The 128,648-nt window shown below is 38.7% G+C and overlaps 5 protein-coding genes across 7 annotated transcripts; 3 read left to right on the top strand and 2 right to left on the bottom strand.

The window, feature by feature from the left end:
* The first annotated feature begins 7,908 nt into the window (after positions 1 to 7,908).
* Positions 7,909 to 23,210, top strand: arg2.L (arginase 2 L homeolog). The gene is given in 8 exon segments (NM_001087881.1): positions 7,909 to 8,091; positions 10,078 to 10,150; positions 13,480 to 13,657; positions 14,923 to 15,082; positions 17,852 to 17,946; positions 18,851 to 18,955; positions 20,171 to 20,307; positions 22,538 to 23,210. Coding segments are annotated over 8 exon segments (1,083 nt in total). The 5' UTR covers positions 7,909 to 7,974; the 3' UTR covers positions 22,756 to 23,210.
* Positions 23,211 to 27,160: 3,950 nt separating this feature from the next.
* ddx52.L (DEAD-box helicase 52 L homeolog) lies at positions 27,161 to 51,448 on the top strand (the record flags this gene model as incomplete). Its single annotated transcript, NM_001086061.1, is given in 16 exon segments — positions 27,161 to 27,255; positions 29,013 to 29,220; positions 30,982 to 31,121; positions 31,544 to 31,729; positions 32,376 to 32,519; positions 40,305 to 40,416; positions 41,300 to 41,372; positions 41,873 to 42,082; positions 42,085 to 42,091; positions 43,423 to 43,515; positions 43,625 to 43,747; positions 45,385 to 45,535; positions 45,631 to 45,706; positions 49,417 to 49,488; positions 50,378 to 50,470; positions 50,830 to 51,448. Coding segments are annotated over 16 exon segments (1,863 nt in total), but the record flags the coding sequence as incomplete, so codon positions are not given.
* A 2,981-nt stretch (positions 51,449 to 54,429) lies between these two features.
* c3orf52.L (chromosome 3 open reading frame 52 L homeolog) lies at positions 54,430 to 90,767 on the bottom strand. Of its 2 annotated transcripts, none has more exons than XM_041581960.1 (6): positions 90,555 to 90,767; positions 63,011 to 63,131; positions 60,487 to 60,629; positions 56,882 to 56,955; positions 56,565 to 56,752; positions 54,430 to 55,050 (listed from the first exon to the last, which is right to left on the bottom strand). In XM_041581960.1, exons 1-6 carry the CDS (start codon positions 90,765 to 90,767, stop codon positions 55,046 to 55,048), a joined length of 744 nt encoding a protein of 247 aa, XP_041437894.1. In that variant the 3' UTR covers positions 54,430 to 55,045. The 2 variants fall into 2 exon arrangements, with proteins under 2 accessions (XP_041437894.1, XP_018101957.1); XM_018246468.2 differs by lacking the exon at positions 90,555 to 90,767 and adding an exon at positions 77,401 to 77,670.
* Positions 90,738 to 102,178, top strand: sft2d2.L (SFT2 domain containing 2 L homeolog). Its single transcript, NM_001096580.1, is given in 8 exon segments — positions 90,738 to 90,916; positions 96,252 to 96,338; positions 97,951 to 98,036; positions 99,140 to 99,221; positions 99,700 to 99,735; positions 100,653 to 100,711; positions 100,871 to 100,900; positions 101,874 to 102,178. Coding segments are annotated over 8 exon segments (483 nt in total). The 5' UTR covers positions 90,738 to 90,853; the 3' UTR covers positions 101,914 to 102,178.
* A 6,138-nt stretch (positions 102,179 to 108,316) lies between these two features.
* Positions 108,317 to 116,409, bottom strand: timm17a.L (translocase of inner mitochondrial membrane 17A L homeolog). Of its 2 annotated transcripts, none has more exons than XM_041580753.1 (6): positions 116,252 to 116,409; positions 115,489 to 115,588; positions 112,577 to 112,640; positions 111,911 to 112,039; positions 110,783 to 110,893; positions 108,317 to 108,867 (listed from the first exon to the last, which is right to left on the bottom strand). In XM_041580753.1, the coding sequence occupies exons 1-6, from the start codon at positions 116,392 to 116,394 to the stop codon at positions 108,794 to 108,796; spliced, it is 621 nt and encodes a 206-aa protein (XP_041436687.1). In that variant the 5' UTR covers positions 116,395 to 116,409; the 3' UTR covers positions 108,317 to 108,793.
* Positions 116,410 to 128,648: the final 12,239 nt, after the last annotated feature.

The raw sequence follows: 128,648 nt of genomic DNA, 5'->3' as shown, positions 1-128,648 counted from the left end.
ATCTAACTCCTATTTTGGGGTTTCATCCTGGCTCGCACCCTGCCTTATACAGATGGGCTGTTCGTTTATTCGTACAATCCATAGTTTTCTTCTATAACGGAATGATGATTTAACCCTATATTGGAGGTCGCTCGCTGAGAAGTGATTTTTGCACTTAAGAGGATCTACACAAACACCACAAGAGACTACAGGATTTGTGAAAAGAACCATCCACTGTACCCATCGCACAGATTAATTCATGTCAATGGCTGAGAATCCTTCACAACTACCATTGGACATAGACACTACTTTGGACTTTTCTTTCAATATACATGATGTGGACAGGATTCTCTTCACAGAGACTCCATTGGATATAGCGGTGGACAAACCCAGTAATGACATATACCATGAACTTTTGAACCTAAAGAAAAAAGCAACAGATTTACAACTACACGGCATCTACCTTTCCAACTACCACCGACAGCGACTAATCCCTAGAGGCTTCAGAATCACCAACATCCCCACTTTGGGACGTAGCAATCCTGACTTCTGTGCTAAATGGTGTGGGATTCTAAATAGATGCTCTTTTGATCTGATCCTGTTGGTGGTTGAACAAGTGGGCAAAGAACTTATTACAGTCAAAGAAGAGATCAAACGACTGGAGGATCAACATCTGGAAACACTAAAAACAGACACCTCATCTGATTGGATCGATAAACTTCAAAAACTAACTGATAAGTATAAACAGGATTTGACACTATTTAAGCAGAACAAATTGACAAAAGTAACAGAGGATTATAAAGCAAAAGAGTGTATGGATGGCTGATGGGTTTGAGAACGGATAATTATAGAGCACCTCCCCGTAGGAGACGACACATACCAAGAATATTCCAAACTGTAGACAGTTCAGATCAGTCAACAGACTCGGACGCTGCATCAGAGAACATAAACACCAATTCTTTTTTAGGGGTGGCTACAAGGTCTCAGAGAACAAAAGAAAAAACAGGAGGAGAAAGCACACGAGACGAGGTGGGAGGCATAATAAGAGGAAAACCACCAAGGGGCAGGAAAATATAATCTTTAACTTAAGTCGACACACATTGTCTGCAGGAGAAACATCACTTTTATCCAAAGGTCTCTCATTCGTCCCGAGTGTGGTCCCAGATACCTTTGACCTATTGGTCGATATTCATAAATTTCAGAGGAAACTAAAACTGAAAGAATTCTTCAAAGACTCAACAATAAGTAAGACACCGCTGTTAAGAACAAGAGTACCTTTGAGCCCCCCAACACCCCGCCCCGATCAAAACCTTTGGCAACATCTTAAGTAGAGACATTATGAATATGAAAAAGGAATCCAACCCTAAATGTAATCTGACTCCCCTAGAGAGACAAGCAATCAAATCCCTCAAAGCAGATCGGGATTTGGTAATACGGGCAGCTGACAAAGGGGGCGCCATTGTCCTATTGGACTATACGTACTACAGAAATGAAATCTTGGAACAATTATCAGACACGACAACATACAAGTCCCTTCCTGGGGACCCAACCATCAAATTCAAACGGGAACTAGATGAGTTTCTACTACTGGCTAAGAATGCTGGATGGATAGACCAGGACACGCATAGATACCTAGTGACAGACCACCCGAGAACTCCCATAATTTACACACTACCTAAAATTCACAAATCTTTGTCGGCTCCCCCAGGAAGACCAATCATTTCCGCCATTGGTTCCCTCTACCAATCTATTTCTACATTTGTGGATTACTTCTTACAACCAATTGTACAGACCATGGCATCCTATACACAGGATTCTAGTCATGTGATCAGACGACTGAACGAGCTACACTGCATCCCTTCTAACAGCATACTAGTAACAATGGACGTAAAGAGTCTTTATACTGTCATCCCGCATGACCAGGGGATCCAAGCCTGCAGAGAAGCTCTTATAGCCGCACCACCAAACGCTGTACCCACAGAATTCCTCATACAACTTCTAGAAATGACTTTGTCCAGGAACTTCTTCAGATTTGAAAAGTCTTTCTATCTACAGGTGTCTGGGACGGCCATGGGAAGTGCATTAGCTCCTTCATATGCAAACATATACATGTTAAATTTTGAATGTTCCCAGATCCTTCCACTAATCGGTGTGTCTATACTGACTTACTTTCGCTATATCGATGATTTGTTCATGATCTGGGTGGACACACAAGAGGCCCTTCAGCGATTTCATCAACATCTAAACGACTTAAATAGCCCTATTAAATTTACTATCAACCATCACGCGGACAACATTGACTTTCTGGACCTAAACATTTACATCAAAGACTCTAAATTGGGCACTAGGCTATACAGGAAGCCTACGGACCGCAATTCTTTATTGCACGCCTCCAGTAACCACCCGCCGGCCACAATCCGTGGAATTCCGTATTCCCAGTTCCTAAGAGTAATACGCAACAATAACATAAGAGAAACAGCTGAAGCACAACTTCGTGACATGTTTGGTCGGTTTCTTGAAAGAGGCTATTCTGAGGAGTTATTATGCACACAGTTGGATAAAGCTCTGCAAACACACGCAAAGTGATCTATTGTCTAGAAAACAACAGAAGACTGAGACAAATACTCCTATGATTTTCACCACTACCTTTTCAGCCGCATCAAAACATCTTACCACCAGCATCAACAAACATTGGCCCATGCTTAACATGGACGAATCTCTTTCACTGCATGCAACCAAAAAACCCATGATGGGATTTCGAAGAGGCAAATCCCTCAAAGATTTGTTAGTGCGCACCGATTTCAAAGGCACTATAAGTACAGACCCCACCTGGTTGGCGCAGAAGAAGAAATTGGGGTGCTACAAATGTCCAAATTGTGTAACATGCAGAAGCTTATTGACAGGCCCTGATTTCCCACATCCACACACTGGCAAAAGAATCAAGATTCGAGAGAGACTAAGTTGCACTTCCACATTACATTGTCTACATTATTTCCTGTCCATGTGGCAAATACTATGTTGGCAAAACATGTACTACTCTCCGAGAGAGAATCAGCAATCACCGCTCTGCCATTAGCAAAGCATGGAAGGAAGGAAAAGCAATGCAACCTGTGGCTAAACATTTTTTAGCGGAAGGACATACTCTCCCAACGTTTAGGTGTATGGCCATAGACCATCAACCTCCATTGGAAAGAGGTGGCGACCGTGAACAAGCCCTACTAAGAAGGGAGTCCAGGTGGGTACACACGCTGGATACTGTATCCCCCCGAGGTCTGAACGAAATACTTCCACTGGGGTGCTTCATATGAACATACCTATGATTACCCACTTTTGGACTGTTTGCCTTGATTGTGGACTGTTATAACCTATTTTGTTCTGCCACTTGATATTCATTGTCTCTTGCTATTGTGTTATTTCCCCCTTATGTCTTAAATCTTTCTTTGTTCACAGTCTATGCCGTTAGGTCCATGTTTCCTTGTCACCCCTACCCATGATTTAGCCTGGCAGTAGGAACCCACGGCAGTACCCCCGATACACTGTGCCCCTTCTTTGGTCGACCTATGGCTGACACTGACCCAGTATCCCTTAATGTTGTGAGAGAGGCGCAAATGTGGGCAAGCATTGGCCAAACAAAACCCAACAAGGCTAATTACAGCAGGGTGTATTGGTCAGCGTTAACTCGCAGACCATACATTCATAACGCTGCAGGGCCTGGGCTTTGGGAGATACAGCAGGGGAGCGCCACCGTTGCTATCTTTAGCAGCGTTGGTTACAGCTCCTGGCTGTCAGTCCGAGCGGAATGGCCTCCAATCGCAGGAATGCGGGAAAATATCCGCACTACGTAAAAGCCCGCCCCTTCTGCGCCTGCAAGCCGCGATCCACACAGCGCACAGGACCCTGGACGGGGACTGTGTCGGCCCCTTGGTACACGATCATGCGGGGTTAAGGGGCCCAGGCCAGGGGGTAATGAGGTAAGAACCCTAATATGTGACGGGGGCTTTGTTTTTATTTTTTTTCACTTCCAGGTGGCACGATCACTGGGTTTTTTACACTAACAAGGGGGTTTCTCAGCCCATTTTTGGCCCCCATATTAAAATTTTAAGCGTCTCACTGGCACAAAGCTTTTCACTCCCTGATGAAAATTCCTGTGAGGAAATAAACGTTGGTTCAGTCCAATAAACCTCCTATTTTTTTAAAAATTTTTTTTGGTTTTTTTGGTGTGGTATGAAAAAAGGGTTTTTTTTGATACCCAATTTTTTAACTTTGGGGATGGTTTGGTAAAATTTTATTTTTAAAAATTTTAAAAATATTTTAAATTTAAAATATAAATAATTATATATTATGTTAAAATTTTTAAAATTTATTTTAATTTTGGGGTATTTAGGGGTTTATGTTTTAAAAATATAATTTATAAAATTTTAAAATTTGGGGATATATAGGGGGTAATTTATATTTTAAAATTTTATTTAAAATTTTTTTAAAAATATGTTGGGATATAATAATTTTTAAAATAAAAATTTTGTTTATAAAATTAAAGTTAAATATATATTTGTTGGGATTAAATTTTGTGTAAAATTAGGTTTTTATATGTGTTTATATATGGGGTATATAATTATATTATATATATTTTTGTGGTGTATTTTTATATTTTAAAATATTATATAGGAAATTTTAAAAATAAATATATTAATTTTTGTGTTTTATATATATTGGGTTTTTATTAAATTGTTTTATTTTATATATATTTTGGGGGTTGTGTTATTATAATAATTTTTATTTTAAAAATTGGGTTTTTTATATTTTTAATATTTTTTTTATATATAATTTATTTTTTATATTTTTTTAAATATTTTATTGGGAAAATAATTATATATATTGTTTATTTTAGTAAAATTTATATAAATGTTTTTTTTTAATATTTATATAAAATTTTTATATTTTTTTTTTTAAAATTTTTTAAAAATTTTAATTTTTAAATTTTATTTTATATTTTTAAATTTTATATATATATATGTATATATATTATATATATGATATATATATATGTAATATATATGTATATATATATGTATATATATATATTATATGTATATATGTATATATATATATTATAATATATATATGTATATATATGTATATATAATTATGATATATATATGTATTTATTTATATATATGTATTATATATTTATGTATTATATAATATATATATGTATATATATGTATATATATATATTATATAATATTATTATGTATGTATATATATGTATGTAATATATATATTATGTTAATATTATGTATTATATTATGTATATATATATTTGTATGTATATATGTATGTATATATATATATGTATTATTATATGTATGTTATATATAGTATATATATATATTATGTATTATATATGTATGTATATATATATATAGTTATATTATATGTATGTATGTATATATTATTATAGTTATGTATGATATATTATGTATATGTATATATATATATATGTATATATGTATAATAGTATGTATATATGTATATGTATATATATATGTATTTTATATATGTATTATTATTATATATATGTATTATGTATATATGTATATATTATATATGTATATATATATATATATATATTATATATTATTATTAGTGTATATATGTATATATTATTATATGTATATATATGTATAGTTATATGTTATATATGTATATATGTATATATGTATTAATATATATTATATATGATGTATGTATATATATATGTTATATATATTATGTATGTATATATATATATGTATTATTAGTATTATTATGTTTTATATATATGTATATATATATGTAGTATAGTATTATATATGTATTATGTATGATATTATGTATATGTATTATATATGTATGTATAGTATAGTATATATATAATATGTATATTATAATTAGTGATAATGTATTATATATATAATGTATATGTATATATAATGTATTATATATATATGTATATTAATATGTAATGTATATATGTATTATGTATGATGTATATATAGTATATATGTATTAATGTAGTATTATATGTATTATATATATATGTAGTATGTATGTATTATATATATTATGTATATATATTATGTATGTATATGTATATATTATTATATATATATATATATATGTATTATATATGTATGTATATATGTATTATATATGTTATGTATATATATTGATATATTGTTATATATGTATATATTATATATTATATTATGTATATATATATATATTTTATTATATGTATTTTATATATATTATATATGTATATATATGTATATTATATATATATGATGTATATATTATATGTATATATATTATATATATATTATGTGTTTTTTGTATTATATTTTATATATATATTATTTATATATATTTATTATTGTTTGATATTAATTATATATATATAATATTAATATATTATATGTATATATATATGTATATTTTATATTGTATTATATGTTTATATTATTATTATTATATATTATTAATTATATATTGTATATATGTTATTGTAGTTTTATATATATTATTTATATTTATATATTTATATATATGTATTTATATTTATGTATTTATATTATATATGTTAAATATATATATATTATATTTAATTATATTGTTATTTTATATATTATATATATGTTTTAATTATGTATATATTATATAGTAATAATATAGTATATATATATAAGATTAATTATTTGATATAGTGTAAGTATATGTGATATATTATATGTATGTATATATATGTATATATATGTATATTATATATATATATGTATTATGTATATATGTATTATATTATATGTATTATATATGTATATATTATGTAATATATATGTAGTATATATTATATATTATGTATATATTATTGTATTATATATGTTATATAATATATTATATATGTATATTATATGTATATTGTATATATATATATTGTATGTATATATATTATGTATATGTATATATATGTATTATTATATGTATATATATATTATATATTATATATAGTTATGTATATATATATTATGTAATATATTTATATATATATATATGTGTTATATTATATATATATTAGTATATATATATATTGTATATATATGTATATGTATATATAGTATATATAGTATATTATATATGTATGTATTATATGATATTATGTATATATTATATTATGTATATATATGATATTATATGTATTATGTATATATGTATGTATGTATATATATATATATATGTATGATATTATATTGATAATTGATATTTATGTATGTATTATATATGTGTATGTATGTATATATATTATGTATATATATGTAATATATATGTATATATGTATATATGTGTATATTTATGTATGATATATGTATATGTGTATATATGTATGTATATATGTATATATATGTATGTATATATATGTATGTATGTATATATGTATTATGTATATATATGTATGTATATATATATGTATATATAGTATATATTATATATGTAGTAATATATGTATTATATATATATGTATATATGTTATATATATAGTGTATATAGTATTTATATATATATATGTATATATATTATGTAATATATGTATATATATATATGACTTTGCGCGCTCATCTAACACCTTTATTCCTAGCTGGAAAGCTCACAGGTACCAGAAATAGTAAACGTCGCTAATAAACAGCCCTAACAGCCGTCGCTCCCGCAGTCGATCCCTAAATAACTCAGCCGTAAGAGCGGGGGGCGTGAGATGGGCTGTGCCGGCACACCTCTGACGAACAGCTTCCTGATTGGTCCGAGTTGGACAGCCCTGTGACGCAAAAGTAGGGGAGCGCCCGCGCTGGAAGCAGACAAAAGCATGATGCTGCTGCGAGTAGCGCTCAGACTGGTACTTGCTGGTAATACATGCCGCAAGCTTCCCGCATTGTCATCCCAGCATCACTTCTATAGCTCGCTGCCATGTCAATAAGAAGTAATTTCGTTAGGCTGCTGAAGAAGCAAGTCAATATCATAAAGCTTCAGAAGAAATGTTCCCACTCTGTGGCTGTGATCGGGGCACCCTTCTCCAAGGGACAGGTAACCATCCATTTTCTAAATTAAATTAATCTAAAATAGATTGATGCTAGAAATATATATATTGAATGTACTGTTAATGTGAATTAAATCATTATGTAAAGCTGCCATTCAAACAGACAGGGGATTAGTATCTGACACTGAGGAGAACTGGCTGCTCGGCTGATACTGGCTCAGTCGGAAAAATCTAGTTTGACTTCATTGTCATCTGCATGTGGCCATGCACAGTCTTTCTGCCTCTCAATCACCCAATCATATGCCCAGTTGTTCTCAGGCTTCTTTATGGGGCACTCACACATCTTAGAAACACAGTTAAAGCTGGCCATAGACGCAAAGATCCGATCGTACGAATCAACGTACGATCGGACTTTCCCATCTCCCGACCCTCCACTAACCATTCAGATCAAAGTCTTTACCATTCCGATCAAATAAGAACAGATCACCCAATGTTCTGCCCCTGACAGCAATCGTACGATACTTAGGTCTGACAACACTAGTGACAGTCTCCCAGGCAGGCGACAGAAATTTTCTAACCTGTCCGATCGACCAAACGACCGATCTCCGACGGACGAAAAATGTCGGGACTCTCCACACATGGTCCGAAAATCGTACGAATCCACGATTCGTACGATCGGATCTTTGCGTCTATGGCCAGCTTTACCTGTCCGATCGACCAAACGACCGATCTCCGACGGACGAAAAATGTCGGGACTCTCCACACATGGTCCGAAAATCGTACGAATCCACGATTCGTACGATCGGATCTTTGCGTCTATGGCCAGCTTTACCTGTCCGATCGACCAAACGACCGATCTCAGACGGACGAAAAATGACGGGACTCTCCGCACATGGTCCGAAAATCGTACAAATCCACGATTCGTACGATCGGATCTTTGCGTCTATGGCCAGCTTTATACTCCAGGATAAAGCTATTAACTTTAGTCATATTATTTACACTTATTTATGTACTGTCTCCTTGGTGAAAAAGACATAATCTATGGAAACCATAGTAGGACATTTCTAGAAAAAAACCATCACTCATGATTAAAATGAAAATCTCACATCAGTTTTAACTTGTTTAACCTTTGTTCTTATAAGATGTAAAATTTGATTGTCTGCCACACCAAGCCAACACAGAAATGCCTATGTACGTAATTAAAATGCAACAGCATAAACTAAAAAAGTGGAGATTGCTGTAATAATTATGAATATATAGTTTAAAGGAGTAGTTCACGTTCCATCACCATTTTCAGTTGGTTTCGGATAGTTCATCAGAAATACAGAAGACTTTTTCCAAATACTTTATATTTTCTATTTGTGACCGTTTCTGTAATATTTAAATGTTAAGTTTCATTTTTTTACCTTGTAAAGCTGCTCTGGGAGGGAGGAGTCATCGACTGTGTAAACTGTTCTAAATTGATACATTTTAGTTGATACATTTCTTATCTTTGCCACTGCTGAGAAGAATCCCTGGTTTTCAGTTATAATTGATATAATAGTTAATAATCAACTAAATGTTGCAAAATTGTAACAGTTTAGAATCTGCACCTGAATTACTGAGTTGCCAGATTGAACACCAGAGACAGGGACCTAAGTTACTTAAAATTATATAGTATTATAATGTGATGGTATTCGGTGTATAAGTCAACATTTATTTAATGAATTTAATAAATGTTTTGTATTTAATGTTTATTCTGTTCATTACAGAACGGGGCAATTAGGTATAGGCTACAGCCTGATGTAAATAATACTCATTTTAGCCTTCTGCAATGGTTTTATTTGACTTGTAAAGATATTCATGACCATCAAAGCTCTAATTGCTATTTGGATGTGTAATTCTTTCCAAGTACAAGTAGTCAAACTTCTGTCTATTGCTGAACTCCAGATGCAACATTACATGATTGACATGAGTCACATCCTGCACCACTGAAAACGTGTGTATGTGAATTAGATTTTCCTGTATTTTTAACAAAACATTTTTGATTACAGAAAAGAAGAGGAGTGGAGCATGGACCCGCAGCCATAAGAAGTGCCGGTTTAATTGACAGACTATCGAATTTAGGTAAAATGCCTAAACTCTGACATTGTGATTGATCTAACAAGAAAGAGTGGACAATGACATACATATGTATTCATTTCTAAAATATCAAATTATTTCTATAATATAAGGGTTATGTAGCTCCTAGCTGAGACAGAATTGGGTGGAGGGGGTAATAGTATGACAATACATGGCAAAAAAATAAATAAAACTATAGCGAAAAGCACGTACAGAGGGGGAGATAAGTGGGTGGGAGCATATTTTATTCATGAATTTAGATTTATGATGTAGCATGTCCTTTAAAAAACAGTGAAATCTACTTAGGTCTTTATTTAAAAGCTATAATTATTTGTATAGTTTAGCCCTAAAATTATTTGCGTTTCTGAAATTTTCATGTTAGGAAAACAGTTAACTGTGGTGTACCTCGGTTTTACAAGTTACTGTATTGAACTGTCTGACCTGTCACTTAACCCACCCCTGCTGAAACTATAAATCCATTTGTCTGGAATTCTGAGCAGACTACAACCTTTAAAATCATTTATTGAGATGGGGTCACAAGCATTAATATAGGTCATGCTGAAAATAGGCTTTGTTATAGTACAAGAATATGATAATAATCAACTCAGCATTGGATGCTTGGCACCACAGAACATGTTTTTGTGATATATAAATTATAATTAGAGGGCTGTGCAATAAGTGATTTGAACCTAGTAGTTTTCCATTTTAATGGGGGGATGAGTTAACATGTTGTCCCAGAACACTATCTCCTGGGTAGACGAAACACATCCTCCTGTTTGCAGAGTGATCTTATTTCAGATTCCAAAGATGCCAAATCAATATGTCAATCTGAAATCTGCAAGTCATCCAAGTAACTTCAGAAGTGTCCCGTGTAGTGGAGGAACGTCTGAGATAAACAGACCCTAAGATTGGACCTAAAATAATCCTCTTTTTGATATTTATGAGAAAAACACCACCAAATTACGTGTTATATAAGGCTTATAATAACGTGGAATAAATTACATTTTGTTATTTTTACCTGGTCTTAAATGATTCCCTCTCGCTGTTGAGATGGGAAAGAAACATGATACCAAGGTCATTACTCTGCACTTTTCTTCTCTGGCTGTGCAACTCACTGAAGGGGACATGGAAATACTACATTCACCACAGGGTATCTGTGACAGTGGGAACTTTGTTTTAAGACTTTCTTTTATCTGAGTCCCCATTTGAAGTCTGACCTTTGGGACCGCCTTAGCTCATAATAATTACAGATAAAGAAAAACATTGCTATATGATCAGCCAATACGTTAAAGCCCCTAAAATCTCTAGCACAATAAAGGCATGTTCACCCCAAGTTTCATACTACTTGACCTTCAAGTAGGGCAGCCATTTAAAGGAGAAAATGTTCAAGTTACACAGCAGATAAGCTCTGTAGAACATAATGGTGTTATCTGTTATCCACTTTTTAACCTGTGCCATATAGCCTTTTTTCCAATTTCCCCATTGCTTCCACAGCAGCTTGTTTATATGAACTATAGTAGTGTTTCTGAAGCAAACAGATCAGTTTTACCAGTACATCATACAACTTGCAGCTCTGCTGCAGAAGAATATTGCCTTATTAAGAAAAAAACATAAGCACTTTGACTTCAGTAAAAGTAGGCTTCTAATGTAAAGCATTATCTTTATTGGGGTTGCCATGTAGAAACATACTGTCATACTACTCGAAATACTGTTTTCTTTATTGTATAGTATACTGACTGGAAGAAATATGGTGCTGTTTCTGTGCTGGAGATATGTAAAATATTGTCTCCAATTCTGTTTGGTGGGTAGAGCACCCTTTTCTGTTCAATATGCTGTTTGATATATACAGTTCACTCAGTACTATTTACTGTATGCTTATTATCAGTGAACGTCATGATATTACAGCAAGTTTAATAAAGAAAAAATGGAAATTACCCTGAGGCTTTACATGTGCAGGAATGTTTTACTGAAGAAACCCCTCTACTTTGCTGGAATAGTTTCTGACTAGATGCTGGCACACGGCAGTTCAGATTTGCTTTATTTCAGGCCCAAGATCATTATTCAGTTTGGCTACTTATGTTGAGTTAATCAGGCCTTGCTTACACTTGGCTTATCAATTCATCCCATAAGTATTCAGTTGACCGCTTTGTGCAGTTCATTCAAGCTCTTCCCCAGACTTTTGACAGAAGCCTTGGAATTCTCAAGAATGTGTAAGAAACTTGTCCCATTTCTGTGTAGGTTTTTATACTCCTACTGATTTTAGTGGATTTCCCAGTGGCAAATAATTGCATGAAGTCTGTTATAATTGGTACAAAATGTATATGCAAAGCAGTCTTTTAACTAGGGAAGCACTGACGCTCTCTTGTGGGATTCCGCTAAATCCAAAATTTATTATCACAAGACCAATGCATCTCTTGAATCCAAACCCTTATTTGCATATGCATATATTGGTTATTATTGATTTTAAAGATCAGATTTGGCTGAATTCTGAACCAAATCCTTGATTCGGTGCATTCCAATTGTTAACTGGCTTTTCATAAATATTTGATTAATCTCATGCCATTTTGCCCCCTTTTTTACTGTAAGATTAGATGTACATTTTTATAAAGATGCCACAAGGACTCGGGTAGCTAGGTTACATAAGCAGTTCACACTGTTAAGTTTCTGACCATAAATCTGCTATTAATTCTATGTAGGTCTATATGCGAGTTTAATAAAAAGTCAATGGAGGGGTTAACGTTCATCTGTTACCTGTAGGTAACCTAATCATGTTTTCAATCAAGCAGGGAAAAATTGTGCAACACTGGCTCTTGAAATGCGACACTTGTTGACTGCTTGCAGAAATGTTTTCCACTTAAGTTTCTGTTTGCTCTTATTTAGCCAGACCCTTACACTGAATTTTCCTATACATATGTTATGCTCCTAATATAGATAACTGGCTAAAACCTGTTCCTGGTTCACCATACTGTCTTGTGAATGTGGTAATGTGACCTGCCAAATCCCTGTGATTTATAGCACTAACGCTTACAACATACACAATTTGTTACAAAACTGTTTATGATTGTTGCATAAAGTAGCACATAAGTAATTTTCTGAGAATAGTAAGATCTCGTTTAACAAATGTCCAGTTATTGAAGCTTTTAGCCATTGGTAACTCCACCCTCTGGACTCACATTGGATTAAAGTGAACTCATTGCATGTTATTTTGTGGACTAATGTCCTGAATAGATTCTGCACAGCCTTGCATGATTTCTGCTGACAGGAAAAAAATTGAAAAATGAGATGAAATTAAAAAAAAAAAAGAAAAACACAGCCTAGCTTCATTTGTTTTGTAGGATGCAATGTATGTGACTTTGGAGACTTACACTTTTCCCAAGTTCCTAATGATGAACAGTACAACAGCATTGTTAAACATCCTCGTACTGTAGGACTTGCCTGCAAGGTGCTGGCCAAAGAAGTGGGCAAAGCAGTGGGAGCCGGGCATACCTGCGTAACCTTGGGTGGAGATCACAGGTGAGCCTTTTCTTTAGTAAAAAGCAATCAAATATATTGTTTTTATATTATGTAGCTTGGTATAAAAAAATTTTTTATTTTAAATAATTAAACTGTATTTCATTGAGCTCTAACAAGGGCAGGTTCTTTTTTCAGTCTTAGTAGGAGATGATCCTTTAACCAGTAGCTCTTAACTTAATCCTCTCTCTCACACACGCACACACACTAATGCCAAACAGTGCATGCATTCAGGATTCATGTATTACTGGACTAAAGATATGTGACAGATCAATTGCTATATCTTGAAATTGACACTGCTGGGGCATTATAGGTATGAGGTCTTAGCTTTAAACTAACATAATAATATTTTATTATGAATTTTATTTTTATTATCAAGACTTTTCTTGCTGTGTACCACCACAATCACAAAGTGATGCATTCTCCCGCACCCATTTTGTCAATGTGTTTGTGAGAAAAAAAACACACTCCACACCGCATTTTTAAAAACTCATCTTGCCAATTTAAAGGGTCATCATGAGTCAAATGAATAGGGCTTGTGCATGAACATACTTTTTTCCTGTTGTTTTAATCATGAAACCTAAGATTTTGGTTATTTCTTGAGCTAAACAGGGCAATTGGGGAAACTCCAAGTTACTCCATGTTTGGGGCTTGCAAAATAGATTATTGAATTGCAAAAAATCAGATAATCCCACATCATACTAGATTTCTGTTCTAATTCTGTGCACTGGTAATCTAATTATCCATCTCAGAATACCTATTCACTGATCTTATGAGTAACCTTTTAATCATTTTTTTATATTTAAATAGGTTTGGAACAGAAAATCTATTTCAGTTTGAATAAACCTAAGCCCCCAGTATATGCACTGCAAGCAGTTTCCATCGACATGTATTTTTACACCTGCTAAATGAAAAAGGAGGAACCATTTAAGTGCTGAGTGACTGATGAAATTCTGTGTGAGTGTTGCACACTCCACTTACTATATATGGTGCATCGGATCTCTCTGCTTTGACATCATGGGACAAAATGTGACACATTAAGGTGTATGGATATTGTCTGGGGTGATTTAGCAGAGACCATCTAGTAATAGTGAATTCATTTCTGTCCCCTCAAATGTTATAGCAGAAGCAGCCTAAAACCGCTGATGCCCACAGTTAGTCATTTTATTACAATTGGACATCCATTAACAGAAAATCATTAGCAGGCTTCAGCAGGTGAGTTATTTTTCCTTTATTTGTATGTAATGGACTTGCTTTTTGCCCTACAGTTTGGCTTTTGGATCTATCACTGGCCATGCCCAGCAGTGCCCAGACCTCTGTGTAATTTGGGTGGATGCCCATGCAGATATTAACACGCCTTTGACAACTCCATCAGGAAACCTGCATGGCCAGCCAGTGTCGTTCCTACTGAGGGAGCTTCAGGATAAGGTACAGCTGTTCTGCTGTGAAATTCCTTGTGCATGATTTGTTGGACAGCTTCCAGACGGCAGGGAGGCTTGGCAGGGGCAGGTAGTGCATAGTCAGCTCTGATTGGATTATTTTCACTCTTGCTTTTGCAACGCAACCCCTCAAGCCTTAAGCATTTGGCACACTGCCCAGGCATTCCTAATCTACATTTAAGGGATAGCTCTTCTGGAAAACACCTTTAAACCACCTGTTCATTTTGAAATTGGTGCGCAGTGTGCACAGTTCAACAAAACAGTTGCATCTTATTTCAGTATCGGGTTTTACTGTGAAAAACATCAGGTCAACAAGGATCTCCTGATTTACTCAGGCATGCTGTATGCCCCAACGGATAGGCTGTAGTCAGAGAGAAGCAACTGCAATCATTTCATACAGCTTTAGTTAAAGACAAAATTGAAATGTAGCAATGTTATAGGCTATATTATCCAAGATGCATTGAACCTGTTGGTTTCTGTATAAGGGATCTTTCTATAATTTGGATCTCCATACCTCATGTCTGCTAAAAATCATGTAAACAATAAATAAACCCAGTAGGATTTTTACCTCCAATAGCGATTTACACAGCTTAGTTATGATCAAGTAACAAAGTACTGTTATATTTTTATGGAGAAAAAGATATATAATAATGTTTATAGATCAGAATTATTTGCTTAAAATTGAATTGAGAGATGGCCACTCTCTAATTTGGAGCTGTTTTCCTAACCTAGTGCAGTAGATAGCATTTAATGGTGACTTTCAAATGAAACATCTTAATTGGGTTACTGCAGTAAAGAGGGGAATTCCATGGATTTTTTTTATTCACATATTACTTTCGAGAAAGGTTTGTTTTCTTTTAAAAACAAAAATGATGCAGCATGCAAACGGCTCTTCATATTTCTTCTACTATAATTACTAGATACATACAGGTTCTGGGTTTTGTTGGCCCACAGGTTTAACCTAGCTTTATGGAGAATACAATGATACAGGGTGAAGGATTGTACTAGACAATTAAAGGAGAAGGAAAGCTAGGAAGGCATTTTATTGCCAATAGATTAGCTGCAATAGTGCAAGCTAGAATGCTATATTTATTCTGTAGAATGTTTTACTATACCTGAGTAAAAAGCTCTAGAAACTCTCTGTTTGTTTAGGCTAGGAGCTGCAGTATTAATGTGGTGTGACATCACTTCCTGCCTGAGTCTTTCCCTGCTCTGGGCTCAGATTACAGTAGAGAAGGGAGGGGGGCGGGGAAAAGGAGCAAACTGAGCATGCTCTTGCCCAGGGCAATGAGGTTTAAGCTGAAGGCAGGAAGTCTGATACAGAAGCCCATGTGTACACAATAGAAGGAAAGAAATGCAGTGTTTCTTTTGACAGGGGACTCAGAGCAACATTACTTTGGGGGGTTACTGGTATATTTAGATGGACCTTTCTGATAAGGCTTACTTAGTTTTAACCTTTCCTTCTCCTTTAAAAGCAAACTACACTTACTCTTCAGATCACTTTTGTATTTTGGGTGCATGTCTTCAAGCCTGTTCACAAAGACTCTTCATCTTCATACAGGTGTACTCCCAACGACAGCACTCCAAGTGGCTTCTTTAAAAACTTTTCTGGGCAGCAAAAGTATGCAACATTTTGAATTGCACTCCACTCTTTATCCAGAACGATTGTACAGTATTTAAATTAAGAATATTGTCACAGGCACAAATGGGCACCATTTGAGTTGCTCCCTATATACTAGAGTTATAATTTGATATGTCTGCATAAGAATAAGCCTAAGGGGAATATTTATCAAAAAGGCTAACCGAAATTAAGGCAAAGGTTTTTTTGGGTCGAATAGTTTTCGGTCAAATGAGTCCATATTCAGCCGAATTCGAATCGAAGTTTTCCCAAAAAAAAAAAAAAGATTCTTCAAAATCCACTAATTTACTCCAAATAGGTTCTAGGAGGTCCCTTTTAAGCTAAAACAGCAATTCGGCAGGTTTTAGATGGTGAATGGTCGAAGTTGAAATTTTCAAAGAGATAGTACATGATAAATTTTGATACTTGAATTTTGTGCAAATTCAAATCGAATTTGGTCTATTCCCTAGTTGAAGTACACAAAAATAGCTCAAAATTTGAATTTTTTCAATTGGAAAACTCACCTCGACCTTTGATAAATCTGCCCCTAAGAGTATGAGGACATTTTACAGCGTTGAAAAATTGGCAACATACATGTAGTTGTTACAAATGTGTGGAAAATCTATACCAAATATTTGTACACATCTGCAGCCATAAATGTAGTCAAAGTAGTATAGAATGGTCACAGTTGGTGGTGTGAAAAATAATGATACATTTGTCCTAGTTGTAAGAAATATTTCATATTTATGAAGTATTTCTTGTTCATGGGTGAGCACTTCTATGGGTGCCACACCAGTTCTAGCATTTTCACTTTCATTTAAATATCTGATGCTGGAACACATTGTTGTATGGTGACCACATTGTCAAAACTGGGAATATGATAGAGTGGTATATCACTGTTAGCATATTTACGTGCATGAGCCCTGTCCCTAAAATGTACCGTCTTAACCTTTAAAAATGCAGTTTTACATTTCCACCAAGAGCTATAGCTGTCCTTTTTTTAACTAACTAACTATGATTATCATTATTTATATTGATGTTTTATTTTGATCACTCAAAGTGAATAACCTTTATCACTGTAACATGTACAACTCTTGTAACATTCGCAACTGCTTATAATAAATCTGTCTTTTGAACCAGATACCACCAATTCCTGGTTTTTCTTGGGCAAAGCCGTGCCTATCAAAATCTGATATTGTATACATTGGCTTGAGAGACCTGGATCCAGCTGAACAGTAAGTATCAGCTTATTTTATTGCCAACTTTAGAACAATGTAACTGGAAAACATATGTAACTAAATGTGCTTACAGGAACAGTAACATCAAAAAGTGTTTTTTAAAGTAATAAAAATATCATGCAATCTTGGCCTGCACTGGTTAAACTGATCTGTTTGCTTTAGAAACACTACTATTGTTTATATGAATAAGATGCTGTGTAGCAATGGGGAAAGCCATTTAAATGAAAAAAGGCTCCGGTTACACAGCCGATAACAGATAAGCTCTGTAGAACATAATGGTGTTATCTATTAACCACTATTTAACCTGTGCTATATAGCCTTTTTTCAATTTCCACATTTTGGTGTTACTCTTCCTTTAAAGGATGTTACAAACCTTGTTGTAGAAGTGTCCCCTCCGTATCACCCTAAACACCCATGTCCTGAGTGATACATCTGTTGATGTATCTTTACTTCTGCACACAGGGTTTCCACCTATTCTGGAAAAAAATACTGGCCTATATATTTATCTTTCTTCCTTATTAATAACATTGGGTTCAAGCATCATTTTTACCAGCTAGGCTGGTAAAATACCAGCCTAGTGGCAACCCTATCTGCATGTGGGGTTATGTATTGGCTCCATTGCATTTATCCATCTTTTGCGGTTAAATATCGAATACCCTAGGCCCATTTGACACACATATCAGCCCTGTAATTACTCTGCTGAGAGAACCCTGTACCTCACATTATGAATATGAATTCTACTTAAAATATTTATTGGTGTCCATACTTGTGGGACAACATTTTCTTATTAAATATTTTGAATTGCTGAAAGCATTGCTTGTGTAAGTCTTTTATGTTTATGTTGTAAATAACATATGCACATTTGAACAGCAAATGACACAATTCATATGTATTGTTGCAGATTTATTCTAAAGAATTATAATATCTCATATTACTCAATGAGACACATTGATTGCATGGGCATAAGGAAAGTCATGGAGAAAACTTTCGATCAGCTTCTGGGCAGGTACGTTGGATGGGGTGGGTGGTCTTGGCTTGTTTTCAAGAAAGATCATGTTCTCGGTACAAGAGACTGTCACAGAAACTCAGACTGGCTGCCCTACTTCAGATACCGTGTCAGAGTGCTGTCTTACTGACTGCTATTTACAGTACACCCTATCATACTCAAACTTGATGACTCCTCCTAACCTTGGCCATTTGTCATACAAAGGCATCACTGAGCCTCTGAAAACAGTGAATGGAGACACCTGAAGTTCTTGCAGCATGATATTGGGTGTGTGTGCTTATATACTGTCTTGGATACCCCCTGAATTGTAGCAACTGCTAACAACTGCATTTGTATATATCTGTTACTTTATGGACTAATGAGATCTGGCCAAAAGTTGCACTGCAAGGGGGAAGGAGTGAACCAAATAAGGTATCTGTTTACTAAAGAACAATACAACGCAATAATAATAATTCTCTGACTGTGGATTTTGTGTTGCACAAATATGTTACACCTATTAATTCATACATGCTATGTATGCTGATTTGAAAACTGTATAAAAATCTAGCCCCAAAATTAGCGCCTTGCCATGTCCAAAATTGCTACCAATTTCACTACACAGAGAGAAAGACATTACAAAAAACAAAGCCACATAACTGCCTGTTAAGTGGGTCCACTAATCTGGGTAGATTAGAAATTTTATGCATATAAATGTAAATGAACTAATAATTAATATAAAATTAAAGTAATTGAGAACTGATTTCATTGGTAATAAGTCATTTGAGTATATAACTAAAATGGGTAATTATTACTTTATGGATAGAAGTTATTCATGATTCATATAAAGCTAGTCAATGGTTATATTTTGGCACTAAAATATATAGCAGATATATAGCAGAAAATGGACCTAAATTGGCACCATAAAACTTTCAATTTACTAAAAGAAATATTTACTATGTATTGCCAGCTATTGCAGGACAAATTAGGTGCATCACAACATGGGCACATTGTTGAGTTTGTTCCGTGCAGTGGCATAACTAGATGTCACTGGGCCCCACAGCAAATAAATTTTAGGGCCCCAAACATATGCAGAGGTTGTCCTGTTTTACCAATAGATATTGAAATTGCTCATTATTTGGGCCTCATGGGGCCCCCTATACCTCCTGGTAGTTACACACCTGGTTCCGTGGTGTAATTTCATCTTGTCTTATGTATTTCTTTATTTGCATTTTATAGGAGAGATCGGCCAATTCATTTAAGTTTTGACATTGACGCTTTTGACCCAGCCTTGGCGCCAGCTACAGGAACTCCTGTCATTGGAGGACTGACTTACAGGGAAGGTGTCTATATCACAGAGGAAATTCACAACACAGGTAACTCCTTATTTTATATGTATAAAAAGTGTATCTATTAAGAAATAATATTTGTACTGAATTGATTGATTCTCTCAGGTCTGAAAACAGTAAATTAAGCAGAAGTGAAAGCAGGAATTCACTTTAAAGGGATACTGTCATGGAAAAACATGTTTTTTCCAAAACACATCAGTTAATAGTGCTGCTCCAGCAGAATTCTGCGCTGAAATCCATTTCTCAAAAGCGCAACAGATTTTTTTATATTCAATTTTGAAATCTGACATGGGGCTAGACATTTTGTCAGTTTCCCGGCTGCCCCAGTCATTTGACTTGTGCCTGCACTTTAGGATGGAACTACTTTCTGGCAGGCTGTTATTTCTCCTACTTAATGTAACTGAATCAGTCTCAGTGGGACTTGGCTTTTACTATTAAGTGTTGTTCTTAGATCTTCCAGGGAGCTGTTATCTTGTGTTAGGGAGCTGCTATCTCATTATATTCCCATTGTTCTTTGGTTAGGCTGCTGGGGTGGGGAGGGGTGATATCACTCCAACTTGCAGTAAAGAGTGACTGAAGTTTATCAGAGCACAAGTCACATGACTGGGGGCAGCTGGAAAATTGACAATATGTCTAGCCCCATGTCAGATTTCAAAATTGAATATAACAAAATCTGTTTGCTCTTTTGAAAAATGGATTTCAGTGCAGAATTCTGCTGGAGCATTTTGGAGAAAAAAAACATGTTTTCTCATGACAGTATCCCTTTAAGGGATCCATGGGAAAAGCGAGTGGGATAAGATGCAAAGTGCGAAATTCACAGTGCTTTGTTTCCATTGTCTACACTTTTCATACCAAAACACCTATATGATACAATTGTGTACATAAGGGATATGGTGGTTACAATTAAAAAGTATTGATATTTTCCTGAAAGCAGTGTGCTTTTGTATTTAAAGAAATGTTTTGAAAAGTTATTGCCACTTCCTTGTACTTGTGGGGCTATTTCTATATCCTTAATGCCAGCATTTTCTTGCTGAAGGCCGGGATTCTAAAAATATGGTTTGTACCCAAAATCACTGCCCAACAAGAAAAAGCAGTATTTACACTTTATATGAATGGATGAACTCCCATTTTTTTCGCCCTGATTACAATTTTGTGGCACTGCGTCTCACCAGTGCAGCAGTTACATCTTCACATCTTCAGGAACAATTGGTCCTAATTATGTGATGAGAAAATATCTTTAGAGGACATGTAAAGCCTACATTTTCCTACCATGTATATAGGTTGGGCAACTCTTCCCCACCCACGCCACATCATTTGTACTGCATATACCCCCTCCATTTGCTAGTGCCATCACATTATCCTAAAACAAATAGCAGCTTTCACCCGGCAGCCATTTTCCCTCTAACACATCATCAGAAACAATGACATCTGCAAACAGGACATGTATGCTGTAAAGTTCACGCAATGCAGAATGCAGGGTTACACAGGCACGACATATGTTGATAAAAAGTTCTGCAGGGGTTGAGCACTGTAATGGTTAAGCTGAGCTCAGGAGAGGTGGTTAGGAAAAAAAAAATAGGATCAGACAGCTAGAGCAGAGTTTCTATGGGAACCAGCATTGCTAACTCTTCACTGGCTGTTAGACTGGAGGGTGTGTTTAGTAATCTGAGCTGAGAAGAACTGAGCATGCTCATAAATCAACTGCTAAAGTAAATTTCTGAGGGGGTTAGAGGAGGAGAAGGAGAAGGATTTCTAAGTGATTAAGGGGACGCTGCAGCCTTACGGTTAACCTTTTAACAACCAGAGTAGCAGTTATCTAAAGATTTCAAAGAGGCTGTTCATTGATCCAATTTTTGTGGGAGAGGTTTGCATGTCCTTTAAAGAGGTTTTTAATCTATCACACTAGAAATAACAGCTTTGATTGCAGCTCAGTAGCTCAGTAATCCTGGCTCAGCCTCTGAACTGTTACAATTTGCTAGATTAGTTGATTTGTTTCTGGAGTGTTAGCAACAACTGTAGCAATTATTTCCGCTACCATAAATGAAATTTAAGGATAAGTCTCAGCACGGCTTACAATAGGAAATGCATCAACTAATGTAGCAAATTAGAAAATTTTACAGAGCTACTTTAGGGACAGAGCTCTTTCCCAGAGCTATTTTAGGGACACATGAGAAGGTGAAAATTTAAATGTCAAACTTCAATAATTGTAGTTTGGTTTTTGAGTCATAATGTTGATAATATAATTTCTCTTTGTCAGGAATGTTGTCTGCCTTGGATCTTGTAGAAGTAAATCCAGTTCTTGCAACCACATCAGAAGAAGTCAAAGCCACTGCAAACCTTGCAGTGGATGTCATTGCTTCTTGTTTTGGCCAGACGAGAGAGGGAGCTCACACTAGAGCTGACACTATTATAGATGTCCTACCTACACCCAGCACATCATATGAATCAGACAATGAAGAGCAAGTGAGGATTTAGAAATGATCAGCATTCCTCCTATTGTGCATTCCAGAACTGCAATACAACTCTTGAGGATGGACACAATTTGACTGTTGCACTCCATGGAGATAACTGTTATTTTTGTACGTTATTCCTTTTTAAATTTAATGATCTTAATGATCAAATTAAAGTTGAGGGTTAGACAAACAGGTCTAGGCACTTATATATTATTTGGTTTAATGGTAAGGTATATTTAAGCTTGACCAATATGCACATCTAAATCTAGATTTACTGAACATGTTTTGTATTTTTTGTGTTTTTTTGCAAGAAATATTAAGGGGGTTGTTGCCCTAATTGTATTGTTGGTCCCTAATTGATTAATCTTAAAGCAAGCATGAAATATTAAATATTCATTAAAAAAATGAAAAAAAGACATATAAACTTTTGAATTTCCGCTATTGATTTAAACATGACTAATAAAAACATTTTATTAATTCGCTTCATTGTTGTTTTCTCATAAGGTATTGTATGCAGGTTTTATGACTGAAGTTGGGGTTGTCATGAGGTGGGCACAGGGGTAACTGCAGTTAGGGCCTAAGACTGAATGGGCCTCAAGAAAGATGAAAGTGCAGTTTGTTGGCTGTGACAACGGTGTGGCTTGTGGGGAAGTGAGTGAGGTTTCATCATAATGGGGCATGGTTGTGCATGGTTTGGCTGTTCTTACCCATTCAATTTTTTGGTAGGGCCCTATATTCCCAAAGGCCAAGGTGACCAATGGGCTGATACCTGTTGGCCCCTGGGAGAGTGGGCCCAACTAACATAGTACTAGTATGGGACACCATGATTCCCGATGACAGCTCTTACTGAAGTACAGTATCGGTATTATACACAACATTCGGGACTAGGGATGCTTAGGCAAGGCTTCTGCCTTGGGTGCTGCACCAGTGGGATGCAGTTTTGTAGTTCAACATAAGACAGCTTTATATCTTAACAAGATTAAAGCACATGGATAGGTAGAAAAAAATAAAATGTAGTGGGCAGGAGGAGAGGGATATTCTCAATGATATCTGATGTGAACGTCATTAGTATGGAAGGCCGGTCATTTTTTCCAGAGAAGGTGAAAGCCCTACTTGTCAGGAGAAGAGAAATTATAAAAGTATTTTAAAAAAGGAAAACATGCTACATTTACACATTTTTAAAGTAGCAGGCAAAAACATAGAAGTCATCAATTATCTGTTTTGCCTTGAGCACTATAACTAGTTCCAGCACTGATACACAGTCTTGTATCATATATTTTTATTTCCTGGTCCTTATGCATGGTAGTGGGCAACCATAGGGTTAACTACCTTGCTGTGACAAAAAGATAGGATATGACATTATAAAACACAGCTAAAAAAAGGCAAAGTTGTGCTCACCAGTAAATTTTAAACCATTAGTCAGGGTGGTCACAGCCCCATTGCACCCCTACCTAATGGATTAAAATTTAGTGGTGAGAGCAATTTCCTTTTTTTGCTGCATTTTAACATAAGCAGTGGCCAGCTCCATGTTATAGCTCTCACCCTTCCCACAAATAGTGAGCTAATTCCAGTGGTACCCAATAAAAGGGCAACCATTTTGGGGAGTTTTACATGGAAAACCAGCAAGCAGGTAAAACTTATATAATATATGGACAAACAATCCCTGTTTTGTTTAAAGGGTAGTGAATTTTTTTAGCTTTTAGCTTAAGGCACAAAATGTCTCAATGTCCTTAATATATTGATAATGGGTTGAGTGCAGAGGACTTTTTGTATTTGTCTATATGAATTTTGTAATCACAGCCTCGTTGTACTCCAGCTTAATGGTTTCAAAATTAGTGGTGTGCACAACTTTCCCTTGTTTGCAAGTTCAGAAAGCATATCAATAACAGCTATTCAATAATTTCGTAGCTAAGGTTAAAGCAGCAAAGGTTTGTAGTGTGGAAGCTTCATTAGACTCTGTCAGTGGCTAAAATAATGGGATTTTCAGTGGCAGCTCATAAAACATTGTGGTTGAGACACAAATGTGGATTCACAAGTTTGTTCCTTGCCGTTTAAAGGGAATCTGTTTGGAGAACAACTGGACAAAATTATTTCCAAAGTATCAGTAAAAAAAATCTGCCTTCCTACCCCCGAATAGAAAAGAAAGAAGAGCACACAAATGTTCAGATAATACAGTTGCTGAGCTACTGATATAATAAAAGCACTCAACCAACTCTAAATATGCCAAGATATGGGACATATTTTGTAAATTGTGAAAGAAGTCAGTATTAAACTGACAGGATTTTCAGCTAAACTCTTCTACTTTAAAAAGGCAGATTTAATCTTTATATGCTATTACAGGAACACAGTACAAAAGATTCTTCCAGGTTCTTAGAAGATTTAAACCTTCTCCATATCACTCTGGAAGAAGTTACTATGACATTTGTGCTGCTCAAAATTACTTTTTTGCTGGTCATTACTTTGGCCAGAGAAGTAGGAAAGCTCAATGCATTGTCTGTTAAAGAGCTATTCCCCATTTTTCACCAGGATAAAGTAAATCTCAAGACTGAAAAAATGTTGTTCCCATGGTAGTTACAAGCTTTCACAAGAAGTAGTGCTTCCTACTTTCTATGAAGACCCACAGGCAGAGGAACAGAAGCAAAAGCACCCTCTAGATGTGAGATATATTAAATGTTATCTGGAAAGAAAATGACTCACTGCTAGTCTTGTATGCGGGTTCAAAAATAAAAAGGAGTGGCCCTTCTAAAAGCTCCATAGCCAGGTGGATCAAAGGAGATATCACCATAGCTTACAATAGGTTAAAAGCATCTAAGTGGAATAAAAGTGAAATGCATTCTACTATGGCTATGGCAATTTCCTGGGCCTTCCACACCTATCTCCTGGTGACATTTGTTGAGCAGCTGTGTAATGGTCTATAAATACATTGCATTTAGGGTTGCCACCTTTTCTGGATAAAAATACCGGCCTTCCTATATATTTATGTTTTTTCCCTATTAATAACATTGGGATCAACTGGCATTTTTACCGACCAGGCCGGTAAAATACCGGCCAGTTGGCAACCCTAATTGCACTATGAATTTGATCTGTTAATTATAATGATTTCTGTAATACTGTTCTTCACGGCCGGAACTAGGGGTAGGCAGAGTAGGCACGTGCCTAGGGAGCAAAGCTGAGGGGGCGCCAGGCACGTACCTGCTCTTTCGCCTACCCCATGTCCGGTCCTGTGTCTCCCTGGCTGTCCCTGGTAATTTACGTTTAAATGCGATTGTGCGCATGCGCGTACATTCGCGCATGCACGCTGGCGCGTACATTTGCGCTGGCGCGTACATTTACGCATGCGCGCTGGCACGTAGGTTCGCGCATGCGCAATTGAGCAAACACTAAGCCGGCCAGCCAGGTTGCCTAGGGCGCCTGGCTGGGTTGGCCCGGCTCTGGTTCTTCATGCTACCTTATCTGATCAGTACATTTTTTCATTCCACCCACAGAGTCTGGCTTTTGCATGTCCTTACAGGCCCGAATTTGTGGAAAAGCCGCCTGGGCCTAGGGCAGCAGGATCTAAGGGTCGTGGCATACTGCCCAACCACACCCACATCAGTTCAATGCGCTGGAGATGCAATCATTTTTTAAATTTCCTGTGCGCCAATCCTTATTGCTCCTGTCCCACTTAGGGTTGCCACCTGGCCGGTATTTTACCGTCCTGGCAGGTAAAAATGATGGTTGATCCTAATGTTATTAATAGGGAAAAAAGATAAATATATAGGAAGGCAGGTATTTTTTTCCAGAAAAGGTGGCAACCCTAGTCCCCTGGAGGGGACAGGGGTGACGAACGGCAGTAGACCTAGGGGCACCAACTATGTAAATCCGTCCGTGTCCTTATATTTGCCCACTGCCATACAGAAGGACTAGGAAAGCAGAAATGACTGGATCATGGCACTGAGCAAGACTTCCCACCCTTTTGGGGGGGGGTTGAACAATCAGAAAATTAGTAAGAAGGGGAGACTTTCATAATGTCATATCTTTGGCAGGGGAGATTGACCACTGCCATAGTTTCATGCATTTTTTACTGATCTTTCTTCTCACAAAATTATAGACCCACTTAAATCAAATAATTACTAAGGCAGATAATGAAGATGCAAACATTTGCACTGTGCTAGTATACTGCATGCGAATTGCGAAATGATAGGCTACTGAGCAGCCTGAGCCTCGTCTGTGTTCAGTGGTGGGAAAGGATAATGTACTTGCGTTCTACTGCATAACACAGGTGGGGCTTTAAACCCACTAGGAACTAAACACAACCAGTAGCTAGTAACTAGCCAATAATAAATATGGCGGCACAATGGGATACCGTCGCGAATCTATGATGACAAATGCGCAGGATTTCCGGGAAGTGCACGTGTGGGATTTTGCGTTCCTTTGGTTGTGCCAGTTCTAAAACATGGACGCGTTCGATCTGTTTCGGAAACTGGGATCCGGGGCCAGATTTGATTTGAAGCGATTTAGTGGGGATGCTGAGAAGTTCAAGGTGGGTAAGAATAAGACAGTGGATCTGCCTTTATTGGCGTCAATATTAAAGCGCATTGACAGCGAGCTGTAGCTGTATACTCATACAAGTGCCGGCACAAGCAGGTGTGCACACTAAGGTAAATGCCAGTCAGTGTTGCACAGTACTCCCTCCAATACACCACGGGCACGAACTATTGTAGTAAAGGGGAGGGCGTAACCTTTGTACTACTAGTTTACAGAATGTGTACAAAACATTTACAGGTACAGTAATTACATATGCATAGATTTTACAATATAGTTGTACCCTTTGGGTTGTAGCCAGAGTTAGAACACACCAGAATTTAACTTGGACATTTCTGTGTCAGAGTCCAGTTACTGTAAATGGCTTGTTACACCGAAAATAAGCATGTTTTGAAGGTTTCGGGAATTAAAATGTGTTTTCTGTTGGTGTTGTAGGCCATAGCAACCAGTCAGTAGGTAACCTGGTCACTGTCAGAAAACAGGTGATTGGATGATGAAGGTTACTAGACCCTCTCAAACTTTGCACCTTTTACTACATTAACCTGATATACACATTGTCAGCCCTTACAAATATTTAGGCTCATATTGTAAAATAATAAAAGATATTATAAATATTTAATATAAAAATATAAAATGTAATGTATAGTGAATAAAGTACCCCATCCTGTAAATTACAAGGATATTATAAGTTACCGAGGAGTTTCATGACCATTTAAAAACACGAGGCAGACTATCCTCATATTTTGCAACAGGGGGTAGTTTATTTATTATAATACACAAGTTTCAGTGAGTCATGTGACAGAAATGACACCAGTACTCACCGTTTATATAGTGAATAAAGTACCCCCTATTGTAAAATATAAGGATATTATTAAGTCATGAGGAGTTCCATGACATATAAAAGTACGAGACCGAAGGCTGAGTCCTTTTATATAGGTCATGGAACTCTGAGGTAACTTCTAATATCCTCATATTTTTCAACTGGGGGTACTTTATTTGTTATAATACACAAATTTCAGTGAGTCATGTGACAGAAATGACATCAGAACTCACTGTTTATAACTGATGACATCAGAACTCACCGTTTATATGGATATAATTTACATGATATTCATATCTTTTGTGTATTAAATAAGGATATAATCTACAAGATATTCATCGCTTTTGTGTATTATAAGTCACAGACAAGTTCCATGACTATATAATGGACAAGGCTGAAGACCAAGGGCTTTTATACAGGTCATGGAACTCTGAGGTTCCATATTTTACATTATGGGGGTACATAATTTATGATAATGCACAAGTTATAGTCTTGTGACAAATTCTATCACTAAGTAACAATATAAGCTGATGATTGAGATATAGATAGATTTATCTATCTTTAATTTCTGGCCATCTCCAGTGATCTTCAATTCTCACTGCCAGACCACTACATGGTTGCTAGGGTAATTATCAACCAAATAGCAGTTGAAATGCCAAGTCTTTTTTACCCCAGCCCCTATTCTAATCCCACATTTTATAAACAACAGATCTGGTAGTATTGTTTTCCCCTTCTACTTGACACAATTTTGTTTTTTCAGTTTCTTGTTATCTCCTTGGAAGTTGCACAAAGTCATTTATACTTTTAATATGTGATATAAATAATTTCAAACTTTTGTTTTCGTTTTGTAAATTTCCTTCAAGATGTTATTTGCTTTTTATCTTGAAATAATGTTTGTAAGTTTACTCCTTGTAATTTATCGTTTTCTTTTTTAGTTAAAAAAAGGCAATGAGAGTAGTTTAAATTCATCTGCTCCCTTGAAAAGTCTTGATTTTTTTGGTGCTGAAGAGAAAACGCTTTCAAGAACAAATTATATGAACAAAGACTTAGATCAGAGGCAAAATGGAGATTCTGACCTTACAAATAAATCAAGCAAAAGAAAGAAAGATGTGGGGAAAGGTGGAAAGAAACTTAAAATACAAGGTACGAAAGGACACAGTGGACCCTGATCTTTGCTTGCATACACAGCCTGAAAAATGTCATGAAGTGGAATGTCTGCGCACACTTGCACACATATTAAAGGGGATATACAAAAATCAGAGTAGTTCTCTGAGCACCTTTGCAGTTTACATCAATAATCTGTTTGTAGTGGTGTCTGAGATATTCACAGTTTTTGGCTGCTAATATCAGGCTACTGACTCAGCAGCTCTCTTTCAGACAGTTTCAGTGACACTGACTGTGCTTCTTACATGGTTATTTAACATTAGCATCGGTGACACTGACTGAAAGTGAGGCGCTGAGCCTAAAGCCTGGTATTCTCATTCAAACTGGGTAATGTAGTAAGTCACAAAGTTTTGTACTGGTCCCTATAGCACTAGGTACCTATAGCAGCCATCAACTGCCTGTGTTTACACATAACCTGTTTGTAGTAGGTGCCTATATCATCCACTCTATGGGTTGTGTTTATGCATAACCTGTTTTAAATTGCACATCATCTCTGTGGTTTGGTGCATGTGCTCACTAAAGCAGCTTCCTAGGATTGGAGGAGGTTTGTCTATATGTTTTCAGGTACATTATTTTCCCCTGCTAAAAGTAAAAAGTGTTTGCAGATTGGCAGCCTTATAATGTAAAGATTTCTCTATAGAGCTTTAGAGTTGGCAGGGGTCTTTTTTGAAATTGTTGTTTGTCACAGCTGTTGCTCCCAAGGTTTATACCATTACTACTGGAATTCCATTTGGTTTGGGATTTTTTTTTAAACTTACTGTTTATTCGAGTTTAGTATTTTGCACAAGATGAAAAAAAAAATAGAATTAAAATGAAATAATATGTCATAACATACAATAAAATAATATGAAATAAAATATTAACATTTTTGGTTTGGGATTTTGACCATCTTTCTGTTGGATTATTTTTCACCTCAGTTCACTGTAATCACATAAACAGGTTGCAAATCCATTAAAAAAAATGGGAAAAGCTATTTAACCCTCAATTTTTATTTTATTATGGGTTTATCTCGCAGAAGTAATATAAACACATTCAAATCATAATATTTCACGTTTGTTATTCCCCAAACATCTTTGATCATATTACTTTACCATCTTTTAGACTTAGCCTTGCATAAACAGCAGTGTTTTCACTTCATTGTGATGTTATCCCATATACACAAAGCTTGAAAAGTGGTGTGGCCGTAAGTGTTGTGCATAGTATATTGTGCCAAAATCGAATGCTTAAAGGGATACTGTCATGGGAAAACAAAATTTTTCAAAATGAATCTGTTAATAGTGCTCCTCAAGCAAAATTCTGCACTGAAAGAGCAAACAAATTTTTTTATATTCAATTTTGAAATCTGACACGGGGCTAGACATATTGTCAATTTCCCTTTGTAACGAAGTTTGGAAACACTCACAAACGCAGATTAACTGCAAATAGGCTTTTATTCCATTGCCACACAACATGTTTCGGGCACCTGGCCCTTTCTCACTTGCCAGAAAGCATTTCTCTCCTAAAGTGCAGGCACAAGTCACATGACCAGGGGCAGCTGGGAAATTGACAAAATGTCTAGCCCCATGTCAGATTTCAAAATTGAATATAAAAAAATCTTTTTGCTCTTTTGAGAAATGGATTTCAGTGCAGAAGTCTGCTGGAGTAGCACTATGTTTTCTGATGACAGGATCCCTTTAAGGCAGGATTTGGTACAGTACTTGGCTCTTTTAACCGTAATTTCAACATGTTTCCTCTTTTCAGAGCCGGATACAGGAGGCTCTTCTACTGGAGATGATTCCATCCTCTGGATGTCCTCTCTTGAGGCAAAACTGAAAGATAGTAAAGGAAAAAGCAAAAAAAAAATTTCAATGGAAAAAATGGAGCAGCAAAGACTGGAAAAGGTACCAAAAAGACAATTTTTATTCTAATCTCTTAAAAGAAGACCGTCCAGCTGGAGATGCTGGGGCTGCAAACGGTCCTCCAAGGCATTTGTATGGCCCCCAACCTAACCACTGACTCCACAGACTTCATTATATAACATAATTATGTTTCTAAAATAGTCTATATTAAATTGGCTAGTAAATTAGGGCTTTCAGACAGATTTTCATAGAGGTCAATGGAAGGAGATATCAGGACGCTTGTTTGCATTACCAGAAATAGCAGGGGGCAGAATGCCAGCTATTGCCCCATGTACCACTGACAATTAGGTATTAGTGACGAGTTGTAATTATGCTTCTATATAAAAGTAAAAACCAAATGGGAGGAAAGCTGCTAATTATGTGTTTGTAAAGCATTTACCTTTGTTTTATTTTCCACCTTGCAGATAAACCACTTCCGAAATGAGCAAAAAATTTATATCCAAGGTACAGATATTCCAGAACCGGCTGCCACATTCCAACAACTTGAGCAAGAGTATAAGATCCACTCCAAAATAATGCAGAATGTGAAAGATGCTGGCTTCCATACACCCACGCCTATCCAGATGCAAGCGATACCCATCATGCTACATGTAATTTTTTTAAAAAAAAATTATGATTAGCACCAAACATGCCTTATGAAACATGCCATACAATGATGAACAGTGTTACATATATTAAACTGGAGTAGGTCTACACCCATTCATCAACCTACCCCAAAGATCGAAATCAGAACTCCCTAAACATTACAAAGGTTACACTATTCTCTCCCGGAGCCCCTTCCATTGCCACCCAGGATTGTATGAACATAGAAAAAACTATTAGGGCCTTTTGCAAATATTCTCATATATTAAAGTTCCTATTATTAAAGGTTTTCTCCCTGCCAACTCTTCCGACATATACAAATTGGTGAACCGAAATCCATATGAAATTTCTTGTTGCATATAAGGATCATTTTAGCACTTCAAGCAGTATTATTGGAGGGGGACGAATGGATTTTTTTACTTATACATTTTTAGTGCTAGCAAAGACATTTGCTAAATTACGTAGCGGTAAGTCTCCTCTGCTTTGTAGAGATTTAAAAACAAGGCCTTTTTATCCCATCTTTTGATAAATGTACTCTCTTTTATTCTTAAACGTGTGTGATGATTTCTACAGTTGTATCCTTGTCATAAGGACTGGGATGTTCACTATAGCCCTTGCAATAAATAATATTTGTAATGTTTCTTCCTTCTTGAGGGCCGTGAAATTTTGGCATCTGCTCCTACAGGTTCTGGGAAGACAATGGCGTTCTCTATTCCGATTTTAGCACACCTTCAGTGTCCAAAGAATAAAGGCTGTAGAGCATTGGTCATATCACCCACAAGAGAACTGGCAAGCCAGGTATGTGCTTTTGCAATATAAAATTTTTTTAAATTAGATTGTTTGCTTCATACTGTATTTGGTTGTCTGTTTGCAAGTTACATTCCCTTATTAGAGTAATTTCCATAACCTTGATTTTGGTCCAGTCCTGTGCTTTTTGTTTTTTGAGATCCTTAGGCTTCTATCTATAGGGCCTATTTTTTACTGACTGAAGGGACTGAAGTTGCACCCCTATCAATACAGTCAATTGTGGTCATAAAATGAATCGTACATATTTTCAACACATATATATGTTGGTGGAGTCTTTTAAAATTCCTAACCAGAAAACTAGTTATAACATTATTTTACTTATGTCATATTATTTTATAATATTGCTTATTTTTTAGGTTCAGTCACTATTTACATAATTTCATACAGGGCCATATTTTCTATACAGAAGAATTTTTTTTGATGATGAGACGCATAAATGGAGTCTTAGGGTACCACTTACATATTTAGGGCCTTATTTATCGGACTATTTTAATGAAAAAAGTGTAACCAAAGTAGAATCCATCCATTGGACCTTATTTATTACTAAAAAAAAATTTAAAATTTTATCGGATCGGGGACAAACACAGAAAAAAAATTTCCCCGATTTTTCGCTTGTTTTTTTTTTTTGGACGTTTTCCTGAAAAATACGTATTTTCAGATTTTTGTTAGAAAAGCCTGAAATAGTTTGATTTTCGGGCTAATTCCAGTGCAGACCACAGCAACTTCCAAATAGAATAGGGACCGCTCTCATTGATTTATATACAACCTCAGCAGGTCTGAGGTGCAGGATTTTCCATCCTCTGAGTTTAATCAATCTCGAAAAAAAAAAAATTCTCTGCAGTCTCTGGTGGACACAGGAACCAGTGGGAATCTCGAATAGAAGCAGGCACTCAAGGGCAAAAACTTCCACCAGGCAGATGTTCCAAAAGTGAAAAAGTTTATTGTGTCAAAACAGCCTGACGCGTTTCGTGTTCCAAACACTTAATCATAGGCACCAGTGGGGTAAAGCTCCAACCTTCAAGTAGGCAGGACACTTGATTGACATATGCAGAAGGGGCGTGCCAGTATTACCTCGGCTTTACACCTAGTACTTCCTCTATGTACTTTAGTTTTTCAAGTGTCCTGCCTCAGGAGCTTGGAACAATATGGTCTCCAGAGAGACCCTACGAAAGGAAAAACACTGGCACTCGGGGCAAGACTTGGGACAGGACTTCTGTACACTAAGAGTTAACCCCCAACGCGGGAGAGAGGAGTACTGGGGCAATTAACACTCTTGTAAGGGGAGACAGCCACCCAGATCTGATCCTGTCTCAGCCTGGAGACAAGGGATTCTGGCCGGGAAATCTGCAGAGCAGGTAAGGGATGGTGTGAGCAGACCTCATAGCACCCAGCTAGAAGCACCCCCCCCCCCCCGTTCCCCTGCCAGCCCGCACACCCACACGTTTCTAGGGGGTTACAGTGGCTTGGGGGCCCAGACGCTTTGCTCACTAAGGCTGACCTGGAGAGAGGCAGTTCCCCGCAACCTCTTCCATTACAAGACATGTCAGGTGCCTATCGAGTGGCACAGCAGTCTACGCGAGTGAGGGAATGGTGCCAGCTCCCATTTTCTTTCTCTATACAGCACGGGAAGTGCCGGAGTACCGTCACTAGCGGGAAGAGAATTGGCACCGGCGCCCATTTTCTTTCTTCACTGCGCACCTCAGGCGACGAACAGGTGCTGACAGCAAAGGGGGCAGTAAAGGCAGGCAAACTGCGCTTCACCCCTAGTTCTTCCCTGTGACCATGGCGGAAGGTAGGACAGGGGCATTATTCCCTCGGGGAGGGGGGCGAGACGAGCCTCAAAGACAAAGGGGCAAATTACTTATTTGGCTTGTACAAAATGCAGTGAAAAATGTATTTGTGGCCAGACTGACCCTCTCTGTCAGGCATGCTCTCCTGGGCAGACTATGCCAGTAGTGGACAAGGACATCCAGGATTCACAAAGTAGTCAGCCAGCAGCTTTGGCTCAGGAAGAGGCTTCCCACAGTTCAGCATCCATAGCCCAAAGAGAAACCCCTGCACCACTGTGGGCCATTCAGTTATCCCAGTCACTGGCATCTCTTCAGCAAATACCATCAATAGCTGATACCATCATAGGTATTGCAGAATAGATCGGGAAGGCTATGTCCAAGATGGGTGAAGCACCAACAGAGAAGCGTAGACGCACAGCTACAAAAAGGGCAGTGTCACCAACTGTGACACCGTTACCTTCCGATGTGTCAGAAGGTTCAGAATCCGAAGGAGAAGTTATTTCCTCCCCTCCGAATTCAGGGGAGGAAGAGGAGGAGGACGAGAGAGACAAAGACACTCACCACTATGTGGAGGGTATCATTAGAGCTATTACAGAAGTCCTAAAGTTAGATTCAGCTAGTGAGCAACCCAAAGCTAAAGGGCTCTTTAAGCGGCAATGTAAGTCAAGAACATGTTTCCCAACCCATGATCAGTTACTGGCAGTGGTTCAGGATGAGTGGAATACACCTGAAAGGAAATTCCAGTCGTACCCATTCCCGAAAGAATTATTTGACAAATGGAGTGTTCCTCCAATCGTGGATGCTCCGGTTTCGAGGCTGTCCAAATATATAACGCTACCTGCATTCAAAGACCCGACAGACAAACGTCTAGAAACTCTTTTTTAAAGTCCATATTTGCAGGTGCGGCGCTACGCCCATCCCTAGCATCGGAATCCAAGACGGGACTCCTCGAACGGATCTGATTCAGACAGCACAATACATTGCAGAAGCAAATTCCTATCTATGTGAGGCAGTTCTAGATACAGCACAGCTGGCAGCTCGCACATCAGCACTAGCGGTGGTCGCACACTCTGGCTTAAGAATTGGTCTGTCGACCTCAGTTCAAAGAAATCTTTGACGGCACTGCCATTCAAGGGGTCACGCCTCTTCGGTGAAGAATTAGAAAAAATCATATCTCGGGCAACAGGGGGTAAGAGTACTTTCCTCCCCCAGTCCAAGTCCCGCTCAGCAAATACATTTCGGCGCGGAAGATTTTTTCGTGACCAAGGCAACAGATCCACGAGATGCTCAAATTCACCTCGGAGATCATTCTTTCAGAATAGGCTCAATGACAACCTAGGGCAAACTGGAGACCAAATAAGTCCCAAGGCAAGCCGGGTCAGGAGAAGCCCATCTCGACATGACGGGGCACCCCTTCCGGGATCGCAATTAGCAATTGGGGGCAGACTGCTACGGTTCTGGGAGGTATGGCTCCAGCACTCTTCCGACGTTTGGGTAAAAGAAATTGTTACAGAAGGTTATCACATAATTTTTAACTCAAATCCTCTTCAGCGGTTCTTCATGTCGTCAGTTCCCAAAGATACGATAAAGGCTTGGGCATTCCTAAATTGCATTTCAATGTTATAACAGACAGGAGTAATTGTCCCAGTACCACAGCAACAAAGATTTTATCGTTATTACTCCAATCTCTTCATTGTTCCAAAGCAAGAGTGAACATTCCATCCAGTACTGGGTTGTACAGCGTTGAACAAGTTCATCAAGGCAGTGAAATTCAAAATGGAGACTCAAAGATGCATACCCGCACGTGCCAATATGCAAGTACCATCACCAATACCTGAAGTTTGCCTTTGCCAACCAACACTTCCAGTTTGTAGCACTCCCATTCGTACTGTCATCCGCCCCCAGAGTGTTCACAAATCTGATGGCGGTCACAGCAGCAACACTAAGACTCTAAAGAATTTCAGCGACACCCTATTAGACGACCTGCTAAGCAAGGCAAGATCAGACCAACCAGCTCTAACCAGTATGAAAAGGGCAGTGACTCTAATTCAACAATTTGGATGGAAGATCAATTGGGCCAAATCTTGGCCAACCAAAAGAATATTCTTGGGACTGGAGTTCGACACACAAGAACAGAAAGTTTTTCTTCCATCAGAGAAACAAATCAAACTGAGGAAGCAGATATGGAACCTCAGTTTATCTCGCAGACCAACGGTTCACCAAGCAATGATCTTGGGATCCATGGTTTCGACTATGGAGGCGGTACCCTTCTCTCAAATACATCTTCGTCCTCTGCAATTCGACATTCTCAGATGGTGAAAGAGGGGTTCCCTTCAACAAACCTTCCCACTGTCGCGGGAGACCAAACTCTCCCTCCAGTGGTGGCTCTCCCCAAGAACACTGTCCAAGGGAAAATCATGGGCCACACCAGAGTGGCAACAGACGCCAGCCTCACCGGATGGGGAGCAACGTGGCAACGCAGAACGGCACAAGGGACCTGCCACCAGCAGGAGACACAATCTGCCAATAAATGTACTAGAATTGAGAGCCATATGACAAGCTCTCCTCCACTGGTCAGCACTACTCAAGTCAAGAGCAGTTCGAGTCCAATGCGACAACACGACAGCTGTGGCATACATAAATCGCCCAGGGGGCACTCGGAGCAGAGGCGCATTAACAGAAGCAGAAAGAATTGTAGAATGGGCGGAGAAGAACGAAGTTCTGCTGTCAGCGATTCACATCCCAGGAATTTCCAACATACAAGCAGACTTTCTAAGCAGGCGCGAAATAGATCCAGGAGAATGAGGTATTCCAGGATCTAGTTCACCATTGGGGTCTCCCACAGATCGACCTCATGGCATCCAGGAGCAATCGAAAAGTTTCCCGATTCTGTGCCCGATGCCGGGACCCTCTAGCAGAGGGAATAGATGCAATGACACAGGAGTGGACATTCAGACTGGCATATGTCTTCCCACCACTACCCATGCTACCCAGGGTTCTGGCCAAGAAGAACATGGTATCACGATCTACAAGAGTTGTCAACAGCAGCCTTACCGCTACCGCGCAGACCAGATCTGCTTTGTCAGGGACCCATACACCACACCAACCCAGGACTGTTCAATTTAATGGCGTGGAGGTTGAGAAGTCCTTCTGGACTCTTTCTATACCAGCGATTCTATCCTTTCTACAGAGGGGGTCTAGACCTGGGACTTCAGCTCAGTTCCCTTAAAGTCCAAGTTTCGGCTCTCTCAATACTTTTTCAGCATAGACTAGCACTAGAGGAGACAGTGAAATCCTACTTACAAGGAGTTGCTGCACCTAGGCGTCCCTCTACACCTAACTGGGACCTAAATGTAGTTCTATACGCGCTTCTGGACCCCCCCATTTGAACCGCTAGCAAGGTGACTTTTCTCATGGCTATTTCTTCAGCAAGAAGAGTATCCAAACTAGGAGCACTGTCCTGTGATGCCACACTACTAGTATTTCACAAGGACAAGGCAGTACTGCGGACTGATCCATAATTTCTCGGTAAAACGATGACATCTTTTCATCTCAACCAAGAAATTATAGTAGCGTCTCTGTGTCCAAATCCAAAGAATATGAAAAAGAAATGACTACATGGGCTTGACGTAGTCAGAGCTTTAAAGATTTACATTAAGCGTACGAGAACAATTCGGCAGTCAAACACATTGCTGATCATACCATCGGGATCCCGAGTAGGGTTACCAGCATCCAAGGCCACCATATCAAGATGGATTCAAGAGGCGATTCGAAAGAGCCTACATGGCTAAAGGCAGATTGCCACCATTCTGAATTAAGGCACACTCCACAAGAGCGATGGGAGCCTCGTGGGCACGGCGCAACTCTGCCTCAGCAGAGCGGCGACCTGGTCCACAGTACACACATTCACAAAATTTTATTGCCTCAACACCTTCGCGTCAGCAGAGGCAGCTTTTGGCCGCAAGGTCTTGCACGCAGCAGTGCAGGCCTAATGAGGGAATTTTCATAATTTTCAGTTTACCCTCCCGATTGGGGCTGCTTTGTTAAGTCCCCACTGGTTTCTGTGTCCCCCACTGGTTCCTGTGTCTCTGTAGTCGACAGGGGGACACAGGACTTCCCACCGAATGCTTGTTGAGAGCTAGAATAGTGTTCCTGTTTTGCTTTCATCATGGTGTTTTAGACTCTTGGTATCAACTGAAGTACATAGAGGAAGTATTAGGGGTAAAGCCGAGGTAATACTGGCACGCCGCTTTTGCATATGTCAATCAAGTGTCCTGCCTCCTGGAGGTATGGAGCTTTACCCCACTGGTTCCTGTGTCCCCCTGTCGACTACAAAGAAACTGATTTAACGGTGAGTACATAAATCCAATTTTTCTCCACTTTTTCCCCCCCAAATTCAGCTTTTACAGTAAAAAAAACCTCGTATTTTTCAAGTTTTTGGACTTTAATAAATAAACCCCTTAATGTATAATATATATTACTTGTGCATAATGTACAACTCTTTCATTTCTGCAGTTGAACAATATCAATATCATTTAGGTTTCTCTAAGTGAAAGCCCCAAAGCTATATAAGTAATGTCAAGAAGCAATGATACTATCATTGTAAAGAACTTCAAGAAATACTTAAATACTTTAAAGTTTACATTTATATTTAGTATGGCATAAACCTACATCAACACTCCATAAAATTTTACAACAGACACCCCCACCTTTTCAAACAGCCTATCGTAAATTGTTAAGCAGCATCCCTGACCTCTCTGGGGTGAGGCATCAGATGGAAGCTATCTATGCTCTATAAGGGGCAAACTAATTCAGTTTAGGTGTTTATATTACACCTATACAGCTGAGAGCAATGGGGAGCAACCCTGAAGCAAAATGTCATCTGTGTGCTATGGAAGGGGCAATCTTCATGTATATGGCCTGGTCCTGCCCACAGGTTGCCAGGTTCTGGACTGAGGTTATGAACCTCTTAGCAGAGAAACTGCATTTTTCCAAGCTCTTAACTCCCCATGTGTGAATATTGGGAGTCATAGATGAAAATGCCAACCATGCTAGAACCAGATATAGAACACTTTTTTTCCATCATTATGCAATGAAACTAATTACAATGACATGGATGGGGACCAAATCCCCGACGGTACAAAGTTGGATTACTCTGATGAACCAGACACTACCTCTTATCAAGCTCATCCTATTAACCAGAAGCTCTCAAAAGAGATTTGATAAAATCTGGAGTCCATGGTCGGAGGCAGGACTAGGTGTAAATGGTTCACTCACATGAATTGAGGAATTTAATCATACATTCTTTAAGAAATCTGTTTATTTACTGTATACAAACCCTATGCAGTGGACAACCAGAAGCTAAGATCCTGAGACAAGTGTAATGTTTACTGCAGATGAGCTGATATACCAACTGCAGCACTGCACTGAATGGATTATTATGTTTCATTAATTTTATTCTGTGGGTTGAAATATTGGGGCTCAGTCACCCCATTTGAAAGCTGAAAGAGGAAGGCAGATAATACAAAAACTATAAAAATTAAGACCAATTGGAAAGCGGATAAAACAAGGCCATTCTATAACATACTAATAAATGATCAGCTGTGTTTTGATATATATTCAGCCATTGATCATACCATGAACAAAAAAGACACATGTTCAACTTATTTAATGTTCAGTATGTAATTTTACATACAATATGTCAAAAGTATTTTTGTTGTATGTATGCAAGCACATGCCCACCTCTTTATATACACGATTGAAAGTATTGAAAACATTAGCAAACATACGCTTGTGAGGATAAATCTTATCTCAGTTTAAAGGGAAATGCAATCAATAGTCATATAGATCTGGTATTTTGTAAATAAATATATTGTGTATATTTTTTCACTGGTGCAAACAAAAATCTAAAAACAATTGTGACATAAAGCTGGGAATTGGGCTAATAGACTAAACACTTAATTTGTGCACTAAACATTCTCTTTAGACTCAACGAGAACTGGTCAAGCTTTCAGATGGAATTGGATTTCGAATACACGTAATTGACAAAGCAGCTGTGGCTGCAAAAAAGTTTGGGCCAAAATCTTCAAAGAAAATTGGTAATTTTTCCTTCATTTTGCATTCTAGCATGATTTACATATTGTTAATGGAAAATTAATTAATAGATAACTGAGATTACAGTATTTTCCTATAGTTAATATACTGTATTTATTGTAATGTGATGTAATATACCCACAAAATATTACTTTCTTGAGATTTCTTGCTCCTGAAAACTTTTGATTTTATTTATGACTTTGCTGTCTGATTACATCCAGATATATATTTGTAGCTCATACTGCTATATGTGATAAAGGATTTATTAGGGAGCATCTGAAGCTATAAGTCGGCAGCACAGTATTGTGATTTTGTTCAATTGATGATGACCCCTACACATGCTACATTAGGATCACTGGTTAGACTGATTTTCCTTTTAATGCAATTACTTTGGTTTACAAGCAGAAAGTATTCACACTGGCTATATTGACGCAACATTTGCAGCCAGCCTATGACAAATGCTTGACATGCATTTCCACACATGAACAATAACAGTTTATTTACAATGTTTACATCCTGCTCTGAACTTTGCATCACAGACACTGGTCTTTGTTCTCCAGAATTGAGTATTTCCAGAGCCCCCTGTATTTGTATGTGCACTTGCACCTAATTCATCAGACTAGATGGGAACATTGGTGCTACGGCAAGTTGTTAGGAGCACTTGTGAGTTCAAGTTCCTTTGTGAATTGCATTAATGTTCCCTTGAAATCGTAAATGAGTCTGACTGTGTTTGAATGTATAGATAATTTGACATCACTTAACATAAATTGACAGTATTTATAAATCTGGGAATACATATAGAGATTTTTGGGCTAAATTGCTTTTAGTGTTACTTGTTCTAATATTTTTCATATTTACTTTTGTCTTTCTATTTTGTATTTCCTGCAGATATCCTGGTGACAACACCTAATAGGTTAATTTATTTGCTTAAACAGGATCCCCCTGGCATTGATCTCTCCAGGTACATGCACCAGAATAGGTTTTCACGTAAAAAAGGATTTAGGAACATGACTAATACTGGAATGACTCTCCCCAATGCAGTTGTAAATATACTGTGTCAGTCACACATGCATATCTAATGCAATGCTATCCAACTTTTTTCAAATGTTATCCAATATACCAAATGTTTGGAGGCCAAAATATGTTAAAATGTTGATGTCTTACAAAGAAGTCAGGGGAGCAGTTGGATAGTCCCAGGGGCCATAAAACACTAATGGAGGGCTCCACCAGGCCCTTGGACCAACAGCTGGATAGCCCTTCTAAATGTGCTGAAAAGACTGCCTTGGAGTTAGTTTTCTAGAACTACATGTATCTTTCAAGTGCCTGTGTGGGTAATACTGTATTACTTGATCCAATGCAGTGGGCAGTGCTAGTTTTTGTTCTTCATATGAAAAGGAAATGTATGATCTATTTTCTTACACCGTGTCATATGTAATAGAGTTTTCCATGTTCTGTTCATAGTGTTGAATGGTTGATTGTTGATGAATCAGACAAATTATTTGAAGACGGGAAGACAGGATTTCGAGATCAGCTGGCCTCTATATTTGTGGCATGCACATCACATCTCCTTAAAAGGGCCATGTTCAGTGCAACCTTTGCTTTTGATGTGGAACAGTGGTGCAAACTACACCTTGACAATGTGGTCTCAGTTTCTGTTGGTGCAAGGTAAGGTTCTCTTCTGGCATTTCTGCTTGGTCTGTACAAATAATTGTTCATGTTGCCACAGTTGTGTCGCTTGCCATACTACTGGTGTCCCAAATAGTCATAGTAATTGGCTGCTACACTGAAAACCACAGCCATCTCTCTTCTTTCATCCATCTTTTCAGTCCCTTGTTTAAAATACTGATGAAGGTCCATCAACCCAAGCTACGGGTACCAGACTGCACCAGTCTGCACTGATCGCAAACTTAGATGTGCCCCTGATTTTTTGTTTTTTTAACCATGATCTGATAACCATATCCCATTATGAAAATGTGGCAATCTGTTAAAGGTTCTTAAGCAAGCATTTCAATTGACACTTGAGCTTTGCTTACCAATCAGAAGATATGTTACTTTGGTATGACCTTCTGCTGTTATTTAAAATCAATTTACATTGTTGTTGGCATTCGATTGCTGGCATAAAATGATCCGTGTGGAATTGTTAACATATTTAAGGTTCCACGGACCTCACCCTGTTAATATTGGATTCAGGATGCTTAGTTTTTACTGATAACCCATGGATATATGCCTTAAAGAAGATAATCTGCAATTTGATTTACGGAGTATTATCATATTATCATTTGTGACATTAATTCTGATTTATCCTATCCTACTACAAAACCACATAGCTCTTTAAAATAATAAAGTAAAATATATTTTGCTGTCAGCAAGGCCTTAATTATATAGGAAGGAGACCCTGCCACTACTGTAAGGCTAGGGGCACACGGCGCGATTTCGCCGCGATTCTGCGCTGGGCGAGTTGTCGCTGCGTTTTTTAAGCCGAAATAGCTTTGCTAACTTTGGCGCTGGCGTCAATGCAAATCGCGGCGAAATCGCTGCGCTAATTCACACGCGGCGATTCTTTTTCTACTGTCGCCCGGAAACGCCCAGCGAGGCAACTTCGGACGACAATAGAAAACGAATCGCCGCGTGTGAATTAGCGCAGCGATTTCGCCGCGATTTGCATTGACGCCAGCGCCAAAGTTAGCAAAGCTATTTCGGCTTAAAAAACGCAGCGACAACTCGCTTAGCGCAGAATCGCGGCGAAATCGCGCCGTGTGCCCCTACCCTTAGGCCCTGGACATACCGGGGGCTGAGCGAGACACTGAAAATAAGACCTTTTCATGAAACTTCTGCTCTAAGTTTATGGAGACCCATTAACTATTGTTACTCTTTTTCAGCTTACGCTCTGTATCAGCTTGTTAAAACTGCTTTTTTAGGTTATTCTATTATCATGTGTTAATGTAATGTGTAATTCTTGCCTGTCTTGTGTCCATACAATAACATTGCTGATAGGTTTTGTTTTTATCAATAGGAACTCTGCTGTAGAGACTGTAGAACAGTCACTGTTATTTGTCGGATCAGAAACCGGCAAGCTTTTGGCTATGAGAAACCTCATTAAAAAGGTATAGCAGTTCTTTAAACCTATACAAGCTGTTATCACTCAAGTGTATTATAAGAAAATGAAACTTAAAAACCTTTCACAACCTGACTTTAATTTAATTCTGCCAATAGGGTTTTACTCCGCCAGTGCTTGCGTTTGTACAGTCTGTTGAACGGGCAAAGGAGCTGTTTCATGAACTTATTTATGAAGGAATCAATGTGGATGTTATACATGCAGAAAGAACACAGCAGCAGGTATTCACAGCCAACTTTTTTTCATACAACTTTATTATAATATTACTAGAACAAACCAGAGCAACCAAATGTTCCTGGGGGTACCAAATAAGAGCTGTGATTGGATATTTGGCAGTCACTATGTGGACTGGCAGCCTACAGGAGGCTCTGTTTGTCAGTACACCTGGGTTTATGCAACCAAAACTTGTCTCCAAGCCTGGAATTCAAAACCTCCTTTGATATTATTGGGAGCAACATCCAAGGGTTTGGTGAGCAACATGTTGCTTGGGATCCACTGGTTGGGGATTAACGCATTAAAATATCAGCTTGTATGGTTACCCCTGTATGGGGCCAAACCAAGTTTATTATTAATATTTTGGCCCTATGCTAATGATTGTTTCACAGTGGGAGCCTATGCAGTTCCATTAATGGACTAATTCATATCTTATAAAGCAGGTTTAAAACTACAGTTGGATATCATTTGGTTGGGAAGGCCATCAGTTTTGCAGTGTAATAAGTTACGCACTGGGAAGGCAGGGGCTAAGTCAAAAACTATATTTGTCACCTTAATTTATTCAGCAAAGCATTACTGAGGATAGGTGCACTCATTGCTTTACTACAGCTGTATAGACTGGCAGAAACTTGCAACTTGTTTTACATTTAATGCCCAGTTTGATGTAGGAGGGTGATGTCACAGCATTGGCTAATGGATATGAGCATCCACTGTGCTTTAAATGAACAGTAACACCAAAAAATTTAAGCGTTTTAAAGTAATGAAAATATCATTTACAGTTGCCCTGCACTAGTAAAACTGATCTGTTTGCTTCAGAAACACTACTATAGTTCATATAAACAAGCTGCTGTGGAGCAATGACGGAAATTGAAAAACGGCTATATGGCACAGGTTAACTAATGGATAACAGATAGGGTTGCCACCTTTACTCAAAAAGATTACCGGCCAATGGGGGGCGGGCACAAAAAAGGGGCGGTCCCCTGATGTAAAAGGGGGGGCTACGTGACGTGCCACAAAAGGGGCGGAGCAACATCGCAGAGACGTCCACGGCGCTGGAAAAAGGTAAGTTCTTTGCGAATTGGGGGCAGGCCAGGGGCTTTTTTTAAAGGGTGTTACAAATTACCGGCAACTGCATTGCCCGTGAATTTGTAATACCGGCCCCGGCAGGTGTTTTACCGGCTAGGGTGGCAACTCTAATAACAGATAACACCATTAGACAGACAGAGCTTATCTGTTGTGTAACTTGAGTTTTTTCTCCTTTGAATGGCTGCCCCCATTGCTACACAGCAGCTTATTTATATAAACAATAGTAGTGTTTCAGAAGCAAACACACCAGTTTTACCAGTGCAGGGCAACACTGCATTATATTTTCATTACTTTAAAACACTTTTATTTTTTGATGTTACTGTTTCTTTAAGTCTTGCACCCCCCTCCCCCCCAAAGCTACAGAACAGTGATAAACAAATGACACCTGACACCGGTCAGAGCTAACAGCAGGTCACAGAGTAGCCCAGTAGTGGATATATAAGCCTTTATCAAATCTGAATGCTTTATCCCAGGATGCTTATTCAGAGGCAACATGAACATGACGGTTTTCTAAAAGTATCAGTATTACCTTAGTGTTTTATGATTCCTGTTTCACCAGAGAGACAACGTCATTCAGAGTTTCAGAGAAGGGAAAATCTGGGTTCTGATTTGCACAGCTCTGCTAGCAAGAGGAATTGATTTTAAAGGCGTTAATATGGTTATCAACTATGATTTCCCAACTAGTGCTGTGGAGTACATACATCGAATAGGTAAGGTAGGAACAAGGATTGTTCTGTTCATTTCTTGTCTGATGAAAAATATGAAAATGTAACACTTTTTTTTTTTTTTTTATTAAATTAAATAGGACGAACTGGTCGAGCTGGCCACAGGGGTAAAGCAGTCAGTTTCTTTACAGAGGATGATAAGCCAATGCTTCGCAGGTAAATGACACCACTCCTTAAAGGGTACCAGTCACCCAAAAAAAATATTCATAATCCTATTTTATCACATCAGTCAAGCAAAATGAACTTTAATTACACTATATAAATTATTTGAATCTTGTTTCCTTCAGTCTGGGAATTCATAATTATAGTAAGTAGGGAGGAGCCATTTTGTGGACACTGTTATTAAGACAAGCCTTGTATCATCTCAGAATCTTGTTTGTGCACCAGAATGGGGGACCGGATGTCCATCCCCATGCCCTGGTTACACAATTAAATGGTGAAGAGAACAGGGGAATGTGGGGAGAGCAGCGATTTCTAGGAGGTGCTGAATGGAAAGTGAAAGTAATTCACTGCCCTGTCTCTGTGCCCAGGGCATAGAGGAGGGGCAGACAATATTTGATTGACAGCTGAGATGGTTAAATGAGATTACAACAGCTATAAATGCTTTAATAAAAAAATTAAATTGGATTTCATGTTTAATTTGAAAAGGACTTTTTATTATACAGCTTTTTGTGTCTGGGTGACAGGTCCACTTTAATATGTCACAAAATGATCTGTTTTCACATGGAAAAGCTTTTTATTCATATCTTGCAATATGGTGTTTGTAAAAAACAAAAATTGCAGTAAATTGTTGCGCTGCACACACACAGATATAGGAGCAGATTTGAGTGGGCTGTTTCTGGGAGAGATAACACTATTGGAAAATCCATGCATTGATCAGTTCTTAAATGTGTTTTTCAAGTGGTTTTCTTGATCTTTGATGATGCCTCATTCTCCATATAACAATACTCTGATAAAGATAGCAGATTGTTTTAGTTACGTGTACACTGTATGTTAACAGCCACAGGAATGACAGTCACCCATTGTGACAGCTTGCTTTAGTAATATTGTTAGGATTGCAAGCGTTCTGGTAGCCAGATGGGCCACTATGCCAAATTAGATATCCGCTTATGTAAGAGATTTCTTCATTATGATAGTATCCAATCTAATATCGTGCAGCCTATTGTTCAGCCTGTCTCAAATGTTGCTGTGGGGAATACAGACACCTGTGTCTGAAAAAAACAGAACACAATATCAAAGGGGATCTATCGCAAAAATAAAAATTTAATAGAAGCTTCTAATTAAAATCAATACAAAATTCTGTATTGTTTCTAAAATAATCACGATCATCTCCCAGCAACTCTCATCATTCTCTCTTCATGCAGGAGGTGGTCAGATTGTCAGTTGGATCTAATACATCCTTTGGAGGTTTGCACTCTTTACCTAGAAGATGTATCAGATGTATCTTTCAAAATAATGGCTCTGATGGAAATTCTGTTGTACATCATGCAGGGTGTGTGTTGGAGTTAGTTTTTTTTAGCTTTTGTTTGTGCTGGAGATGGTTATTTCAGAGCATTAAAACATATTATAGGAAAGGGAGCCCCCCTGTAAAAGACGTATTAGACCTAAACAGTACAGAATTTTTATTGATTATGTTTAAGAAGTTGAAGTGAGATGAAGCTTATATCACATTCTAATTTTTGCGATAGATCCCATTTAAAGGTTTTCTGTAACTAGAAATTTTATCAGATCTTACACCTGTATAACTCTTTTATATGAATGACAGCATTTAACCAAAAAGTATACCCGTTTCAGTTTTATCTTCTACTAATCCTAGAGCATGTTTAAAAATTTCTCCCAAAATGTGTAGGCAGTATAGGCATTTTTTTCTGCAACAAAGACAAAACATCTGTGTTTATTATTCAAAAGGGGGGAATAGCTGCGCTAAAACGACAGTGTTCCAATCTCCAAACCTGAAAATAAAAAGAAATCCCTATAGTGCAGCGAGCCTGTAGAACAAACGCCGTATGTAAATATATGGAATTACTCACAAGCAAACTTGTGGTGATCGTGCCTATATTCAGGGCTTTTATCCAGACTTCTGTCTGCTTAGGACGTGCCTGAGGGGAGAAAGCTAGAATGGTGCAGTAGAGCAGGTAATGGGTTAAGACGGTGGAAAACCGTCTGCGCTTACCCCTTCGTGGTAGGTTGAATGCGCTTCTCTAAGTCGCCGGTCCGATCTCCCGAAGATATCCCTCTCCTCAGCGCCGTGTCTGTTCCCAGGTGCTGTGGAGAGGGATATCTTCGGGAGATCGGACCGGCAACTTAGAGAAGCGCATTCAACCTACCACGAAGGGGTAAGCGCAGACGGTTTTCCACCGTCTTAACCCATTACCTGCTCTACTGCACCATTCTAGCTTTCTCCCATCAGGCATGTCCTAAGCAGACAGAAGTCCGGATAAAAGCCCGGAATATAGGCATGATCACCACAAGTTTGCTTGTGAGTAATTCCATATATTTACATACGGTGTTTGTTCTAAAGGCTCGCTGCACTATAGGGATTTCTTTTTATTTTCAGGTTTGGAGATTGGAACACTGTCGTTTTAGCGCAGCTATTCCCCCCTTTTGAATAATTTTATTTTGACAAGTGGATCGGTGGACCCACAGTATATAGGTGCTGCTTAGATGGGGTATAAGTCGCTGTCTCTTCAACCTCTTTTTACATTGATCTGTGTTTATTAGTCTATACGTTACCTGAAAGATGGCCCTGTTCAGAACCATTTAGCACTCCATAGCAACCTCTGACTCTGGAGATGTTGTACAAATGCAATGTTTAGCAGCTCTAGCTGATACTTGCTGTTTTAGTTTTACAATATTTGGAGCACTGGTTGTTGCTTAACCCTCTCTGTCCCACTGCCTAACCTAACGAGCAATAAGATTCTAACAGTCACCTACTGTGTTAGAAAACAAAAGCAAAGATCTGATTGGTTGCTATTGGCTACATCACTGGTTATGTATGTCTCCAATGTCAATAAATATTTATTTTAGCAACCTACATCAAGGATCATTTCAGTTGAACTAACTAGTTTTAGGTTAGTACATTATTCCTCCTTTAGGTGTATAAGCACCATCAGATATAACCTATACTTTTTTCAAACTCCCTAAAATTCGAATATACTGGGGGGTTAATTAATTAAGAAAAATATTGAATATCTTAAACTCAGACAAATTTTACCGACTCAAACCGACTGACCAAACTCGAGTTCTCCCCAAAAAACTCGAATGTCAGGAAGGCTACAAACAACTCCAAATTGGTCACTGGACCTCTCCCATTGACTTATACAAGAATTCGGCAAGTTTTAGGCGGCGAATAGTCAAATTCGAATTCTTAAAGTGCCAGAGTATGATTAATCTTGAAAAATCTAATTCGATTTTTTTTTTTAAAAAAAAAAAACCTTGAGTTTGGATAATTCCATAGTTGAATTTGATGGTTTTGACCATAAAAAATTCAAATTTTCAATTCAACCCTTCATAAATCTGCCCCGTAATAAAACTATGCTCATTATTGTCCTTATTGGTCATGATGTTTTTTGCGCAGTTTCACAATATCTGTTCTATCAAGTCCCCTCAACAGACATCCGACTTATTGGTTTAAAGATTTATTGGTTTAAAATATGTTATTTCTCTCCCTCTCTTTTTTTTTTTTCCTCTGAAGTTCTCCCAGTGTCCCTATGTAGTCAGGGAATGGAAGCTTTGTGGCTTTAACCAAGTACATTAGATGGATTTTGCTGGTGTTTTTTTTAATCTGTGTGCCATGTATTATAAATGTCATAGTAATGCAGTATGGAATTAGTTGCGGTTTATTATAAAGAGCTTTTATTTTACAGTGTAGCCAGTGTAATTCAGAAAGCAGGATGCCCGATTCCTGACTATATTAAAAGTTTTCGCAAATTACAAAGGTGAGTATATGCAAAATTGAATATGAACTTCATCTGAGATAAGAAACTTTCTGAATATGATAAATTACAAATCCCATACTGTTTCTGAAATAATCACTTTATTCTTCAGTATCCCCCTCTTAGCAGTCTGTCTCTCTTCATGCAGGCATCAATGCAATTTTAACTGACAGGTCTAATACATTATTGGGAGGAGCTCCCTTTGATAAAAGAGTTAGCTGTAAAACATATTCTAGGCAGCCACTGACAGATTCTGTACCTGTGCATGCATGATTATACTGCAATCTCTTATTTTGGTCCAATGCGTTATTGGTCGGTCTTCATTTTTATCGCTCTATTCTGTCTCAGTCCAGCCTGGACATTCTAAGGGTAAGGGCACACCAAAGAAGGGCGACCAAACGCCTCTTCTTTGGTGCGACTAATCTCCCCGAACGGCTTCCCCCTGTCTTTGTATTCTGAAGTTGCCCAAAGTTTCCTCGTGAGGCAACTTTGGGCGACTTCGGAAAACGAAGTGCCACGTGTGCCATGCCGCAGACGATTTTTCATTATAGTCGGCGGACTACAGGGGAAGCCGTTCAGGGAGATTAGTCGCGCTAGGTGACTAAATCTCCCCGAATCGCCAGGTGTGCCCTTACCCTTATAGTCTGTGATTGCAAGGCTATTGGCAACCAGAAAGAAGATTGATATTTTGTTGGGCTAGTTACTATAATTATTTTTTTAACTTCCAACCTCCAATCTGTCCTACCTATTTACCCACTACTCAATTGTTGTACTGTTTCCTCAATCAATCAAAATACATACTGCAGACCAACGCGCATACTGCCACTTGTATGTTTAACCCACAATCACCTGCTCATCCCATTATTGCCTTAATGCTTTATAAATGTTTCAGCAAACAGAAGAAGCGGATGATAAAGCGCCCTCTAAAGAGAGCTCAGATCCGCACCACTCCAAAATACATTCTGGAAAAAGCAAAAAGAAAAAGGTCTGTACTACAATAACCTTTCATATCAGTTTTGCTGGTAACTGGTCTTGTCTGAAATCTGACAAGTTGCTGAAATCTGTGGCTTGTATTTTGGCTCTAGTGCAATTCATTTTTGGGGGTCTAGTCATCTAAACCAGCCAATCAGTAGGTAGCATTTACTTGACAACCTGTTAAAAGGCAACATTTTAGTGGCTGCTATGGGTGGGTTACTACAGCTGGGCAAACGTTGTGCCTTTTGTTACGGATGAAGGGAACTGTTTAAGTTGTTATTTTTATAATGTGCTCCAAGTTTTGTGATATAATCTAAGCTATGTATTTTGGTATGGCATGCTATTGAAATATGTGTTTTGTTCAAACAGGAACATCATTAAAAAAAATCTTAAAGAAAAGGAAAGTAAGGCTAGTTCTCAAGGAGACCACAAACAGCCAGAAGCACATGATACATGAATACATTACTGTTCATGAATGAAAATCCAGTCATCCACAACTGTAGAACAGATCTAGACCACTCCCATAATTTAAATCTGTCTGGGCAAATGACATATATAAACAGAATAATATTTTTGGGCAAAGAATTTTAATGGGAGATTACAAAAGGACTTCTGGACTATAGTACAATTTTGACCATGGCACAGCCACACCCACATTCAACCCTTGGAATTATGAGCCCTGAGACCGCTTTCAACATTTGCCACTGAAAGCCATGGAAATGAAATTTAAGTTATGTAAAGTCACTGTTATGAAAATGTCTGTTGTATAGATTTCAGCAGAGCTACATGCCCACCTTGCTAACAGCCAAGCCCTTCTAGTGCTGCAAGTAGCTACTGTCTCGACCATTACTTTTCCATGAATTTGTCACTGCTAATTGTTCTGCAAAATTGTGTGTGCCATTGGAAATGGAATAATATTTCATATTACTTGAAATGCACTATTTATATTTGTCTTTTTATGATTTCCTAAAAAAAAATGCATTTCTTACCATTTGTGTGACTCATTTAAATTCTTCTTTGGTTTTCTTTACCTAACAAATTGGTTAGACTGGGTTTGTTTACTGGTGTGTGGGTCTACTTTTACTTTCTTGTCATTCCATCAGCGTCTGCTACCTTGTGTGACAAATTGAATTATAGCAACTTTCCAAATTTTAGTTTTTATTGATTTAAAGGGTATTTAATGTAATTTCTGCTGAAAGTAGCATCTGGCTTTTTATTCATATTCCCTATGTCTGTTTACCTGACTGCATAAACAATACAGCAGAAAGTAGGCCTCCTCAATCCTAGAAGCCCAAAGGCTATGCATGCTTCTGTAACCACTGAATATGCATTATGGGAATTGGAGTTACGGATACCATGTTTCAGTGGTATAAATAGCGAGAGGAGGAAGACAGGTGCCATATGCTTGCTATAGCAATTACATTCACAAATAAAACTAACATGTTTAATATATATTGGAAATTTATTTGGAATAATGTTTTAACTGAGCAAAATATCTGTGCATTATAAACCGATGTTGAACCAGTTACTGAATGAATGACATGAACTTAAGCACAATTTAAAAACTAATATTTATACTTTAGAAGAATCTAAACTGAATATATTCCAGGTGGGACAAAGATGTTTAATTGTTAGTGACATTAGGTCAATAGTGGTGATTTGCTATACTATTAGGCTAAGGCCACACTAGGCGATAGCGCGGCGATTTGACTCGCCGCGACTTTTAAGCCGCAATCGCTGTGGAAACTTTTGCGCTGGCGTCTATGGGGAATCGCGAGCGTAAAAACACACGCGGCGATCTTTTTTCTATTGTCGCTCGAAATCGCCTAGCGAGGCAATTTCGAGCGACAGTAGAGAAAAGATCGCCGCGTGTGTTTTTACGCTGGCGATTTTTCGCGATTCCCCATAGACGCCAGCGCAAAAGTTTCCACAGCGATTGCGGATTAAAAGTCGCGGCGAAAAGTCGCCGCGAGTCAAATCGCGGCGCTATCGCCTAGTGTGCCCTTAGCCTTAAACTTGAATGAAAAGACAATCTTTATTGAATCCACAAATAAATTGGCAGTTTTGTAAAGGGAGCTTTTGACTTTGAACTGCTCACTCCTGGTAAAGCCTGCTATGTACAGTATAACGCCAACTCCATTGAAAAGATTCTGATGCAGAATGCAACCTCTACTCCCCAGTAACAACGTCTGTACCAGACAGCTGTGGGATGACAGAAAAGAGTAATTGATCTTGAACTCAACTGTAAGCTTTCTTTCTTCCTCCGGTTTATGAGAAATGCCAGTTGTGTAATCAAAATAAATAGTAGCATAAATATGAGGCCAAACCTGAGTGAATAATATCAACCCAGCCATGACTGTAGAGATTTGGTTTTGACAAGTCTGAGCAGGGATTTTCCAGGAAAGGAGATACTTTTGATCTCATACACAGGCAGCTATACCTCTAGTACCATTTTAGAATGATAGCCAAGAGTAAAAGGAACAGTAACATAAAACAATGTGTTAACAGTAATTAGAAAATAACATACTGTTGCCCTGTGCTGGTAAAATTGATTTGTTTGCTTTAGAAACCCTACTATAGTTTATATAAACAAGCTGCTGAGTAGCCATGGGGCAGCCATTCAAGTACAAACATAGTAGATAAGATAAGCTCTGCAGCATCCCATTGTATACTATAGAGCTTATCTGCTGTGTCACTTGTGCCTTTCCTTTTATCCAGCTTGAATGGCAGCCCCCATGGCTACACAGCAGCTTGTTTATGTAAACTATAGTAGAGTTTCCGAAGCAAACACGCCCATTGTACCAGTGCCTGCCCAACCATTATTTGTCCAAATATCTGCCAGATATTTATGGGGCATGCTGATGCTGTCAACTTCCAACTACACTACCATTATCTCTTCTGATTATTGGGCCAGGTGCCAATTATTGGGATCATCCTGAATTGGCGCACAGTCTGTTAGTGGCAAAATCTTGTAAAGATCCATCTGTTTAGTGCCTTGTGCAGTATAGTTAAAAGCCAAATGCACAAGGACACTCCTCTGCTATTGGCAATAAAAGTTTGACATAGTATTTGCACTCTGCACTTTTCTAGGGGCAAAATATCTACAGGCATTGCACGGTCCTTGGTGGCATTCCTTCTCAAGCAGGGCTTGTACCACTGTCTGTAGAATGCCCTCGAATATGCATGTGAAGTTTGTATAAAATGCTACCACCATAAAATAACTAATCTGAAGTTTATCTAAAAAACATTTACATCTTGATAACTTGCTTGGGAAAACGAAGTGTTAATGTTTCACGTGTCTTTACGTGTACATCATATTTTAACGCTCCACGCTTAGACACTGCTGTTGGGATGTCTAAAATTCCCACTGATGTTCTGCTGTTAGGCATTGCTGGACAGAGCAATTAAATGAATTGTTCAGTATAAAAATAAAAACTGGATAAATAGCCTGTGCAAAATATAAATATATTCTAATAGAGTTAGGCAAAAATATAATGCATAAAGGCTGGAGTGACTGGATGTCCAACATAACAAAACACTACTTCCTGCTTTTCAGCTCTCTTGGTTTCCACTGATTGGTTACCAGGCAGTCACCAATCAGTGCCTTGGAGGAGGGCCATATGGGTCATAACTGTTGCTTTTGAATCTCAACTGAATGCTGAGGATCAATTGCAAACTCACTGAACAGTTATGTCCCATGTGGGGACAAGTCACTGACTAACTCAGAGTTAGAGAGCTGAAAAGCAGGAAGTTGTGTTCTGTTCTTTTGGACATCCTGTCACTCCAGCCTTTATACACTACATTTTTGGATAACATTTTTGTACAGCCTATTTAACCAGTTTTTATTTTTACACTGAACAATTCCTTTAACCAAATACATACATCTTCATTAACCGTGTATAGCTGCTTATATTTTTGAGTAATATACAGTAACATGTCATGCACAAACTACTCTCCCCAACTACAGTATATATGAAAAAATACATTTAATTTACAACATGTCCATGTTCAATAAAACCAAGTGGTCACAAGTTGTAAGAAATTCCCAGAGTAAAAGTGATAATGCGTTTTTTGAACAATCAGTAATGCTTATAATTGATGGCAAGGGAGTCTGCTTTCCATTAGTTCCTGATGTGCATCAGCATATTGGAAGTATATTACTAAGCAAAATATACTGGGGAGCATATCCTTTCTTTGGTTTTCTTGGTTCCCCAGGTTGTCCTTAAGATGTGCCACTGCACCATGCAAATGTGTCCTATTCAGCACTGACTGATTTGATAAATAGAAAAGGTGAATATGTCTTTTTTAAATGTCACAGAAATAAAGAATAAAAGAGAAGGCCAAGAGATGAAATCGATCATTGCAAAGTCGAGGCAGGAGATTTTTAATAATCCACACTGTGCCAAGCAGACACGTTCAACCCGACAAATGAGAAAGTGTTGTGCTATAAATTTAATACAAATATACGAATTGTCCTCCTTGCGATTCTTCACCTTGTCGTCATCATCTTCTTTAGTGCCTCACTAGTAATTTAGTATGCAGTTATGTGAATGCATTCCAATAAATGGCACCCTCTATGTGAATGTTAATCTACCAAAGAAGAAGAAAAAATGTTATACACAAAACTAATTAGTTGAAAAACTTTTAAATAGCTGATGTTGCTGGATATATCTTGTGTTATTCCATTTGGTCCCTATAATATAAAACCATTTTGTTTTTTCTTTGGGAGCCCAAACAGCCCAGTAATATAGATGGGCTAACTGATGTAAAAAGGGTTTGCAGCTAGTCCAAACCTCTGCAAGTGAGGATATTTCTGTTCCTAGTGTTCTAAGCGTCTATTAAAGCAACAAAATTAGCGTGTGATATTTAGTTCATAAATGGGATACTAGGAGTCCTATGACACAAGCTCAGTGGAACTCCAAGGTACTTCTACTATTCTTGTATTCTGACATCACCAAGTACTGTTTATATAGTGAATAAAGTACCCCCTCTTGTAAAATATAAGGATATTATAAGTTACCGAGGAGCTTCATGACCATATAAAAACACGAGGCCGAAGGCCGAGTGTTTTTATACAGGTCATGGAACTCCGAGGTAACTTCTAATATCCTCATATTTTGCAACTGGGGGTACTTTATTTATTATAATACACAAGTTTCAGTGAGTCATGTGACTGAAATGACATCAGGACTCACCGTTTATAAGGATATAATTTACAAGATAATCATGGCTTTTGTGTATTATATAAGGAATAATGTACCCTAAAATGTCAAATATAAGTATGGGATCTCTTATTCAGAAATCTGTTATCCAGGAGGTTCCAAGTTACAATTAGGACTTCTCCCATAGAGTCCATTCTAAGTGAATAATTCTATTTTTTTTTAACTATTATTAACCTTTTTCTCTGTAATTATAAAGCTTGACTATGTACTTGATCATAACTGCATGAATTCATATTGGTGGCAATACCATCCTATTGGGTTTATTTAATGATTTTAAGCAGATATAAGGTATAGTGATGCAAATTGTGGAAAGAGCCCTTATCTAGAAAACCCCAAGCATTCTGGATAATAGATCCGATAACTATATAAGGATATGAGGAGTCAAAGTTCCCTGCCCACAAATATGACTTTATAAAGGTCATGAAATTCTGAAAGGAGAACATTATACTTTAATAATACATCAATAAGTTTCAATAAGTTATGGGATAGAGTTGACATCACTTAGTACGATTATAAGGATGTATTTTACCATTACTTACACCTCTTGTGTATTATATGCATGCAAAGCTGGTACACTAATAAGAAAAATATTCATTATAAGTATGGGCCAAACATAACAGTAGCCTGAATGGGTAGTTGTCAAATGAAGCCATTACTCCGAAACATATTTGAAGGCAAGTGTAACCAAATTGTATCAGTGTAACCAAATTGTATTGAAGGAAAAGATTGTGCAAAGTCATTAGAATTAATATAATGTACCCAGTGTTAAACAATATTTTATATGATCATGAAATTCCTAGTGACATATAATATCCTATTTTTATATTGTGTGTATATAGATATATAAATACACACACATCACACATGAGAAAGCAAGCTTACGTGCAAATGTTACTTGAAATGGATCCAGGAATACACTGGAGTTCTGACATTGTGAATTTTCTTCATCATAGATATCCTGTCGTAAAATACCTCCTACAAATTCTTTACTCATTTTATACTTTCTTTCATCCTGGTTTGCTGAAGGCATGGAAAAGTTGAGTCTTAAATTTGCTGAAGTGTTTTCACCACTAAAAAGAAAATATAAAAGTTGTTAAATCGGTTTGATAACCAGCCTTTCTACTGAGCTCCTATAAGTGTGTAAACTTTAAGCAGCTGTGTTCTGCTTCAGGCACAATAACACTTTATAATTTACTCACATAAGCAAGTCCTTGACTTCTGCAGAAACAAAATAGGGGTGCAAGGCAGGAGAAACTGAATACACTTTTTCAATCTGCAAATTGAAATTTAGAACAAATATAAACGGAATTGGAAAAAGTTATGTCCTCAATAAATGTATGTTCCCATTGTTCCGCCCAGTAAAATAATTTTCCCCTCTTTTTTGAGTGGAATTGTTTTTCACATTATTTGAACAGCGATCCTATCATGCTTTACAGCTGAATGTGAATCCTGACATGGCAGAGATCCATTTCCATTCAGTCCAGAATAAATAACAACCCAGATATGCACTAGGGCTACAAGTGACATCTCCAGGGTATAGATCCTCAACCCTGCTATATATATATATATATATATATATATATATATATATATATATATATACAGGGCCGCCATTAGAAATCACGGGGCCCCGTACAACAAAATTTTTGGGGCCCCCTGGGCCCCGCCCACACTGACGACCAAGCTCCGCCCCATATCCCGCCCACATCGCAGTTAAAAGACCACACAGACATCAGCGCTAAAAAAGTAACCCCCCCCCCACACAAGTTGTAAAAAGCTATTGATGGTCAGGGCCCCCTTATAAAAAAAATTGGGGCCCCAAAAAAAAAAAAATTAAAATTTTTTTTTTTTTTAAAAACATTGGTGGCAGGGGCCCCCTGTTAAAAAAAACTTGGGGCCCCAACAAAAAAAAATGTAAAAAAAACTAAAAAATAAACAAACATTGGTGGCAGGGGCCCCCTTCTAAGTTAAAAACAAATTGGGGCCCCAAAAAAAAATTTGAAAAAAAATAAAAAATTTTTTGAAAAAAAAAACAAAACATTGGCGGCAGGGGCCCCCTTATAAGTTAAAAACAAATTGGGGCCCCAAAAACCGCCCCATATCCCGCCCACATCGCAGTTAAAAGACCACACAGACATCAGCGCTAAAAAAGTAACCCCCCCCCCACACAAGTTGTAAAAAGCTATTGATGGTCAGGGCCCCCTTATAAAAAAAATTGGGGCCCCAAAAAAAAAAAAAATTAAAATTTTTTTTTTTTTTAAAAACATTGGTGGCAGGGGCCCCCTGTTAAAAAAAACTTGGGGCCCCAACAAAAAAAAATGTAAAAAAACTAAAAAATAAACAAACATTGGTGGCAGGGGCCCCCTTCTAAGTTAAAAACAAATTGGGGCCCCAAAAAAAAATTTGAAAAAAAATTAATTTTTTTTTGAAAAAAAAACAAAACATTGGCGGCAGGGGCCCCCTTATAAGTTAAAAACAAATTGGGGCCCCAAAAAAAAAATTGAGAAAAAAAAATTTTTTTGAAAAAAAAAAAAATGGTGGCAGGGGCCCCCTTACAAGTTAAAAACAAATTGGGGCCCCAAAAAAAATTTAAAAAAAAATTAATTTTTTTTTTAAATAAAAAAAAAACTGGTGGCAGGGGCCCCCTTACAAGTTAAAAAAATTTGGGGCCACTAAAAAGAAAATTTTTTTTTTTTTTTAAAAAAAAAACCCAAAAAAAACAATGGTGGCAAGGGGCCCCTTACGAGTTAAAAAAAAAATTGGGGCCCCAAAAACAAAAGTTTTAAAAAAAAGATTGGTGGCAGGGGCCTATAGAATATTAAAATAATACATTGGTGGCCAGGGGATTAAAAAAAAAAAAAAACACAAACTGGTGTTCAGTAGAATTGAACTCATGGCTTCAGTACTTCAACTTCGCCTCCTTTCGTGACTTCGGGTCTTTTCACCGCTTCAGGACTTCGGCTTCGGCTGTTTTCGTGACTTCGGGTCTTTGCGCTGCTTCAGGACTTCGGCTTCGGCTGTTTTCGTGACTTCGGGTCTTTTCGGCGCTTCGTGACTTCGGCTTTTTCCGTGACTTCGGGTCTTTTCGTCGCATCGGCTTCGGCTTTTCGGCACTTCCGCATTCGGCACTGAAGAGGCAAGACGTACGGCTCGGGCGCTCGTAAGGGGAGCCCGGATCTTCAAAAAAATGCAGCGCTGCCGGGCCCCCCTTCATGCCCGGGCCCGGTACGCTTGTCCCCCCTGTCCCCCCTGATGGCGGCCCTGTATATATATATATATATATATATATATATATATATATATATATATATATATATATCTCTATATATATATATATATATATATATATATATATATCTCTATCTATCTCTCTCTCAAGTCTGGCACTCTCAGGTCTTAATGAAAAATAAAAAAGGATTTAATGGTCAACATTTCAGCTCACATTAAAGCCTTCTTCAGGAGCACCCACACCATATAACAGTGAATATAAATAATATATTATTTACTTTGTTATATAATGTTGGTGTACCTGAAGAAAGCTCTAATTTGTGCCGAAACATTGAACAATAAATCGTTTTTTATTCTTCTGAGAGTGCTGTACTATTTTCTCTCTCTCTCTCTCTCTCTCTCTCTCTCTCTCAGCTTTAATTCAGTGGGTTGAACAAAAAGATTGCATAAAAATGTGGGGAGCTAAAGCCTTTTTTTAACACAATCACTTCATTTCAGGGGCTCAAAAGTAATTGGACAATTGACTCAAAGACTATTTCAATTCCTTCATTATGTCATTATCAATGATGCAGATAAAAGCCCTGGAGTTGATTTGAGGGGTGTCAGGGCCGCCATTAGAAATCACGGGGCCCCGTACAGCAAAATTTTCTGGGCCCCGTGGTCCCCGCCCATCCCAGATCCCGCCCACACCACAGTGAAAAGACCATACAGACATCAGCAATGGTCAGGGCCCCTCTATCAGTTAGAAAAATACACATTGGCATCAGGGCCCCCCATAAAAGTGTTTAAAAAAAACATTTGCGGCCAGGGTAACCCATAAAAGATTTTTTTTTAAAAAAATTAGTGGTCAAGGCCCCCTTACAAGTTAGAAAAAAACATTGGCGCCAGGGCCCCCCATAAAAGTGTTAAAAAAACATTGATTACTTTAGAGCCCCTGAAATTAAGTGATTGTGTTAAAAAAAAGGCTTTAGTTCCTCACATTTTTTTTTAAGGTAAGTTTTATTTCCTTTTTTAACACACATGAATCATACATACAGATAAGTAAATACGCAGACTAATCCAAACAAGGTAGAAAAAGTGGATATAAGGCACAAGCTGTCACCAAGCATAATACAATAAAGTTACTAAAAGGTTGAGATGGACACACAGTTGTACGTTACAGCTTAATGGTTAGGTTAGGACCCTCGAGATTATTAAGGCGAGCTAAACCTCCACGGACTAAGTGGGAAAGGATATATATATATATTTAAATTATATATTAAGGAGAGGTGCCCCTCTCCTTAAATGCCTGCTCTCCCAACCCCCGCTTAATGGTGTCTTTGGAAAAGATCATGCTAAATAAAGAGAAAAACAGGTATGGTCTTTCTGCCCCCAAAGATAATACTTTTTTCACTTAGATAGATAGGACTGACGCATGGACACTGCCTTGACGGGGCGCATCAGCTTATGCATACTTTGTACAAACTTTGTAACTAAAAGTGTAACAAACTAAAAATCTTATTAGAGTTGCAGTTCAGTTGTGCAAAAGATTGCTGACTAAAACGTCAGTTTTTCCTATAATGAATAAATATCTTACCCTTTGTTGGAGAGTTGTTTCATTTATTCTCAGTGGTTCCAGCACACAATTGTCTTTAATGGTGAGAGATCCTGTGAATGTGTACATGCTTTTTTCCATATTTAACGCTACATCTTGATATTCATCTTCATCTACATAGTTATCTAAATAAAATTCATGAGTTCATTTTTATTAGGCATCAAATATTTTAAGATACTCACTCCTTTGCATTAATATTCTGAGTTGCTAAATTGGGGTCTACAATTAGCTGACCTAGCTAGATAGAATGCCCAAAGTATTACTTGTGTAAATACTACTGCCTCCTAGAAACCTGCATATAGGTTTTGCAATATCAGATGTCCAGAAAAGAAGCAAGATGGCCAGCTTGTTCATCAATTAAACTGGGTGACCACCGCTCCTTTTGACGGATCTTTAGTGACGTATCTGATATAGCAAAATCTAATTTACTTGGGTCACAGTCATTCACTCTGGCCTGAAAATCATGACAATGAGGTCATCTGCTAAAAGGCAATGACATTTACTAATCCACCCATCCATTCCCTGTATGATCCATTTATGCTATGTGAGGAGAAAATTACTTTGTCTAAATGATCATGGAGTAAGAGACCTACAATCAGCCTCCACGTTAAGGTTAATGATTTATCCACTTGGGGCAGATTTATCAAGGGTCGAATTTCGAAGTAAAAAATATTTCGAAATTCGACCATCAAATTAAAATACTTTTTTTCAATCAATTTGGCCATCGAACGATTTTATCGTACTATTTTACTTTGACTACAAAAAACGTAGAAAAATGCTTTAGAAGGTCCCCATAGGCTTACATAGCACTTCAGTGGGTTTAATTTGGTGAATTATTGAAGTCAAAGTTTTTTTAAAGAGACAGTACTTCGATTATCTAATATTCTAACTATTTTACTTCGAATCGAATTCAAAGTAAATTCGAAGTCGTAGTATCCTATTTGATGGTCAAAGTATCCAAAAAATTACTTTGAATTTTGAATTTTTTTACTTTGAAAATTCCCACGAATTCACTTCGACCCTTGATAAATCTGCCCCTTAGTGTATATAATTAGGACAACTTCAGTGGCCAGTGTGGTTTTAGCAAGAATGGGCAAAACACCTCAAATTGCTCCATGTGCCTTTACTTGTGTTCTTGTGCTAAGTGGATGGCCATAGCTAGGCTGATTCCAGTGATTCGATCTCTTGCCCCAGATAGTAGTTGACACATGTCTGAAAATGATCTCCAAAGATAATTGTGTGAAAACACTAGGGATGCACCAAATCCACTATTTTGGATTCGGCCAACCCCCGAATCCTTCACAAAAGATTCGGCCGAATACTGAACTGAATCCTAATTTGCATATGCAAATTAGGGGTGGGAAGGGGAAACCAGTTTTTACTTCCTTGTTTTGTGACAAAGTCACATGATTTCCCTCCCCACCCCTAATTTGCATATGCAAATTAGGATTCGGATTTGGTTCCGGCCAGGAAGAAGGATTCGGCCGAATCCGGATCCTGCTGAAAAAGGCAGAATCCTGGCCAAATCTAACACTGCATCACAGAAGACGGCAGAGGTTACAATATAACCTTTGGATTCTTCAAAGGATTATTTTAATTCACACAAAGTTAATCTGATCACCAGTTTGGAAATTTGTTTTTGTGCACCTTGCACATCTGGTTTCATGCTAAAATGCAGGCGCACACCGCTGTTTCTAGTGGTTTTAATAGGGAAGCTTCGAATTCTAGAATTTGACTGTATTTTTAGGGAATTATTTACTAAAACTTGAATTTTCTCACAACTCCCATCCACGATTTTACCTTATTTATTAATAAAATAACTAAAAAGTTGGTTTGGGAAAAGTCTCGATAAAATCATAAAAAAACTTGAATCATACAAATTTTTCAGATTTGACTCCTGAATTGCTTGATTTTTTTTGCCCAAAAACCCCTAATTTTTTGGATTATTGTACGAAACCTAGCACAGACCACAATATCTTCAAATTGGAAAAGGGACATCTGCCATTGACTTCTACAGGACCTCGACAGGTTTGAGATGGAGTATTTTCGGATTCAGACTTTTAGCAACTTCGGGTTATAATAAATCTCAAATTTTTAGTTTTTTTTCCTCGATAAATCTGAGTTTTTTCCTTTAAAAGCCAGACCAGAAAAATTCAAGCTTTAATAAATAACCCCCTTAGTGTTCAACCAAATCCTTAAAATCATGTACCTTAAAAGATGTGGATAACTGAATGTAACAATTTTGTGTTAAAATCTCAAGCATTTTTTTCTCAGCAATTTGAATATGCAAATTAGTGTTCAGATTTCATTGCATTTGTCTAATTCAATTTTTACTTACATGAATGACGATCATAATAATATTAATAATAATATAGCCATTCTCTGAGATTAAATCAGCCATCACCTTTATAGTGTACCAAGTGAGGCCAGAAGTTTCTCTAACGTTTTTGTATAGAAATGGTACACGAGTCACAAAAAAATATGAAAGCCATACATTTTTACTTACTTGTGTAGACGACAAGACTAATTATTACTACTAGACAGAGCGAGAGAAAAATACCAATAAGTATAATGAGCGGTTTAAGTTTCCTCCATATTTCTCCAATACATTCTGTTTTCTTTTGCTCCTGTGAAAGAAAAAAATAAAAAAAATATTAACACTAAAGAAGCCACAGTGTGCATCATATTAGACTGAAATAGTGACATGTATGCTTCACTCTCCATAGAGGCATAAATAGGAAATGCAACACATAATATTAAAAAAACCCAAAGGAAAGCAAATCGTTACACCCAGAAATGTAGAACGAGAATACACAAAATATATATTGACTGATTTTTGGCATTGCTTAATAAAAGTGCTTCATTTTGGATAAAGATGCTGCAATATGCATTTTCTATAACCATATTTAACTCCATACAAGCATTATAAAGTAGGCATTTTGCAGACAGACAAATACTTGAGAAGCAATGTACAGTACCTTCTGCACACCTGATAATTGCTTTTGAACCTATCCTGTTATTTGGACATTCTGGAAAGAGGAGAATGGGCTTTCTTCAGTAAATTGACAGGATATATAAGATATATAAATCCAAGAGAGCATTTGCAGAGACTTACAGCAGCGGCATGGAAAGCCATTTTACAGCAATGGTTCTATGGTCTAATTCAGCTCCCTCTCATACATTAGTTAAAAGGAAACCTATTCAAACCCCCCCACCCAATGTACCGCTTGGTATGACACGGATATTCTTAAAGGTGAATGCTATGATCTTTGAGGGGAACCAATTAATCTCACATGGAATTCAGGTGCATTTTTCTTTTTTACTTATTTAATTAGTTGTTAATAGGTGCAGTTATTGTTCTATATTCTATACAGACAAATGCCACCATTTCTTTTTATTTTGCTATTTGTTTATTTACTGATAAAAAACGAATAAATATATGTATTAAAAAAACAGAAAAAAAAAAAAAAAACACAAAGGGGCCAGGCATAACATTCAACTCCCAGTGTCTGTGGTCTCTGCAACTACTCTGCCCATTGCTGTGAAAAGGTGGAACAGAGCCAAAGACAAGCCATCTGCGATCACCAATCCACCACATGTAAGCTAACAAGGGAAGAATGATAAAAACAGGGGGCGACTGACTGCAAGTGACGAGAACCATAGACCCCCACTCTTCAAATTTCAGCATTCAACAATCGCAAGGTCCCTGAACTAGGGGTTGGTAGACAGAAAAGTTATGTGCCTAGCACCCCCACAGTTGTGCCTTAGGCATGTTCTTCTTCTGCCTACCCCTAGTTCCAACCCTACTCTGCCCACCAAACTAAAATGAATAGTGCAGCTGTATGCGTGACCTACTTTTCCCCACATGTGCAGTGGTGGAGATTTAGATTGGGGGTTGGTGCTAGGCTCTAAGAATATCAGGGCACAGAAAGATTCAGATATGTAAAATAGAAGTAGATGTATATATTTGGACTTGTTACAATACACAAATGAAAATCTGTTTTAAGCTTGGAAAATCAGCCTCAAAGAGTTTAAAGGGATACTGTCATAGGAATTAATTTTTTCAAAATGCATCAGTTAATAGTGCTGATCCTGGCGAATTCTGCACCGAAATACATATTTCAAAAGAGCAAACTTTTTTTTTATATTTAATTCTGAAATCTGACATGGGGCTCGACATATTATCAGTTTCCTGTGACTTGTGCTCTGATAAACTTCAGTCACCCTTTACTGCAAGTTGGAGTGATATCAACCCCCTCCCCCAGCAGCCTAACAACAGAACAATGGGCAGGTAAGCAGATAGCAGCTCCTTAACACAAGGTAGATCTAAGAACAGCCATCAATAGTAAAATCCAGATCCCACTGCAACACTTTCAGTTACATTGTGTAGGAGAAACAACAGCCTGCCAGAAAGCAGTTCCATTCTGAAGTGCTGGCTGTTTCTGAAAGCACATGACCTATGTAAGGGTTTAGGTAGCTGGGATCAGTTTCCTGGGGATAGCACAGCCCATGGCACAAGCACAACTCGTGAGAGTATAGTCTCTTTTTGGCAGTTTATTAGCACTTGCAGCAGAATAAACAAAACAAACAATTCAAATTAAATCTTTGCCACTTAATTCTCCTAACTAACCAGGAGTAGGCCTACTGCCTGTCTCCTCAAACCAAATGAAAAGGTAGTACAAACAAAGTGCCAACCTTGTAGGGATTCCAATATCTCTATGTGCTCACACAGACAGCTTCCCTGTGTCTTTCTTTCTCAGACTGCAGCTCTCCCACTCTGGCTTGAGCTGCCTTTTTAATTTATTTATTCACCCGAGATGCCTCAGGATAACACAAAAAACCCGGGCTGGATAAACAGTCCCGGAACCACTCTGTTAGGAACCTGGGGCATAAATAAGCTCCGTCCTGGACCTTCCCAGGTATCCTAGTAGTGACCTCACCACATACCCCCCCCTCCTTGTTTCAACCCAATGGTTGAAACAACTGAGGCCCAACAGGAATGAACACGGGACAGGGCATCACCATTGTCCATTTCTGACCCGGGCCTATGTTTCACTGTGAAACAGTAGTCCTGCAGCGTGAGAAACCAACGATTCACTCGTCTATTGGTCTCCTTCTTTTGGGCCATCCATTTTAGAGGTGCATGGTCAGTAATAAGGTCAAATTTTCTGCCTAAGAGGTAATACCTTAAGGCGTCTAAGGCCCATTTTATGGCCAAACACTCCTTTTCAATTGTGGCATACTTCCTCTCACAATCATTTAGCTTTCTGCTTAAGTACACCACTGGATGCTCTTCCCCGTTATAAAGCTGGGATAATACTGCCCCTAAACCCACAACTGATGCGTCTGTCTGGACCACAAAGTCCTGCGAAAAAATCTGGTGAATATAAGACTGGTTGTGCACATAACGCATCTTTGAGGGCCTGAAAAGACTTTTCTGCCTCAGGGGACCACTTGACCATGACAGAGTTTTCTCCCTTTGTTAAGTCTGTTAAGGGAGCAGCCAATGTGGCAAAATGAGGAATAAACCTCCTGTAATAACCAGTGATACCCAGAAAAGCTCGAACCTGCTTCTTATTAAGAGGGCGTGGCCACTGTTGAATGGCTGCTGTTTTATTTAACTGGGGTTTTAACACACCTCTGCCAATGTTGTAACCTAAATACTTCGCCTCCTCCAAACCAATGTCACATTTCTTGGGGTTGGCAGTAAGGCCTGCTTTACGGAGGGAATCCAACACAGCTTGAACTCTGTGCAGGTGAGACTCCCAATCTGCACTGTGTATCACCACATCATCTAAATATGCAGCTGCATACTGTTGGTGAGGTCTTAATATTCTATCCATAGCTCTTTGAAACGTGGCAGGGGCATTTTGTAGGCCAAAGGGCATTACTTTGTACTGGAAAGAACTGCCTGGAGTGACAAAAGCAGTTTTTTCCCTGTCCTGTTCCGATAATGGTATCTGCCAATACCCTTTTGTTAAATCCAATGTGGTCAGATAACGAGCAGTACCCAGCCTGTCTATGAGCTTGTCTACCCTAGGCATTGGGTAAGTGTCAAACTTAGATACCGAATTAAGCTTGCGAAAATCATTACAGAACCACCAGCTACCATCTGGCTTGGGAACAAGAACAATCGGGCTAGACCAGTCACTATTGGACTCTTCAATTACCCCTAACTCAAGCATTTTTGCCACTTCATCAGCCACCGCTTTCCGCCTAGCTTCGGGAATCCTATAGGGTTTAAGTTTAACACGAACCCCTGGCTCAGTGACAATATCATGCTCAACAACGGGAGTCTTTCCTGGGAGGTCAGAGAAAGTATCTCTGTTCCTCGTTAAGAATTCTTTTACCTCCTGTTTTTGGGAGGTGGACAAAGTTTCTGCAGTGGTAACCTCAGGGACCAGAGGGGTCTTGCGAGTTTCCTTAGAAACAGCATAGGATGGTACTGCAATCAATGATATCCTGTCTTTCCAGAGTTTAAGTAAATTAACATGATAAATTTGTTCTGGCTTCCTCTTGCCAGTTTGGTGTACCTTGTAATTTACCTCCCCAACTCTCTCAATTACTTCAAAGGGACCCTGCCATTTTGCAAGGAACTTACTTTCCACTGTGAGAACCAAAACTAGTACTCTGTCTCCAGGTGAAAAGACACGTTTTTTAGCATTACAGTTGTATATGCTTTGTTGGGCTGCCTGAGCTTGGGCCAAGTTTTCTCTTACAATGGGCATAATTGAAGTAATTCTGTCTTGCATTTGTGATATGTGTTCGATTACACTCCTGTGGGGTGTCACTTCCCCTTCCCAGGTTTCCTTGGCTATGTCTAAGAGCCCCCTAGGATGGCTTCCGTAAAGTAACTCAAATGGGGAATAACCCGTGGAAGATTGGGGAACTTCCCTAATAGCAAACATAAGATAGGGTAAAAGGCAGTCCCAGCCTTTTCCATCTTTGTCCACTACCTTTTTCAACATTCTTTTTAGGGTCTTGTTGAAACGTTCCACAAGACCATCTGTCTGAGGGTGGTATACCGAGGTTCTCAATTGTGAAATTTTAAACAATTTACAAAGTTCCTTAGTTACTTTGGACATAAAAGGGGTACCCTGATCAGTGAGGATTTCTTTAGGGATTCCAACCCTACTGAACACATGAAGCAATTCTTTGGCAATTGTTTTAGCAGAAGTGTTGCGCAAAGGAATAGCTTCCGGGGAGCAAGTGCCATAGTCCATGATCTCTAAGATATATTGGTGACCCCGGGCAGATTTTAACAAAGGGCCCACCAGATCCATGGCTATTCGTTCAAATGGTATTTCAATAATTGGTAATGGGATTAAGGGACTACGAAAGTGTGGTCTTTGAGCAGAAATCTGGCAAACACGACAGGACTCACAGTAATCCTTTACCTGCCGATACACTCCAGGCCAAAAAAACCTCTGCAACACTCTCTTGGTAGTCTTTTCAACACCTAAATGCCCCCCCAATATATGTCCATGGGCAAGGTCCAACATCATTTTTCTGTATGGTTTGGGTACCAAATTGTTTTGATACTTGGTACAGTAAATCCCCTTTTAAAGCCATGTGAGGATAGGACAACCTGAGGCCTGACTCAACGGGTTCCCCATCAATTACTTTCACATTTTCTCTAGCTTTTACAAGACTAGGGTCTTTTAACTGTTCTGTACCGAAATTCTCTTTGTGTACCTCCAAGTCAGAGAAATCCACAACATTGTCATTATTAACTGACTCGCTGGTTTCCCCACTAGGGTTTGGAACATCTTCAGGGTCCTCCAAGTCTCCCGCTAATACAGAGAAAGGGAAGACTGAAGTTTCCTGAGGAGGATCCTCTGAACCTGTTACCAGGGAGAAACAGATTGATCCCAGAGATCCCAAAACTGGGGAAAATCCCTCCCAATTATAGCATCATGCAGAAGGTGTGGTACTACCCCTGCAGAGTGAGTCACTGTACCAAGGCCCGTTCTAAACTTTAGTGTTGCCACGGGATACTCCCGTGTGTCACCATGAATACAAACCACACCAACCCTTTTTGACTGGAACGTAACAGGAGTCTAGCAATGCAAGCAACTGTTTCCCATTCACACTCACTTTACACATTTGTTTTTCTTGAACTGGCACCGCAGTGCAGGCAACCGTAGCAAACAGGGACTGGTGTCTATTCCTGGAAGAAAAATCACACTGCATGGGATCATCAAGCAAAGGGCAATATGACCAAAATCATGGCAATGGAAACATTTAACAGTCTCGGAATTAAATCTAAGAGTCTCAGACTTTCCATTCTTAGATTGCCAGCCTCCCGAGTTTTTGCCAAAATTCTCTCCCTTTAAGGGTGACTTACTTTTACCACCACCCGTGTCCCCATGAACAGTCTTACCCGTTGCCAGGGTGTACCTCCCTTTCAGGTGTGGAGCCCGGAACGATGAGGGAGGGGTGCCAAAGTTCTCAGCGGCAAAGTACCTTTCCACTAACTCCACAAGGTCATCTGCAGTTTTAGTGTCTCCATGGGTCACCCATTTGCGCAGGGCAACAGGAAGGGACCTCAGGTAGCGATCCAGCACCACCCTCTCAATAATCTCAGGTCCCGTCAAGGACTCTGGCTGCAACCATTTTTTCACCAGGTGGATCAGGTCAAACATCTGGGAGCGTGGAGGCTTGTCCGGGTGATAAGCCCAGCTGTATACATGTTGGGCACGAAACGCCAGGGTAACGCCTATGCAGGCCAGAATCTCTTTTTTCAGTTTCTCATAATCCTTGGCAGTAACAGAGTCAAGATCAAAATATGCTTTTTGCAATTCACCGGTTAGCAGGGGTGCCAAAAGACCTGCCCACTGCTCTTTAAACCAATCCTCTCTTTCGGCGGTCCGCTCAAATGTAGAGAGATATGCCTCCGGATCATCCTCGGATGTCATCTTTTGGAGGAAGCGGCTTACATTGATTTTGGGTACATTGCTATGAACTACTGCAGGTGGTCCCTGGGGTCTCTGTGCCAACTGTTGAACCAATCCTGTCAGTACCTGCCGGTCTTCCTCTGCACCGTGGTAGGTCTTTCATTTCCCGGGAACATCCGAGTACTGGGGTGTTTTCTGAACAAAGATTTTTAGTGAAGCAGTATTCAGTTTATGATATTAAATCAAATGTGAAAAACTGGCTGTGCAAAAATTAGGGTACCCTTGTAATTTTGCTAATTTGAATGCATGTAACTGCTCAATATTAATTACTGACAACACCAAATTGGTTGGATTAGCTCTTTAAGCCTTGAACTTCATAGGCAGGTGTGTCCAATACTGAGAAAATGTATTTAAGGTGTCCAATTGCAAGTTGTGCTTCTGTTTGACTCTCCTCTGAAGAGTGACAGCATGGGATCCTCAAAACAACTCTCAAAAGATCTGAAAACAAAGATTGTTCCGTATCATGGTTTAGGGGAAGGCTACAAAAAGCTCTCAGAGGTGTAAACTGTCAGTTTCAACTGTTAAGAATGTAATCAGGAAATGGAAGGCCACGGGAACAGTTTCTATAAAACCCAGGCCTGGCAGGCTAAGAAAAATACAGGAGGGGCATATTTGGAGTATTACGAGAATGGTTACAGACAACCCAAAGATCACAAGGCCCGAATTTGTGGAGAGGCCACCAAGGCCCGGGCCTAGGGCAGCAGGATTTTAGGGGGTGGCATGCTGCCCAACCATACCCACATTGGTTCAGAAACATTGGGGATGCACAGGATATACAATAGTTTTTAGATTTCCCGTGTGCCAATCCCCATTTCTCCGGTCCCAATGATGAAAATTTGAGTGACTAAAAGGAAGGGGGCTACAAACGACAGCGGCCCTAGGGGTGCCCGTTATGTAAAGCCGGCCCTGAAGATCACCTCCAAAGACCTGCAAGAACATCTTGCTGCAGATGGTTTATCTTTACATCATTCTACAATTCAGCGCAATTTGCACAAAGAACATCTGTATGGAAGGGTGATAAGAAAGAAGCCCTTTGCACTCAAGCTACATACAGTTGTTGCTTGTTGTATGCAAAAGCTCATTTAGACAAGCCACAGACATTTTGGAACAAAGTGCTTTGGACTGATGAAACAAAAATTTACAACAATAACAAACAGCGCTTTGCATGCCGGAAGAAGAACACGCATTCCAAGAAATGCGGACTGGGGCCCTTGTTAAAGTCGAGGATCAGATAAATTCAACCCAATATCAACAAGTTCTTCAGGATAAGGTTCAAGCATAACAAAGTTAAAGTTACGCAGGGGTTGGATATTCCTAAACACACTTCGAAATCTACAAAAGCATTTATGCAGAGGAAGAAGTACAATATTCTGGAATGGCCGTCACAGTCCCCCAACTTGAATATCATTGAAAATCTATGGGATGATTTGAAGCAGGCTGTCCATGCTCGGCAGCCATCAAATGTAACTGAACTGGAGAGATTTTGTATGGATGAATTGTCAAAAATACCACCATCAAGAATCCAGACACTCATCAAAGCCTATAGGAGGCGTCTAGAGGCTGTCATATTTGCAAAAGGAGGCTCAACTAAGTATTTATGTAATATCTCTGTTGGGATGCCCAAATGTATGCACCTGTCTAATTTTGTTATGATGCATATTGCATATTTTCTGTTAATCCAATAAACTTTAGCTCACTGCTGAAATACTACTGTTTGCATAAGGCATGTTATATATTAAAAGGAAGTTGCTACTTCAAACAAAACGCCAAAGAAATAAGAGGGGTTCCCAAACTTTTTCATATGACTGTATCTTTTGGTAGGACACCATTCATCCTAGCAACCAGGCAAGCCAGAATGGAAGAAGAACATGAAAGTACTCTACAGAAACACAAGCAATAAAAAGGAACAATCATAATAAAACAGGAACCTCACAGAGAATCAGTTTTGGTCATGACCCCAATACCAAACAGAATTTAAAATTGCAGTCTTGAAAGAGGCAAAAAAAAAGGAATAGAGAATATAAATAACTATAGTGCAGCCTCCTTAAAGCGTGGAAACATGCAACAACCTGACATAATCTCTGCAAGCTTTGTTTTTGCTGCACATCTGTTTCATTTCCTCCTGTACTTTGTTTCCATGACTAATCACACGTAGTGCTGCCGGGATATCAGTAATGACGTCCCAGAGGGCATGTCTTGAGCTGTTTATTCTTTGTAATAACATAGCTTCCTAACAATAAACTACAGCTTCAGACTCTATTTTTATACCAAACAATTACAAATATTGAGTGCCTACTCCACTTCCTGCAAGAGGTTTCTTTCAATTTTGTTTTCTAATGGCTAATAAGCACTGTCATTTTCAGGATAACTTGGCAACTGCAGATCACTGTTTTAAAAGGCACTATGCACAAGATTTAATTTTAAAAAAGGCTGTTCATGTTAATATAATATGCAGATTAATATTAATTTCCATAATAACATACATTGCATGGGGGCTGCGCAGGATCATATCTACCAACCCATAACCCATGTAGTCCTATTCCAATGTATTTGTCTACCTACCCTATCAGGGCCCTTATCTGATATGAATGGAGGAGGGCATATTTTTTTTAAATAACCTTTAAGCTGCCCACATATGGACTGAAAGTTAACTTTATCAAAGTTGTACTAACTTCTCTCTAAGACATCGCCACTATTTATTTGGGAATGTTGTGGAGAATTGTCATTTTAAAAGAAGAATGAAAGCCATAGTGTGCACCAATGTGCCCAACACAACCAAGTCCCAGTTTTATTACCTAAAAAAGGTAAGTAAGTGGGGTTGGTGTGCACCATCTCAAGCTGCCTAATCTTCTATTGCCAATTGATTCCAGACACTGAGCATGCACACTTGAAGGCAGGTCCAGATCTGCTCAAGTTCAGCTACTCAGTGTCAAGGATCACTTGCAGGAGAAAATTAAGCTGCACGAGGTTGCATCTGCCAAACCTTCTCCATGTCTCTTCAGTTAATAGTGTTGCTCCAGCAGAATTCTGCACTGTAATCCATTTCTCAAAAGTGCAAACAGATTTTTTTTTACATTCAAATTTGAAATCCGACATGGGGCTATTGTCAGTTTCCCAGCTGCCCCAGTCATGTGACTTGTGCCTGCACTTTAGGATGAAACTGCTTTCTTGCAGGCTGTTATTTCTCCTACTTAGGGTAAGGTCACACTGGGCGATTCGGGGAGATTTAGTCGCCTGTGAGGCAACTTTGGAAAACGAAAGCCACATGTGCTTTAGCGATGGCGATTTTTCATTTTAGCCAGCGCAAGAGTGAGGGAAGGCATTCGGGGAGATTGGTCACAGCAAAGGCTGGCCCCTCTGGAGGGAGGTGGCCACTGAACATGAATGCCAGTAATGGAAAGATGTAGGGAAGTGTCCATTTGTGTGAAATTCAGTTTGGGTTGAAAACATATTTGATTTCCAAGATATTCTAGGAACTGAGGATTTATGGCTTTATCACCACATGTCCTGACCCAAGGCTGAATTTCCTTCCTTATCAGGGCTCCCATCTATGCCAGACATCTCCTTTTTGCAATTTCCTGAGACTTTTATAACAGGACAATTAAATGTCCCAGTTTAGAACCCTGGGCCAGTACGGATTTGTGCTGATAGGAGCACTGGCCCAGGTTGTCAGGTAAAAAGTTAGGCACTTGGGTGCCTAACTTTTGGCATCCCAAGTAGAAAATGGTATTCCTTCTGCCACAAAATCAACGCCACAGTATCAATGCCAACCAGTTTTGTAAAACAAATGTTGGATGGTGAATCACATTGACAAATCCATAGTGAGTTAAAGAACAGATTACCAGGGAAACAATGGAGTCTGTACAGCAGATATTACCTATGCTCAGCAATGCAATAGTTTATCAGCATGCACATGAAATATGCTACATGCTGACAAGTCATCAACCCCTGTACAACCAGATACTTTCTGATTGTTCAAATAAATATTTAAACATATAGCAGACATTACTGGCCCGGGCCTCCTGGCATCCAATAATGAGTCCAACTTTGCCATAGACCTTTTTGCTCAGTGATCAGGCTTAAAGGTAGCCATACACGTAACAATTACGATTGTTTGTTTTCATAAACATTAAAGGGGTTGTTCACCTTCAAATTAACTTTTAGAATGATGTAGAGAATGATATTCTGAGACAATTTGCACTTGGTTTTCATTTATTATTATTTGTGGTTTATGAGTTATTTAGCTTTTTATTCAGCAGCTCTCCGGTTTGCAATTTCAGCAATCTGGTTGCTAGGGTCAAAATGAACCTAGCTATCATGCATTGATTTGAACGAGAGACTGGGATTTGAATTGGAGAGGACCTTATTTGAAAGAGGAGTAATAAAAATTAGCAATAACAATAAATGTGTAGCTTTACAGAGCATTTGGTTTTAGATGGGGTCAGTGATCCCCATTTGAAAGCTAAAAAGAATCCAAAGAAAAAGGCAAATAACTAAAAACCTATACAAAAATAAATAATTAAGACCGATTTAAAAGTTGCTTAGAATTGGCCATCCTATAGCATACTAAAAGTTAATTTAAAGGTGAACCACCCCTTTAAGAGCTGAATCATCAGAAGAACAAGGAGAAACAGCAGTATCCCCTGGCAGAAGTTCAGCAAAATTTTCCGTCTTGGCCAATCAATGTGTCGACTGATATCCAAGTCTTTCACCAATATTGGTTGCCTCGTCTCCCACCATACATGCAACAAATATTGTATGAAACTTCATTTTTGTGCGATTATATCTGTGCGTGTATGGCCACCTTAAATGATTTGTTTAAGGCCATTGTAGAGAACAAGTAATCACTATTAGCTTTTATAGACATAAGGGGCAAAATCACTAACCTCTGAAAATTCGCCAGTGACTGCTTCGCTCACAGCGCAACACTTCGCCAGGCGTAGATTCGCCAGGACAGCGCTAATGCACTAAAATCCGAAGTTGCGTCCATGACAGCGAACGATGGCGAAGTTTCGCTAGCGTTGCCCAATTTGCATACAGCGGGAAGTTAAAGTTCAATGGACGTATATGTTGCAGCAAATACATTACACTACACAAGCCCGGGAAACCTTAATAAAATAGAGTTGTTATATTGCCCTACACATGAGCCCAGTGTATAGCTTATGTCCCATATGTTAGGAAATGTAGGGGGGAAGCCGGTTACCCCCAAAAAAAAAAAATTTACACTATTTTTCAGCCTATCACCCTAAAGAAGGAAAAGATGCTAGCGTTTTTTGGGACTTAGAAAAATTTTCAACTATTTTTTGAGGAACTCTTATCTATTCTATTGCACTTCTCCTGGTTTGAGATGGTGAAGACAAGTCTGGTGTAAGAGGTAACGTTCAATAAAATCGCATCCTAGTGAATTTGCCCAGCTACGTCCATTCGCCAGAGCGCAAATTCGCCGTGCGTTAGGGAGCGAAGTACCGCTAGAGTCTATCTCCTTCGCTAGCAAAGTTACACCAGCGACCGTAAATTGACAAAGTACCGAAATGACGTCACGCTTGTTAATTTTTTCACTTCGCCCTTTAGTAAATTTGCCCCAATATGTCTCAGGCAATGAATTTAAGAGAAGTAGTGCAATAAATCGAAACAAACTTTGCGTATTTACACATTCCTATTTTGATATTTTGCCAGGTTTCATTTCGCTAGCTCGTCAATTCTATTGCACTTACTTAGGCCCTACTTTCAGCTAAAACTAATCCAGACTCATGTTGAAAGCAGCTGTGATGTGTGATGGCATCATGTTTCAGTAAAAAAAAACACTTATGTTTAACACCACCACATCCTGTGCATTGTAATTTTGCGCCCACCTCATCATGTCAAATTTTAAGTTATGTATGCATACATTTGTTTACAATTTTTCGAGCTGCATAATTTTTTTATATGCAGTTAAGGCATCACAGAACATTTGTTAACACAGACGCTACTACACAATAGCAAACAAAGGGAATTTGTGCTTGGCTGCCAATTAGACAGTGGAGTTTCACAGCATTATCAAGCATATTAAGCCATTTTCTGCATTAAGCTACGGGGTATGGGACCTGTTATCCAGAATGCTCGGGACCTGAGGTTTTCCAGATAACAAATCTCTCTTTAATTTGGATCTTTACACCTTAAGCGCATATGTAATAAAAAAAAGGCACTAAGTTTGCCCAGGAGCAGTAATCAATAGCAACTGCTATGCTATGTTTGCTTTTAAACAGGTGATCAGCAAATGCTTCCTTTTGATGGGCTGCTATGGGTTACTGCTCCTGTGCAAACTTAGTGCCTTTTATTACATAACCCCCTTAATCTACTAGAAAATCATTTAAATGTTAAATAAACCCATTAGGCTGGTTTTGCTTTCAATAAGGATTAATTACATCTTAGTTTGGATCAAGTACAAGCTACTGTATTATTACAGAGAAAGGGAAATCATTTCTAAAAATGTGATAACCGATCCCATACCCTTTAAACAAAACAGGGATTGTTTGTCCATATATTCAAACTAGTCAACTACGTCAAAGTCATCCCCAGTCTGTCCAGTCCTACACTGACTTTTATCAAATTCATTAAGGGACAAAGTTTTATCTGCAGCATACCTTTGAGGTTAAAATTTCCAAGTGGTATGGAGCTGGGAATGATGGGAGATACAACACTGCTCCTGTATAAACTACAGAAAAAAGGGAAAGTTGTTCTTACCACTAGGTAGTGGTGAAATTAGGCTGTGCCCACAAAACAGATACAAAGAGACAAATTAAAGAGGTCCTATGCACATGCCCATTATCAAGAACATTAATACATTTTGAGATATGCAGTTTGACTTGATGTTGTAGTTGGCCAGCATGAATATATTGCAATATATAGACAAACTATTCCACAGATAATATTAGAAACTATTACACAGCAAAAAAATGTATACAGAGCACTCACAATGTATGTATTAAATGATAAGAAAAGTTTAACACAATTTTTAGATGTTTGCCATACTACTGTACTACTGAATGGTTTTATGTGGTGAATAGTCTAATTGAATTCTTAAAGGCCAGAGTATGATATATCTCGAAAATCGAATATTTTAAAAAAACTCAAATCTTGTTTGATAATTCCCAAGTACAATTTGAGAGTTTTGACCATAAAAAAATAAAATAATGTTAATAAATCTGTCCAATAAAGTGCATAAACAGAAATGTTATGCACTTTATATTTATTAATTTTTTGTGATAATGTATGTTCATTAGGGAAATCAAGCTAAAAAGATTTGCACAAATAAAAGACACTCATACGAGTGAGAGCAACACATTTGTATGTACTGGTATCCAAAAGCAAATCCAAACATTTTGTATTTACTGCATGCTTTAAAGTAAGCATTAGGCAAATATTGTGGCAGCTCTCACTCTTATGTATAAATCTAAAACAAAAATATGGAAGATGAATGCAATAAGCATTGCTGTATGTCACTGTTAAATGGAAAATAATTAAAAAAAAAAAATCAATCTGCTGTATCTTAAATTGCTAGAAGTACTGTCACATGCGAGTGCCTTCGACAGAGGGAGCCATACTACTAATGGAAATCCAATAGCATGTCTATTTATGAACGAATGCCCATACAAGTGTGTCAAATATACAAATTATACTTTATTATAAAAATGAACATTGTAGTGGCAGGGACTTGGTAAAAACATAGATACATGGAAAATATATTGTTTTTCCATATAAAGATTTTGCTTGTTTTAATGTTACTGGCACTTTCAACATTAATTATTTTGTTCAGTTTACTTTTAAATCACTTATTGTAAAGAATATCACAAACACAAAACATTTAAGAATTGTACAGCTTAAATTATCATTGCTATAAGAAGGGTAACTTCCTCTTCATACTCCAAAAGACTACATAAACTGCCTTTTTTAATCTTACCGTACTAGTTCCAAGGAAAGGCTGGATCACTTCTGGCTCATTCCCGTTTAAGGGACCCATAGGTATGTGCTCTGAAGTGTTTCTGGACATTTTAAAGTCAAAACACAGGAAGATCCAAATTTACAAAAATAAAACAAATATATATAGCCAAATAAAAATTATTTCAGGTGACTGATCTGGGCTAAATACATTTTTAAAGACGATGGCTATTCAAAGTGGTAGTTTCCTGGATTTTCAGAGCTCCTGCTGCTATTCAAATCGAAAGTATAGGAGTGGCCAAGGTTTTTCCTTGCAGTATCTGTAGTTAAACAGTAACACACCAGTACAAACATGTTGGAAATGATGAGACTGAGTTTCTGGTTAATCCAGTTTAGCTACATTCAGCAACAATGGCAGAGGCTTGCATAATCCTGCATTATGCACACTCATACTGAATGCTGAAGTAAATTAGACCTGTTTTTTAATGTTTAAAAGTTCTGTAACTGGGAATTTGTTGTGTCTAGATCCACAAGTTTAACAGCTAAACAGTTGAAATAAACAAAGTTTAGAAGGGGGTTGGGGGGGGGGGAAGAGCCCCTGATTTCCAGTGGGCCCTGCCTGAAACCCCTAGTTGAACACGATTTATATGTTTTGTGTGTGTTTGCATGGGTTTCCTTCCACACTCAAAAAACATACAGGAAGGTTTATTGGCTCCTAATAAAATAGATGATAGTGGATGCTATAGGGACCTTAGATTGTACATTACACTGGGGCAGGGCATGATGTATAATCTGTGCAAATATCTGCAGAATATTAGGGATTATAATAATGATTGAAGATCTTTGGGGTTTTCTTGGTAGGGAAGCACCCTGACAGTATTTTCACAGTTATACACGTCAGAGTGGGAGGGTTTGTAACATTTTCGCGCCACTGGTGGGGTGTATATATATATATATATATATATATATATATATATATATATATATATATATATATATATATATATATATATATATATATATATATAAAAATATATATATATATATATATATATATATATATAATGTATATTTTAAAAACCATTGCTTCCAGGTTGATAACTGTCATGATAGCCGCCCGGAGCAGGTCCAGGAGCTCTGGGCGGCGCGTCCTTCCCTGCCGGCGTCGCTCCCAAAATGGCGGCACCCATGGCCGCCACGTGGGTAGCGGCGCCGGCGCAATGACGTCAGCGCGTCGACGTCAACGCAAGGACGCCGATGACGTCAGAATGGCGCCAAATTCAAATATAAAAGCCTTACCAAGACGCCAGAATGGCGCCCAAGTATAGGATTCATTCCTGTGAAGTTTCCTGGGTTTCCTGTCTGCTTTGCTGAAGACTTATCCTGTTCCTGTTTGTTGCTGACCTCTTGCCTGGACTTTTGGACTTTGCTAATATTCTGCCTGCCTTTGAACTCTTGCCTGGATCCCGACTACTCTTTTGATTAACCCTTTGGACACCGCGACCTTGCTCCCTCAAGAGGGCTTCCTCCTCGATCCTGACTACCTCCCTGGAGGGACCTCCCGGCTCCCTGACATTATACTTGGGCCATGGATCCCACTGAGGAAGCTCAGCCAGATTTCGGCAGGGCCTTTCGAGGTCTGCATACCCGTATGGAGGCGTACAAAGCTCGGCAAAATTACGTCGGACGCACACTGGAGGCGATCTTTGGAAAAGTTATCCATGCTCACGCCGACTACTCCAACGCCGACAACGCCCACGCTAGCTGCTGCCGATATGGCTACACAATCCTCCCCTTCTGGTCCGCGAATTCCTGCACCGCCTCTCTACAGTGGCGACCCTCAAGCCTGTCGTGGTTTTGTGAACCAGTGCCAGATTCGGTTCGCCCTGCAACCTGCGGAATTTAACTCTGAACGAGCAAAGGTTGGTTTCGTAATTACTCGTCTGGCGGGGAAAGCGCTCGAGTGGGCATCTCCGCACTGGGAGAAGGAGTCTCCCTTAATTGACGATTCCAAAGCCTTCCTTCATGAATTCCGGACGGTGTTCGATGCTCCCGGTCGGGTGGCGACCGCTGCTTCTCGTCTGTTCTAGATCCGCCAAGGAAATCGCAGTGTAGCGGAATATGCCATTGAGTTCCGTACCCTCGCTGCAGAGACTTGCTGGAACAATGATGCCTATCATGCTGCCTTCTACAATGGTCTCTCTATCCGCCTCAAGGATGACCTGGTCTCCCGTGAATTACACAGGTTGAAGACCTCATTGCTTTGTCGGTCAAGGTGGACACTCGTCAGAGAGAACATCAAGCTGATAGGGACAGAGTCAAGAAATTTCAACCCATGTTGGCTCCTCGCTTTCAAAGACCTCTATTACCTCCTATCTCCCCGCAGCCTTCTCTTATTCCTCCAGAGGAACCTATGCAAGTCGGAAGAGCTCGTCTCTCTGAACAGGAGAAACTCCGGAGACGTACGGCTGGACTTTGTCTCTACTGTGGGGGTCAATCCCACTTTGCCAACTCCTGTCCTGTGAAGCCTCAGAGTTCCCCTCTTCAAGGTAACCTTGCAAAGACTCATGTAGGGGGTTTTACTCCCAAGTCACAAGATAACTCTCATAGGTTTCTTCTGCCTTTACAGATCCATCTGTCCTCTAAGACCATTGTTGGCTCTGCTTTTATTGACTCTGGAGCTGCCGGCAATTTCATGGATGTTCAAGCACATGAATGTTCCGCTGTTTCCATTGACTCCTCCACTTTGTGTAACCGCCATTGATGATCGACCCCTTGAATCCGAGTTTATCTCTATGACGACTGGGGAATTGCCTGTACAGGTTGGGACTTTACACAAAGAAAAGTTATCGTTCCTGATTATTTCCTGTCCTTCTGTTCCAGTCGTCTTGGGGCTTCCTTGGTTACGCCTGCACAACCCTATTATTGATTGGTCCTCGGGGCAGGTTTCCCGTTGGAGTCCTTACTGTCAACAGCACTGTCTTCCTGCTGAACCCATCCAGAGGGTGAATATTTCTTCGTCAGATTTGAAGACACTTCCCTCCTTCTACAAGGAGTTCGCTGATGTCTTCTGTAAAAAGTCTGCAGAATTTCTCCCTCCTCATCGTCTCTACGATTGTCCAGTTGATCTCCTGCCTGGAACCATGCCTCCTAGAGGTTGCACTTATCCTCTCTCCCCAGCAGAGACCTCTGCCATGAAAGAATATATTCAAGAAAATCTACAGCGGGGGTTTATTCGCCCTTCCACTTCTCCTGCAGGGGCTGGATTCTTCTTCGTGGAGAAGAAGGATGGAGGCCTACGTCCTTGTATTGACTACCGGGATCTAAACAAAAATCACCGTTAAGAACTGGTATCCCTTGCCTCTGATCGCAGAACTTTTCGACCAACTGAAGGGGGCTAAAATCTTCTCTAAGTTGGATCTCCGTGGGGCGTACAACCTTATCCGCATCCGGGAAGGTGACGAATGGAAGACAGCATTCAACACTCGTGATGGGCACTATGAGTACCTCGTAATGCCCTTTGGTCTCTGCAATGCCCCCGCTGTCTTTCAGGAATTCGTGAACGACATTTTCCGGGATCTCTTGGGGAAGTTTGTGGTCGTATACTTAGACGACATCCTGATTTTCTCCAAGGACCTTGCAAGCCATCGCTCCCAGGTGAAGGAAGTACTCTCTCGTTTGAGGAAGAACTCTCTCTTTGCCAAGCTGGAGAAATGTGTATTTAAAGTGTCCAAGATTCCTTTTCTGGGCTATATCATCTCCCCAGAGGGTTTCGAGATGGATCCCGTTAAAGTGTCCGCAATCCAAGAGTGGCCCCTTCCGCTGAGCACCAAGGCGATCCAGAGATTCATTGGTTTTGCCAATTACTACCGGCAATTCATTAAGGGGTTCTCTTCTTGTATAGCTCCTATCCTGGCCCTCATCCGAAAAGGGGGTAAACCCAGTTCCTGGCCTCCATCTACCATTGAAGCCTTTCAATCCCTGAAGGATGCCTTCACTTCCGCTTCGGCCATCCTGATCCGGGGTTACCTTTCTTCATTGAGGTGGATGCTTCTGAAGTTGGAGCTGGAGCTATCTTGTCCCAAAGGCATCCTCTGATGGAAAGCTGCACCCATGTGCATATTTCTCTAAGAAGTTCTCTCCTGCTGAACATAACTATGATGTAGGAAATCGAGAACTCCTGGCTGTCAAGCTCGCCTTAGAAGAGTGGCGTCACCTCCTTGAAGGTTCCTTGATTCAAGTCACGATCTTCACCGATCATAAGAATCTCGAATTCATTCAATCTCTCAAGAGGCTGAACCCCAGGCAGGCAAGGTGGGCTCTCTTCTTTTCCCGATTTAACTTTATCTTGACTTTTCGCCCTGGCTCCAAGAATCGGAAGGCCGATGCTCTGTCGCGAAGTTTCTCTCCGGTGGATCGTTCTCCTGAAAGACAAGAGCCAATTATTCCTCCTGTCAAGATCATCGCTTCATTGTACCCTCAGTTTGCTGATCAAATCCTGGCTGGTCAATCTTCTGCCCCTCCTGATACCCCCATCGGAATGGCTTTTGTACCTCCTGAGCTTCGTCTGCCTATCCTGCAACAGACTCATAGTTCCAAACAAGCGGGACATCCTGGTCCTGTTAAAACTCTTGAACTTTTACGGCGTCTAGTCTGGTGGCCGACAATCCGTAAAGATGTCAAAGACTTTGTTTCTGCCTGTACTGTTTGTGCCACTTCCAAGTCCAGCCATTCTCGCCCCAGTGGGTTACTACAGCCGTTGCCTGTTCCCTCTCGTCCTTGGACACATTTGGCAATGGACTTCATTGTTGAACTTCCTCCCTCCAGTGGGAACACCGTGATCTGGGTTTTCATTGACCGCTTCAGCAAGATGGCCCACTTCATCCCTCTACGGAAGCTTCCATCTGCAGTGGAGTTGTCACAGTTGTTCATCCAGTTCATTTTTCGCCTGCATGGCTTCCCGGCTGAGATCGTTTCTGACAGAGGGTCCCAATTCACGGCAAAGTTCTGGCGTTCTCTGTGCAAAGATCTGGGTATTAATCTTCAGTTCTCCTCAGCTTATCATCCCCAGACTAATGGAGTGGCTGAGCGAGTGAACCAAGCCTTGGAACAGTTCTTGAGGAACCACGTGTCCCTTTGTCAAGATGATTGGTCTGATCTCCTCCCCTGGGCGGAATTTGCTCATAACAATGCCTGCCACACTTCCACTGGAAGGTCCCCATTTATGTCGGTGTATGGTCAACATCCTCAAGCCTTCCCACAAGACTTTGTGTTGTCTGATGTTCCGGCCGCTGATGACCATGCAGCCCACATGTCTGCTATTTGGGCTGCAACCAAGTCAAACCTGGAGAAGAGTGCTCTGGTTCATAAGACGTTTGCAGATCGTAGACGTAGACCCTCTCCTCCCTACAAGGTCGGTGATAAAGTCTGGTTGTCTTCCAGGAACATTCGGTTGAAGGTACCATCTCCTAAGTTGGGTCCGAGGTTCGTAGGTCCGTTCTCCATCTCGGAGGTGATCAACCCTGTGGCTGTCAGACTTCAGCTTCCCCCTGAGATGCGAATTCCCAACGTGTTTCATGTCTCCTTGGTGAAACCCGCTACCTCCAACCGCTTTCCGTTGTCCAGCCTCCCCCTCCTACCATCTCTGTGGATGGTCAACAAGAATATGAGGTGGAGAAGATCCTTGACTCCAGAATCTCCAGGGGCTCTCTTCAGTACCTCATAAAGTGGAAAGGCTTTGGCCCTGAACAATGCTCCTGGGAAGGACGCTCTGATGTCCATGCTCCTCGTCTGGTGAGGGAGTTCCACTCCAAATTTCCCCAGAAGCCAGGTCCTGGTGGTCCGGAGGCCCCCCCGTGAGGGGGGGTACTGTCATGATCGCCGCCCGGAGCAGGTCCAGGAGCTCCGGGCGGCGCGTCCTTCCCTGCCGACGTCGCTCCCAAAATGGTGGCGCCCACGGCCGCCACGTGGGTAGCGGCGCTGGCGCGATGACGTCGACGCAAGGACGCCGATGACGTCAGAATGGCCCCAAATTCAAATATAAAAGCCTTACCAAGACGCCAGAATGGCGCCCAAGTATAGGATTCATTCCTGTGAAGTTTCCTGGGTTTCCTGTCTGCTTTGCTGAAGACTTATCCTGTTCCTGTTTGTTGCTGACCTCTTGCCTGGACTTTTGGACTTTGCTAATATTCTGCCTGCCTTTGAACTCTTGCCTGGATCCCGACTACTCTTTTGATTAACCCTTTGGACACCGCGACCTTGCTCCCTCAAGAGGGCTTCCTCCTCGATCCTGACTACCTCCCTGGAGGGACCTCCCGGCTCCCTGACAATAACGAGTCTTGCATTATTTGTGTGGTTACTAGTATTGAATACATAAATATTTTAGAATTGGATGTCTCTTGTTTATAAGGCTATATTTTTTTTAAATGGTACATCATGAATGCTCACTACCAACGGAATGAAATTGCATTTTTATTATGACTTCAAAATCCATAGATGATAGTTCTTACATTAGAGGGGTTATTTATCAAAGGTCGAGTGCTAGAGTTTTTAATACCTCCAATGATTTTGAATGAACTCAACTTAAATCTTATTTAAAAATAAAACACAAATGGGAAAAATTAGATTCTGCGAGTTCGAGTCCCAGGAACCAAAAACTCGAATTGCTCTTATTATCCGAGTTTTCGCCCAAAATCCACTATTTTGGGTTTGGCCGAACCCCTGAATCCTTCACAAGAGATTCGGCCGGATACCGAACCTGCTTGGGGAAGGGGAAAACATTTTTTACTTCCTTGTTTTTTTGACAAAAAGTCACGCTGTTCCCATCCCGCCCCTAATTTACATATGCAAATTAGGATCCGGTTCGGCCGAGCTTTAGGATTCGGCCGAATCCAAATCCTGCTGAAAAAGGCAAATCCCGAACCATATCCTGTATTTGGTGCATCCCTAAATAATACATTTTGAAAAAATAAGAGTTTTGTGTTTAAACCGAAAATGTGAGTTTGAACCAAAAAATACAACTCAAAAACTCGAATTTTCATGGAAAACACAACTCGAACCTTAATAAATCTGCCCCTAAGACACTGAACACATTCCACCTCACCTATGGCTTGAGTTAGTTTGACCAACATAAAGGGAGAACTGCAATGGTTAAAATCGTAATTGCTTGCAACCACTTCCCATGCAGAAGCAAGGAAAACACAGATACAGTACAAGTAATGGCAGACAATTCCTTTTTAGATTTTTGGTGGTCCTTCACTCAATGTTTAGGGTGTCCTCAACAGAGTAGCAGCCCCGTCCAGCCACAAAACTTGTAAATCAGCTTAAACATAAACGTTGGAGACCCACAGTAAATTCAGTGTGTTTTTATTTCTCACACTGAGAAATAAAAACACACTGAATTAACTGAATTAGCAGAGTTTATGTTTAAGCTAATGGCAGAGAATCGCTGCTCACAAACAGAGAAGGATTTCCATCTCCAAATGCAACTGAATAGCTGCATGGAAGAACTATTGTACAGGTTATGGGATGCAAGTGATCTTCTCAACTAGGAGTTAAGATTTAAAGGAGAAGGAAAGGTTAAAACTAAGTAAGCCTTATCAGAAAGGTCTCTATAAATACACCAGTAAACCCCCAAAGTAATGTTGCTCGGAGTCCCCTGTCAAAAGAAACACAGCATTTCTTTCCTTCTATTGTGTACACATGGGCTTCTGTATCAGACTTCCTGCCTTCAGCTTAAACCTCATTGCCCTGGGCAAGAGCATGCTCAGTTTGCTCCTCTCCCCCCACCCCTCCCTTCTCTACTGTAATCTGAGCCAAGAGCAGGGAGAGACTCAGGCAGGAAGTGATGTCACACCACATTAATACTGCAGCTCCTATCCTAAACAAACAGAGAGTTTCTAGAGCTTTTTACTCAGGTATGGTAAAACATTCTACAGAATAAATATAGTATTCTAGCTTGCACTATTGCAGCTAATCTATTGGCAATAAAATGCCTCAGTAGCTTTCCTTCTCCTTTAAGTGACAAGCTAGGTGTGTAGTCTGCCTGCAGAAAGATGTGGGTAGTGTGCCACTCTCTTAAATGGGATGTCAACCTCAAAATGCTATTTTTGTGATTTTCCGGCTAGGTGGCTTTGCCTTTTGCAACAATGTAGCAGTAGCCAGCTGATTATCTGATCTGTCTTTTGCATGAAGTGAACTGACTTCTATGTTTAAAAAGTACCGGAGAAAAGAAAGGATAAGTCAATTGCAGTTACTTTAACTGTAAAACCTCTAAAATCTGTACTGAATATATGGAAATTATATTTTATTAAGGATCAATGGTATCTTTGGTTTACCTACCCTGCCTAGTAAGGAAATGCAGGGGGGGGGGGGGGTGGATAACTGGGTCTTACACAAGTGTACACATATCATGGGCCACATGGAGTTTCTTGGGTTTACACAGCTGGTTATAGGTTCCTAAAGAGTCTATGTTGTATATGCATTTATTAAAAATAGAATAACTTTAGCCTTCACTTATATATGTTGCATTTTTACATAATGTTGTGCTATTGTGCACATGAATATAATACTTTTAGCCATTTTATTGAGCTATACACTAGGAACTACTTATAGTATATCTGAGGCCTTTATTACAAGAATTGACCAGTTACAATGATTATACAGTTCAGAAAGCTTTACGGCTGTATTTTGTTCTGTCCAGTATCCTGAAAAACACCACTAGGTAGTGGCATTAAAGTACAGCCAGCAGAAAAGTAGTGTATACCAATACTACCCTGTCCCTTTACTTAAATAGGAAATATGACTGCACCAGTACTGGTGATTTTTAGTGGGCATTATCAGTCTGAAAAGTGTAAGCAGCATGTCACAGTTTTTCTTCTCGGATGACTTTTGTTTTTGTAAGCATTTACTATACAACAGTAGTAGGAGTTGTGAACATGTGACCTACCAAAACTCATGTGGAGATAATAATTTAACGAGCTCTGAAAACCAGACAGGTGCTCGGGAGAACGTTCTCTAACCCAAACTGACTGTTACATATATCTTTATAATATTACATCAGTGTAGAAAAGATTAGCAATATATGATTGGTTACATTCAGCATAAAGGCGTGATTACCTTTTTTCCAAAATGATTTTAGTTCTTATTCTAATTAACCTTGAAGCTCAAGACTGTACCATAACATAACATATTGTTTATAGAACCAGCGTCCACCTTATCTAACTAGCCTTGAGACTCATTATGTGCCTGTGCAATAGTTTTTCTTTAAGCGTACATAAGCAAAATATTCAAGCTGAAAGCAAAAGAAAAAAACAAAGAAAGAAAAAAAAAAAACATCTTTTTTAGTTTTACCAGACTTATTAGGCCTACTGCTTTTTCGTTCCTAACGTGATTTCATAATAACCAAATAGCTAAGCGTTGGCTTTTAGGTTCTGCTTTTATACTGTTACATTAACTGAAAGCTGCATCTTATAAATGATTACAGTTACATGATATATGTTTGTGCTTGCTTAGTTAAAGATAGAAAATAGCATAGGGATGAACCAGTGTTCAAAGGTTATATAGGCCTGAAAGTATCATAGTAGGCCATGGGCTAATCTAGATCTGACACAGGCATAAAATTTACACTATAACCCTTTAAAATAAAACTAAAAAATATTGATGTTACAGGGCTACTTTAGTATTGTGACTGATACATAATGGTTTCTGTTAAGAATATCTGCTAAAGTTTAATTTTTTATATCTCCTTGTCTAACTCTGCTACATTTGACATCAATATGTCAGGCTAATTCATGTCGATATCACATATTCAGTTAAAATCTTATGCCATTGTAAGCTTAATAAGCTTAATGTACCAACATTTTACAGTGTTTGATACATTTTGGGTGTTTGATAAATTGTCGCATTTTTTCAATATGTTTCGCTGTGGTGTAACTGGCCCTCAATTTGAAGGTTGTACTTGCTTCTTAGTAAATTGACAATGTCATGGCAAGTTTTGGTTTTTAAAAGTTGTGAAATTTGACATTTCACACTTTAGTAAATATTCCCCAAAATATCCATACAGTGTGAAACTGAACTATCTTTTCAATTTTGCAAAGTCAAATGCATAAATCAATAATACTACATTACTCTGCAATGAGATTTTCATGCTGAAAGAGAAACTGGCTGAATTTCAAGAATTGCAAGGGAGTCAAAGTATACTAAAGGTATACTAAAAGTATACCTTGGCACAAAAAAAACCAAGCATAATGTAATTATAAACTATAAAAAGAAACAGAGATTCACTAGAATTAAATAGTGGATGTACCATGCACACTTACACAACAGTCCAGCAATTCACACCAGATATAATAAAATTTATTTAATTCATTTAAATGAAATCCACAGATCAACATGGATTTATTTTTTAGCTAAACAAGGATTACAGAGAAATTTAAGATACTCCATTACTGGTCCTTCAGAGTTAGATAATAGGTTTACCAGTGCACAGATAATACCCCTGAATAATAGACCTCTGTTAACAAAACAGTCACAACAAAGGGTGATGGGAGGGGAGTGTGTACTGGTAACCCCATTATCTACCTCTAAAGAAATAACAAATATCATAGATTTTTCATGATTAAAGCAAATGGTATGAAAAGGGCAGAAAGTCCTATTCACTTACGTTGAACAAGGGAGATAAAAAACAAGTAAAACTAGCGTTAAACATTATCTCCAGTGAATGTCGTTGAGCCTTTGTATTGACTTTAAAGACTACAGTACAAAAGACAAATCAAAGCAAATTAAAATTGGTAAAGGACTAGTAACGCCAAAACCTGAATCTATTTTACGTATGTATGGTTATTTGTTTGCCCAAAACCAGCAAATATAGTATCTCACAGTAGGAACAGCCAAGAAGAGAGCCATGAACAACTTTGGATCCCTGTTTATTTAATTTAGTTATTAGAAAAATTGCATTCTATGTATCTTATTTTATACTTGACATGCAAATATGGGCTCTACATCGTTAAGTCCCATTAAAGGAGAATTCAACCCCCAACTAATAAAAACACCTACCCTCCTCCTAGTCCCTCCTCCCCCGCAACAGGTGTTAACACCTGTAAATGCCCCTTAGCCTGTAATTACCCCTTGTTGCAGACTCAGAACAGCGGAGCTCATGGGCGCCATCTTCCGGGCGCCTCAGTACTCTTCGGGTCCTCTTCCAGTGCTTTTGTAATTTTAGTCACTTTCGGCACATGCGCAGTTATCACAAAGTGGAAGACTGCTCCAACTGCGAATGCGCCGATACGGTGATTACTTACTGAAGATTACTGAAGCGTTGAAGATGGTGACCGTGAGCTCCGCTGACTCTGCAACGAGGGGTAATTACAGGCTTAGGGGCATTTACATGTGTTAATACCAGTGCCGGGGGGGTCAGCAGGGAGGGGGGACTATGGAGGGTAGGGGTTTTTATTAGTTGGAGGGGAAGAATTCCCCTTTAAGCTCTGTCAGCAATATTGCTGTATTATAGCTTCAACGGCACCAATGGGGTGCAGACCCAGGTGTGATTGCACCCTGGTAGTTACGCTATCGATTCGCTTCCTTTCAGGTAATTTAACAAAGCAGAGACAATCATCTTTGTATTTATCAAGACACTCAACTCAAACCCAGACATTACATTCCCTCATGAATACAGCCTACTGTAGCTAAACACTTGTGAGTTGCGAGAGGGGGTTGTTGTTTTTACTGAAATTCCAACACTTTGGCACGCACATGTTAAGAGACAAGTAAAGTCTGCCATTGATTAGTATACAAACAAAAGACCCATAAAATCCAGTTTACACATAACTCCTTTGTTTACTGCTGCAGCAGCAATCATATATTTCTTTATTTCCATCTGTCTTTTAATCTCTCTCTTTCTTTCTCTCTCTTACTGATGATAGCCCCTGCTGCCCACCCTCCCTGTGTGCCTCGAACATTGGCCATGTGCAGTGCAACAAGCTTTCGGCACACTGTATGTCCTTAATGTGCAAGTTCGGTACTGAAGTGTGGGTCACTTGTCACCATTGTCCCTGATTAGCCACATTTTCAATCCCTGGCAGCCAATCAACAACCAACCATCTCTGTCTCGCTCTCTCACTCTAAAATGGGGGAACTGACAAACATTAAAAAAAAAAAATAAGACAGTCATAACATGCTGAGAGACAGATAATAACACAAGTAATTATTATTTAAAAAGGGTTATCTCATGAACCAGGCCTGTAAAGCTGGCCATAGACGCAAAGATTTTACCTCAATATCGGACAAACGATCATACATCTTCATCTCCCGACCTGCCACTAACCATTCAGACCAAATAAAGCAGTAAAAGAACATCAGCCGTTGTTCTCACCCTACAGCAATTGTACGAAAGTTTATGTCCGACCAAGCTGGTGACAGTCTCCCACTGAAAATCGCCAATACATGCAGAGATATGATCCGCAGCCAACAAATATTTTCTAACCTGTCCGCGACCGATCGGCATGGCAAGATAAATGTCGGGACACTCCACACACAATAGGAAAATCGTACGAATGATCGAATCTGTGCGTCTATGGCCATCTTAAGAGTTATTAAAACAGGCAAAGATATTTTTTGGTATGTTGGCCTATTCTACGAAGATATATTAAAAATGATCATTAATTAGTGCTTGACTAAGCCTTCCTGCAACTGCAGGGTCTGCTTCTTCTGTATTTAGTCCCCAGGGAGGAAAACTACCCATTATACAGATTTTAAGGGAAGAAAATATGCTGGAATTGCTTTATAGTTGTGTTGTAGTGCAGAGGTTTGACTCAGAGGCACAAAGACTGACGCTTCCTTCAACATAGTGCTGCCACTTTTTTTGTGTTTAATGCAGTGTAAGTGCCCATTTCCTTGGGTGTATGGCTAACATAACCATGCAACTGTGCCCATTTTGCACAATGCGTTGCTGGCACTAGTCAGGACTAAATGTAATTGAGCTTTGTTTGCTATGAGGAATCTAATGGCGAGTTAGCATCACAGGGAAAGCTGGAGACCACACAAGAACAACTGGTCCGACCCATAAGCCCACCATTTCTATTTTCACTATAGAGAACTGAATGTTGTAACCTTGTTTTGCCAATACCCATGTCCGCTACTCTCCAGTTAGTGATGTAAAGCCGAAACACGTGAACTTACAAATTGCAGAGCACAGTAGAGACTGCTGGTTCGGAGCGACCTCATACCGCCCCTTCCTCGCCAGGTACCAACCCTCTTGCAACCCGCCGCCTCTTCACTCAGTTCTTCCCTCTTCACACAACAAACTTTATTGCAGCGCGACCATTGGCAGAGAGCGAGAGCTTCCGTGTTCTGGGCGGTGGGTGTTGCTGGAAACCTTCCTGGTGACGACATCTCTGTTCTATTGATACTGAACAATTGTAGCACCTGTAAAGGAGGAAATACCCTGTTGAACCGGGTGGACTAAGCCAACACACGCCATGGATAAGCTAAAGAAAGTCTTAAGTGGGCAGGATAACGAGGACAGGAACGGCTTTGAAGAGGTAATTTTAGTTGAATACAGATTGTGGCACGGCAGTGAACATGGCAGATCAACAATGAACTTTAATATGAGGGCAGCAGCCGATCACTAGTGCATTACAGAGCCCTGCGGAAATCTTACGGGGATGTTCCTTTCTACATTGCCGCCCATTATATTCAGCTGCGTCGAAGTCACAGGTCTGAATCAAGCTTGGAATACTTGCAGTTATAGGATCACTCTTAGCTTGTTTACCTTGGATCTCTAGATATTGCTGGACTACAACTTCAGCATCCTTCATTTTATGATTAAGGGTTAAATTATTCAGGGAGTTGATCATATTCTGGGGTATCCATACTCTGAGATCACATTGGCAGGCATTCAAAGTGCCCTATCAGAAACCCTCTTTTTCCAATGGGTTACAGTACAAGTGTTCTATCCAGGCCCTCCTGTTCCATACAAAATATTGGTTTTAACTTCCCCTGAGGGTTATGATCCCATTGGAATGGATGCCATAAAAAATGTGGCAATATTGTCCTTTCCCTACTCAAACTCACACACAAACACTAGAAGTAACACATTGTTAATATTAGTACATCCTCCTCTAAAAACACTTCTCCTGTATGAACATGGAAGCTTGTCAATCCTCATACAGACACTTTCCATGTATCCTCACACACTACAGCTCCCCTTCTTGGCCATCAGTCCTCCATTATCTTTCGTCCTCCACCAGCTATCCCTGAACACTTACTGTATAAGTTCTTTCCTTTCTGGAACAACAGAGAAAATTGTTATTCTTCATTTATACACGTCACCAACTCTTTTCTCTTGCTGTAATGCAATGTAATGTTTACATTTTCTATAGGGTTGTCTGGGAGAGGTAGGAAGAATGGCTGCACTGCAAAGTTCATCAAGTTGGTGCATTTTTTCCTAAAAGGAGCATTGATCTAAGAGGAAAAAAACAATCTATTATATTCACTGGGGATGCTTCACATGTTGGCTCTTAAAGGAAATTGAGTTTTCTTTGTAATATAATGTAAAAGTACTTAAAGGAACAGTAAAAGCAAAAAATTAAAAGTGTTTTAAAGTAATGAAAATATCATGTACTGTTACCCTGCACTGGTAAAACGAATCTGTTTGCTTCAGAACATTACTATAGTTCATATAAACAAGCTGTTGTATAGCAATGGCAGAAATTGAAGAAAGGCTACATAGCACGGATTAAATAGTGGATAATTGATAACACCATTATGTTCTACAGAGATTATCTGCTGTGTAATTTGAGCATTTTCTCCTTTAAATGGCTGCCCCCATTGCTACACAGAAGCTTATTTATATAAACAATAGTAGTGTATCTGAAGCAAACACACCAGTTTTACCAGTGCAGGGCAACACTGCATTATATTTTTATTACTTTAAAACACTTTAATTTTTTTATGTTACTGTTCCTTTAAGGAGGATCACACCCAGTAACTTTATATTTACTGATCTTTTTGAGGTGGTGTTTTAATAATTACTTCTTATTTTCAGTTGACACCATGCATACTCGGCAGGGTTGGACTAGATGCCAATGGTATTAAAAGGGTTATTTACAGGGGTTATCAAGCTTTTCCAGCTGATTAAACTAAGGGATTTGTTCTGTGAGTCCCCTGTGGTGGTGGGTCCTGGGCAATTGCTCCCTTTGCAGATTTCAACTGGCTCTTCCTCATTTTTTCCACTAAAATACCAAAGAGACAGATTCAGTGTAAGTTACAACATCATTTTAATATCTCACAACATTACAACATTGGACTTTTCTGCCATGCACTGCTTAGCTCTATTCTGTCTTCTGGCATCATTTAGTAAAATCTAGAGTTTTAGAGTTTAAGCATGCTTTGCTTTGCTTATCAGAATCAAAAACCTAATAATACACACAGATGGCTTTTCTAAAATCCAGGGCAGTTTTTTTTTAAGAATATAGAGACTAATGACTTAAAGCAGTGCTGTCCAACTTCTGTGGTACTGAGGGCCAGAATTTTTCTGGCCTACATGGTGGAGGGCTGATAATGGAAGCCATTGGTGACCACTCCCTGTTTTAAACCACACCCATGTTACCACAAGATCATGTCCACATTAATTGTGGTAGCAGACCAAAACAACTAATTGTTGGTGCTCACTGCAGGGATATCACTTATTACTCATATGTGAAAAAAAGTTAAGTCATATTAAAACATACCCTTCAATTCATATGCATCATCCTCCCCTGTGGATAACAAAGCACCCCCCCCCTCCCAGCACATGATTAAACACCTTAGGGACACCTAACAAAACTTTTTAAAATTCTAACACCCCAAAACAAACCAACCAATGAATGAACGTTTTTAATTCTGTCAGGCTTTCACAATTTAGTCATCCATGTGCTTGACCATATTTTGCATCAATGGACAACGGTTGATTGCTCGGTTCCCCATATCACCTTGCCCCATTTGAGGTCACAATATGAGAGAATGAGACTTATTTATAAAGGTGTAAAAGTTGGTATAAAATGAAAGGTGTACTTACTGTATAAAGCTCTGTTTTTGACTTTTATACTGTCCATCACAATCGGAGTTCCATTACAATGATACTAAGATCAATTAATGTGCACCTAATTCAGAAAATAACATTATTATTTACACCATTCTGGACCTGGTGTGTAATAACATTGCTTGTAGTAATGTGCGGATTGGGATTTCCCCGACCCTAACCCACCCTCCCTTAGCCCGCGCCCGCCTGCATCCAACTTCCAGGTTCCTTTTATAGACCTGTGCCGCCCGCCCCGCTGATGATGTCACAAAAGGGGCAGGGCGAGCAAGTGCAGCGTCTATAAAAGAGGAAGCCGGCATTTGACGCCCGCCATCCGCAAAGAGTGCGAGGTCAGCCCGAACCTGCGGGTCCCATGGGTATCGGGCCGGCCCGCACATCACTAATTTGCTTGATAGCAAGTTTCTGTTATTTTTTTAAAAGAAATATGGATAGCTTTACATATATTATGCATACAGAATTTTGCTCAAATGGCCCAATGTTGTCTTCATTTATTAAAACATTCCATAAAGTACAGCAGTAGTATGAAAACAGTGTCGGACTGGGATGCCTGGAGACCACCAGAAAACCTAGACCATGGGCCCATTCTCCAATATTATTTTCTTCCACTTCTCACTTAACCTTTCTATTTTCTTAGCACTTTTTCTTTACATGATATACTCTATTTTTCAATCTATTTGGCCTTTTTGTTTCCATAAAGAATCAGGGAAAGAACATGAAATTGTAACAAATGCTTAGAAGGAGGAGGGCCCACCGGGAGTTTTCCTGGTATCCTGGTGGGCCATTCCGACACTGTATGAAAATCCTTTTTAAAAAGCTGGTTGTTGAACTTATTATTATTTTTCTTGTGTCTTTCTGAAACCACTCTGGATGGGGGTCAACGAAGCTGTAAACTGTTCTAAATGATACATTAGTCCAGGGGTGTCCAACTGTATTGTTCACACTTGTGACACCTCTATTGTTTATATCCTAAAGCCCTGTACTGTTCACACCTGAGACCCAGACTGAAACTGCCCACATTGTTCACCTGTTCACACTTTATTCAAAATGCTAATGGTGCACCAGCACTGTGTCACTGTATGTAGTACATATTAGAGTGGTCCTGATTTTCCTGTCTCCTGCTCTGTTCTGCCTTCCCTATGCTCCCTGTGTGTGCCATACTCTGCCTGCCCTATGCTCTCTGTGTGTGCCATACTTAGCCTGCTCTTTGCGCCCCTGTGTTTGCCATACTCTGCCTGACCTATGATCCCTATGGAATGTAAGTCTGGTATTTGTTCTGCGGGGTTGTTAGCATTTGAAACTATTGTTAGGGGCCCCTAAGGTGTTTAATCATATGCTGGGGTACTGTATTATACACAGGGGAGGAGGAGGCATATGGATTTAAGGGTATGTCTTAATATGACTTAACTTTTTTCACATATGAGTGGCATCCCTGCCGGTGCCGGGCCAAGGTAGTTTGGCACCCTAGGCAAGAGCTTTAATCAGCGCCCCCCTGCCCTGAATTACCATTTCCCTCCTTACCATGATGGTTTTTAAATAAAGAAAACAAGAAAATGTACAACACCTTTTCATTTATATTACTGCCCCTTGTACCTTTACCAGCAAGTCCAGCAGACATCCATAATACAGGCCCCCCTGTGCCAGCAGCCATCCATCATACAGCCCTCCAGCAGCCATCATATTGCCCCCAATCTTTACCTGTGCCAGCAGCAGCCAAAAATCTGATCACATCATATTGCCCCCAAGTATTTATGTACCTGTGCCAGCGCCCAGCCCAATCTGTACCTGGCTGTGCCAGCAGGAAGCTTCACACTTTCGCAGTAATATAAAGAATGTCTTCAGTTCAGTGCAACTGTGCAAGGCTGAGAGCAGCAAGCGTGAGCCACACCAAGTAGGCCGCCAACTCTCTGCCACCCACTTGCATCAGTGACGTCATTGACACGTATACGCACGTCGCGCTGCACTGCCACACCACACAGAAGGAGCTTTTACTTGTTGGCAAGAGGAGAAGGTGAAGGAGGGGGATTCAACCCAACTGAGTGACCATGATTACTGAAACAAATTATTAAATAAACACTTGAAAAAAAATTAAAAAAAAACATTAAAAGAGCGCCCCTCAATGATGGCGTCCTAGAAAACCGCCTACTCTGCCTACCCCTAGTTCCGGCCCTGATACCTGCAGTGAGCACCAACCATCTGTTTTTTTTTTGGTGTGCTATTAATGTGGACATGGTCTTGCAGTAATATGGGTGTGGTTTAAAGTGGGTGTGGTCTAAAAACAGGGAGTGGCTAACACTGGCTTCTGTTATCGGCCCTCCACCATGTAGATTAGAAAAATTCCGGCCCTCTGTACCATATAAATTGGACAGCACTGCATTAGTCGATACTTTTGTTATCTTTGGCCCTGCTGAGCAAAATCCCTGAGTTTTTTTAAAGGCAGCTGTTAGAGTTGATACAATAGTTACTAATATTATGCAGATCCTGCTGAGCAATGTATCAGCTAAATATTGCAAATTGTAACAGTTTAAAATCTGCACTTGGATTACTGAGCTGCCAGGCTGAAGCACAGGAGACATTTTGGAAAAACTAAAAATGGCTATGGAAAGCATTGAAAAAGTTATTTCTGGTGAACAATCTGAAAACAACTGAATGGAAAAAAGTGTTTGGAAGGTGAACAATCCCTTTAAATTGCTGATTAGAAGTGTATAATAAACAAAGCTATAGGGATTTCTATGATATGTATATTTTATCTTCTTTATTCTGTTTCAGAAATTAAGAAGTTTCCTCTGTGTTTACAGGTAATAGAAACAAGTTCACTAAGCTGGGGTACAAGAATCAAAGGCTTTATCGCTTGCTTTGTGATTGGTGTTGCTTGCTCCATTCTGGTAAGCCCTTAACTCTGTTTATGTGTGCATGTGTGTAAATACAAATAAATAAAAAAAAAAGGAATGGTGCACTCCGTAGACAAAATACCTGGGTGCCAGCATGGGAAATAAGCAGTGAAAAAGGATTGCGGCACTCACAGGGTTTTAGTGAAAAAACAAAAAATGTTTTATTATTAATCCTCAACGTTTCGATCCCCCACAGGGATCTTCGTCAGGAGAAAAACAAACAAACAGGCTTAATAATAAAAAATTTTTTGTTTTTTCACTAAAACCCTGTGATTTTATATATATATATATATATATATATATATATATATATATATATATATATATATATATATATATATATATATATATATATATATATATATTTAAGAATCCCCTATCCAGTGCACTCTCAACCCAATGGCCAACCACCTGGGTGCAGGTCAAAAAGGAAATGTAATCGATACAAAAAAGCCGCACTCCTAGGTCTTGTTAAATGGAAAAATAAAAATATTTATTTATTCAACGTTTCGGCAACAACACACGTGCCGTCTTCAATGTATCGAATATATATATATATATATATAGTACCCACTATTGTAAAATGAAGGCCGAGTGCATGGAACCCTGAGGTGACTTCTGATATCCTCATATTTTCCAACAAGGGGTACTTTATTTAATATAATACACAAGTTTTAGTGAGTCATGTGACAAAAATGACATCACTACTCACCGTTTATAACTGATGACATCAGTAGTCACTGTTTATAAGGATATACCTTACAAGATATTCATGGCTTTTGTGTATTATATATATATATATATATATATATATATCTGCAGAGAGGGAGATAATCAAGTTACTCCTGTATTTCACAATATCAAACAGCAGAAACGGAACTAGAGGGGGACGGGCCCTGGCGCAGCCGGGCCCCCGCCCCCCTCCGTACACCCGGAACTGCCCCGGGAATATGCGCCGCTAAGTGGCGCGCGGACTGCCGGGGGGCCCTGAGGGGGTGCGGGCCCTGGCCCGCTCGCACCCCCGGTAGTTCTGCCCCTGTCAAACAGAGTTTTAATTCCATTTTCATTTCATTTGGATATTTGGCTAGAGTAATACTTTGTTATATTGCAAATTTCAGTGAATAAATGCACTTGTAATAAAAAAAAAGTAGCCAGTTTTAATGGATTGTTAATGATTTGTTGTTGCTATAAACAGCCGCAAAGTGAGAGGAAGGAATTTCATGCATTCGTGGTTAATGAAAATGTATGAATGAAAAGCATGGCTTATCCAAAGAAAATTTAATTGGTGTATGTGAAAATCTGGGACACCGTTAGGAGATAAGATGTCTTTTAGGATTGTCTGACCATTGTTTTACATTTTCATGACTTTGTATGATTCCAACCCTTCACCTTATGTCCCTTAACCCCTTCTTCTTTTATATTGTAAGCTTTAATGAGCAGGGCCATCTTTATCTACTTTATCAGTTAATATTTGTATGAAATCTGAATATAGTTGGCAGTCTGTAAATACATGATGATGATGAAGATAATAAAAATAGTTCCTAAATGTACTGCAATGTGTTTTTTAACTTTTGAATTCATTCATTCATTTATGTCTTTATTTTAGGGTACTTGTCTCCTTTGGGTTCCAGGGAAAGGACTGGCTCTATTTGCAATTTTTTATACTATTGGAAACGTTGCATCTCTTGGAAGGTATTTTTAAGGGTTCCATTATTGTGCTTCATCTACACTCTCTACCCTTTAAGAATGGGTGTCTTTGCTTCTGAGGCAGTCTTCAATCAGAATTACTGACGGTCATGTTTTTAACTGATATTTGTTGACAATAGTTATTGACCCCCAGCTTCTTAGCTCAATCCTTTCTCCCTCATACTTTTATGTGTATTTCAGATCCCTGCTAAAGTAACATTTAGTCAGGTGCAGTTCTGTAACATTACATTACTACTTTTGTACAAAAATTGTATCGTCATCCAGTTCTATGGCTGAATACAGTATTTCTAGACATAGACTTTCTTATAAAGAAACACATTTATAGAGTTGATACATCCCTAGCTTCAAAAGTTCTTGTAATGTGTCTGCTGAAATTAGAAGTCTTAGGGCATTATCAACTTTACAGTTTTGGATCTGTGCTTTCTGGCCAGGTTAGATAGCTCTTTTGTGTGGATTCTCCAATGGGGGGGGGGGGCTCAGTGACTTTTGCCTACATTAAGGCTTTTTGCAGGTTTAATAATATATAGCTTCCTCCTCTCTGGCAAACATGCTGCAGTGTTCTCCTCAGGGCATTTTTGCTGGGTTCGTCACCCCGCACTTTTTTGTGGCCATCCAGTTCCTCTCCCGTCTGAACCACACACCCTCCAATAAAAAAAAAAATTAAAAGGAACAGTAACACCAAAAAATGTAAGTGTTCTAAAATCATAAAAACATAATGTACTGTTGTCTTGCATTGGTAAAAATTATATGTTTGCTTCAGAAAGAATACTATAGTTTATATAAACAAACTGCTATGTAGCTATGAGGCAGCCATTTGAGGCCCAAGTTACATAGCAGAAAACAGATGCACCTTGTAGGATGCCATTGTATTTAATTTGAGGGGAGAACATCCTTGCTCCACACAAGCCTTCTCTGTGAATGCCCATGATATTGTTAAAATATAGAGTATTTTATCTTTATCTTTGAAAGGACTTTGACTTAAATATATTTACCACAAAGATGACTTTAAATAATAACACACAGTCTTATAACAAAAGACATAAAAAGGTCTCAAAAAGGTCTCAAAATTCCTACTTTCTTTTTTTTAGCACATTTTTTCTCATGGGCCCTTTGAAGCAATTAAAAAAGATGTTTGAGATGACTCGTTTAATCGCCACAATTGTTATGTTGGTATGTATACAATGAAAAACAGATCAAACAATGGCTCATTTAACGTAAATTCTACAAATAAAGCTCAGCTAGTTTTCATGATTTTTCCATTAGTTTTTATATCACAATAGATGTGCCCTGCTTAATTTTTCTTTAGCAGCTATAAACATGGAAGTCAAAAATTGTCTGTATATCCCTGGGTTTTGCCAAATGTTATTTAGAGAACCAATACTGAAATCAGGCAAGACCTCCTCAAGTCTGTAATGAAGTCTTGGGAATTTTCATTAATATGATCTGTTTTGATCTGCCAAAATCGCAAACCCACTTCAATGCATTATTTTGCAAGCACATACAGTATAGGCATAATGTTTGCTTCATTCACTGTCTTAGTTTTCTCCCACATCTTTGCTAACCACATTATTGTAGATTGTGATTGCTACATGCCTGCCCAATCGTTTTCTTAAGATGTTTTATATTAACATGTAACTTCTTTTTCCAGCTTTGTCTGGTATTAACGTTATGTGCTGCTCTGTGGGTAAGTATAACTAAAATTATTTACTGTCTAATGTCTGTTGTCACCAAGTTGATATTGGTTTCCTTATTTGAGAATGAGATGACTGTGCATTTGTCTGCAGCAATAGACAAAATGCCCATGTGCCACAGCCCTTAAAGGAAAGCCTTAAATTAAGTAAGCTTTATCAGAAAGGTTTAAATAAATACACCAGTAAACCCTCAAAGTAATGCTGCTCTGAGTCCTCTGTCAAAAGAAACACCTCATTTCCTTCTATTGTGTACACATGGGCTTCTGTATCAGACTTCCTTCTTTCAGCATAAACCTCCAGGGCACACCATGACCATGGTCAGTTTGCTCCCTTTTCCCCCGTCTCTCCTCCCGTTGTAGTGCTGTAGTCTGAGACCAGAACTATGATAAGGCAGGGAGAGACTCAGTCAGGAAGTGATGTCACACCTAGCTAATATGGCAGCTGCTATCCTAAACAAACAGAGAGAGCTTCTAGAGCTGTTTACTCAGGTAGGGTAAAGCATTCTGCAGAATAAATATAGCGTTGTAGCAATAAACTGCCTCTGTTGCTTTCCTTCTTTTTTAAAGGGATTGTGTAGTTTTAAATTTCTAAATTACACTGTGTCTATTGCAAATTATTTATTTTACTATTTAAAATGTTATGCTTGAACCAATAAATGCTTTCTTTTAGTTGTAATATTGGTGTGTAGGCAGCCATCTCAGGTCAATTTACCTGATCATGTGCTTTGAGAAGGAGCCAGCACTTCACAATGCGACAGCTTTCAGATAAGCTATTGTTTTTACTATTTAATGTAACTGCAGGAGTAGTGGTGGTCAACCACTCTGTGGGGCATGTGAGCATATTTAGCAATACATCAATAAGTAGTGCTTTATTTATTCTAACATATGTGCCATTACATTTTTCTTTGTAGTGGAAGATCAAAGGACTTGCATTATTGTTCTGTATTTTGCAGTTTTTTGCAATGGCATGGTAAGTCTGCTCTCAATAGGTTATAGAAGCTCTTTAATGTTATGGGTTTACTGAAATATGTTTCTGGGATAATTTTTACCTCTGTTCAAAATGAAGACCTGAATTTGTTGCTTCTCAAATGAATACATAAAATAATAACGCATTTTTCCGTGCTTCCAGGTACAGCATTTCTTTCATCCCATTTGCAAGGTAACTAATTTTGTGCTTTGTTCAGTTATCATTAACATGTATATTTAGAGAGCCAACATATTGCGCATATGGTTCAGCTCAGATATCTCTAGTATGTGTTTCCTTGATATTGAGTAGAATGTGGAATTCAAACGTTCAGCCCTACGAGCACCCAAAGTCCGTAGGGTAATGCCTGGATGTAATATACAGTAGTCAGATCAAAAGAAACCTTGTGCTTCCTTCTCTGTCTTAAAGGACCAGTAACAGTAAAAATATCCAATAACACTTCTGTCTTGGAAAAAAGTAAATTATTTGTATTGATTTACACATAAATGCCCTTTCCGATTATGTGCAGCATTCCAAAAGAAAAGGCGACATGCATTCTAACAGCTCTTAGGTGCACTTTCCAATCTCCTAGCTGGACTTTTTTGTCCAGCTAGCTTCATAGAGGATTTGTTCAGGATAGGTGTTATTGGATGGGAGTAGAATGGAGTTATTTACATAAAGATCTTTAGTTGTACTGTCCTTGTAATGTGCAATGTAAATGCAGGGAGGGGATAACAGGATGTGGTTCATACCAGCCCCTCCTCTGTGGTGTCTGCTCTCCTTTTAGTTACTCCCAGGGCCACCATTAGAAACTTTGAGGCCCCATACACGTTGTCTGGAGTCACTTATTAACCCATGAGTGTAGTACCAACATTTTTGGCTATACTTCTTGTATGCACTACACAAACTAGCAGTTAAGTAGGTGGAACTTGGTTTATGTGGGGTTTGTTGCTAGCTTTTTTGAAAGCTGGAAAGAGTCAGAAGAAGAAGGCAAACCATTTGAAAACGATAAAATTTAAATAATGAAGACCAATTGAAAAGCAGCTTAGAACTGACCATTCTACAACATACTAAAAGTTAATTTGTAGGTGAACCACCCCTTTAAGATTTCAATTTCATGCTGTACACATTGTTTTAAGTAATTTTTTGTTTTGTTTTTTCTTCTCAGAGATGCTGTGAAGAAATGCTTTACAACATGTATTTCATAAATGAACATGAGATGCATATGCTCCAAATGCCTTAAAGAAGATTTTATCAGCCTTATATAATTTTTTGTCAATTTTTTTCTGTAAAAATGTATTTTATAGGATGTAATTTTTTTTTTCTAGATATGTCTTTCAATTTTAGATTTGGTATATTGTAATAAACATTCCATAATATTTTGCCATATTTGTAAGATGTTACTGTTATTTATAGAAACTTATGAGGTGTAGGAATGTGAGAACCAATAAATAAAAGGTTATTCAAACAAAATGAGGATGATTAATATGGAGTGGAACGACCAATTGTCTTTTACAAAATATCTTATGCAGACTCTAAGTAAATTGCTTTAGAAGAACTTAACACAGTGGCACAAATGTAGTAAAATAATGCTGGTGATGAGAGATTAATTTTGCCTTCATATTAACGAATTAGACTAAATAGATCTGGCTGCATACAGCTTTCAATCCACTTTCAACTTTTTATTCCAGCTCGTTCAAGAACCTACTAGGAATAACTCTCTTTTGGACCTTGTAATAACTAACAATACTGAACTCATCTCTAACATTTGTGTGGGTGAGCATTTAGGGAATAGTGATCATAACATGGTCTCCTTTGAGATTCTGTTGCAGAAGCAATTCTATAAGGGAGTAACTAATACACTAAATTTCAGACGTGCAAACTTTGACAGTATAAGGGCTTCTCTGCAACATATTAAGTGGGAAATGCTTTTCACAGGCTTAAACACAGAACAAAAATGGGAAGTCTTTAAAATGCTGCTTCTTGTCAGTATATTCCACTTGTAAGCAAGGAACGTCGTTGCAAAGCAAAACCTTTTTGGTTCAATAGAAGCATTGGTGTTGAGGTTGGTAAGAATAGACGTGCTTTTAAGGCTTTCAAGTTAGCTGGTACAGCCGAAACATTTATAAGGTACAAGGAGGGCAATAAATCATGCAAAGAAGCTATAAGGCAAGCTAAAATTGATATAGTAAAAAAAAAAAATCTAAAATTATTTTTTAAATATGTTAATAGTAAAAAAATTAAGCAGGAAGGGGTGGGACCCTTACTATCAGAGGGGGGTCCTGGTTGATGAAAACAAAATAAAAGCGCAGATTCTGAACTCATATTTTTCATCTGTTTACACAAATGAGGAACCAGTTAGTGAAGGTTTCCTTCTTAACAGTCCCAATTCTAGTAATACAACTAATGATGCATGGTTCACACGTGAAGAAATTCAAAAGAGACTAGAACATGTTAAGATTAACAAGGGTCCGGGGCCAGATGGTATTCATCCCAGGGTAATTAGCGAGCTTAGCTCTGTGATTACCAAACCTCTTTACTTAATTTTTCAGGATTCATTGAGATCTGGCATAGTGCCGAGAGACTGGCGAATTGCTAATGTGGTGCCTCTTCAAAAAAGGATCCCGTTCTCAGCCTCAAAACTTTAGGCCAGTTAGTCTGACGTCAGTGGTAGGAAAGCTTTTCGAAGGGTTAATAAAGGATAAGATACTGGACTTCATAGCAAATCATAATACTATGAGTTTGTGCCAGCATGGTTTTATGCGTAATAGATCTTGCCAGACTAACTTAATTTCTTTTTATGAGAAGGTAAGTAGAGACCTCAATTCTGGGATGGCAGTGGATGTGATTTACTTAAGAATTTGCTAAAGCATTTGATACAGTGCCACACAAAAGGTTACTGGTTAAATTAAGGAATGTTGGCCTGGAACATAGTATTTGTACCTGGATAGAGAACTGGCTAAAAGATAGACTACAAAGAGTGGTGGTAAATGGAACATTTTCTAATTGGACCAGTGTTGTTAGTGGAGTACCGCAGGGCTCTGTACTAGGTCCCTTTCTTTTTAACTTGTTTATTAATGACCTGGAGGTGGGCATTGAAAGTACTGTTTCTATTTTTGCAGATGATACTAAATTGTGCAGAACTAAAGGTTCCATGCAGGATGCTGCCACTATGCAGAGTGATTTGTCTAAATTGGAAAACTGGGCAGCAAACTGGAAAATGAGGTTCAATGTTGATAAATGCAAGGTTATGCACTTTGGCAAAAATAATAAATAATATGCAAGTTATACACTAAATGGCAGTGTGTTGTGTTTCCTTAAATGAGAAGGATCTAGGGGTCTTTGTAGATAACACGTTGTCTAATTCTGGGCAGTGTCATTCTGTGGCTACTAAAGCAAATAAAAAAAGGGCATTAACTCAAGGGATGAAAACATAATTATGCCTCTTTATAGGTCCCTGGTAAGGCCTCATCCGGAGTATGCAGTGCAGTTTTGGACTCCAGTCCTTAAGAGGGATATAAATGAGCTGGAGAGAGTGCAGAGACGTGCAACTAAATTGGTTAGAGGGATGGAAGACTTAAATTATGAGGGTAGACTGTCAAGGTTGGGGTTGTTTTCTCTGGAAAAAAGGCGCTTGCGAGGGGACATGATTACACTTTACAAGTATATTAGAGGACATTATAGACAAATAGCAGGGGACCTTTTTAACCATAAAGTGGATCACCTTACCAGAGGCCACCCCTTTAGACTAGAAGAAAAGAACTTTCATTTGAAGCAACGTAGGGGGTTCTTCACAGTCAGGTTGTGGAATGCACTGCCGGGTGATGTTCTGATGGCTGATTCAGTTAATGCCTTTAAGAATGGCTTGGATGATTTTTTGGACAGACATAATATCAAAGGCTATTGTGATACTAAGCTCTATAGTTAGTATAGATATGGGTATATAGAATTTAATTAAAAGTAGGGAGGGGTGAGTGTATGGGTGCTGGGTTTTCATTTGGAGGGGTTGAACTTGATGGACTTTGTCTTTTTTCAACCCAATTTAACTATGTAACTTTATATGTTTGAAACAAGGTTGGATGGGCCTGCCAGAGCACTAGAGGAACTTCTAGTGGCCTCAACCTAGTTTAATAACCATCAACCCTTTCATATTTCCACCAAAGGAGTGCACTTTTGTTGGCACTGTCCTACAGATTATTGTTGTGAGCTCTTGAAATGTAAGTTCTTTGGTCTATGTAACATCTGGCATTCTGACATTGCAGTGGTTTTAGACAGAATAGTACCTGTGGATTCTTACCATCCAAGAGAAGTGTTCTGCCTGTGCAGATGGGGAACCCGCTGCCTATTGCTTACACTTTATTGTTGAGAGTATGTTACAGCCTCCAACAGCTAAATATAGGGATGCATCGAATTTTAGGATTCGCCTGAACCCCCAAATCCTTTGTGAAAGATTTGGCCAAATACTCAACAGAATCCAAATTAACATATGCACATCATGGTCGGAAAAGTATAAAGATAACCACGTGACCAGCATGTGGTTAAAACAGTTTTTTCCGGCGAATCCTGGCTGAATACTGAAACAATGGTGCATCCTGTTTTGGCATAACAATAGTGATACGGAAATTTTTCTCTTATCAATACGAAAGTGTCAGCTTTAGGGTAGGACTACACAGGTGTTTTTGGTGCAATCTGATGTGCTGCGACAAATTGTAAACGACGAAAATAAGGTAAGTGAATGCATTGTTGGATGAAGTCACAGCGTTGATCCGACGCGACCATCGAATGTAGACTATACGCACAGCATCTGCAACCTACAGTCGTGTAAGATCAACGCTGCGACTTCATCAGACAATGCATTCACTTACCTTATTACCGTCGCATACAATTTGTCCCCAGCGTTTTGTCGCAACACGTCGTAAAACGGCCGTGTAGTCCTACCCTTATATGTAATAAAGTACTGCAATATTTTTTACTGACCAAAAATCCCCTAAACCATCCTTAGCCTAGCAGCACTAATATAAATATGCCCCCTTGCATAAAGCATACATGTTCCTTAAATAATGAATAAAAAATTAAACATAGTAGGCTGGGACAAACTGAACAATATTGCCCTACGATTTATCTTGTTTTATATATATATAGCCTTTCATGTAAAATTATCTTGTTGGTGTAGGATTTATTTTACTTCCAAGATCATCAGTTCCAATGTATGTATATCCATACACATACACTTCTGATCTACCAAAACCCTCTATCCTTTCCCGTAAGACCTGGTTCTTTTTTGCACTTGTGGACTGTCATTTTAAACTTTGTAACCAAAATTATTGAATATACTTATTTTAAAAAATATTATGGGTTCACCGTTTGCTATAGTTAGGTGTTAAACATAACTTGTTAGTATAAGAGTTAATTTTCTACCAAACACCTAACAATAGGATTCTTCAGGAAGCCCTTACAATAAAGTTAAGGTTTTTTTGACCCACAGGCAGTAAAAGATCAATGGAGTCCAGAAGGCCCAGATTAGGACAGATTTGGCCTCAAAAATATTTATGAGAACATTAAACTAAAAAGGGAACAATATCAGCATGATTATATTTACATGAAAATATAAATTCTCCAAGAAAAATCCCAAACTTGAGTTTTTCAGGGAGGAAGGCCAATTGTTTTATAGAAGCATTTTTATGCATACAATAGGCACTTACAAACTAATCTGGTGTTGGTCTTTTAATAATATCCTCCAAAGATGACTTACCAAATGAAAACAAATCTGATATGGCAATCAAGCCCTTGCCTATACACTACACAAATGTTCTATGGTTTAGTATCAGAAGTAATTTTCTTGCTAAAGAATACTTGCTTAATGCAAGGTTTAGGTTTGCAATGTTAGCAATTTGGATTCAGGCTTTTTGCAGCATTGGGGCTAAAATGTGTAGCCTTACAGTGCATCTGTTTTTACATGAAGTCAGTGACCCCCCCTTTGAAAGCTGCAAAGAGTCAGAAAAAGAAGGCGGCAAATAATACAAAAACTATAATAAAATGAAGGCCAATTGAAAAGATGCTTTGAATTAGCCATTCTATAGCATACTAAAAGTTAGCTTAAAGGGCATGTAAAGGCAAATAAAATCCCATTTCTACTTTCTTTGATGAAAAAGAAACATATCTCCAATATACTTTAATTAAAAAATGTGTACTGTTTTTATAAGAAACCCGACTGTATGCAGTGAAATTCTCCATTTACTGCTGTGGATAGGAATTGTCAGACAGTCCCTAACTGCTGAGCAGGGAAACAATCATACTTATGAACAGCAGGGTAAGCCCCCACCTTACTTCCCAGCCATGCAGAACTCAAGCAACTTTGTTTATGACGATCCCTAAGTAGTCCAGACCACACTGAGCATGTGCACAGTCTTAGTCTTGCAAACATGTTTGACAAAGTTACAAGATGATGACCCCCTATAGCCAACTTTGAAAGCATAAATTATTTGTTTGATTAGGTTTGTGGTGCAGTAAGTTCATGTTTATGTTTAGTATACAAAATACAGCATTTCTAGCCTTATTCTATTTTAGACTTTACATGCCCTTTAAAAGGTAAACCACCCCTTTAACATAATCAACAGGTATCTGCTTACAGTCAAAGATGAAGGAGTTATATCTATGTTTGTATGTCCATCTCTTTTACTCAAGTTTAACAGAAAATATAATAATTTGTATTGGATGGCGACATTTCTTTTAAAAAAAAATTTTTTGTGAAAAGTACAGAAATGCTGGACCAAATAACTGAAGGACAAAAATCAATGAAAATTGAAAGTGGTCACAGCTGACCAGAGAAAAACAATATCAGATTGAAATAAAAATAAAACCTTAATTTAATCAACATTAAAGGGATACTGTCATGGGAAAAAAACATTTTCAAAATGAATCAGTTGATAGTGCTTCTCCAGCAGAATTCTGCACTGAAATCCATTTCTCAAAAGAGCAAACAGATTTTTTTATATTCAGTTTTGAAATCTGACATGGGGATAGACATATTGTCAATTTCCCAGCTGCCCCAAGTCATGTGACTTGTGCTCTGATAGCCAAACAAAAGAACAATGGGAAGGTAACCAGATAACAGCTCCCTAACACAAGATAACAGCTGCCTGGTAGATCTAAGAACAGCACTCAAAAGTAAAAACCCATGTCCCACTGAGACACATTCAGTTACATTGAGAAGGAAAAACAGCAGCCTGCCAGAAAGCATTTCTCTCCTGAAGTGCAGGCACACGTCACATGACTTGGGGCAGCTGGGAAATTGACAAAATGTCTATCCCCATGTCAGATTTTAAAATTGAATATAAAAAAATCAGTTTGCTCTTTTGAGAAATGGATTTCAGCGCAGAATTCTGCTGGAATAACACTATTAACAGATTCATTTTGAATTTTTTTCCCATGACAGTATCCCTTTAACCAAACACAGCAACATATTCCTTCAGATACGAATATAAATATATATATATATATATATATATATATATATATATATATATATATATATATATATATATATATATATATATATATATATATATATATATATATATATATATATATATATATATTATTAGGCCACAGTTTTCCAACTAGGATGGGTTTATTAGCGGTTCGCTAATTGCTGAAGAGATTAAAGGCTTTTAAACATTTGAGACCAGTCTGGACATCCATTGGGCCTTTAGTTTACAAGATGGATAAACTTTGTTTCAATATATTATGTTGCACACAAGAACAACTGTGCTTGGCTAGAAGAATATGTGAGAACTATATATAATCAAATAAAAAAAAATAACGCAGGTAATGGAGAATTTCATATATATATATATATATATATATATATATATATATATATATTTTTTTTTTTTTTTCCAAGCTTTACACGCCCATGAATTCTGTGTACCAGCTTATTGTCCATGCATGAATAGCAAGAGTCATATCCAAAGGATGAGCGCACAGTAACATCTGGATACCCAGGTCCAGAAATGTACAGGAAGTCCAGGAAAGTTCAGGCAGGTCATGATGTGGCGTTTAAAATACTTGTGAAGAATTACCAACGTATTACTGGTACTGCGGATAGCCACCAAATGGGGAGCCAGGAGGCATCTGGGATCCATCCTCTGGGATCGGTGCAACTATAAATGTAAACATGTATTTTCCAGTTTACTTTTATAATACTTATCTTTTCTTAGTGAGGTAATATCATATGTATACATTGTACATTAAAGGATGTTGTAATGTCTTACCAATGTTGGGGTTTATAAAGTACCCCCTATTGTAAAATATAAGGATATTATAAGTTACCCAGGAGTTCCATAACCATGTTTTTATACAGGTCATGGAACTCCCAGGTGACTTCTAATATCCTCATATTTTGCAACAGGGGGTACTTTATGTATTATAATATAGAAGTTTCAGTGAGTCATGTGAATAGCTATCTTGGATCATTTTAGCAGAATATAAATTGCCTACTTTAAGCTTATGACATTTATTGGCTCAGTTTGTTTAAATCAGTTTTATATCCTTCTGTATCTGCCTGTGAATCCTTAATAAAGGAACTGTTCAGTGTAAAAAAAACTGGGTAAATGGAGAGGCCTTGCAATATAAAAAAAATTTCTAATATAGTTAGTCAAAAATGTAATCTATAAAGGCTGGAGTGACTGACGGAATATCTAACATAACAGAACAGATCCTGCTTTTTAGCTCTCTAACTAAGGGGCTGATTTACAAAAAAAAAAAAATCTAGTTGCCATTTTTTCTCGTTTCAAGGAAACCGCAGAGAAAAAAAAACAGACGCGGAAAAAACGTATATTCTGAAACCTTGAATAGACAGAATTTATTAAAGGCAAAAACCATGCAAAGTCGCCCAAAAAAACTTAAATAAAACCTGCGAGGTAGTATAGAAGTCAATGGGATTGTTCTCTAACAACCTTATTTATTTATTTTCCCAGTGTATTAAAACATTTGAGATCTTCAGCCTCATTGAAAATGAATGGGACAAAGAGATTCTCACGGGCATCCAACTTTTTTACACTTTTTTCCGCTTTCACAAACTAGGATTTTGATAAATCTGCCCCCAAGTTAGTCAGCGACTTGAAGGGGGGCTACATGGGACATAAACTGTTCAGTGAGTTTGCAATTGATCCTTAGCATGCAGGTCAGATTCAATGGAAACAGTTATGAGCCAGGTGCCCCCACCCCCAAGGAACTGATTGGTTACTGCCTAATAACCAATAAATTGAAATCAAAAAAGCTGCAAAGCAGAAAATAGTGTTTTGGCTATTATATTAGACATCCAGTCACTCCAGTCTTTATACATTACATTTTTGGCTAACTAACTATAATGAAAACATTTTCTATTTTGCACAGCCTATTTACCCAGTTTTTATACTGAACTGTTACTTTAAATGACAATGGATTAGTAAATGATTTCTAACTACAACCCTGTACTATTGTAAGGTAATGGGAACATGGGACATTTTATGGTACTGATAACTCTCGAACAAAACAGCAATGTAATTATACAAGTGATGACACTTGTTACACCAGGCAATACTCTGTTAATATGATTCCATATACCCAAAACATTAAACCCTGGAAAAAAAATTACAAAATGACACAAAATATATTATGTGGCCGTATCCTTATGCATATTGATTCTCAATCAGCTACTACTTTTAAGGCCACACAGAATTCCTAAATTACCCTTTGTCTCTCAATGTATGTATCTCAACAATGTACTACAGGTATGGGATCCGTTCCCAAAAAGCTTCGAATTAGGGAAAGGCCATCTCCCATAGACTCAATTGTATCCAAATAATCCAAATTTTTTTAAAATTATTTCATTTTTTTCTGTGCTAATAAAACAGTACATTGTACTTGATCCAAACTAAGATATTAATAATCCTTATTAAAAACAAAGCCAGCCTATTGGGTTTATTTAATGTTTACATGATTTTCTAGTAGACAAGGTATGAAGATCCAAATTACGGATATACACACACACATACTGTACACCTTACCAAGTGGCTGCACAGAAAGTGTCCTTACCATTTGTGAACTGTGAAGAGGCGAATCGAGTTATACAAATACCAGCACCTTCTATCAAGGCTAAAAGTATTCCTCCCATTGCAGCAGATCCCACCATAGCAACTGCACCATCTGAAAACACAACTCAGCTTAGTCTAGAGAAAACAGATGCTCACATTTTCACTCACTGTGCTTTCTTAAAAAGGTGATATTAAAGGGAGAGGTTGTCTTAGAATGAATTGTGTGATGTAGTCACTGATATTCTAAAGCCATTTACAATTGGCCTGGGTTTTATGCAACATCTACCCTGCCTTTCTCTATACTATTACACTTTAAAAGAGAACTTCATGCTTAAATTGAGCATATTATGTAGATAGTTATAGCAAGATACAAGAGGTTTTTTTGGCTGTCTAAGGTCAGTGACTCCCCCATCTGAAAGAGGCACAAGATTGTGACAAATAATTTAAAAACTATATAAAAAAAGACAAACAAAATCAAAATAGAGCATTCTATAATACTGTATACTATAAGCTAACGTAAAGTTGGAATATTCTTTACCCAACTCTTCCTGTTATAGTACCATTTATTTTTTATTTTGTACGTTTTAAAGAGATACTGACACCAGAAATTAAACTTTTTTACATCAATCATAATATTGCCTTTGAAAGCTACTTATAACTTTGCCATAAAGTATTTGCCCAATGCTTTTACATTACCTGTCTGACTCCTCGTGCTCGTCTATGAAGGGCTGCCATATTTGTGCAGCAGGAGTCAGTTAACATTAGAAAATTGACAGGCTGAGATGGGACAGTGAAGTTGGCAAAACAGGTTTAGAAACGCCAACTAACAATTACTTACAAAAACAAACCTCTCGGATAACACCGATCAACATAACCTATAGGTAACTTTTAATGTACATTCATATTTTAAAAAGTAGTTTTTTTAGTGTCAGCATCACTTTAAGATATGGAGAAAACCTTAACCAGTCTCTCAGACAAAAAAAAAAGTTAATCCTGCCATGTCTTCTGATATGTGCTTCCATTAGAATTGTATTTCTACTGTCCCTGCCAAAACTTTAGGACTTCTGGGTTTATGAGGAGTGTACAATGCTTTTGATGAACCCTACATATTTAATAAACCAGTACTTACTTCGGGCAGCCAGAATAGCTCCTGTTAAAGCCCCGCTAGTAATGGAATTCCATGGGTCCTCTTTCCCACGCATCTTTACCATGCTGCAGTCAATCATGGAAAACAGGCCACCCCACACTGCAAAGCTCCCTGAAAAAACAACGAGGATAGGTTGCTATATCATAACACTTTGTAGGAAAAAAAACAAACAAAAAAACACCAACCCATCAACAATCCTGTAAACTAAGCATGCTACAGAACAACATTTTCCCAACCTGCTAGTTAGGCTGGAAATACAAAAGCTCTGCATAAGTACAATGGTTTTCATTCCATCAACATTACAAAAAATAACATGTAATTAGGCCCCAAACAACAAACTTCTATATTGGACCTTCAGTTGAGCAAAGTGACATTCCCTTGACCCCACCTATATCAGACATGAAATATACAGGTTTTACTTCCTAAACCAGCTTTTTAAGAATCTTCATCACACATCTGGCTACACAGTCAGCAAGTTTATCTTAACAGCTTATCAAAAGCATGCAGGTACATTTAAGGGCAAACTATTACTATTGACTATTTGTCAGTCAAAAACAAGCATCACAATATAAAACATAAGACAGAATGCGAAAAAGTTTATTCTTAAATATGCTTTCTCTCACACAAATGACACAAACCGACACTAACCTCCAAGCTGTGGAGCTCGTGTTCGGATTGAAATAAGACTACCCTTAAAGCGATGCTTTATTCCCTGAAATAAAAAAGGTTGGTTAAAAAAAACAACTATAGATGGTTTATCTTGTTTATATGTGCTTATCTTTCATTTCATTAATAGATATTTTTAAATCTAATTTTTAACAAAATTACTGTAGTTCCATTTGTGTTGCCCCCATATGATGTTAACTGTAAAAGATATCACGAACATCTCAACTGTAAAACAAGCAATGTATAATAACCAAAGCATCTTTCAATTATCAAAAAATTCATTTTACAGTTAAAAATTAAGGATCCACAAGAAACTGATTTATAGGTGGCATCTTACACCGGCAACTTTGCATAAAATTTCACGATCCCATTCCCCACTTTGTTGGAGAAATTGTGGTCAGTCTGGAACTCTGCTTCATATGTGGTGGGACTGCCCACTATCACAGCACATTTGGAAATCTGTGTTTACTATTATAACGGTTGGTCTTGAATTAGACATCCCCTACGACCCACAAGTGGCATTGCTATTGATGTTCCCGGACTACGTGCCTAAGTATACGAAAAAGCTACTTTTTCACCTCTTTAACACTACCACTAGCTTGATTGCCAAATTTTGGAAACCTGGAGGACCAATTTCAATTGACCACATTTTATCAGCAATGGATGTACGAGCGGATATGGAACTAATGGCGGCGCATAATGAGAACCGACTCCCCACTTATGATGCCATTTGGCAGCCGTGGATAACTTACAGAGGAAAAAATACTCGATAGGCCTGGAGGATCCACAATCTGGACACTTTTCTACTTGCTTTTTTTTGGCCCTTTCTCTCATCTACTAACTTGCATCAAAACGAGACTCTAACTTAGAATTGAAACAGGTCCCACTACCTGGTGTGACTGATCCTTTTCCCTTTCCCCCCCTTTTTTTTTTTTTTTGGGAAACCTTCCGTATGTTTGGTTTTTTTTTTTGTTTCTTTCTCATACTTACAGTTTGGCTGTATTTCGGATATGTGTAATTGCACATGTTTATTCCTGTTACTGCTGTTTAACAGAATGCTTCGTTTAGCTACTATGGTGACCTTGTTTATGGTGTGAAAGGTACAATGTCTGTATAATATTACATTCTGTGTTGTTTTCAACATCTATGACTGATATCAATAAAGAAGTTATAAAAAAAAAATTAAGGATAATTAAGATCACTGGAAGATCTCTTTAAATGATATGCCCACATATATTCCATGTAGCAGGACAAGTAAACACTAAAAACTATGCAGTGATAAATTAGTGTAGGAACAGAGGTTGCCAACTTTATTTCTAAGGTGCCCAGACTCTTAGCAGAAAGAGCTCACCCAACCAAAAAGAATCTAAGAGAAATATATTGCCCATTGACAAACCCAGATCGGGGATCATAATGTTGTCACCCTAACTGCATTATGACCAATATGTGAGGCCACTGGGCAAATTACTTTCAAGATATAAATAACTGGCAAGTATGAAATTACTTTACCACCAGAATTTCTTCATTTTTAGTATAATATATATGGCCAAATAACTGCAAATTTAGAGGAAATTATTCTTTATTTTAGTCTCTCATGTTAGCCAACTCAGTCCTAGCCAGGGCTCATAAATGCATACTGGTATGTTAATTTAAACCAACCCCATAGTACATGTTGTATGAATATTAGGAAAGGGACAGATGCGAATAATAACCAAGCTCTGTACAACACAAAATGTCTTTGTGCTACATCAATAAAGGACAGTAATAGTCACACATGATTTATCGTTTTCTCGTTTTAAAGTGGCAGTAGACACTAAAATATTACCACAATAAGTGTCGTCTTTTTTAGCTTTAAAAAAAAATCCATATTTTTCAAAATTTTCCATTATAATTTACTAATGGAAAATTGGTTTGTGTTTTACTGAACTCAGTCCCTTATAATCAGGGTCATTTGCAGAAAGGAAGATAAGGAGCTCTGAATAAACCCTAAATTGAAGCCTTTGTTAGGAGTTTACATAAAGGGCAGCTCATTATAAAGAGAGCTTATCTGTGAACTGGTAATTTGCTTTTTCTACTTCCCAGCAACATGGAAAAACCAACAGGCAGCATTCCCTCCTACCTGGACTACAGTTTATATCAACGAAACATGCTTTTTTCCCCCTGTATTTAAGGGTAAGGTCACACTGGGAAATTCAGGGAGATTGAGTCACCCGGCGACTAATCGCCTCTTCTTTGAGGCGACAATATCCCCGAACTACCTTCCCGCCGGCTATAATGAAAAATCGCCAGCGGGATGGCACTCGCGGCCCTTCGTTTTGAGTGCCATCCCGTGGCGATTTTTCATTATAGCCGGCGGGAAGTTAGGGGAAGGCAGATTGGGGAGATTGTCGCCCCGAAGAAGAGGCAATTAGTCGCCGGGCGATTTATCAAAGGTCGCATTTTGAATTCATGGGAGTTTTTTTTAAAACTCCACCAAACTACCATAAACTTGACCAATCTAACTTTATTATTAAAATCTAATTTTACCAACTCAAACGAATTGAAACGACCCGAAAATTCGATCAAAATCGATTTCAGTTATTTGTCCAAAAAAAAACCTTGAATGTCAGGAAGGCTGCAAACAGCTCCAAATCTCCCATTGACTTAAACAGCAATTTTTAAAGGGCCAGAGTATGATAAATCTCGAAAATCTAATTAGAATTTTTTAAAAAACTGTAATCGAATTTTGATAACTCTCTGGTAGAATTTGACAGTTTTGACCGTAAAAAAAATTGACCGTTGATAAATCTGCCCCACAGTGTTTTGATTTGTGTGTCAGTAAGCAAAAAGACTGTACCACAGCCCTTACAAATACATTTTTAAGATTGTATAAAATCAAGATTAATACACTTTACCTGTGGAGCGTTCCTGAATCCTTTGATAGCCTGAAATATGCCACCTCCAATCATTCCCATAGTGAACGCCCCTCCACAGTCATCTACAATCCTCCATGGACTGCAAAAAAAAGAAATAAAACTTAGATAACATGAATGTAAATATTGGAAAAAGGGAACATACTCAGTACCACTGAGCGCACTCTAAGCCAACACTACCTAGTGTTCCCTTATTCTATTCATAGCAATCATGTACACAAGTTTTATTTATTTATAAAGTATAATAAAGATGCACAGCACTGTACAAACTTACAATATACAGAAGTGCACACAGGGAGGAAAAGTATTATAAGAAATACAATAAATAACTATAAATACAGAGATTGTTCTCCTTTAAATTAACTTTTAGTATAATGTAGAGAGACATGCATCCTAAGACAATTTGCAGTGTGAGGTCAGTGCAAATGTGTGTGTGTGGCTCGCAGGTAAGATTTCCCAGCCACAAGCAGGTGTTTAAATCGTGCCAATCAGTTGTTCAGCCTAAACAAATCGACTTAAAAGAAAAAGGCACTCCCTTTCATCATGCAGCCTTCTGTATTAGCCTGTCCGTGGCTCAAGAAATATGCCACTCAGGCTACCAAATAATACGGCTAGGTTACTGCTGAACTGCAATGTGACTGCCTGGCAGGTTATTCTTGGTCTTTACCCTGAAGGCGACTTGGAGAACACAGCGTAAACAGTAAAAGCGCTGGGTTGGGGGCGTAATAAATGATATAGTGGCTACCTGTTGCTTTGCTTTCGCTGAGAAGGGCGAATCGCTAACTTACCACGGCTCCCGTGTGTATTCCTCCATAACACCGGCGAAGGTCGAAAGGAGGCGAAGCAGGAAGAGGATAAAACACGTGATTGTCGCTTCACACCGCCCATTCGTCGCGACAGGCTATGACGCATTAGATGCGCCGCGACCTTACACTGTAGCTATGGATACTGGTATTTGTCATAAGGTGTCGTCGACTAGGGGCACGTATCCATGTTGTTGGTTGTCTCCAGAGACATCACGTCAGATAACGCCATTATGGTTGTAATAGTCCAGTCCAGGATTTAGTAAAACATAAATTAACATTTTAAAACAGATCCACATCGTTCCATATAAATTCTCATGAGGGTGCTACAACGTGTTCACACTTAATGACTTTTTACTAAACTAAAATGAAGATCAGCTTTTTAAAGATATAATGTGCCTCACCAACCATGTACTTTTCAGAATTATGCCGACATAATGGCGTTGGGTTTAATAACCCATTTTTCAAAAGAAAGAAGAAAATGCTTCTATGCAGTTTTTAGAACTAGGGATATTCGGAGGCATAAAAATGTACATGGATGTAAGTCACCAAGAACTGTCCCTGAAAATTAGGGACACCTCAACCCCCTCCCTTCAGTCCAATCAGCCTATGTTCCAGATTGCAAGTGGCTAAACAAGACATAACTGGGCCCCAGTGCAAAACAATGGTTTTGTCTGCACAAATTCATAATATTTCGATTCAGCCAGGTCCTCCACAAAAATTCATCCAAATAACAAACGCCTGATGATGCTTAGGAAATCAGGTACCTGTCAGTTTGTATAGGTGGAAAACCTGAGGCCCGACTTACTTGAATTTCCACACTGCATGTAATCCCTGAATAACAAGTCTTGGGAATGACATTCCAAAACTTTTTTCAAGAGGTGTCCGTATCCCTATAAAATCACTGAAAAGGTTTGGCTATTGTTCAGCTAACTATAAGTATGAACACTAACATGTTACTTAAGTAAGAGAAGCATAGTATGATGTACTTTGTTCGCCTGTGAGCAATGGACCCATGCAAAGTGTCCATATTTCCAAATGCTGACAAGAACAGAACTGTCAACCCCATAAGATGGTTTTAAGATGAAAATGGGCCAACATTATACTGAAAAAATGGACTTAAAATCAAGGAAATACCCTCACTGAAATGTATTAGAACATGAAAGGACTGGTAAAAAATCCTGGTAAACATAAAATCAGTGGACTTATCTATGACTGTATTTATAATGTAATAGCTATTGAAGTAGTATCTGTCTGGCTATTTATATTCACCAAAAAAAGAAAGGGGTGGGAACTGGTCACTCCATAGTTCTCCAGTAGATATTGCCCCCCCCCCTTTTTTGGTGATTATAATGCTATGGGGACCTACAGACAGACCCCTTACAGTGATCACCTGGTCTTTGGGCTTTAAAAACAATGTGCCACTTGTTATGTTTTGGGTAGCCGAGGATGTGTAGAGTATAACAGTGCTTTATTAGCAGGCTCTCAAGCAGCCATTACACATCAATTACTTTTACTTTCACTTTTAAGCTGTCAGGAAGTAAGCACAGTATAAGTCTCAGCACAGTGACATCTGAGCACAGTGACATCTACAGGCCATTTGTATAAACACCACATATTCCCCCAATAGTAGGAAAGCATTAAATAATAAACAACAACAATGCATCTTAAAGCAATATTATACATTATTCACATCACATCATAGTCCTTGCTCCATGCAGGTAGTTTTCTGATTCTCTCAGTACACCTTATAGGTTCACTTTCTTCAGGCCTATTGCAGTTGATTTCAGGAGTAGGAAAATGTCCTTCATCAAATAGAGCTTCTCCAAAGTCATATCTAACAGAATCAAGATGACTTGCATTCCATATGTGTCCATCAGACAGTTCATATGTGTATGGTCCTCGCTGGCGTCTCACTTCAAGTGGTGTAGTAAATTTAGATTGTCCTTGTTTCAGTATTCCTGGTTTCTTAATTCTGACTAAAGATCCAGGCTGAAAGTGTACTTCTCTGGCACCACGATTTCTGTCAGTATAAGCCTTGCATTTGGCTTGTTGATGTTTCACAATGTCAGCAGTAGCTGATTTTGTAGGCACAGTATTTTGTGGAAGTTTGATGTCTGCAACATGTAACTTAGTGTGCATCTGTCTGCCATGTAATCATTCAGCTGGAGATGATTGGGTTGTTGCATGGCGCGTTGTTCTGTAGTTATGTAGGAACTCTGTTGTAAATACTTTCCAAGATTTCCCAGTAACATTTGCTGTCTGTAGTGCTTCTTTCAGACTTCTGTTGAATCGCTCTATTTCTCCATTTGCTTGTGGGTAATACACTAAAGATTTCCTATGCACAATATTCCTCTCTCTCAGAAATGATTCAAACTTATATGAGACAAACTGTGGTCCATTGTCTGATATTAACTCCTTTGGATTACAAAAGGACCGACAATATCAATAGCAAGTTTTTCCCATGCTGAATCAGGGAATGGTACTGGTTTTACATCTGGTCTGAACTTAACTTTGCACAGCCCAGTGAAGTGTTGCTTTGTGGTGACATAGACACTGGCTATGTGGCAGGCAATGATGCTGTAGTAATGAGACCATCAACTAATTGTAGGTTTAATGTAGCAAAGAGATCCCATCCTCATTGCCAATTGTTGTGTTTTGTGTAGCGGAGGATGTGTAGAGTATAACAGTGCTTTATTATCAGTCTCTCATCAGCCATTACACAACAGTAACTTTCACTTTTAAGCTGTCAGGAAGTATGCACAGTATAAGTCTGAGCACAGTGACATCTACAGGAACACCACTCTCTGCCCTTGTGGCCCTGACTCCTGAAACAATGTAACAGAAGCAGCTAAATGAGTCTAAATGAAGATGCTTCCACTATACTTTCGCTTTTTGTAGCGTTGGGTGCAAGCTGCTCTCCCACTGCCAAGGGAACTGGATATTGCCAAAGAAATTGCGCTGCCGCACTCTGAAAATGGTGATTAATCTGTGTTTATTTGTTGCCAGAAAAATGCTGCAGAGCAATTTCTTTGCCAGAAGCAGCTGAATAACAGACCTGTATTTGCTAGAGGAGAACTGATTTTTGCAACGTTTAAAAAAAAAAAAGCCAGGAGTAGAGGAAGTGATATCAAACTACATGAACCCCAGACATGCTAGTGAGATCACTGCAGAAAATGGATGATGAGAATGTAATTCTTCTTCTGCCCATCTGTCTTTATGGCTTTGCACAGGGAACAAACAGCCATATAGGGATTTTCCTTGTCCCTGCAGAACTATTTGTTTTACTTTGTTTTGACCAATCTACTAGTGGGTCCCAATCTACTAGTGGGTCACTGCACATCTAATCCTCTTCTGCTCAGCTAATATTACTCATTTAGCTAATTCTGCCTGCCCTGCCCCCTCCAGTAGCATCACAGATGAGCTGAGCACAGGTATATAAGGAACAAATGCTCACTGGGTAGAGGGTGGGTTAGGGACAAGTGCTGGTTGACAATATGGATTCATCTAGCTTAGTTAGGATCAGTACAATGCACTTGCACAATGCAGTGTGCCTAATGACAAAAGATCCTAACTAAGCTTCAAATATCCCTATTGGTGAAAAAAGGTTTAACTTATTTTTAGCAGACTTAAGGTATGATGATCCAAATTACATCAAGATTATCTAGAAAACCCCAGGTCCCAAGCATTTCAGATAATAGATTCTATATCTATAACCTAGATCTCGTTGCTATATTTCATTTGATGTGAATGGACTATGGATGAACCTTGTTAGCCTGTCATTATTAATTTGAGACTATGCGCTAAATTAAAGGAGAAGGAAGGCTACCAAGGCATTTTTATTCTTTAGAATGCTTTTCCCTACCTGAGTAAATAGCTCTAGACACTCACAGGGTAACACACAAATCGCCCAGCATTATTTGCAAGCCTTGATTCCCTCTGGTGTTCCGTCAAGTCACCACAAAAGTACTTCAATCATGGGTATGGAAATCAGAGGCAAACAGCAGAATACCTGCTAATCAGTGCTTTATTGTGCGTCCACACAACATGTTTCGGGCAGCAAAAAGGCCCTTTTTCAAGTGTGTACAAGTCACAGTGAAAAGTTGCTTTAAAGAGCCACACAGGAAGTCCCACCTCTTAATTAATCAATCAATATATCACATTTAACCCTTAAAACAATTTTTTACAATTGGCTCTTAACAATGTTACCAATGCTTATCTAGATATATAACATATAAAAAATGTTATAAAATCCATAGAAAAAGTTAAACGTTAAAAGATCATATAATTGTGAAGAATACATATAAATATAATAGCCTCCAAGTCCATCCATCGTGTCGCAATGGTGTTAAAAAATTGTGCATTGTGTTCCAGGCAATTCCCAGTGATGTGATAAAAACAACCTGTATATACAATAAAAACAGTAAAAATAAACACCTGAAGGAATTGCTCACAAAAGAGCCTACCTATAGAGTACCTTGTTATAACTACCCTTTTCATATTACATTGTTTCAAGTTGCTGAAATTTACCAATAAGTCTTACCCTTTAGATATTTCCTAAAGTTGCTGCTCGCTACTATGTATTCTAAGTCAGGGCAGTAATCAGTATCTGTGAAAGAAAGAGGTACATGTATCAATCATTTAGTTACAAAAAGGGAGATAAGCTCCAATAGTCATTCAAGCCCAAAGGGGCCATTGTATTCATTTTTTTAATCCAGTATGCCTCTCGTTGTCCCAGTATTTTTTTCCTATCCCCTCCTCTTTTTGGCTGGACTATATTTTCAAGAACCAGCCATCTGAGTTGGCTTAAATTGTGGCCTTGGTTATGGAAATGTCTGGAGACGGGTGTGTCAGTAGCTGTATCCATTTTAAAGTTTCTGATGTTATTCCTATGCTCTTTAATTCGCATCTTCACTGATCTAATAGTTTGTCCTATATATGCCATGCCGCATGGACATTTTAACATATACACAACATATTTGGTATCGCAGGTAGAGAAGTCGTTTAACTTAAATGGGGTACCTTTAGTAGGATGGTTAACTATATTGCCTTTAATGACCGAAGAGCAGCAAATGCAATTGAGACATGGAAAGGTGCCTTTTTTGGGTTTTCCTAGATACTTAGTGGGTTTACTAAGACAGTCAGAGGGACATACCATGTCTCTTATTGATCGCCCTTTAGTATAGCAAAAAAGGGGGGGTTGTTTATATAAACACCCATATTGGGGGTCTTGTCCCAAAATTGGCCAGTATTGTTTGATAATTTTTTCAATTTGTTTACTTTGTTTTCCAAATCTAGTAACAAAAGGCACTCTTTCCAAATCACCTCTTTCTTTCTTTTTAGTCCGTAAAAGCTCATTTCGATCTATTTGGCTAACCTCCTCCATCAGCGGTGCTAATCTCTTCATTTTATACCCTCTAGTGAGGAATTTCTTAGTCAAATTTCGCATGGAAGACTGAAAACGACCATTGTCTGAGGAAATTCGTCTCGCCCTTATATACTGACCTTTGGGGATCGCATTTACAATGCTAGGGTTATGAAAGCTATCATATGAAAGCAGCGTGTTGGCGGTCTGTGGGTTTAGAAAACATTTGCGTAACAATCTGCTGATCACAAATACTTATGTTTACATCAAGAAAATTGATGGAGGACGCAGAGATCTCACTAGTGAACTTAATTGTGGGATGCTTTTGGTTGGCTTCATCAATCATTTGGTGGAACTCCATCTCCGTTCCCTTCCAAATGACCAAAACATCATCCACAAACCTCCAATACTTGATGATGTGACTGTTATGTGGTCCTTTTATGAATAATTTTTGTTCCAGATTATAAACAAAAATATTTGCAAATGAAGGGGCGACCGCCGCCCCCATCGATGTACCCTGGCGCTGCCAGAAGTATTGTTCTTCAAATCTGAAATAATTTTTTTGTAAGACCAATGTTAAACAGTCCAGCAAAAAGTATATAAGATGATGTGATAAGTTGGTTTCCAGAAAGGCTTCCTCAATACAATCAATACCCTCTTTTTGTGGTATGGACGTGTATAGACTTTGGATGTCTATACTACATAAATACACTCCCCCTTGTGGCAGTATAGTATCCTGCAATTTGTTCAATAGATCTGTTGTATCCTTTAAACAAGTGGGTATTTTTAACACTAGGGGTTGTAGGTACTGATCAACAAACTTCGATAAGGGTTCAAGAACTGAGCCAATGCCTGAAATAATAGGCCTTCCCGGCGGATTCTTAAGTGCCTTATGTACCTTGGGAAGTAGATACAAAATTGGGGTACGGGGGTGTTCTGTGCATAAGAATTCTTGCTCGTGTTTATGACCACTATGAGAAGATTGGGCAGGATCCAGTGTTTGAGATTAAAAGGGAAATAGACTGCTTAATTAATGATGCAATGCTTAATGGGGTAATTACTAAACACGAGCAAGAATTCTTATGCACAGAACACCCCCGTACCCCAATTTTGTATCTACTTCCCAAGGTACATAAGGCACTTAAGAATCCGCCGGGAAGGCCTATTATTTCAGGCATTGGCTCAGTTCTTGAACCCTTATCGAGGTTTGTTGATCAGTACCTACAACCCCTAGTGTTAAAAATACCCACTTGTTTAAAGGATACAACAGATCTATTGAACAAATTGCAGGATACTATACTGCCACAAGGGGGAGTGTATTTATGTAGTATAGACATCCAAAGTCTATACACGTCCATACCACAAAAAGAGGGTATTGATTGTATTGAGGAAGCCTTTCTGGAAACCAACTTATCACATCATCTTATATACTTTTTGCTGGACTGTTTAACATTGGTCTTACAAAAAAATTATTTCAGATTTGAAGAACAATACTTCTGGCAGCGCCAGGGTACATCGATGGGGGCGGCGGTCGCCCCTTCATTTGCAAATATTTTTGTTTATAATCTGGAACAAAAATTATTCATAAAAGGACCACATAACAGTCACATCATCAAGTATTGGAGGTTTGTGGATGATGTTTTGGTCATTTGGAAGGGAACGGAGATGGAGTTCCACCAAATGATTGATGAAGCCAACCAAAAGCATCCCACAATTAAGTTCACTAGTGAGATCTCTGCGTCCTCCATCAATTTTCTTGATGTAAACATAAGTATTTGTGATCAGCAGATTGTTACGCAAATGTTTTCTAAACCCACAGACCGCAACACGCTGCTTTCATATGATAGCTTTCATAACCCTAGCATTGTAAATGCGATCCCCAAAGGTCAGTATATAAGGGCGAGACGAATTTCCTCAGACAATGGTCGTTTTCAGTCTTCCATGCGAAATTTGACTAAGAAATTCCTCACTAGAGGGTATAAAATGAAGAGATTAGCACCGCTGATGGAGGAGGTTAGCCAAATAGATCGAAATGAGCTTTTACGGACTAAAAAGAAAGAAAGAGGTGATTTGGAAAGAGTGCCTTTTGTTACTAGATTTGGAAAACAAAGTAAACAAATTGAAAAAATTATCAAACAATACTGGCCAATTTTGGGACAAGACCCCCAATATGGGTGTTTATATAAACAACCCCCCCTTTTTTGCTATACTAAAGGGCGATCAATAAGAGACATGGTATGTCCCTCTGACTGTCTTAGTAAACCCACTAAGTATCTAGGAAAACCCAAAAAAGGCACCTTTCCATGTCTCAATTGCATTTGCTGCTCTTCGGTCATTAAAGGCAATATAGTTAACCATCCTACTAAAGGTACCCCATTTAAGTTAAACGACTTCTCTACCTGCGATACCAAATATGTTGTGTATATGTTAAAATGTCCATGCGGCATGGCATATATAGGACAAACTATTAGATCAGTGAAGATGCGAATTAAAGAGCATAGGAATAACATCAGAAACTTTAAAATGGATACAGCTACTGACACACCCGTCTCCAGACATTTCCATAACCAAGGCCACAATTTAAGCCAACTCAGATGGCTGGTTCTTGAAAATATAGTCCAGCCAAAAAGAGGAGGGGATAGGAAAAAAATACTGGGACAACGAGAGGCATACTGGATTAAAAAAATGAATACAATGGCCCCTTTGGGCTTGAATGACTATTGGAGCTTATCTCCCTTTTTGTAACTAAATGATTGATACATGTACCTCTTTCTTTCACAGATACTGATTACTGCCCTGACTTAGAATACATAGTAGCGAGCAGCAACTTTAGGAAATATCTAAAGGGTAAGACTTATTGGTAAATTTCAGCAACTTGAAACAATGTAATATGAAAAGGGTAGTTATAACAAGGTACTCTATAGGTAGGCTCTTTTGTGAGCAATTCCTTCAGGTGTTTATTTTTACTGTTTTTATTGTATATACAGGTTGTTTTTATCACATCACTGGGAATTGCCTGGAACACAATGCACAATTTTTTAACACCATTGCGACACGATGGATGGACTTGGAGGCTATTATATTTATATGTATTCTTCACAATTATATGATCTTTTAACGTTTAACTTTTTCTATGGATTTTATAACATTTTTTATATGTTATATATCTAGATAAGCATTGGTAACATTGTTAAGAGCCAATTGTAAAAAATTGTTTTAAGGGTTAAATGTGATATATTGATTGATTAATTAAGAGGTGGGACTTCCTGTGTGGCTCTTTAAAGCAACTTTTCACTGTGACTTGTACACACTTGAAAAAGGGCCTTTTTGCTGCCCGAAACATGTTGTGTGGACGCACAATAAAGCACTGATTAGCAGGTATTCTGCTGTTTGCCTCTGATTTCCATACCCATGATTGAAGCTCTAGACACTGTCTCTATTTGTTTAGGATAGCAGTTGCCATATTAACTTGCTGGGACATCACTTCCTGTCTGAGTCTCTCCCTGCTCACGCATAGCTCTACTGCAGGGAGTGGAGGAAGGAGGGGGAGAGGAGCAACCTGAGCATACTCAAGCCCAAGCTCTGGAGGTTTAAGCTGAAAACAGGTCTGATACAGAAGTCCATGGGTACACAATAGAAGGAAAGGATAAGGTGTTTATTTTGACAGAGGACTCAGAGCAGCATTACTTTGAGGGTTTACTAATGTATTCATATAGACTTTTCTGATAAAACGTATTTAGTTTTAACCTTTCATTCTCCTTTAAGGGAGTACATTTTAAGGGGCCACAGATTCCCAGCCCCCCCCTGTTCCTACTCATACGACAAATCCAATACCAAATGGTATTCATTGGCTGCTCCATCACTGTGTTCTGCAGATCCAATTACATTCTTCAGATATGCAGTCAGAAATGTGCAGAGCCCTGGATGATTCCAGAGCCAAGGAAACTGTAAACATTCTGTTTTTATCTTTACCAAATAAGGATTTGTTAATAATGGTGACACAAGCTCTGCCTCACTCAGCCACTTTGACAGCACAATATATGAAGTCGTCCCATGTCTCAGTACTCCAGCATCTTCTAATTTCTAAATATGTGCCTCCTCCAGTGAAATTTAAAAGCACCATCCACATTCCTCAAATTTTCCATGAACATTCTCTTTCTGAGAAGCCAATATTTACTACTAACATCATCAACTGTATAGCTATCCTAATTGTAACTGACGTCATGGCTAAAGGCTATGTGAGGAGAAGGTGCTTATAGCAGCTGCAATTCCCAGCTGCCAGGTTATAAAATGTATTATAGGAAAATGGAACAGATCAGGGGTCGTCACCGGTCTCTTGTTAAGGGAAGCCTGCAATATTTCCTAGTTTTAGCATTCACTGTGCCTCACACACTGAAACATACACACAATGGTGTGTACGTTTAGTCACACTAGTGTAAAAATATTGTACCACATGGTACTATCATGTAAAGAATTTTAGTGATTTTTAGCCTGGGGCCATTTAAGGTACCACTGGACCCAGGACAATACTATTGGAATTCAAATGTGGTACATTTTATCACACATATTTTATATTTTTTTTTTTTTGCTCAAGACAAGTTTATTAGGGGATAAGCAGTTTACATACAGAGAAATGACATGTTCATTTTGCATAAATAATTCACAGAGGCAGTCACATCTGTACAGTAGATGTTACAGAGACAGCAGACATGGACTACATATCAAATTCAATCACCCACCAATAGTATTAGGCATGAGAACACTAAACCTTTTAATCACAGTTTAAGGGTGTATCCTGCCATTTTTGCCAGCTTGGCCATTTGCCCGTAAGTTGCCCCTGCCGGGTAAGAATAATTCTCTCTTTATTACATACCGAGGACACAGCTAAGTGCCAGGCCTGTGCTGTTGGCGGTGATCTACCTTTCCATTGCATAGTGATTTGCCGCCTTGCATGGAACAGAGCTCTAGATATCAGTTGTCTATACATAGGGGAAACCAACACTTTAATTCCAATGCCTAATAGACAAAGGGCCGGGTCAGCAGGCAGGACCACCCCAAGTACCAATGACAAGTGTTTTAGCACCCCCTCCCAGTATGCTGCAAGGCCTGTACATTCCCACATGGTATGCAGAAGGGTGGCTTGAGGGGCTTTGCATCTAAGGCATGTGGGAGACACATTAGGGTACAGCAGATGGAGTTTGGACCTGGTATAATAAGTTCTATGCACCATGTATGTCTAGAGCAACCTGTCGTTATAGTTGTAGGACACGTATCGAGGGGCCTTGAGTGCCTCTCCCCACTGGTCATCTGTTAAGAGATGAAAATCATTATCCCAAGCATCACAGCTGCGGATTGGGGTGGCCTTGACATGAGCTGACATTATTTTCCGGTAGATCTTGGAAAGAGTACCCTTTTGATGTGGTTGTAGGAGCATTTCGAGTAATGGTGATGTTTCTAAGCAGATTGGTTTGTTTCTGGATTGTCTACAGAGTGCGCTACCCATTTGTTGGTACACTAACCACTGCCCACACGGCAGACCATATCTACGCCTTAGTTCTGCAAAGGGCAGCAAAGTATCCGCCTCCCAAACATCTGCTATTGACGTAATCCCTTTGGTGGTCCAACACGGTGGAGGGGTTACATGGGACAGGTATTGAAACTGTGGATTTCCCCAAAGTGGGGTGCGGGGGTCTATGTTCACAATATTAAGCAGCTCATTAACCTTTTGTAAGGCTCTGACCTGTACACAGCAAATAACATTTTTTAACCCCTCTTTGGTACCAAAGATAACGTTCCACGGGAACGATGTTGACGTGGCTACAGCTCCCCATAATCTATGCAGAGGTGGGTGGTAGTGCAGTTGTAGAGGTGTTAGGAGATGCGTAAGTTGTGCTGCCAGGAAATAATTATACATGTTGGGGAGTGAAAGGCCACCCTCCCCCATTGGTCTCATAAGGGTGGACAGCCCAAGCCTGTGCCTAGATTTGCCCCAGATAAACCTTCTGAGCTTCTTATTAATGTCATCAAATTTTGCTTTGGGCACCCACACTGGAGAGTGCCAGAGCGGATACAGCAATTTAGGCATGACCACCATTTTAACCAGTTGTATTCTCCCTACTGGTCCTAAGGGCAGTTGTTCCCACACCTTAGCTTTCTCATCAAACCAATTTATCACTTTATCACTATTGTTCTTGGGGTATAGATGTAGGTCACGGGTTATTTCTAGTCCTAGGTAGGTGAATTTCTCCACCATGGGCATCCCCCCCACTTCCCCCTCCGCTACAGGCCCCTGCGGATCAAGTGGAAACAGCACTGATTTGGTCGGGCTCACTTGTAGACCTGATAATTCCCCGAATTTTGCCGTGACTTCAAGAAGGCGCTTCAGAGAGGGGCCCCTGTCCCCCAAGTACACTAGGGTGTCGTCGGCATAGAGTTGAATTTTTTCTTCAATGCCCCGTATTGTAAACCCAATGATGTCTTTCGACTGCCGGACTGCCTGTGCAGATGGTTCGATTGCCAGCGCAAACAATAGGGGGGACAGGGGGCACCCCTGTCTGGTGCCCCGTGCCAAGCAGAAAGGAGTGGTTAGCTCAGAGTTAATCCTCAATGAGGCCCTCGGGGAGTGATATAACAATTTAACTAGCCCCTGAAATACTGGTCCTATACCAAAATGTGTTAACACTTTCCAAAGATAAGGCCACTCGACTGTGTCGAAGGCCTTTGCTATGTCCAGGGCAGCTATAGCTCTCTGACCTTTATTCTCATGATCAAGAGTAAGGTTCAAAAATAGCCGGTTAGTGTTCAGAACAGCTGTTTTCCCAGCAATAAAGCCTGTTTGGTCAGGGTTGACCAGCATTGCAACAACTTTCCCAAGGCGTTTAGCGAGTATTTTAGCTAATACCTTTACATCCGCCGTAAGGAGGGATATGGGTCTATAGGATTCGCAGAGCAGGAGATCTTTGCTTGGTTTTGGC

Source organism: Xenopus laevis, chromosome 2L (genome assembly GCF_017654675.1).
Source record: "Xenopus laevis strain J_2021 chromosome 2L, Xenopus_laevis_v10.1, whole genome shotgun sequence".
NCBI classification, from domain to species: Eukaryota; Metazoa; Chordata; class Amphibia; order Anura; family Pipidae; genus Xenopus; species Xenopus laevis.
This window is presented reverse-complemented; position numbering and strand designations above follow the sequence as displayed.

Bases quoted from the DNA above. Each gene is read 5' to 3' on its own strand.
- c3orf52.L (XM_041581960.1), bottom strand. From the start codon at position 90,767: ATGTCGTCACCAGGAAGGTTTCCAGCAACACCCACCGCCCAGAACACG. The intron at 60,630-63,010 runs GTAAGTAAAAAT...AATTTTATTTAG, and splicing joins TAGTCTTGTCGTCTACACAA to ATAACTATGTAGATGAAGAT. The intron at 56,753-56,881 runs GTGAGTAAATTA...TTTTCTTTTTAG, and splicing joins GAAGTCAAGGACTTGCTTAT to TGGTGAAAACACTTCAGCAA.
- timm17a.L (XM_041580753.1), bottom strand. From the start codon at position 116,394: ATGGGCGGTGTGAAGCGACAATCACGTGTTTTATCCTCTTCCTGCTTC. The intron at 110,894-111,910 runs GTAAGTACTGGT...TTGTGTTTTCAG, and splicing joins AGCTATTCTGGCTGCCCGAA to ATGGTGCAGTTGCTATGGTG. The intron at 108,868-110,782 runs GTAAGGACACTT...TTACATTTATAG, and splicing joins CTCTTCACAGTTCACAAATG to TTGCACCGATCCCAGAGGAT.